The 118438-nt window shown below is 43.7% G+C and overlaps 2 protein-coding genes across 4 annotated transcripts; both read right to left on the bottom strand.

Moving 5' to 3' along the window:
- Window positions 1-18414: 18414 nt before the first annotated feature.
- LOC311236228 (BCL2/adenovirus E1B 19 kDa protein-interacting protein 3-like) lies at window positions 18415-39792 on the bottom strand. 2 transcript variants are annotated; one of them, XM_084323876.1, is made up of 6 exons: window positions 39710-39792; window positions 31921-32194; window positions 31199-31280; window positions 30980-31101; window positions 25545-25694; window positions 18415-21739 (listed from the first exon to the last, which is right to left on the bottom strand). In XM_084323876.1, exons 1-6 carry the CDS (start codon window positions 39759-39761, stop codon window positions 21691-21693), a joined length of 729 nt encoding a protein of 242 aa, XP_084180002.1. In that variant the 5' UTR covers window positions 39762-39792; the 3' UTR covers window positions 18415-21690. The 2 variants fall into 2 exon arrangements, with proteins under 2 accessions (XP_084180002.1, XP_084180003.1); XM_084323877.1 differs by lacking the exons at window positions 18415-21739; window positions 25545-25694 and adding an exon at window positions 27801-28410.
- A 1085-nt stretch (window positions 39793-40877) lies between these two features.
- On the bottom strand, window positions 40878-95364 carry LOC311235969 (serine/threonine-protein phosphatase 2A 55 kDa regulatory subunit B alpha isoform-like; the record flags this gene model as incomplete). 2 transcript variants are annotated; one of them, XM_084323515.1, is made up of 10 exons in its annotated part: window positions 40878-44473; window positions 59214-59305; window positions 59531-59700; window positions 67892-68056; window positions 71463-71640; window positions 74385-74497; window positions 74965-75130; window positions 76296-76393; window positions 94522-94599; window positions 95087-95364. In XM_084323515.1, the coding sequence occupies 10 exons, from the start codon at window positions 95091-95093 to the stop codon at window positions 44194-44196; spliced, it is 1347 nt and encodes a 448-aa protein (XP_084179641.1). In that variant the 3' UTR covers window positions 40878-44193. The 2 variants fall into 2 exon arrangements, with proteins under 2 accessions (XP_084179641.1, XP_084179640.1); XM_084323514.1 differs by lacking the exon at window positions 95087-95364 and having other exon boundaries at window positions 94522-94609.
- Window positions 95365-118438: the final 23074 nt, after the last annotated feature.

Genomic DNA, 118438 nt, shown 5'->3' with positions numbered 1-118438 from the left:
TGTAGTGTTCATTGTTCGTTGAGCAGCCTGATGGCCTGGGGATAGAAGCTTCTTCTGAGTCTTTCTGTGCTCGCCTTGAGACTCCGGTATCGCTTGCCTGACCGCAGCAGTTCAAAGAGGCAGTTGTTCGGGTGACTGGAGTCCTTAATGATTCTCTTAGCCTTGCCCCTGCACCGCTTGTTGTAAATGTTCTGGAGGGTGGGGAGCCCCCCTCCAATTGTGCATTCGGCTGAACGTGTCACTCTTTGTAGTCTGCTTCGGTCTTGTGCAGTGCTATTCCCAAACCAGGAGGTGATGTTGCCAGTCAGGATGCTCTCTATTGTACATGAGTAGAAGTTCTTAAGGATCTTCTGACTGACTTGGAACTTCCTTAGGCGCCTGAGGAAGTAGAGGCGTTGTCGTGCCTTCTTCACAACACTGTCAATGTGTGTGGTCCATGTCAGGTCCTCGGATATGTAGGCTCCGAGGTACTTAAAGCTGTTCACTCTCTCAACCGGTGCCCCGTCGATGCTGAGGGGGCTGTAGTCCTTGACCCCCGACTTCCTGAAGTCCACAATCATCTCCTTTGTTTTGCTGACGTTCAGGGAGAGGCTGTTTTCCTGGCACCATCCCGCCAGGACCTTGACCTCTTCCAGGTAGGCCCTCTCGTCGTTTGCAGAGATCAGGCCCACCACCACTGTGTCGTCAGCAAATTTGATGATTGTGTTGCTACTCCGCTGAGCCACACAGTCGTGTGTGTACAGGGAGTAGAGGAGGGGACTCAGAACACAGCCCTGGGGGGCCCCTATGTTGAGGGTGATGGATGAGGAGGTGCAGTTGCCTGCTCTCACCACCTGGGGTCTGCCCGTCAGGAAGTCCAAGACCCACTGGCAGAGGTCATAGTTCAAGCCCAGGTCCCTGAGCTTGGCTATGAGTTTGGAGGGGACTATGGTATTGAATGCCGAGCTGTAGTCGATGAATAGCATTCTCACATAGTTCCCCTTCCTCTTGTCCAGGTGTGATGCTGCTGTGTGCAGCACATGGGCTATGGCGTCCTCCGTGGACCTGTTGGGGCGGTATGCAAATTGCAGGGGGTCCATGTTGATGGGGAGGGAGGAGCAGATGTAGCCCTTTACTAGCTTCTCAAAGCACTTCATATAGGGGGCTATTCCTCTATTCTGTCCATGAGCCACTTCCTGACGCTTCTCTTGAAGCTGTGGAGGCTCGAGCTCTGCTTGATGGGGATAGGCAGCTTGTTCCAATCCTGGGCTCCAGAGAAAGTAAGGGAGCACTGGCCCAGTTTGGATCGGAAAGAAGCAGGCTTCAGGTTTGCTATGCTTGCTCTAGTTCTGTGGTTGTGGGATTCGTTGACCGGGGTGAAGTAGTTCTGGAGGTATCTAGGGGACCTTTGGTTTATAATATTGTGCACTATGTTCAGTCTGAGCTGGGTAACTCTGGCCTCCCTCCACAGGAAGCCAGTTTAGCTCCTGAAAGTGACTCCTCCCTATGTGGGTGCGAGGGCCAAGACCCATTACCACCCTTACCAGCTTATTTTGGGAAACCTGAAGCTTCTTTTTTATGGTCACTGTCAGGCCCTCGAACCACGACACGCTACCATAGTCAAAGTGGCAGAGTACTAGGCTATTTGCTAGTAGCCTGAGGCTATCTCTGCCAAGGAGGTTGGCTTTCCTAGCTAGGTACCTGGTGCGGGCGTTGACTTTGCCCAGTACTTGGGAGGCCATAGCCTCCCCGTCTAGGCTCCCGTCTATCATACAGCCTAGATACTGTACTTCGCTTTTTTTTTTTTGCTGTTTTAGGGTTACAGCTCCTAACTGGATGTTAAACTCCCGTGCTTTCCTGAGCTTGGGCTTGGAGCCTAATAGTACTGCCTCTGTCTTACCTAGGTGAAGAGAAAGCCTGTTGTCCGAAAGCCAACTGCTGACCCCTGCAAGTTGTTCACCTAGCATCTGTTCTAGTGTGTTCTGATCCTTGTGTGTGTGTGATCCGCGAGAGGGAGAGAGTCAGATAGTTCTCCAACTCTGTCGCAGACAGTGAAATCCTGGTTGTTCCCCACCCACCTAGGTTATCTAACTATCGTGCCGCCACAACTAGAAACAATGGCATGGCAAATTTTTTTTAATAATTATAATAAAAAAATAAAAAATAAAAAAATCTTTATATAATTATTATTGTTATGTGAATAGAAGGTTCTTGTATATGCTCTCGTATTATTATTGTTTATATAGGCTACCTAATACCGACATCAAAATAGATTGTATGCCTCTACAAATCATATGCAGGTAGAAAATCTACGGAAAATCCATCGCGATTTGGAATGAAATTGACGGAGAACTTTAATCCCTGGGTATTAATCGAACGAAACGAAGAAAAAGCAGTCATATTCCAGCATAGTTATTAATGACACCAATGGCAAACAGTGGTTAACGGATTGATTGATTGAAAACTTTATTAACAGATTGCAGAATGGGTACAGTCAGGGGCATAGCTGGGGGGGGGGGAGCTTAGGATGATTCCAAGGGCCCAGCACTGGGGGGGGGGGGGGGCCCAAAAAAAAGTATATTTTTTTTATACAAGACATCACTCAGGTGTATTATTGATGCTCTCATTGATACTATGTTTGTTTCTGAAGTGTGTGTGTGTGTGTGTGAGATATATATAGAGAGAGGGGGGGCTTTGGTAGACTATTGCATTGGTCCATTCATTGAAGATGAACGCAATGCGACATCCTTTACTAGGCTCACCCACCAACAGTGCAGGTGCTGAACTGCTGATCCGAATGTATAGGTAAAAACCATATTATGCGTTTTCATCAATAAATAAATGGCCACAAAAAAGATTCTCTCGCGCTCTTACACGCGCTCCACTTCACTGGGGGCCTACAAATACATTCTTTCATGGGGCCCAGAATCTATAGCTACGCCCCTGGGTACAGTACAGTACGCCTATTGCTTAATAACAGCGGAGCAGTGCTGCTTTTGCTTCCGCGTTTTCCCTGATTGGCTGCGACATGCCCCGCGGCAGGCGCGGCAACCGCAGAGCGGAGCCGCTCTGCCGCGGAGCGGCAGAGCTTGCGGAATTATGTAACCGCCCTAATCCGCCATGATTTTCATTCGGCGCTTCAGCTCACCTGGCAGAGCAGCGGTCCTGCGGTCCGTTGTTGACGAGTTTGAATCCCATCAAATTTTTTTTAACATGTATTCTTTCGCCGGTTAAGGTTAGGCATGGTTAAGGTTAAGGTTAAGGTTAGGCATTGTTTCGGAGTTGGTTAAGGTTAGAACGGTTAAGTTTAGGCGCTGTTAAGGAGCTGGTTAAGGTTAGAGTTTGTCTTAGAGAATGGCAATATTCTTTCTATGGTTAAGGTTAGGCATGGTTAAGGTTAAGGTTAAGGTTAGGCATTGTTTCGGAGTTGGTTAAGGTTAGAACGGTTAAGTTTAGGCGCTGTTAAGGAGCTGGTTAAGGTTAGAGTTTGTCTTAGAGACAGCCTATTTCCGCACTGCCGCTCTCCCGCGTTGCCGCGGTCACATGGTCAAATTGTCACATTCTTGCACTGCTCCGCTGTTAAAAAGCAACACGCGTACAGTACAGCTCAATACATACAATTGTTAAGGGGATGCAGACCAGAGAAAGACTTTCGTCTTGTTTACATCAGGGTCCCCCATTTTCAATTCATCATAACATATATGACACAAACAACATACATAGACAGTACTGCTACATCTATACATTTATGACATACCAGATTTGCAAATACAGTACTGTTTGTGATACAAAAAGAGTCCAGAAAAGAGAGTATATACATTTGACGTAGAAACTGTACATTGGAGGAGATTGGGCAGGGTTGGGTGGGGGAACTGTACATTGGAGGTGGTTGGGTGGGTGGGGTGGGGGGTTGGGTAGGGGACACTGTACACTGTACAAGCAAAACTGTACATTGGAATATTGACAACTGTTGTGAAGGGCCAGATTAAACCGAATATATATATTTATTTATATATATATATTTAATTGTATTTGTATATTCTCTAATATTCCCTGATATCCCTTGTATATTCCTTGTACAATATGCATTGAATATCCATTCTAGCCTACTGAACATCCCATAATAGTCTCCATTCTACTATTGGTCGAGACCTTGGTGCCAGGCTGCCATACCCCTCAGACCCAGTTCAAACGTACCGCTCGACATGTACGAACAAGTCCTAGTTCCGCGTAGGAATTTGGCTACCGCACCACTAATGGGACTATTTGTTCATAGTGCGTATATATACTGCGCTACTAAAGTAGGACTTTCTTTTCAGTCCAGTTTCTTACCCTCCAATAGAGTCACAGACGTAAAGCCTCCCCGCGATGCCACGTGTGGGAGTAAGGCCAAGTTCGGCCTACCATCGGTATTGAGACATCGTGTATATTAATATTTGAATAGTCATATTTGGCACTATATCGTCGAGTTGGACGTAGTCTATTAAGCTAATAATAGTCTGTTAATATATAGTGCTTCGTGCGGTGAGAATACTACCGTAGTCAGTACCCCATCGTTTCGGGCAGAGAACTGGCTGCTTACCCAGGGTGGTTGACCCTATGTGAAGCTGCACCCGAGGAGCCCCAGAGCCGACGAGCGAGTGGACCTGTATACCGGATTATTCTACCGACGACAGCCCGCCTTCCCAGGCACGGATTATGCTTTGGATACTTTGATTATTCTATGGATAAAGACCCCCGACACTACCGTGTGTTGGAACCCCCCCCCTGGAGAGGACGCAAGGTGAGGAGACGCTCTGCAAGACGAGGTCTCTCCACATCTCTCCCCCGTGGACCGGAGAGAGCCGGCCCACAAAGAGTCCACCTGCTTTCATCTGTGGTCCAATGATCGCCGGCGCATTGAACGGCACTACAGTGGGTTCACCTGGGATACCCTTGGCCGGATGAGGCAGCTGGATTCTACCCCCCCCCCCCTCCTACTCCTGTCGGCTTACAAGCGACCGGATTAACCCCCTCTAGTGTATCCAGCCTATAATCATTAAAGTATCATTGCTGTTATTCCTTAACTATTCCAGGTCGTATATTTACCACCTGCGCCTTCAGAGATTGGACATTTTCTATTGATATACCGACGAATACTCCTTGCCATAAAAGTGCATACTATTTCAATTCATAAATGTAATTAAGTGATTAAGTGCTTATTCTACACACCATCGCTGTGTAGGAAATAAAGACCTGTTTCTAATTCGTACATTTGTGTTGGATCCGTTTCATCTACGTGAGAGTGTTCATGATAATATATTTATGCCGTGTACTGGGTGGCCGAATATTAAGTACAAAGGTAGTGGTAGTAAGTATCATATCTAGTAATACAGTCAGGGAATTGTACCCCTCAGTTACAATTGGTCCTTCGAGCCGGAGGGTAATTAGTGTAATATTAATATAGTGTTATTAATATTGAAATGGCCTATGATGAACACTCCACGAAACGATCCTCCTAACCAACGCCCGCAGCGCGAACGACGGCTCCCTCAGTACTTAGAGGCTTACGCTGTCAGTCAACAACCTAGTCTTCTACTAACAGTAAACGCGGTAAAACTAGAAAGTAAAAGTATGTCTAACCCCAACGCCCAGACTACCCCGACCATAGAGGCCCCTACGGGCTCTAATGTAACTGACCAAGTTCACGGTGGGGACCAGTGGGAACCAGACATGACTTCACACCCCGCCAGTACTGAAGAAGTAGTCCCCGATGAGTCCCGGGAGGAATACAACGCTACCGAGAGAGAACTCGGCACGGAAGAAGACGGGGAGAGCACCGTGGAGATAGAGCTCCAAGGCTCCGCAAGGAGTACCCCTATACAACCGCCTTCTCCCAGCGAGGCAGAGAGGACCCTACAGCAGGCATTCCTCGTCAGCCTGAAAGCCTCTACTGAACGCGATAGACTCCAGGGTGAACGCGATCGATTGCAGCTACAGCAACGGAGCGAAGAAGAGCACATACGCCTGGAAATAAGACGCATTCAGATGGAAGAGAATGTGGCCCGAGACCGAGCAGACAGCCAGCGAGCAGCTGCTGGTGCTCTACGGGACGCAGAGCGCGACAGACAGCAAGCGCAACTAATAGAACAGCTGATCAGACGGACAACACCCTCTCCCTCCGCCAGAGGCTCCAGGAACTCGTCTAGACACACCTCCAGGGCGGCATCCCCTAGCCGAGTAAACAACCCTGAACTTGACCAACAGACGAGGTCTATACCCCCCACAGACCACCTCCCCCCACCGGTCCAAGCGAGACCTAGCAACCGGGAAGGAGCAGCATATCCTGTGGAGAGGCTAAACCAGAGACTACAAGCACTGGATGACCTAACTGAAGACGAAGAGGAAGAGGAGGAGAACCACGCCCGAAGACAGCACAGTACTCTACCGGACCAGGAGGTCCGGTACAGCCCAGGCTATACTCCCGCGGAGCTGCGCTACAGACCCCCGACTCTATACACGGGTGAGCACGACGCACGACCCGCACCGAGGAACAGCACCTGGACAAGCGGGCCATGGTACACTGCCGGTACCAGCCCATACCAAGGAGCGGGAGGAGACTCGCCTAGGAGGCCTCTCCCCCAACGCTCGCCGATGTATCCACAGTCAGCGTCATACATTGGCACGCCTATGGTACCCGACTTCACCCAAGAGAACCGGGCCCAGTATACAGAACTCCGCATGTGTCTGGAGACCATGTTGGTGGATGTATTGGATGAACGCCACAAATACGCCATCCTACTGCAGCACTTAAAGGTGCCCCGCGCACATAATATAGCGCTCGCCTACGCGACTTCCACCACCCCATACACAGCAGCGCTGGTAGCATTGGACCAGAGGTATGGGCGCATATGGGATTACGTGATCCAGGAGATCCGACACATCGACCGCTTACCCCCAGCAATAGACAATCGAGCACTGGACGACCTGTCCATCAGAGTGCAGTCCCTGGTAGGGATGTTGGGAGCGCAAAGAGAGAAGGGGAAGTATGAACTTTACGCCAACTCAAATGTGGAAAGGATCCTGGAGAAGCTGCCGCCCGCTCGTCAGGAGCGCTTTAGGCGGCAGAGGGACCACAGAGACCCGAATGGCCCCGAACCGAACCTCCTCGATCTAGCAGACTTCCTGGCGAGAGAAGTCAGCAGCCTACGGCTAGATACATTCGGACGGAGCACCCCTGGCTCCAGAGAAGGAACCAGACGACTAAATGATGGAAGAAGATCGGTGACTGTGATGCACCAATCGGAGTCAGTACCGAGCAGCAGGAGCCACAGTACCCCCTCCAGAACGGAGAAGTGGAAGATAGTGTGCCCCTACTGTGAGAAAGAACACTGGCTAGCGCAATGTGACTCCTTCCCCAAGCTGAACGCGGAGGAAGCAGGTCAATGGATAAAGTCCAACAAGCGCTGTTTTCGCTGTGCGCGCTCACACATGGCAGCCGAATGCCGCTTAAAGAAAAGGTGCACCAAGTGCGATGGAGCCCATCTGGACATACTTCACGACAGTAACAGACGGCGCCCTTCACCTGCGCCATCCAGCCGCGAAGCGAGCGTCATGTACATCGATCCCGCCAGCAGCAGTGGAGCCTGAGTACTCCTAAAAGTAGTGCGTGTGACACTAAGCTACCAGAATAAAGTCCTGGACACTTACGCCGTCCTCGATGACGGGTCAGAGAAGACCCTGCTGCTCGCCTCCGCTGCGGCCCAGCTGGGGCTGCGGGGAAGCGAAACCCAAATGACAATTCGGACAATAAGACGAGATTTGAAGACGATAAAGGGCGAGAATGTCTCATTCTCTATCGCAGCAAGCGGCCAGCCTGAGCGACGGTACCAGATTGCAGACGCTTTCACCAGCCAAGAAATAGGACTGTCGCGGTACACATACCCCGTCGCCAAGCTGATGGAGAAATATGCACATCTGCGCAAGTTACCGATCCCGCTCATAGACAATGCTATGCCGACCCTGTTGATAGGCTCCGACCATGCAGACCTCATTGTCCCGATAGACCGGGTTCATACCGGACCCCGAGGCTGTCCTGCAGCAGTCGAGACCCGTTTGGGATGGACTCTCCAAGGCCCGCTCGCCAAATCTCTCAACCGAAGTACAGCCACCAGATGTCTCCACTCCCGAGTCACAGAGGGAGAAACCGCACTCCTGCAACACGTAGAGCGGCTATGGAGCTTGGAACAAATGCCCTTTAAGAATGGAAAGAAAGACATTCGCTCTAAAGATGACATTTACGCCATTCACCTCCTCGAGACAGGGACCAAGAGAGTCCCGGTCAACGGCGTGTTGAGATACGCCACGCCACTCCTGCGGCGAGAAGGAATGCCTACTTTCCACGCCAAGACAGACGCCATAGAACGGTACCTGCTGAACACGGAGCGGCGCTTAGCCAAGAACCCCGCCCAAGAGAGTGTATACCGCGCCGAGATTGAGAAGCTCATCACAGCGGGACACGTCACAAAGATGGACATTAAAGAGGCTGACCAGACCACTGAATCGTGGTACGTGCCCCACCACAAGGTCCATCACAACGGTAAAGACCGCATAGTATTTAACTGCAGCTACCAGATCGGATCCCAAAATCTGAATAAAGAGTTACTGCCCGGTCCCACACTCGGCCCCTCCCTACTCGGCGTTCTACTCCGCTTCCGCCAGGAAAAGGTGGCCATCAGCGGGGACATTAAAGGAATGTTCCTGCAGGTGAGATTAGTAGAGGCGGACAAGCCCCTGTTACGGTTCCTATGGAGAGAGAAGCCAGGAGATGAGCACCCAGCCATCTACCAATGGGAAGTCCTCCCCTTCGGAACGACGTGCAGCCCCTGCTGTGCGACATTTGCACTACAGAAACATGTAGCAGAGGACCCAGCAGCGGACGAAGAGGTCCGACACAGCGTAAAGAACAGCTTCTACGTAGACAACTGTCTACAAAGCCTTTCAACCCAGGAAGAAGCCGAGGCTCTCCTGATTAAACTCCGCGCCTCATTGATCAAAGGCGGCTTTGATCTCAGGCAGTGGGCCAGCAGCGATCCGCAAGTACTGCGCAGCCTCTCCTCCGAGGACAAGGCAGCCAGCAGCGAGACCTGGATGGCTACAATCCCGGGAGAAGCCCAGGAGATGACCCTGGGATTGGTGTGGCGATTCAAAACAGATTCGCTTCACTACAGACACAAGCCCCTGACTACGGAGCAGGGAAGGCCGGCGGCGGCGCCGACCACCAGACGGAGTGTGTACACAACACTCGCCCGACAATATGACCCGCTAGGATGTATTCTACCGTACACCACCAGGGCAAAAATGATTGTACGAGCATTGTGGGACAAGGACCAGGGCTGGGACGACCCCATTCCCGCACACCTTGCATCCACCTGGAGAGAGTGGGAGATGGAGCTCCACTCACTCCCAGGCGTTAATATGCGCCGAAGCTACTTCCCACCCACGGTGAGGCCAGAGACATGTAAAATGGACTTACACGTCTTCAGTGACGCCTCAGAGGTCGCATACGGATCAGTAGCCTACTTGCGGGCCCAAGACCAAGGGGGAGAGATCTACACAGCATTTGTCCTCGCCCGCTCGAGAATAGCCCCACGCAAGCAACAATCTATCCCACGTCTAGAGCTCTGCGCAGCCCTAGCCGGAGCGCACCTAGCCACGCTCATCCACCGTGAGCTCACCATACCGGTGTCTAGAACAATCCTGTGGTCAGATTCCACGACGGTACTCGCCTGGATCAAATCGGACTCATGCAAGTACAAAGTCTTCGTGGGAGTCAGAGTCACCGAGATTCAAGACTTAACCGAAGAGTTAACCGGAGAAACAGAGTGGCGCTACGTTGATACAAAACAGAACCCAGCTGACGTCATCACCCGGGGGATGCCCCTGGATGACCTCACCCGTCGCAATGTCTACAGTGACGGCCCCGCATTCCTAAGACTCCCGGAAGGACAGTGGCCCATGCCTATCCCGAGGGAAGCAAGTCCAGAGGAGGTGGAAATTAAGAAGTCTGTGTTCTGTGGATTGAGCACCGTAGCCTCCACCGACCCTAACATAAACGATTGCACGTCCATAGAGAGTGCACAACAAAGAACATTCCTGCGGTACCACCCGGAGTGCAAGTCCCCCGCTGATATGTCAGCAGCTAACTACGAGGAAGCAGAATTGCTTCTACTGCAGCGAGCCCAGAGAGACTCGTTCCCCGATGAATTGGCCTGTCTACAGGGAGGAAAGCCCGTCCCATCCGACAGCAGATTAATTCACCTGGCCCCCGAGAGCGACGCTCACACCCTCATCAGAGTGGGTGGTCGCCTACGCAGAGCCCCGAATCTACCGGATGACATTAAATACCCGATCGTATTGAACAGCCGACACAAGGTCACAGAGCTGATTATAAAGAAATACGATGAGGATGTACATCACGCAGGAGCAGAAAGAGTCTTCGCGGAAATCAGACGTCGTTACTGGATCCTACAAGGAAGAGAGGCGGTACGACGCTTCCAACGAACATGTCTAGACTGCCGCAAGTGGCGCGCGCAGCCCAGCATACCAAGGATGGCTGACCTTCCTCCATGTCGCCTCCGAATCGGTGACAAGCCATTCCACTCAACGGGTATGGACTGCTTTGGCCCGCTGCACATAAAGAAAGGAAGAGGAACCGAGAAGCGGTGGGGTATTGTATTCAAATGCATGACCACCAGAGCGATACACATCGAGCTTCTCCCGACCATGAGCACAGACTCATTCCTTATGGCCTTCCGTAGATTCATATCACGGAAAGGAAGACCGTCTACCCTATTGTCCGATCATGGGACAAACTTTAAAGGCGGCGAAAGAGAGCTGAGAGAGAGCTTCCAAGCTATGGGCCCAGAACTTAAGACCCACCTCGCTCCAGCACAGGTTGATTTCCAATTCAACCCCCCAAACGCACCCCACTTCGGTGGCACTTGGGAACGAGAAGTGCGCTCCATAAAGACAGCCCTGTACGCAGTACTTGGGGCCCAGACTGTGGCGGAAGAAGTCCTAATGACAGTCCTCACGGAGATTGAGGGAGTACTTAACTCGAAGCCCCTCGGATATGTCTCCAGTGATGTGGCGGATATCGACCCAGTTACCCCCAACACACTCCTGATGGGGCGGCTAGATCCCACATTACCCCAGACAATGTACCGGCCTGAAGAAGCGAACGGCCGACGAATGTGGAGGTACAGCCAAGTATTAGCCGACAAGTTTTGGAACAGTTTCCTACTGCACTACCTACCGTCTCTACAGACCCGCCAGAAGTGGGTAAAGGAGAGAGACAATTTGACAGAAGGAACAGTCGTCATGATTATTGATCAATCACTGCCCAGAGCTATGTGGCCGGCCGGCCGCGTAAGCAAAGTGATCACCGGTGCCGACGGCAAGGTCCGAGCAGCTGAAGTGCTCGTCCAGGGTCGCACTTACACCCGTCCCGTGGCAAGGCTCATAGAACTGCCTCGACTCCCAGACACAATCGATGATGACCATGACCCTACAACCCTATGACTTTGTGAAGTTGACTGACCCCTACAGCAAACCCTTATGTGTAAATAGACAACGCGATTAATCTGTCTCTGTTTAACTGATTAGGTCTGGGACCTATTCAGGGGGTGGCTGTTGTGAAGGGCCAGATTAAACCGAATATATATATTTATTTATATATATATATTTAATTGTATTTGTATATTCTCTAATATTCCCTGATATCCCTTGTATATTCCTTGTACAATATGCATTGAATATCCATTCTAGCCTACTGAACATCCCATAATAGTCTCCATTCTACTATTGGTCGAGACCTTGGTGCCAGGCTGCCATACCCCTCAGACCCAGTTCAAACGTACCGCTCGACATGTACGAACAAGTCCTAGTTCCGCGTAGGAATTTGGCTACCGCACCACTAATGGGACTATTTGTTCATAGTGCGTATATATACTGCGCTACTAAAGTAGGACTTTCTTTTCAGTCCAGTTTCTTACCCTCCAATAGAGTCACAGACGTAAAGCCTCCCCGCGATGCCACGTGTGGGAGTAAGGCCAAGTTCGGCCTACCATCGGTATTGAGACATCGTGTATATTAATATTTGAATAGTCATATTTGGCACTATATCGTCGAGTTGGACGTAGTCTATTAAGCTAATAATAGTCTGTTAATATATAGTGCTTCGTGCGGTGAGAATACTACCGTAGTCAGTACCCCATCGTTTCGGGCAGAGAACTGGCTGCTTACCCAGGGTGGTTGACCCTATGTGAAGCTGCACCCGAGGAGCCCCAGAGCCGACGAGCGAGTGGACCTGTATACCGGATTATTCTACCGACGACAGCCCGCCTTCCCAGGCACGGATTATGCTTTGGATACTTTGATTATTCTATGGATAAAGACCCCCGACACTACCGTGTGTTGGAACCCCCCCCCTGGAGAGGACGCAAGGTGAGGAGACGCTCTGCAAGACGAGGTCTCTCCACATCTCTCCCCCGTGGACCGGAGAGAGCCGGCCCACAAAGAGTCCACCTGCTTTCATCTGTGGTCCAAGGATCGCCGGCGCATTGAACGGCACTACAGTGGGTTCACCTGGGATACCCTTGGCCGGACGAGGCAGCTGGATTCTACCCCCCCCCCCCTCCTACTCCTGTCGGCTTACAAGCGACCGGATTAACCCCCTCTAGTGTATCCAGCCTATAATCATTAAAGTATCATTGCTGTTATTCCTTAACTATTCCAGGTCGTATATTTACCACCTGCGCCTTCAGAGATTGGACATTTTCTATTGATATACCGACGAATACTCCTTGCCATAAAAGTGCATACTATTTCAATTCATAAATGTAATTAAGTGATTAAGTGCTTATTCTACACACCATCGCTGTGTAGGAAATAAAGACCTGTTTCTAATTCGTACATTTGTGTTGGATCCGTTTCATCTACGTGAGAGTGTTCATGATAATATATTTATGCCGTGTACTGGGTGGCCGAATATTAAGTACAAAGGTAGTGGTAGTAAGTATCATATCTAGTAATACAGTCAGGGAATTGTACCCCTCAGTTACAACAACCATACTTGGTAATTTACTGTACATTGGAGGGGGTTGGGTTAGGACATTTGCAGGGGCCAGTTTCGAATTGCAGTCTCCCGTAGGTGTTCTTTCAGAGTGGTTTTGAAAGTAGTGATTCACATTCCTTTACAGCTTTGGGTAGGGCGTTCCACATTGATGTGGCATAATTGCGAAACGTGTTTAGTACCTTGTTTGAGCCGAATAACATGATTTGTGGAGCTCCCTCTGGTGTTGTGATCGTGGTATTCACTGACCTTCCTATTTTTCTCTGATTTTCTCCCCGTCCCAATTAGTCATTGTGCCAATTCCCCCCCTCCCCTACCTGGTTGTTGTACGCATGTTCTCCCACGAGTCGGTACAGGGGAGATGTCGACCGCACACTTCCTCCGAGACGGCGCTCAGTTTTTTGAGTACCTCATCTGTTGTACCATTTCCAGTTTGAAGTCGTCTTTGTGGACCCCTAGGTTCTTGTATGCTACTATGTGTTCTACCCCATAATGCCCTGAGTGGGAGGGTAGTTTGTTTACCAGTGTTGTGGCTATGTTTTATTAGTCTTTATTAGTGTTTGCGCTGCCCAGGCAGCAATGGTCTTTAGGAAGTTAATAGATATCATCAGGGGCGTAGCTGGGGGGGGGGGGGGTTTACCATACATCACAATACAAGGTGTATTATTGATGCTCTCATTGATACTATGTTTGTTTCTGAAGTGTGTGTGTGTGAGAGATATATAGAGAGAGAGGGGGGGCTTTGGTAGACTATTGCATTGGTCCATTCATTGAAGATGAACGCAATGCGACATCCTTTACTAGGCTCACCCACCAACAGCGCAGGTGCTGAACTGCTGATCCGAATGTATAGGTAAAAACCATATTATGCGTTTTCATCAATAAATAAATGGCCAAAAAAATTCTCTTGCACGCTTATGCGCGCTCGCATTCATTGGGGGCCTACAAATATTCTTTCATGGGGCCCACAATCTACAGCTACGCCCCTGGATATCATTTCTCCGAGGCGTTCGCTCGGCTTAGTCCACTTTTCCACATTTCATGGGGGTGTTTCATTACCATTACGGGCGGTTCTATATGCAAATACATAAAACCGTGCACGAGCGTGGAGCGTAGATCAAGTGATATTTATCAACAGAGTACTTGCAGGTGTGCGTGGTGTGCGTGATTTCAAAACCTAGCCGCATTTCTGGCAAGACGCTCTCTGATTGGCCGACGCCTGTTTCTACACTGGTTAAGCTTAGGCACTCTTTCGAAGTTGGTTAAGGTTAGTTTGTCTTAGAGCGTGACGGCAAGTTCTTTCGACGGTTAAGCTTAGGCACTCTTTCGAAGTTGGTTAAGGTTAGAGTTTGTCTTAGAGCATGGCGATAGAACGGCAGGTAGTTTGCAGGCTGTTTGACGTGGAAATGGGCAAAGACACAGCTCGTCATGCGATTGGGCAAACGCGTCAGTGGCCAATCAGAGAGCGTCAGTCAGTGCCAATCAGAGCGTCTGCCAGAAATGCGGCTAGGTTTCGAAATCACGCGCGTGGGAGTCCTAGGGCGGGCCATACTTTTTTTAATCGAGTGGGGTGTCTAAAATATGTGTTTTTTTGTGGGGAATTCAAATATGGGATTATTTTTCTAATCGGATAACTCCTACCTACATTGTTTTGGATTTCAAAATGGCCGATTTGACCATTTTTCACCCCTTGGCCATACATGGATGCCAACATGAATCTGAAGGAAATCCTAACATGCAAGGTGTCTAAATGATGTGTTTCTTAATGGGGAATTCAAATATGAGTTCATTTTTGGGATAGGATAACTCTAACCTACATCATTTTGGATTTCAAAATGGCAGATTTTACCATTTTTCACCCCTTGGCCATACATGGATGCCAACATGTATCTGAAGGAAATCCTAACATGCAAGGTGTCTAAATGATGTGTTTCTTAATTGGGAATTCATATATGAGGTCATTTTTGGGATAGGATAAATATAACCTGCATAATTTTGGATTTCAAAATGGCTGATTTTACCATTTGAACCCATTGGTATTGTATTACAAAATTGCAAAGATAAAAAAGGTATGGGAAATCATTTATAATGACAAAGCCATCAAATTTATTAACAAGTGAACTGTATATAACTGGATACAACTCCAAAGATCAATAATAATAATACTAACAATAATAAATTGTATTTGTAATGCACACAAACACCTAAGTGCTAAATCTCGATCTCCTGACTTCTTGAACTTTGCCAGGTTCCAATATCTTGATTGGACTCATTCTTGGATGGCAAGATCTCCTACTGTACTGCTTTAGCCACCAACCTACAAACACAAACTTAAAGTCAATGTCAGCCATAAATAGGTGAGCTCTTTCCAGAACTACTCAGCAGAAACCTCTGTAACCATTTTAACAAACGTCTCAATGTATTGAGAAAATCCATGGGGCTCCATCAATCCTCTATCTTCTTAAAACATTGGAAAGGCAGGGGATGGAAAAGAAGGCAGAGAAAAGGAGAAGGGGCAAAGAAGAAAGCTTTGCAGCAGCAGACAAGGTTGCCAGGAAGGATGTTCAGAGCTTCCTTACAGTCCCTGAAGTTGAGCTCATTCCTGAAACTGACCCTGCAGCTTCAGCAAAGCTACGGAAAAATTATGATGAGATTCCAAACATCGCCCTTGCTAGTGTAAGGTATGGCATAGGTCTAAGACCAACTGCAGCTATAGCAACTGCAGCTCTGATTGATGCAGGACTCATCTTAGAAGATGACACAAGTAAAGTGATTGATAAGAACAAGGTTAAGAGAGCACAAGAATAGTTGATGCAAGAGCTGGGGGAAGAGTTTGAGGAGAAGTGCAGGGAGGAGGGGGGGATTTCCTGTATCCTCTTTGATGGGCGGATTGACATGACCAATGTGATGATGGAAGCTGAGGGCAGTGACCAATCTTTTCCTGCAAAGATCAAGGAAGAACACTATAGTGTTGCTAGTGAGCCTGGCAGCAACTATCTGTTCCACTTTACACCAGAGAAAGCAACTAAAGAGGAGTCCCATGCAGAGAAGATAGCTAAGGTCCTGTTTGCCTGGCTGAAAGAGAGAGGTTCTGATAAGACCTTGTGGGCCATTGGAGGAGACTTGACCAATAGGACAGCTCCTTGATTCTGTTACAGACTTGGAGATCAATCCTAACTTCACCAGGATCTTTCTTGGCCCTCCGCTGATCAAGCTGCCTGAGAAGATCATTCAAGATCTCTCAACTGATCAACACTATGGCTATAAGCTGGTCTGTGCAATCAGGGATGGAGTGCTTTCTGCAAGGCTGGCTCTGCTGGAGATTGGACCGGTAAACCACAGCCGCTGGCTCACCACAGCAAACAGACTCCTCAGGCTCTGGGTGTCAAAGCATCAACTTAAAAGAAAGAACCTGAATAATCTACAATGCATTGTGGAATTCATCATTGGAGTGTATTATCCATGTTGGTTCAACATGAAGGTCAAGCACTCCTGGATCGAAGGGCCTAGGAACATCCTGTTTCAGCTGGACTGCCTCAAGTCTCAGAGGAAGGAGGTGCTGGATGTTGTGATGCCAACTGTGAGAAGATCTGCTTGGTATGCCCACAGTGAAGCCATCCTCCAAACACTGCTGTGCTCTGAGGATCAAAAAGAGAGAATTGAGGGGGTGGAGAGAATCCTGGCCATCAGGGGAGAGGGGGATCCAGACACTCAGCTGGGAGACTCCTGTGTCAGGATCAGAAGAACACCTCACATCAATAGTGACGCTTCCAGCATTGGTGGCTTAATCAGCTGGTCAGAAGATTTGTCAGAGCCACCTCTCACCTGCTCCCTAAGCACCTCCGAGGTGAAGAACTTAATCAACACCCCCATGGAGGTTCTCGACTGGCCTTGCCACACACAAAGCATCGAGAGGGTTGTTAAAATGGTGACTGAGGCCTCTGCTAAGTACTTTTCACAAGAAAAAAGGGATGGAGGGATCAGGGCTCAGGAGACCAGCAGGAGGCTGATGTCCAAGAATGAATCCAAGCAGGACTTGTGCAACCTGATCAAATTTAAGAAGATAGAGGATTGATGGAGCCCCATGGATTTTCTCAATACATTGAGACGTTTGTTAAAATGGTTACAGAGGTTTCTGCTGAGTAGTTCTGGAAAGAGCTCACCTATTTATGGCTGACGTTGACTTTAAGTTTGTGTTTGTAGGTTGGTGGCTAAAGCAGTACAGTAGGAGATCTTGCTGTCCAAGAATGAGTCCAATCAAGATATTGGAACCTGGCAAAGTTCAAGAAGTCAGGAGATCGAGATTTAGCACTTAGGTGTTTGTGTGCATTACAAATACAATTTATTATTGTTAGTATTATTATTATTGATCTTTGGAGTTGTATCCAGTTATATACAGTTCACTTGTTAATAAATTTGATGGCTTTGTCATTATAAATGATTTCCCATATATTTTTTATCTTTGCAATTTTGTAATACAATACCAATGGGTTCAAATGGTAAAATCAGCCATTTTGAAATCCAAAATTATGCAGGTTATATTTATCCTATCCCAAGAATGACCTCATATTTGAATTCCCCATTAAGAAACACATCATTTAGACACCTTGCATGTTAGGATTTCCTTCAGATTCATGTTGGCATCCATGTATGGCCAAGGGGTGAAAAATGGTAAAATCGGCCATTTTGAAATCCAAAATGATGTAGGTTAGAGTTATCCTATCCCAATAATTAACTCATATTTGAATTACCCATTAAGAAACACATCATTTAGACACCTTGCATGTTAGGATTTCCTTCAGATTCATGTTGGCATCCATGTATGGCCAAGGGGTGAAAAATGGTCAAATCGGCCATTTTGAAATCCAAAACAATGTAGGTAGGAGTTATCCGATTAGAAAAATAATCCCATATTTGAATTCTCCACAAAAAAACACATATTTTAGACACCCCACTCGATTGATTTTCCAAAAAAAAAAAAAAAGTATGGCCCGCCCTCCACGTCTACGCACGTGTGATAAATCCTGATTTTTATGTACGTACACACATTCTAAATTCTGTGCTTAAGAACGAAAAATTGAACACTTTCTAAGAATTGTTGATAAATGAGGGCCCCTGGACTCTATGGCTTCCAATTAAAGCACCTAGATTTGATCCTGAACCACGGAACGCCCAACATGGTGATACAGTGTAAATTATTCTATTTTCAATCCTTTTTTTTGGTAGTACTTTGTATATCATTGATGATTATGTAAATGTCAATGCTCGATGACGCTGCCAACTCAGTGTAACCTTCCAAGATTAAATACAGACGGAATGAATGAATATTCACATTTTAATGTCCGTTTTCCAATATGATGAAAATAATTCAAGCTATTCTGAATTGTCACTTCTTGCTACATACATTTTAATCAGGTCGTATAATTCTGAGGGCCCTGCCCTTACAAGCAACCTAGCTTCCTGTGTTATAAAAAGTTGCAATGACAATGCACACACTATTTAAACGGCAAACCCGACCTCTCGGATGCAAGGCAATGAATCTAGACTAGAATTGTGCCAGTTTATCAAGTTGAAAGGCATGCAGAAAGGATTAGAGGGACCAGGAATCCTCTTCACACCCAGCTTATACCATATCATTGCACCTGCTCCCTCCCCCCTCTCTCCCCCACCAGAACCACCAGTTCAATGGTGGCGACGGGAGTGCAGTGGAAACATCGACGTGGTTGTTCTCTACCACTGCCAGACTGGTGACGACAACAAAAACAAAGCACTAACACTGCTCCAACGTATTAAAGATAAGCATGGAAATGAAACAACAATGAATAAACAAATTAAAGTGTCAAAAAATAAAGTGTAGATTACAAAACGTGTGTGTGTGTGTGGGGGGGGGGGGGGTCACAGCTTGACATAGCTTCACATGTATTTTAAATATTTCAATAAGCAGACAATCAAAAACATCTAAGATAAATCATCAATGTGCAGAGATGAAAAGAGATATTTGGCACCTTGCCATAGTCGCTGTATCATGTGCTAATCAATAAGGATATGTATAGGCAATAAGAAACAAAATAATATTAATGGCCTGGTGTATAATAATAATAATAATAATAATAATAATAATAGCTTCATTTTATATATTGCCTTTCAAGAGACCCAAGGTCGCTTTACATAGGGGACCAAATAACAAAGTAACTAACATAGTGGACAGACACAACATATACATATAAAGTGAGAAATTAGGGGTTAAAGGCCAAGTTGAAGAGGTGGGTTTTGAGCAATTTTTTGAATGAGTCCAGAGTTGGGGCGGTGCAGAGTTCTGGGGGGGGGAGTTACAGAGGGTGGGAGCTGCCACACTGTATTGTTATTCAACCTGATATCCACTTCAATTATTTCCACTAGCATAATATATTCAAAATAATCTACACTCCGTTAGAACGTGTTGGGACTACACACTGGATTACAGTGTGTTTAAACCAACCACCCTTAAAAAAACTAAAAACAAAGCTTTAAAACACAACCCAGGAAGAGATCAGGAGAAATGTGTGGAATTAGCAAAGTCGTCCCACTGTGCAGAGTGATTCCCTGCTCCCCAGAACTGGCCCGTCAACGATGGTGTCAGAGAGACAGTTCAGGAAGCAGTAATTTCCTGTCAATAATCATGTGAGCTACACGAGACCACCTAAGGAGACCAGCAATCTCACAGCGAATGGATTCGGTTGTTAAGTCGTGACGTATCGACCTTCCAATAAACAGTTTCCGGGGGCCAAGCTTCCTACCTTGGCCGAGGCTCTGGTCTTTTCATACGCATACGAGTGCTGTGTCCCTTGTTGTTCTAATAGATCTGAGTCATAAAGAAACTGTTAGGGGTACATGCTCCTAGTATCTCCCACTGTCTGAAGTGGAGCGTTTGGCCCCCGGACATGAATATAAGTCGGACTTAAAAACTGAACGAGGGACAGCGGAGCCGTTCTGTTTGTACCCGCTGGCAACACTTTTGAATGCATTATCTTTTCTTATCTGCGGTCATTGGCGGCGTTTAGATGCACGTTAATATTCTAGATACTAGCTAATATACAGGAAAAGGTCATAGATAAGGTGGATAAGGTGTTTATACGCATTATCATATCCCAATTACCAATATGCTTGTATACATGAGTAATACGGCAAGCGTTACCATGTCTCAGTATCCTGGCTAATGCCTAATTTATACCCAGGCGTCAAAATGGTGGCAAAGGCTGAGACTACCAGCAGGGCCTACATGCAGTTGGCCAAAAAATGTAACTGTGTATAAAATCAACGCAAGCTGACGTTGGACAGCGTAGCGCTGCGATTGGCCACTGCCCTGGGCTGGGCCGTGTACGTGTTCCTCTGACATATTTCCGAATGTATCATCTCGGGGAGCTTGTTCGGAGCATCCATTATCGACCGTGATTAACTATATTACAAACATGGACCAAATCGAAGAAAGACAGAGGCAGAGGAAGTCCGAAAATATCACCATTTGTACAACACACAACGCAGCACAGCCACCTAGTGGTTCGCGGTGAACTGACGTGGAAGTATGTGAGTCTAGCTTACACGCGCAAAATATCACGACAGCCGACGTTGAAGCATATCTCGGCCTTAACCCTTTCACTGCCGCACTACCAAACGGTTAACCCTTTCACTGCGACAATACACAGAATGTTAACCCTTTCACTGCCACACGACAGCAGGTTAACCCTTTAATACTAGCACATCCCAGCCGATCATATTCGGCTTGGTTATAGTTGGAATGCGAGTTTATCCTAACTATTGGGAATGGGATAGGGCATTTACATGCTCCAACTCAAACGGTATACTCGAGTATCCTGAATTATATCAGAATATTAATATGCATGTAAACACACCCAGTGCAATAAAAAAGCCCCTTCTATTCTAAAAGCCAATTATCGTATTTTGTGCAGCCAAATGTTGACCATAGTCACACAGCGACCATTTAGCTCTTTTGTCATGCTCAGGTTGGGATTTCCTGAGCAAGACAAAAGAGCAAAATGGTCGCCGTGTGAATATGGTGCATATCTTTGGCTTAAGCACTCTGCCCGCGTGGCGACTAGGACAGAGATAATCTTGTAGCTTCTAGCAAGAAATGGACGTGGGAGTTAGGCTGCCAGATTTTTCACAGCATTACATCTCTATCAAAAACAGCAATATGGAAATTCCAGAGAATATCCCAAACCTTCAGGCCCCTTTGACATTGAATCCGAGCCACATTTGTTGTATGGTGACAATGTATGGATTCTCCGGTTCAGGCAGGATGTGTAAATCTATCGGGCTGTTGTTGTTGTTGTTGTTGTTGTTGTTGTTGTTGTTGTTGTTGTTGGTTACTTCTGTTTGATGCAACAGACACCTACCCGGTGTAAAGGAAGGAAACATAAATACATTATGCAAGGTTTTCCCAGAGCTGAATACGGGAATGTGACAGAGTTGTATGCGAATGAGAAGAGAAATCTAGGAGTGTAACGGAAGCACAGGAAGAGAAAGGATTTTGCACATAAGGTTGTTTGAACCACAGGGACGATTCCAACACGACTTCCAGACACCGCTTCTTCTCCGTCTTAGAACGAGTTGGTGGGAGGTGTGGCGAATCTCTTCCCAATGTACACGCTAAGAAAAAGAAACAGCGTACAAAAATGTTAGAATTTTAAGCAAAACCACAGAACGAATGCAGATTCCCAATAATCTATATTATGGATGAGCAAAACTCACAAAATTGCTATTCGATAGTCACTGGTAACTATTTGAATACTAATCGAAAATCCCCCTCAACGCTAATGTCATTTCCAGGAACAAAAGCATCCATTCCGAAAGTGACATTGTTGATTCTTAAAATGTCTGAGCTTCCAAATTAACGTATGGTTTTGTTTTTACTTAACACATTAACTGCCACGCTTATATCCATCAATGTATGATCTCTGCCACCACTCTAAGCCTATGGAGATGTTCACCTTCTTTGCAGGGCTATAACTTTTTTTAATTGTATTGCTAAATTGACATTACTATGGCCCATTCAACATCGATTATCTATCGTTCAGGATGTAGGAACGTTATACTTTTTCATTCATAGATTCATACGAAAATACCGTCTAGAATATAAATATGTTTTTATCGTTTTCTGCAGTAATTCCTAGAACGTGAGATATAGGCATAAACGCATATATAGATTATCAACTGCCGTTTGTTGCCGATACACGTTATATTAAAGATTTCAACTGTACATGATCCTAAACGTTATGACTGATCATGCGCGGATGACCGGGGGGGGGGGGGGGGGGGCGTTTATAATTCCGTGATCGTCAGTAAATGCTTTATGTAGTATGGGTGATATATTGATCAGAGCAGTTTGCATTATTAATAATAAACACTCACGCTGAAAATTACGTCAGCGTCCTCTTACCGTTCGCCGATGAGACTGGAGGAAAAAGATCCCACTTATTTTTTGGCGTTTTATCGCTTTATTGCTACTGGGCAGTCCAGTAGAGAGAGACAGAGGAGGAATGGGAGACAGAGTGGGGGGAAGACATTCGGCAAATAACGACGGGTTCGGGAGTCGAACCCGGGTCGGCCGTGTCGCGGCTGAGCGCGCTATGTGGTTCGCCACTGGGGCGCCCAAGATCCCACTTATTTGACGGTGATCTACTCGATCCATTTCCGGTTTGTATAATAATAAACGCAACATTATAGAATGCGGTTAATGGACCGGTGGCCGTCCGTTTATTAACCCATTCAGTGCCAACCACGAGATTAGTCGGGTTAACTCGCCATGCGTTGAGTGCCAAGACCCGAGAAAACCCGAGAAAACCGCGATCAGGAATTGGATTAATCTTTTTGCAGAACATCTGATGTGAGGTAAGGACTCTATGTTACCAGTCTTGGGTTAATCAGATGTTTTTTTCTCCGCCATCGCAGCGTGTGTGTGTGTGTGCGTAACGTTAGCACTGACCACGGCATGGATAATAGATTTTTCAGCCCGCTTCTCTAGCGTGCATAAGTACACATATACTATCAATAATCTAGCGTTTATTTGAAAACGATTCATAAATCAGCCGAAAAATGACAACGTGTTTTGTGTATTCCAGTAAAGGGCTATTATCGCGGAATTTCTCTGGAATTACTAGACATCTCCAAAACTATACTCATATTCAAAATGGTATACAACGGAAATGTACCAATGAAATAACAATCCGTTTCATACATGTTGACTGCAAGCAAGTCATTGATAAGCGAGGGGTGTTTTAGACCCATAGCCATAATTTAAGATATAGTTTAAGCGTTTGCAAATTTCCCCGTCCTCCCATTGACTTCCTTATTGGCACGCTAGCCCTAATATGGTCAAAGGGGCGTGGCTCTGAATGAGTTAAGGTCGGATGGACCATGGGTTTTGGCTGGTTACAGTGTGTTTTAACGTCCAGACATCGGATGATTGTGGATTCGGGTATCGGAGCGTTTTTCTAACGTTTTGAGAGTACGGATTTGTGCGTGAATGTGGACTCGGGAACACGTTGTTTGGGTATGGTTATGCGTATGGAAGATGACCGTATGAGGGTCCGGATATCTTTTCTTAGAACGCGGGACGTTCGTATGGATAATTGTCCGAGTTATGAATGGCGGGAGTGTATGGTTGGTAAACCATTCCAGTTCAACTGATTGTGTGATATACGTTTTTGGATCGTTATTTCTTTTATTCGATTTTTTTTATTCATTTCAGGCACACGGACCTCTGGGTTACCATAGGAAACCATTCTGAGATCGCTAGAGTGCAATACCGGCCGCATCCTGCTAGGTGGCAGTATCGCCCACCCTTTGAAACCTTTTTTCACACCGGGTGTTACATTTAATTCCCTCCGGGCGCAGTATTTTGGGTCAGGCAAGTCTAGCGGTTCACCCGATCACATTGAAACGTGTCCAATGCCCCTCGATGCATGTGTTGTGCCGGATTATGTTGGGGACACGATGGACACCAATACTGGAAATCGCGATCAGACAATTGGAATATTCTTTTTGGGATACCTCCTAGTAAAGGTAAGGACTATATGACATCAATCCTACTTTGATCCAACCATGATTTCACATCGATTGCAAAGATCATATGTAATGTACTCCAAAACGTATGCTGTTGGTGACGATCAAAGCATCAAAAAACGACCCCCCCCCCCCCTTTCATACATTCATGATGAAACATAATACCGATTATATACCTTTGAATTGGAAAGAATAGCGTGTCCAGGCGAGCAACGCTTTTAGCAAAATTCACGTATAGCTCCATAGTGCCGTTTTCAGGAATTAGCCAGGATCACTCTGAAACTATACAATATTCACCACGGTATAACACGCGAACGTATACATGAAAAAATGTATTATTTTTCTCATGTTGAACGATGATAGTTGATGTCAAATGAGCCATAGGATTGTCTCCATAGCTATAATATAGAATATAGATATAGCCCTGCAAAAACCGCCATGCATCCCTATCTCTTAGAGAGTTGGCGCAGTAGGAACAAAGATGGCTAGACCCGGTGGCGCTGAAAGAGTTAACGGCTTCAGCTGGGTTTTGATTATCATTTTATTTAATTTATTTATTATCAGCTTTTTTCCCCCCGCAACAGGTCCAATGCATCTAACATGCTTTGCATCCTCACCATTCCTGCTAACGCTAAGCTAACCCTGCTCAGAGGCACAGAGAAAACAGCGGAGTTCCATTAGTGAGGAAAGGGAGGGGGGCTGAGTGCCTCTCCCTCTCCGTCCCTCTCTCTATGTTATTTTAAGTTTAAAGCTCAATATATCAAAACGTGGCACTTTACAGTGAACATGAGGTCTATTTGTATTAAAAACAATATTGTTTTTCATTTAAATATCTGGAAGAGCTCAAAAATGAAAATGTCAAATGATATTTCCGTTGCCTTTTTTGAGTTGATCTAAATGTTACTGATTGTGTTAAATGGGCATATGATATCGTCTCATGTCGATTGCAGGCACCTGAATCTACGGTAATCGTATAGTTTTTAGTGTTCAATACGAATGCCGTTACTGACAATCAAATAATCAGAAACGACCCCCCCCCTTTCATGCATTCATGATTAAACATAATACCTATGACATAGATGTGATTTGGGAATAGTAGTGTGTACAGGCAAGAAACGGCAACGTCTATAGTAGAATTGACGTATAAGGCTATAACTCAGCATTTCGGGAATTACCCCAGACCGCTCTAAAACCATACTTATACAGTAGCTCTACAAACAAGGTGACGCACTCCTATCTTTTAAAGCGTGGCAGTGCTATGACAGGCTCCGTCTAATTCCCGGCGGTCAATGAGTTAATATAATTTTAACGACTATCTGAATATTCAAAAATCGATGCCCATCCCTCATTTATATGTGTCTCTATGATGGGAGTAGGAGATTGGATTCACCCGAGGCCCAGAGCGAGGATGTGTGAGATGAGCAAGGAAGGGAGGAAAACTTTGAGGAATTCTGCGGAGAAGAAACCGCCATTCTTCATCACCCTACTCTTCCTCATACTGAGAGACACAGAGCGTCTGGGGTGCCTGAACCGGAACTCCCTTGGAAAAAACAGACAAAAAATAAACGTGAGTCAGAGTGTAATATCTTGAGCCACAGACCGTTTAACCCTTTCACTACCACACTACCAAAGGGTTAACCCTTTCACTGTGACAATACATAAGGTTAACCCTTTCACTGCCACACAACAAAGGGTTAACCCTTTCACTACCACACTACAGAAGGTTAACCTTTCCCTACCACACTACAGACGGTTAACCTTTCACGGCGACAATACAGGTTAACCTTTCACAGCGACAATACAGAAGGTTAACCTTTCACTGCGACAATACAGAAGGTTAACCCTTTCACTGCCACACGACAAAGGGTTAACGGTTGATAAACAATGGTGACGCATATTGGTATGGACAGTAAGACATTGGTGTGCAATGGTCTGCCCAGCTATGCGAGGGCATTGGCTACTATCAGGGACCCTAACTAACTAAATAAATGAAGACCAACTTCTCCACATCTGTTTGCAATTAATAAGAAGACATCAGCAAGTAGACCTCATCATAATATTGATTTTCTTTTTATTATACAACATGCATAAAAGCAAAACTGTGAGCATCTGAATATGGCTCTGTTATGTATTCTATTCCACTGTATTTCTATTCTAATGTAGTGTATATATTCTACAACAATCTTGCACATTTGTACAGCCCCTATGTTATATTCTATTGTATTCTTATTCTAACTTAGTTGATATAACGGAACGTAGGCCAAATGCGTCCACATTTTTATAGGATTCTATCACATTTTCATAACAATAGCACCCTGCGCCGTTTTCATTGAGGTTTCTTACAAATTAACGATGCTTTATCTTGTCCTTTATATGCCGATTATCATTAGAATCTTAAATTGTACCATATGTCCCCCTTTAGACAACATATGTAACGCTACCAGCGCACTTTTGTTAAGATAATTAGTTGGCCATTCTCGGTCGCTATACCGAGGTTGCAGTAATAGTTTACCGCTGTTCAGATCACGTCGGAGAATATAGACACATCCCAGTGACCTGCAACCTGTGCTAACGCTCTTGGTAAATGCAGTGTTGTAGTTCTCAACATTTTCAGCCTTTAATTTTAAACCAATGCTCCCATCTACTGACAACAAAAAAGTGTTGTCTAATCGTCACCTTGAGAGCTACTTCCGTATACAGCGCCGCCCCAAACCCATTCTAGAGATTCCCACTTTTTGCTGGGAGTGGGGCGTGGCCGTATTTGGTCCCAGACAATAAGAGTGGCTGCAATTGGTCACTGTGACGTTATTCCAGAGGTATAAAAGAGGGAAAGAAGCCGACCAGTAACTGAAAAGGTGGCTTGATCTCCAGCTCAGACATGAGGGTGTATTACAGCTGTGAGCTGGTGAAGAGTGGCTGGCTCTGCGTGCTCTAATAATAATAATAATGACTTGGATTTATATAGAGCTCTTCACTGACCCAGAGCGCTTCACAGAGTCCATTATTCGTTCATACACAGTCATACCGGTGGTGGTAAGCTACAATTGCAGCCAGAGCTGCCCTGAGGCAGACTCACGGAAGCGTGGCGAATAATCAACGCCTACGGCCCCTCCGACCACCACCAACATTCATTCACATTGTAAGATCCTGATCAAACTGGCCAGTATCACGTCTTCATCTGTTTTGGCTCTCCATCCAATTCCTCTGCGTTGTGTCATTTTAATGGTCCTGACGTCTCTCCGACACTGGCTGATAAGATCCTTATCTCCCCCGTTAGTGCAATCCATAAACCATAATAATTCTCCACCTCCGTAAGAATTCGACAACGTGAAATACCTTACAAGGAAAAGCGTGGTTTTATTTGATAAACAGAAACCTCAGCTCAGATGTTAACAGATTTTATCAAATTGTATCGTCCTTGAAAAGTCTAATGATCTTTCGGTGTGTTCGTCTATCGTCCTTTTGTTATTCAGTCCAATAGTGTTCAGGCCTGGTCTTTAGCCTAACCCTCCTCGCGTTAGCCGAAGCTAAAGATGATGTGGCATTCTTCCCCCCCCCCCCCCTCTCAATGAGAGGAGAGAGTGTCCTCTGTGTGATCTCAGTCCTACTCGCTCTTGGTCAGATTCTAGTCTGCCCTACACCCGGAAACACCGTTCGACTTATAGATCTTCGCCGTAGCAACGACGGCCCGCCTTCTGGTTGTCATGCGACGTGCTGTCATGACAACTGCATAACCTTTAACACCATTAAACTTTCATTAAGATGAACCTCTCTCCCTCCTGCTCTGGGCCTACAGTACACTCGCTATCAGTGTTATGTCTCCGAGGAATTAAAAACAAACCCCCTCGCTGGCAGTGTGGTGCTCACTCGCTCTGAACCAACCTCTGCTAAGCCAAACACATTTCTGCCCTCTCTGACCTGGCACCGTTAGATGCTACCATCTTCCCCCAATCTATACATCACATACATTGAAAAAGCACCCCAAATCCCACATTTCACATGCATACACATTCATACGAGGCAAGTAGGTTAAGTGTCTTGCCCAAGGACACAACGGCAGTGGGATGGACATGGGCTTGAGCGGGATTCGAACCACCAACCCTTGGATCATTGGACAACCCGCTCTACCCCTGAGCCACGCCGCCCCTGCTCTGTGAGCTCTGCTCTGTGTGCTCTGCTCTGCGTGCTATGTGCAGGGCCGGATTAACGACCGGGCCATCCGGGCCGCGGCCCGTGGGCCTCTAGTGATGAGGGGCCTAAAAAAAAAAGAAAAAAAAAAGATTATTATTTTTTAATTTTTTATTTAAATTTCGTCACTAGAGGCCCCAATTTTTTTTTTTTACTTTCATTTTTTATTTTTTTGAAGGCCCCTCGTCACAAGAGGCCCCAAATTAGTATTATTATTTTTTTAACTTTTATTTTAATTTTTTTTGGAGGACCCTCGTCACTAGAGGCCCCACATTTTATTTTTATTTTTTTTCTTATTTTGGAGATCGATGTCATACTGTGACACTGAAATGAAAACATATTTCATTAACTAAAATATTTAGTCAACAAAAATATTTCATCAACTAAAATATACAGTACGTCACACCCTGCCGTCTGCAAATGGCTAATCTTGAGTATTTTTTCTCCTCTTCATAAGAGTTTGAGGTTTTCCGTTTGAGGTCAAAACAGCAATAAAAAGTCAAAACTTGCATCTCCACATCCCAGCCCCGACGCCTGAATACTTTTACCAACGGATTTCCAGTTCCGCGTTCGCGTTCTGCGCTCTGATTGGCCACTGACGTTTCTGGTAGCGCCAATCGTGTGACGCCTCTTTCTTTCACCGGTTAAACTTAGGCACTCTTTCGAAGTTGGTTAAGGTTAGAGTTTGTCTTAGAGCAGGGCGATAGAACACCAGCCCTGATTCCATACTCTAACCTTAACCAACTTCGAAAGAGTCGCCTAAGAAACGTCAGTCAATATTTCTATTTTATTTTTTTTATTTTATACATACATACATACATACATACATACATACATACATACATACATACATACATACATACATACATACATACATACATACATACATACATACATACATACATACATACATACATACATACATACATACATACATACATACATACAGCTCCACCCCCACCTAATAGACAGTCCCCTCCCCACCGTATGTAATGTATATATTCTCTCCCCACCATATGTATATTTCTCTCCCACCCACCCACCCCCTCCTAATGTACAGTCCCCTCCCCATCATATGTATATACTCTCTGTCAGGATCTATGGGTAACAGTACTGTATATTTGCATATCATATATGTCACAAATGTAACAGTACTATATACAGTACCTGTATGTCATGTATGTCCCTATGCCATAAATGTCATGATGTCATATATGTTGTGCATGTCATACATGTCACTATGAATTGAAAATGGGGGACCCTGATGTAAACAAGACAAACGTCTTTCTCTGGTCTGCATACCCTTAACAATTGTGTGTATTGAGCCTTACTGTATTATTTGTACCCATTCTGCAATCTGTTAAATACAATTTTCATTCATTCATTCATTCACAGACAGTAACACAGGACAAAAACACATTTCAACCCCCTCCCTTCCCTAATTATAATTTAAATTGACATTCACGTAAAAGTAAGCTTACTATTCTAATATTATATTCTTGTCTCCAAAGTGTGTGCATGTTTTTTTTCTTCCTGAGGATGGCGCCATCCCCCCATCTAAACATGATGTGTTTCTTTTCTCTTCTTGATTGATTGATTGAAAACTTTATTAACAGATTGTAGAATGGGTACAGTACAGTACAGCTCAATAATTGTTAAGGGGATGCAGACCAGAGAAAGACTTTCGTCTTGTTTACATCAGGGTCCCCCATTTTCAATTCATCATAACATATATGACATACATGACATACAGATACAGTACTGCTACATCTATACATTTATGACATACCAGATTTGCAAATACAGTACTGTTTGTGATACGAAAAGAGTCCAGAAAAGAGAGTATATACATTTGACGTAGAAACTGTACATTGGAGGAGGTTGGGTAGGTGGGGTGGGGTTGGGGGGGTGGGGGGGACTGTACATTGGAGGTGGTTCGGTGGGTGGGAGGGGTGGGTGGGTGGGGGACACTGTACAACTGTACAAGCAAAACTGTACATTGGAATATTGACAAAACCATACTTGGTAATTTACTGTACATTGGAGGGGGTTGTGTTAGGAGATTTACAGGGGCCAGTTTCGAATTGCAGTCCCCCGTAGCTGTTCTTTGAGAGTGTTTTTGAAAGTGGGTAGTGATTCACATTCCTTTACAGCTTTAGGTAGGGCGTTCCACATTGATGTGGCATAATTGCGAAACGTTTAGTCCCTTGTTTGAGCCAAATCTGGGTTTAACATGATTTGTGGAGCTCCCTCTGGTGTTGTGATCGTGGTATTCACTGACCTTTGGGAAGTATTTTGACATGTACATGGGTACCTTGGTCGTGTAGTGTATCTTGTAGACCAGGTCAAAGTGGGCAGGGGTGATCAAAGTCCTTTTAGCTTGGCCCTCAGAGCCCACCACTTCTAAATATTCTATATATTTTTTAAAGTGACATATAAAAACGCCACTGTGCGTGCGTGCACGTGTATGTGTGTGTGGGGGGGCCTCCACAAGAATCTGGCCCAGGGGCCTCTGAAGTCTTAATCTGGCCTTGGCTATGTGTGCTCTGCTCTGTCTGCATGTGTGACTAGGAGGGATATGCAAAAAGACACATTTCAATTGCCTTTTGTACATTGGCATTAAAGTGATCTTCTTACTTTGGGGGAACGTTTTCAGGTCTGCTGGACCAATGTGCCACCCAGTCTGCTTCCTTGCTCATCAGGATGTCCTCGTCTCGGTCTTTCTCCTGATCGTCGTCGTCGTCCTCCTCCTCCTCCGACTGTAGACGAGTGGTGTTGGTAGTGAGACAACAATTTAGATCAAAGACGACAACAATGTAATAATTCACGAGATAATCGACTGCTGTTGTATTTTACCTGGCTCCCTCTTCTACTCGACATGTCCACATCAAAGGTTATCTGACCCTCATCCTGATCAGGACTAGGCGGTCTGTTGGGACTGAGGCAAGGCATAGAACACAATATACAACATGTGTTATAAGAACAACTGAAGAGGCAAAACGAGAGCGAATTTGCAATAGCTGCAACTTTTTTGGGATAGGCCACTCCCATTACCATGCCCCCGTTTCGCCTATTGGCACATATGAACACACACACACACACACACACACACTTTGTCAACATGCTTTATCTAATAAAATAAAGTTCAGTCTGTTCATCTCACTTCAATAATTTGTATTGCAGAACATGGTATTTTCTCAAGCAGACAGATGTAAACACTGTAATCTGTGTTGCATGTACCTGACAAACTGAACTGTTTGTATTACAGTCATATTTTCCAACTTAACTGAATGCACACGTGTGCGTGTGTGTGGACTACTGTACTATTACAGGTATTGAAATGAACAATGCAACTTCCTTATACAAAAGATAATAAAAAAAGATATTTTATTTTTTATTTTTTTTATAAATATTTATATCGATACTTGGCGTCCCTGTATCGATACAGTATCGCGACGCAAAGTATCGCGATACTACTACGTATCGATTTTTTTCCCCCACCCCTACTATAGAGCAGCTGGTCACAGCTAAAATCACCCTTTCCCCCATGCAATCCCACTTGTCTCCTACACACCCACCTGTCACAGGTGGAGCTGCTCTGGCTGGACTCGTGCTGCGCGTCCAGCAGGATCTTCTCCATGTCTCCGTTGTGGATGGAGGAGGACGAAGGGACGTGCTCCAACCCTCCACCCAGGCTCTCCTCTACCTCCTCGGGCAAACTCTCCGGGGTCTGGGAGGGCCGGCTCTCGCCCTCGTTCCCATTCTCTAGGTCTGTGGCGGGCCCCAGGGGAGGTCCGGTCTGCACATTCTGGGTCAGGGTGTTCCCGTTCATCTCTAGCTCCACCCAGGACCCTAAGCAACACAACCACAGAGAGGAGCAAATCTGGATAATAAACGGGTGTACAATCGTAAGAGTTATAAATGGACTGCGTTTATATAGCGCTTTACGATTCATACACCGACGGCAGAGGTAACCATGCAAGGTGCCGACCTGCTCATCGGGAGCAGTTAGGGGTTAAGTGTCTTGCTCAAGGACGCTTCCGACATGCCCCCGGGAGGAGGAGCCGGAATCGAACCGGGAATCTTCTGATTACCAGACGACCGCTCTACCTCATGTCCTGAGTTACATCCCCCAGAGAACTGTCACCATTAGGGATGCACCGATATGAAAATTGGCCGCCGATACCGATACCGATTGTTCAACTAACACTATCGGCCGATACCGATACCGATACCGATATTTGTATATTTGTATATAAGTATTTGTAAAAATCTTCTTTTTTTTTTTTTTTTTTTTTTTTTTTTTTAATGAAACTACTGTATATTTGTATGTGTATGTTTGTATTTGTAGGCCTCTTTACTTACTTAAAAAAAGGAAACATCAAGAAATATGTTTATGGTATCACTATCTCTCTCCCAGTATCGTCTTGCGGCCCGCAGAGGGATACTATTTTCTCAACCAGAGCTTTCAACCAATGCAATGGAACCATTCTTGCGGCCTGCAGCGGGATACTATTCTCTCAACCAGAGCTTTCAACCAATGCAATGGAACCATTTTGATTGACAGTCGATTCGGCCAATTACGCCACACCGCTAGCACCCACCTCCTGTGGGTGTCCTGTCCTTACCACCAATCGGCAAGCGTTTATAATTTTTTCTACTTCCGGGCATGCCGCCATTGTTCTGTTTGCGAATGCGAGAGCAGAACACACCGACCGGCGCTCCACGCATGACCAAATGAGACATAATGATTTTACTGCAACAAATGTTATAATAAAACAAAGCCTTTCTATACATTTGTCTGGTTGAAAACTTTATTAACAGATTGCAGAATGTGTAGTTGGGTACGGAATGAGCAACGGAATGGAACCGAGCTATGAACGGGCTAACGGAGTAATGCCTTGTTTACTGCTATCTTCGGGTAAATAATATGCTTGTTATTGAACGTGTAACACTTCATTTTAACAGCAGATACTTTCTTAAATGCCATCTTCCCGAGAGAGGGTGTTGACGGGGAGTTGTTATTAATAGCATTGAACAGCTAACCGAAAGCTAGCGTTAACTATTGTTAAAGGTTTAGCCATAACGTTACCTTGGCTAAAGTTGGGGCTATTCTTAATGCAGCAATAATGACTGCAGACCTGCAAGCAAAGTACAGCAAGTTGACAAAGGAGTATTCCAACGCAAATCACATTTTCACCAGTAACGTTAGTCTTGCATCTAATAGCTAATAACGTAGCTACGTTAGCTGCCCGGCCCGCCGACCGGCGCTCCACGCATGACCAAATGAGACATAATGATTTTACTGCAACAAATGTTATAATAAAACAAAGCCTTTCTATACATTTGTCTGGTTGAAAACTTTATTAACAGATTGCAGAATGTGTAGTTGGGTACGGAATGAGCAACGGAATGGAACCGAGCTAATGAACGGACTCGGAGTAATGCCTTGCTGCTATGGGTAATAATAATATGCTGATGTTATTGTCCGTGTAACACTAACTATATAACGCTAATGCCACAAAACGAATGCCTTGTTAATCATAAGTAGTTACTTTGATGCAGTAGATTGTGTGTGTGTGTGTGGGGGACGGCAGGCGTTGTGCAGGTAGGTCGCGAGTGAACTTTTTTTTTTTTTGCCTTTTGACGCTACACAAATTGATGGGTATTTATCGGCGACTGCTATCGGCACATTTGAGCTTATCGGCCGATAGGCCGATAGCAGTCAACAAGGCACTTATCGGCCGATACCGATACCCGACCGATATATCGGTGCACCCCTAGTCACCATCATATACATCCATATGAACTGTGTGTTCTGGACCCAAGGTACCATTCCTTTGTTTGTGCCACTGCCCTACAAACAGCGTCCACACTTTTGCAGGGAGTTATGTAAATCTCTATAGCAGACTTAGGCCACAACAGAAGCAAGATTGATTGATTGATTGAACATTTTATTAACAGATTGCAGAATGGGTACAGTACAGTACAGCTCAATACACACAATTGTTAAGGGGATGCAGACCAGAGAAAGACTTTTGTCTCGTTTACATCAGGGTCCCCCATTTTCAATTCATCATAACATATATGACATACACGACATACAGATACAGTACTGCTACATCTATACATTTATGACATACCAGATTTGCTGTGATACAAAAAGAGTCTAAAAAAGAGAGTATATACATTTGACATAGAAACTGTACATTGGAAGAGGTTGGGTAGGTGGGGGGGTTGGGTGGGAACTGGACATTGGAGGTGGTTGGGTAGGCGTGGGTGGGGTGGGGGAAACTGTGCAAAACTGTACATTGGAATATCGACGAAACCATACTTGTTTCCAAGAGGAGGGTCTCGTGTATTCTTGGGTTAGGTCATTTACTGTACATTGTGTAACAATAGGATTGTTCTATTTAAGTGCTAGTGTTGCACGTAGGACTCTTTTAGAGGTGACACCGAGGGTTCACTTGTGGTGGAACCAAGCTTATGTTAATAACGATAATAACTGTGAATAAAGTACAAGTAAGCAAAACTGCTTTAACCCTTCATTGTGTACAGTCGGGATGTGTCTATTCGAAACCCAAACGGTGCATGCTTCCGCGTTCGCGTTTAGCGCTCTGATTGGCCACTGCCGTTTCTGGTCGCACCAATCGTGTGACGGCAAGTTCTTCGCCGGTTAAGCTTAGGCACTCTTTCGAAGTTGGTTAAGGTTAGAGTTTGTCTTAGAGCAGGGCGATAGAACGCCAGCCCTGATTCCAAACTCTAACCTTAACCAACTTCGAAAGAGTCGCCTAAGCTTAACCAGTGATAAACTAGGCGTTAGGTAGTTTGCAGGCTGTTAGAGCCGGAAATGGGCGCGTCACGCGATTGGGCGCACATGTCACATGACCAGAAACGTCATTGGCCAATCAGATTAGCAAAACGCATGCACCGTTTGGGTTTTGAATAGATGCAGTCGGGATACGGACAGACCATAATCAAACACATTGGAGGGGGTTGGGTTACTTAGGACATTTACGGTGGCCAGTTTCGAATTGCAGTCTCCCGTAGGTGTTCTTTGAGAGTGGTTTTGAAAGTGGGTAGTGATTCACATTCCTTTACAGCTTTGGGTAGGGCGTTCCACATTGATGTGGCATAATTGCGAAACGCACATGCCTTCTCTATTTGAACGACCACATCAAACAAGAAGTGGACGCGGGCAAATACTGCGGCATGGTCATGCTGGACCTACAAAAAGCCTTCGACACTGTCAATCACTCCATTCTGATAGACTATCAAAACCCATTGCTTTTAGCTTGTCAATCAGTGAGATGGATGCAATCCTACCTGGAGGGGAGAGAACAGATGGTGGAGGTAAACGGTACCCTATCCCCCCCCTCACAGTGAGCTGTGGTGTTCCACAAGGAAGCATACTAGGACCGCTACTGTTCCTAATTTATGCAAATTACATGTCGTCAGCTTGTGACTGCAACTTGTTCTTGTTCGCAGACGACTCAGCCCTGCTGGTCTCTGACAAGAACAAGTTACAGGTTGAAAAAAGCCTCAGCTCGGAACTAGGCAAAATCTGCATATGGCTCGCTGATAACAAACTATCATTACACATGGGCAAAACAGAGTCCATTCTCTTCGGTTCAATTAACAAACTCAGCAAGACCGACGGCTTCTCAGTTACAGTGGGTGACAATATTGTCACAAGGAAAGATGAAATTACCTACCTGGGCTCCAACCTAGAGGCTAATCTTTCCTGTGACAAAATGGCATCCAATGTAATAAAAAAAAGTCAACCAACGAACTCGATTCTTGTACCGGATCTCCTCTCTGGTAAACAAGAACACCCTGAAGACTCTGGCAAGAGCACTCATACAAGGGTACTACGACTATGCTTGCACCTCATGGTACCAAAGCACCTCAAAGGCGCTAAAAACAAAATTACAAACATCTCAAAACAAACTGGTCAGACTACTGCTTGACCTTACTCCTAGAACCCACCTCACCCCTGCCCACTTTGACAACCTAGGATGGCTTAGAGTAGACGACAGAGTACAGCAACTTGCAATGGGCCGTCTACAAGATACACTACACGACCAAGGTACCCATGTACATGTCAAAATACTTCCCAAAGGTCAGTGAATACCACGATCACAACACCAGAGGGAGCTCCACAAATCATGTTAAACCCAGATTTGGCTCAAACAAGGGACTAAACACATTTCGCAATTATGCCACATAAATGTGGAACGCCCTACCCAAAGCTGTAAAGGAATGTGAATCACTACCCACTTTCAAAAACACTCTCAAAGAACACCTACGGGAGACTGCAATTCGAAACTGTCCCATGTAAATGTCCTAACCCAACCCCCTCCAATGTACAGTAAATGACCAAGTATGGTTGTCAATATTCCAATGTACAGTTTTGCTTGTACAGTTGTACAGTGTTCCCCCCCACCCCTCCTGCCCAACCCCCCACCCCACTCACCGAACCACCTCCAATGTACAGCCCCCCCCCCCACCTACCCAACCTCCCCCAATGTACAGTTTTTACATCAAGTGTGTAACTGAGGGGTACAATTCCCTGACTGTATTAATAAGTATGGTATCATTAAACCACTACCGTCTTTATGTACATTCTACTGGCCATACAGTACATAGGTATCTTAATGATGAACACTTCCCCACAATGAAATCGGTTCCACACAAAGTTGTAATTAAGTATTTATTGCAGCAAAAGGTACATAATATACTTTACTACTTCACTTTGAATGCGCTTATAAGGCAAAGGAATGTGCGTAGGCAAATCAATAACGAATGTCCATTCTCATATTACGCAGGAGATGATAATACAACCTGAATATAAGGAATTATATCTATGGTACACTGGTAAGGTAGCGGGAGATTCTGGTAGGGGGTTCCCACCGGTTGTAAGCCAGCAGGGGGAGGAAATGTTCGAATGCAAAGCCTGGATCAGCGGGGACTCAATAAGCTCCTGCTATGGGAGGCGGTATATTACTCCCTGATCGGCAGACGAAAAGCAGCAGCTGTAATCCCAGTATGCGTGCAGCACAGGTGAAAGCCGGCCAGCCTCTCCAATAGAGACGGGCTCGAGTGATGTTCCTCACGGGTAGATCCCACAGTAGTGGGTGTAGACGATTCTTCTCCGCTCCAACAGCCTGGTCCAAAGCAATAATAATAATAATCCAGCCGGAAAAGGGCTCTGCATTCACCGTTGTAGATACTCCGGTGCGCGGTACTTCGCATTAACTAGGTTGAACTTGACGTTATTCCATTAAGCTCTGACACTTTACTATCCTATTCGCACGCGGCTATAAGTGCTCTATTTAGACGCACTGTTGCTCACTTCACTTGGTCGTTGACTCGTGATGAAGGCTTACTAGTAAGGAGCAAACGATACGTTGAACAAACGTATTAGGATAAGACAAGACTCTATTTTGGGGCAAAACGGGCCCTACTTCACCGCACGTCGTATCGTGGGTGAGGCTTCACTTGGGTAACTCGAACTCGAACTACTTCTGTATTCACCTGCGCCATATTTATATGTACGGGGAATAATCTAGTGCCAACCTTATTTCTGTCTCGTATTCCTGGGCAAAGCCGGGCATGTACAGACATGTCTTGACGGTGGCTTTGAACCTGACTCTGGAGGCATGGCCTTGGCGCCTGTGGACCGCTGTCCAATAGGAGAATGAAATATTATGGTCTGTACTAGGCTAAAGGGATATTCCGTGTATATGTACAAGGAATATACAAGGGATATCAAACGATATACAAATATTATGCAATATATATCAATCAATAAATATATATATTCGGTTTAATCTGATCCTTTGTAACAAAGTGTATATACTTTTTCTGGACTCTTTTTGTATCACAAACAGTACTGTATTTGCAAATCTGGTATGTCATAAATGTATAGATGTAGCAGTACTGTCTATCTGTATGTCATGTATGTCATATATGTCCTGATGAATTGAAAATGGGGGACCCTGATGTAAAAACAAGACGAAAGTCTTTCTCTGGTCTGCATTCCCTTAACAATTGTGTGTATTGAGCTGTACTGTATTGTACCCATTCTGCAATCTGTTAATAAAGTTTTCAATCAATCAATCAAAAACGTGTTTAGTCCCTTGTTTGAGCTGAATCTGGGTTTAACATAGAGATTAACCGTAATGTGTGAGACTGCCAATTTGTAGTGTTTTGTAGTCTTCTCGGGCCCACTAAAAATTAAATGTATCCTAATTTACGCCAGGAAAACACGATATCTAAACGGGTTGCCTAGCACAGCATTTACATAACAACACCTGAACACCCACACACTACTGACAGACACGCCGATCAGCAGTGGTGCAACATCCGACAACACGGACAGGAGCAAATCCCTCGTGACCTATATTGCATGATACGGGGAAAACAAACGAGACGTCAGCACAAGGCAGTCGCTACTTGCGCAGAACTAAACCAAGAGATGCAAAACAAGAATGAAAGACAGACCCTTCGTTTGGGACAGACAGTCCCGAATCCCGATGCCATTGTCTTAACCCCGCCCCCCCCCCCATCACCATCTTTAGATCATTTCTATAGATATGTCTACTTTTACATTTTCTGTATATATTTGGACTGTATATTTTAGAATGTATATATCTTTGAATGTGTATTCTTATTTTTGACTACCTAATGTTTATTGTGAGCGATCTGTGGTGCTGAATTTCCCTCGGGATTAATAAAGTACTTATATTCTATTCTAAACACATCACAATCCCTGCAATTCTTTTAAAATTAGCTTTTATTTCGTTTCAATTAAAATAAAGACGTGCGCAAAACGAGACGCGTGCATGATGCATGCACAGGAGATGTGTCAGGGTTGGTTTAGCTCGGGCTGCTGCTCATACTCCCCTTTGCAGCCTACTTGAGTAGCCCACTTGAGGAGGACGAAACATACGAGACATATTAAACAAAAAACGCAAATAAACCACAACGGAAAACAAACCAGACACTATCTATTACAAGTAGATTTAAACCAATTCTGTTTTTTAAATTGATATTTCCCTTTTGTGTCCCAAACTTGTTATTGTTTTGGCGACAGAACGCCCAGCGAAAGGCGATGCATCTGGTTGGTCGAATTCCAATCAATCAACGACTCAACGCAACTCAATTGGAGCATTTAGGGATGACGCTATGTCAACATCACCCTCTGCCCCGACCAGAAGAAAAGGCAGAATCCATACCAGAGCAAACTTTTACAATAAAATCTTCATTAAAACTGCGTGCGAGAAAAGACCACGCTCTCACAAATAATGTTTAAACAGTAATTTAACAATACGGAACATACATAAAGTCGACGACGGTACATACCTTGCAGCCCCGAGTCCTCGTTATTGTTTTGTTGAGAGACAGAGGTGGACATGTTTCCAGTCCTCCAGTCCAGCTTTGCATTCATCAACATGAGACGCAGCGGACCAACTACATTGAGCGCGTGCGCAGTGAGGCCAGGCAGGGCAGACTCTGGATCAGCACGTTGTTTGTTTGCAATAGTCATTTGTTTAGCAGTCAATAAGCCAGTGGTCCGCAACGTTTTTCATGTCAAGGACCCCCAGATGAGTCAGATTGATACGATTTTGATCTTAAGAGATGATTTAGTCCTGAAACCCATACAGTTGGGAATATAACATCAAGACTACATGCTCTCATTGGGCCGATCAGTCAATTAAAAAGTGAAATATTAAAACATGTTCGTCATGTGCCCCCTTTTTGTATTTCACGACTGTGCTCCAGCTCTCTTGGCAATTCACATTCACCATTATTTGTGTATCCCTGTTGTAGAAAGTCAACTTTATGCTGGTCAAGAAAAGATGGGTGGATCGAGGTACAGATCGATAATAAATACAAGGTGCCTTCATCTTCATCAGTGGTGTTATGAAGGCAAATGCTCAACTTTCAGTATTGTCATGGAAGGATTGTGTGTGTGTGCTTGTCATATGCATAAAGCCATATGCATGCATGCTGTCTGAAGCAAAACACTATTACAACCTTTCTTTCACCGACACCGAGATAAGGAATTGTTTATTTTAAATTCAGAATTGAAATCCTTTCACTTCATCTAAATTGTACTTTATTCCATTTGACAATGACAAACAGAGCTATACAGTGAACCTTGTGTGTTGGTTTATCATTTTTGCAACAGATCACCAAAAATCTCCTACAATCTTAAATTCAAGAGCCCCTTGGAAACAAATAAAACACACTAAACACACACTAATCAATGAAATTCACAAAAGTAAAAGTGCATTTTGTTTTGACTCCTGCGATACATTAGACATGTATATATAGGTTCCCCTGAGCAGTTTCCTGACTGGCATGCCAGCGAATTCAAGAAACATACTTTGATTATCATATTTCTTCTAATGCTTATGAGAAAGGCAATAGGGTTCTTCCACACGGCATGTTGGTGGTCTCGCACCGCAACCGCGCACAATAGCTGTGAAGAAAAAGCATTGGGGGGGGGGGGGGGGGGGGGGGGGGGGACACACACGCACTAAAGATTAAAAAAAAATATATATATTTATTGGTTAGTTTATTTTTGAATGATTTTGCAACTGTGCACGAAGGAAATTCTGATACATACATAACCATTTCAACCATATAAACTAGATGTAGAGATCTAGTGCTTTTTTCTTCCTTTTCTTTTTTAATATAAATTGACCGATTTAATATACAGTTGGCAATGTTTCAAAATGTTCCCGAAAATACTTTAAAGGATGTAGATAGTTAGAAAGACAGCCTATTTTGAACAGTGAAACAACTGAATGTTTACTTTGAATTGATGAGTTAACAAGTGATTTAGCACCGATTGTATGGTGGCGAGTAGGTTTTTCCCCATGGAGAAGTTGACCGGGCTGCTCGATCTCATATTTAGATGCATTTATCTGCTCAATGCTGGCGGCTGAATCAAATCCAGCATCCCTAACGAACTCTTGAGCGGGTTGTAATGTTCTGATGCTACAGTATGTGACAATGTGATATGAGGCAAATCACCACTCTACAGGCTCTCATATGTTCTTACATAAAAATAATAAACAACACAGCCGTCAAATAGTTTGTGAAACAAAAGAAAAGATGAGCAAAGTGTCATGTCGCAAGAGCATTATCCAGAGCCCTGAGGAAGAGACACAGCAGCAGCGTGTGTGTGACCTCAGCATACCCAGAGCAATGGTGGCGATGGGCAAAACTGCCGGCGAGTTGGAATCGATTCTCAAAAAGAGTAGGAGTGAAACATTAACTTGTGTCAATATGATCCAATGGACTCATAGATCCAATAAGTTCACACCCTGATTCAATGGCTTAATTTGTTGTTCAAAAGAGTTTATTTTTTTCATTATTATTATTATTTTCTTAAGAATTAAAGAAGAATTGTGCTATAATCAACCCGCATGCTCCAGAAAGGTTGCGATAACAGGCGTCTGGAAATAAAGACTCAGCGGGCCGGATGATCCAAGTATCCGCTCTCCGCGTTCTGTTAGCGCCAATGAAAACCGCCATACGACGTCCGCAAACACGCGCTTTGCGTTATTTTCACATTAAGCCGCTAGGATAAAGAACTAGCCCAACATCATAGGAAAGAGAATCCATATAATTCCTAACAATAATTTAAAATCAGTAACTCTTGCCTAGTCGAATCAACCCGACTGGCTTTAGAGCGAACGAGATTTAAAAACCTCAAGACATTACGAGCCGATAACGATGCCTTTCCCCATTTAGGCCTATAAAAAGGGCCTAATTTTAATTCATTCATTTCACAGCAAGCAATTTTAAGAGCACGATCATGGCGCACAAACCTAAAAAGATCCAAATTAACTTTCAAAACGAACCCAGAAGTACTGAAATAGGTTCTAGACAGTATTAATTACAGTAAGCAAAAAAGAAACATGAAGCGCTTATAACTACAGAGATACTGACTGACACCTGAAAATACTTCTTTGGACAAGAACCCAACATCCAAAAAAATATGTTGTCTAGCTTCTAACCAGCGACCCATCGGAATGAACAAAATGCTCACAAGTATTCATGATCTAAATGATCACCAGACCCAGCTAACCCTTATTCCGGTTCCATCAGTCCGAGACCTACAAGCTCGAGAAATTACAGTGCTCAGACTAAGCCAAGTAGTGTCAAAAGGTTGTAATCCATAAGACCATTGCCATTAATTAATTCATACAAAAATAAACCAACTATAGTGATACATTTTTTTCCAGGTTCAGTACAAAACATCATAAAAAAAAATTGTACAAATAAAAAAACTAAATCCAGAGGGAAAGCTATAAATTAATCCATAAACAACAGGCTTTGTGGGGGAACTAGGGAACAGTGCTAAGCTTTGGTGTCACAGACCAATTAAAGACAAATCACTACGACCACGAGCCCTGGTGCAGAGCTTTACATCGGTGGTGCTCAGAAGTGCAAAGAGTGATCAGTCAAATTTTTAAGAAAAGGACTTGTTCTAATGTATCTTCAATTTAGGTTTCCACAGTGGAAGGGCACCGTGCCCACCAGAAACCCCTTACCTGGAGTAATAATCTGTATAAGGATCAGTTATTAATCTCCAGACTACTCGCATACCTCGGATGGGTTTGTGTGTACGCTGGTCTGGTGTCTGGTGTGTTAAGAGTATCAGTGTATATTCTACAACAGGGAAGAAAGGGGGTTAAGAGAACTTGGCAACTTGACACGTAAAATGGGGCAAACAAGGAGTGTTGACAGCGTGCGTTTCCAGTGCTCTTGGTAAATACAATACTGACGTTTTTGTGATCAGACAGAAGGAAGCAGTCGAAACAAATTACAATCCAAACAAATAAAACTTGGTAGCTAACAACAGAACTGGGCAGTTCTGACGACTGAAGTAATCCCGTGACGGTGGCACCGGTAATGAAATAACGACAGACTATCGTAAAGAGGGGCGTCGTTCGGGTTTGGTTTCTCAGAGAGCGCGACGTGTACTTCCGCAGTCAGAGGTGGCCTGCTGCAATGTGGATGCCTTCTAGCCACTGCTCTCCCGTCTTTGGCTAAACCATACCACTGCCCTTAGCGTGTATTGCGTTAACACAGACCACTCGTATTTGCACAAGAACCGAGGGGAAACGTACAAATGGCGGCGACTAAAATCTGGCGACGAAGAACGTTCTGATGTTAATCACTAGCTAGCAACATCCCGGGGATGTGGCGGTCCTTGCGTCAGCTAGCTAGCTAAGCTGCCCTAACGCTAGTTGGTTAGGACTGTTGTGGCTAGAAGGCATCCACATTACAGCTGGCTGCCTCTGACCGCAGGAGAACACTCGTTTAAATTACGTCTCGGCAACTTAATGTCTAAATAAAACGTATTTCAGAATTAAGTTTAAGAAAACAATGTTCCCTTTGGTTTGGGATGTACTGGAAAACAGTTGCACAATGTGGTAGCCAAAAGTGTGGATGGAGTGCTCCTAAAAAAAATATATATATAAAAATAAAAGAAAAAAAGGAATCCCATTTAGGCTGAATTCCAATGTCTGGACGAAGGCCTACGGACTGTTCTCACAGATTCTAACTACACTTGGAAATGCATCTGCGGCGGCCTGACGGGAGTGTATTTGTGCAATTGTGAACAGAGTTTGCCGGTGATGGGGGCGCATCAGTCCGTCGCAAACATGCAGTTTCAAGTCCACCTGGAATCCATGAGGGCAGATCCCACAGTCTGGACATGGGGGATTCAGCCTAAGAAAGCCATCAACAGATAAATGTTCTTCAGATAGGGGATGAGAGCAAGTGGGGCTTAAGTGGAAACTGGGATCTGAGGAGTTCATTGGATGCTAGTTCAGTTTGTCCTGGAATATATAGAGGTTATTGGTGGTCGCCACAGCGATGATGTTGTCCAGCGGGTGCCAGGCGGTGTGGAGGATCTTCTTGTTAAAGTCCAGGCTGTCGACGCTGATCTCGTCCTTCTTGCGCTTCCCACCGGTGCACACCTTGCGTGGCTTCAGGACGGACCGCGGCTTGCTGTTCTCCCGGGACGCCTCGAGCGTCACGTCTTGCCGGTAGCCCCTGTCAAACATCCTGAAGAAGTTGTTGTAGGAGCCCGTCATCACAACACTGCAGAGGGACAGGGGGGGAGAGAGGGCGAGGTTAAGATTAAATTCAGAAAGGCCCTTAAATAGTTTTCACATACAAGGAATTTGATTGTCATTTGGCGCGACATTAACAGACAATTACTGTAGAATAAAATAAAAGGGAATATAAACTAAATTAAAATAGAAGTACAATAGAATAGAATTATAAAATAAACTGGACTTGACTACACATTGCAACGTAGTCATGCAAGCGAACACACCATGCAATGGGTAACACATTGGCAGATGAAATTTCTTCTCTGCGCTAAGTGGGAATCGAACCCAGGACCTTCTTGCTGTGAGGAGACGGTGTTAACCACTACACCACTATGCCGCCACAGATGACAGTATGAGTAACTGTATGACAAAACATGAATGGAGCCTTAAACCGGTAGAATTGTCATGTAAGGAGGAGCCCGACCGATAACATCAGCGGATATTTGCTTATCACAGGTATATCAGTATTGGTGTAGATGTTAGATATCCTGTCTTTTACAGGCGCTAGTGAGTTAGGGTTTTTAAGCTAGCGCCAAAATAGTGGTATTCTAAGAAAATAGAGATCTTGACGGATCCACAGCTACCAGCAATGTCACACTAGCTCATGGGCAAATGGGGTAGATATTGCTCCAAAAGTATTATTACCTCTTAACATGCAACGGCCCTGGCCCGGGCCGCGTGCACACAGGCGGAAAAGACGAAAGTCACGGTACTTTGCGAGCGTCTAGCGGCTGCATTTCTCGCCAAACATATTATATATAGAATTAAAGCCCTATTTGTTGCCATTCGAATGCCACCTCACTAGACCAAATCCATGCCTCGGTTCTCGAGTTACATGACGATATGTCAGGCGTGCAACTTTTTACGTGCAAGCGTCAGATTACCACCCCGGATGCTCTAGAACTGTCAATCATCCGCCGATTGCGAAAATTATTAGTCAGGGTTGTAGCCAATGAGTAGCTTTGCAATGATACCCCACGTAGGGGTGTGTGAATAAGGGATCTAGGTTAAAGGTGACGAGCGAAAACCATGGATGAGGAAATGGAGAGCTTTTTTCTTGGCACACTGTTTACCCGGATCTCTCTAGAAGACTTTTCTGGGTGCATGTTAAGGAGGTTAAATCAGCTACATTTCCCCTTGACCTCTCACCTCAAGATATCTGAAGGAAATGGTTCATTGGAGTGATGAAATTCTCTTATCTACTCCCATGCAGATTTAGGCCCAAAGCATGCAATCTTTTTGCATGCAGTACAAATAGGTATACTGTAAAATATCAAATTAGCTATGTTTTCTTATGCAGTGTTCATATAATTTTGGGTGGGGGAATATTGATATGCCTTCAAATTACCATCCCTGGCATGCCATGACTTCAGATAAATGACTTCCAAGTCAAGTCAAGTCAAGAGTTTTAATTGTCACGGCATACAAGTATACAATGAAATGCGGGTGGTCTTGCCCGCAACGATGTGCAATACAGTGGTACAACATATAATAGAATCCAATAAAAAAACAACATTGTGCAATAAACAGGTAACCGGTAACATGGTGCGACATCTCGGTATCTGTACATAGTTATTTACAGAGCATATAGGACATGCTAGGTAGCTTTGGTAGTGCAATACACCGTTCCTGTTATTCTAATTTAAAGTGGCCTTTCCTTTTGGCCATAAGTGTGCGGCATGAGTGTGTGCCCGCTCATGTTAAAGTGTTAAGTGGCTGCTAGTGTGTCAGGGCTGTACACTGCGAAGAGTTGGAAATATTATTTGGGAGCAACGTTGCGAGTTGTGATTTCAACCCTTCATTCGCATTTCACTCCTAAATTAATCCATACAAATTAGATAATTTTTTTTTAAAAACATTAGCCTACAACCAAGGCTGTACAGTGCGACACAATGTCGTGGTGCTATGAAAGAATCTGTCGGCAATGAATGAACTTACTGCGATCACAGATCTGAGTGAAAAAAAAGATTTGCGTGTGGAGTGAATCTGGGTCACGCTATATACTTGGTACTTGTAGTCTATCGTGCGATTAAAGACCATGTCCCTATCTGCGTAGTCTATACAGTACATCCAACACCAAATCCCATAATTCCTAGCAAAACGAAACTGAATGTGGCCTCTCTTCCTTTCAATATGGGCTATTGCATCGCCAAAGAAGCACCTCCTTTCAATACATTTAAGACGCAAATTTTGCTCTGCAAGAACAACGGAGTGGATATCAGTCCATCTTATGACAACCACATCCGATGTGGAGAGATGATAAGATGATGATGATTGACGTGATGATGTGATTATTGATTGACGGGGACACGGACACTTCTAACGTTCAGGTTCAGCCATCATGCATTAGGTGAGTAGTAGTAGCAGCCCACTATTAGGACGTGAAATACTGTCTACTTAAATTTATAAAATATCAACCTATCTATCTAATAATGAGACAATATGCAAATAAGATAATACTAATAATTGTCAAGGTTCCCCGTATATGAAATGAAAGTGGCTTGCAACTTTACTGCTGGTAAAATCACTGTTTATTTCTAGTTTAGCATAGTATTACATTCCACTTCTATAAACAATCAAAGTCCTACCGTAAGAGCCTCATACGGGTCAATTAAACCTTTTTGATTAGTCTTTCCTTCGAGCTAAGTTGGACTGAACATTTCACTGTCAAAAGCGCAAATGTAAATAAGGTTGCGTCGCAACACGGTTTTCAAAATAAAAGGTCACAGTAAATACCTCTCAATTCTTATTAAAAAAAGTCCCGGATATACATAAACATTAATTGGCATAGATCTCTATAAACGGCCCAACACATTGATCACTTTAGGCACACACTGAAACCAGTAACATCACAAATATGAAGCAGGTAATTACCCATACAAATAATAAACCTTTCATGGGGTTATTTACAATAATAATTCATTTGATTTCTAAAGCACTTTTCATTGTGAAACAAATGTATGCAGAGTTTCTTGTCCTCCTGATTAATGCAATGGTGTGTGTGTTGTGGTGATCTCATTCAAGGAGCACTACACAAGCGCGCGCACACACACAGTTTGTTGTTTTTGTTCTATTAGTGATTTACACACTCAGTTGGTTCATTATAAAAGATACAAACCTGAAAACAAACGCACTTAAATGTTAAATAAAAGGACCACAGTAATGAGGCAGGAGGAACATATATTTTTAATAATGGTAAAATTGTTATTTAAAAATGTGCTCCTAAAAAATATTTTTTGCCCCTAAATCTCATTTAGGGGCAAGTGTGCCCCTAGTGAAAAAGCTTAGCGTACAGCCCTGCGTGTGAGCGTGCACAGCGTGCGTGTCGTGTGTGTGTTCATGTGTGCTTGTGTGTGGATAGTTCAGTGTTCTGTGGCACTCAATGTTCATTGTTCAGGGCTCTGATGGCCTGGGGGAAGAAGCTGAGCCTAAGCCGCTCTGTCCTAGTAGCTGGGGTTCGCAGGCGTCTGCCTGACCTCAGCAGCTGGAACAGGCTGTTATTGGGGTGGTGAGGGTCTTTCATTATCCTGCAGGCTCTGGATTTGCACCTCTTGTTGTATAGAACCTGCAGGGGAGGTAGTGCAATACCCGTGGTACGCTCGGCTGAGCGCACCACTCTCTGTAGGGCCTTCTTGTCTTGTGCCGTGCTGTTTCCATACCAGGCAGTGATGTTTCCGGTCAAGATGCTCTCTACAGCTCCTGAGTAGAAGGACTGAAGTATCTTCCCCGATACTCTGAACTTCCTTAACTGTCTCAGGTGGTAGAGGCGCTGTTTCGCCTTCTTTACTACTGTGTCTATGTGTGTTGACCATGTCAGATCCTCTGAGATGTGGACCCCCAGGTACTTAAAGTTGCTCACCCTGTCCACGGTAGCCCCGTTAATCATCAGTGGTGTGTGTGTCTCCTGCTGTCCTCTCCTATAATCCACGATCAGCTCCTTGGTTTTACCAATGTTCAGGAGCAGGCTGTTGTCCTGGCACCAGCGTTCCAGTACCTCAACCTCCTCCCGGTAGGCCTTCTCGTCGTTGTCCGAGATCAGCCCCACCACCACCGTGTCGTCTGCGAACTTCACTATGGAGTTGGAGCTGAACTTGGCCACACAGTCGTGTGTGTAGAGTGAGTACAGCAGGGGGCTTAGAACACAGCCCTGGGGGGACCCGATGCTCAGGGTGATGGTGTTGGAGGTCTGACCCCCCACCCTGACCGCCTGGGGTCTTTCACTCAGAAAGTCCAGTACCCAGGCGCTCAGGGCGGAGCTCAGACCCAGCTCGATCAGCTTGTCCACCAGTCTGGTGGGGACTATGGTGTTGAACGCTGAGCTGTAGTCAATGAACAACAGTCTCACATAGCCCCCCTTCTGACGGTCAAGGTGGGAGAGGGTGCTGTGCAGTACCTGGGAGACCGCGTCGTCAGTGGACCCGTTTGTCCTGTATGCAAATTGCATAGGGTCCATATCACTGGGGAGGGAGGCACAAATGTGGTCCTTGACCAGCCTCTCAAAACATTTCATGACCACAGAGGTGAGTGCCACCGGTCTGTAGTCATTTGGACATGTTGGGGAGGGTTTCTTCGGTACAGGGATGATGGTAGACATCTTGAAGCAGGCAGGGACCACTGACTCCGCCAGGGATTGATTAAATATGGCGGTGAACACCGGGGCAAGCTGGTTGGCACAGGACTTAAGTATGCGTCCTGTTATACCATCTGGGCCAGCAGCCTTCCTGGTGTTCACCTGCATAAATGCTCTTCTCACACTGTGTACCGTCAATGAGAGAGCCGCCCCGCGGATGCCCCCCCCCCTCCACAACAGCCGGCGCACCAGTGACGTCACTAGCCGTTGGGCTAGCAGTGCCACTGTTTGCACCAAACCGCGTGTAGAAGGTGTTGAGCTGGTCCGCAAGGGAGGCGTCGTCGCTCCCCATTGAGGGGGCGCTGACTTTGTAGTCAGTTATAGCCCTCAGTCCCTGCCATAAGCCTCTTGTGTCATTTGTGCCTCCATCTTGTCGGCATACGTCCTCTTAGCAAGTTTGACAGCCTTGCGCAGAGTGTAGACTGTTGTCTTGTACTCTTCCATGTTTCCTGACTCTCTGCCCCGGTTATAAGCAGTGGTGCGAGAGTTCAGGGCTGCTCTGATGGTACTGTCCACCCATGGTTTCTGGTTTGGGAACACCCTCGCCTTCTTTGTGGGGACGATACTATCAGCCAGTGTTGTTATGAATGACACCACAGCGTCTGTGTAATCGCTGAAGTCACTGTTACTCCTCCTGATCATTCCCCAGTCGGCGATGTCTAGTGCGTCCTGAAGCGTGGCCTCTGATTGGCCGTCCCATTTTTTTTACCTCACGTGACACAACGGCGTCACGTGATCTGTTTATATGCTGGGACCAGCAAGATGGCGGCATGATCCGACGTGTTTGTTGCTCCCGCTAATGGTGGAGCCGGTACAGCCTTGTATCCGGCTCTGAACGGGGTGTAACAGTGGTCGAGTGTATTTCCTCCCCTTGTGGAGCAGACGATGTGCTGGAAGAAAGACTGCATGACTTTCTTCAGATTCGCCTGATTGAAGTCCCCGGCTACGATCATGGCTGCGTCCGGATGCTTGATCTGGTGTGTGTTCAGATGTTCGTGTAGTTCCCCTAGCGCCCTGCCGACGTTCGCCTGGGGGTGGATGTACACTGCAGTCATGATCACTGGAGTGAATTCGCGCGGAAGATGGAACGGGCGACATTGGATCGTGAGGTGTTCCATGTCGGGAGAGCATGAACGGGAGTGTATCTTCACCTCCCCGGGGCTAGTCCAGCCGTTGTTGGTCATAAGGCATAGCCCCCCGCCGATGCTCTTCCCGGAGGCTTCTGTACGGTCCGCTCTGAAGATGGTGAAGGAGTTGGAGGGAGAGATGCTGTGATCGGGAGTCACTGTTTTCAGCCAGGTCTCCGTGAAGCACAGGATATTGCATTCCTTCATCTCTCGCTGGAATCGGACCCGCGCTCGTAAATCATCCATCTTACTCTCTAGCGAACGAGCATTCGCCAGGAAGATAGATGGAATAGCCGGACGGTAAACAGATTTTCTTAATCTTAATCTGATCCCGCTCCTCTTCCCCCTGTGTTTCTTCTTTGTCTTGCGGCCGTCTTTGTCTCCCGCGTTGTCTTTGTCTCGTCTGATCTCCGTTGGCCATTCTTGGCATGATAAAGTGTCTCTAAACTCCTCTTTGAGTCCGGAGTTTAGGTCAATAAGTGACGTCCCCGCCAGTGATGCTTCGATAAAAAAAGTAGTAAAAAAAAACATAATAACTAAAAATTTGCACATTCGTTGCTGAGCAAAACCCATGGCGACTGACTCGGGTCACGCCAAAAGTCAACGGTCGGTCCATACATTCAGATTGCCAGAATTTCCCTGTCTGGAATACAGCTCTTAAAAAAAAAAAAATGCAACAATACTCCAGAAATATCATTTCCTGTGTGAACCCTGGAAGGAGGGAAAGAAACTAGACTAATCACCCATCTACCATGATGGCTGCTTTTTTATATAGCGCTTTTATCCAAAGCGCTTTACAATTTGTTACTCACATTTTACCCATTCACTCACACATTCACACACAAACGGCAGAGGCAACCATGCAAGGTGCCAACCTGCTCATCGGGAGCAGTTAGGGGTTAAGTGTCTTGCTCAAGGACACATCGACACGCTGCCCGGGAATCGAACCGGGAACCTCCGGATTGCCAGACGACTGCTCTACCTCCCGAGCTACTGTCGCCCCCGATGTCATACACTCGTCTACCATGCAGTCCAAAGCAAAGGCAGCCAAATAAGGGGCAGATAAGGACAGTATTGCCCGTGTTGCTGGTCTGACTGTTTCCAAATGTGAGGACAAATCTGAAAATATGGTCAGTATGTTGTGCATTTTTGCAGTAAGGGGCAGGAAAAGAGCTTTGATCCTGGAAGATCAACGTGTAAAGCACATTAAGATCATGAAGTCATTACATTTATCAATAGCAGGTGCTTAGTCATTAGGGTTGCCGTGGTGATGTGATTATTAATAAACTCATGACATGATAAAATTTTATTGCCTATATTTCTTTCTACCATTACCCTGCTAATACATGTACTTCCCCATCCCACCTCCCCCATACTGCTATGACGCCCAAGTTCTCCCAAGGGGATCAATAAAAGAATATCTCATCTTAGCATTACCGCTGACACCGATTTTTTTTTTCAAAATGCTTAATATCTGTAGAGCTCTTAATTAGCTCTTTAAGGTAATGCGACTACACTGATCCACTGCCGTGTCTGTCCGTCTACGTCTGTTTTGAATTCATTTTCAGTGAGGACTATCCGTTTGTTGGACAGACAGAGTTGACGGTTCTAATTTTAAAATAAACCAACAGAATACCTTCTGTCAATTTTCTATCCATTCACTGACTGATGTAGCTGCAGCCTTATTTAGTGTATCACGCAAACATACTGTTGCCTGTCTGGACTGGTCATCTGAGCTCCTCTCCAGTCGAGCTTGCACTGTTTAAATCCCCAAAAATTTCTAAATCCACCACCATCGTGTAACCGGTCATGTCGTCTCCAGAGCCTTCTTTCTCTCCCTCACATGAAAGTAAAACTAGTTCAATTTAAGACTTTTTAAATACTACTTAACCTCTTAACACTTTCTGCGCCAAAAACGTCGTACAACGGGTTTCAAGTTCATGCGAATTCTGCCAGATCACGGCGTACAGCGTTATTGTGATCTGATCATATTTCATATTTTCGCCATGGTATTCATATTTCACTCACGGAGCCTTGTCTGATGCTGTGGGACTCAGCACAACTCTGCAACGCTTCAATACTGCCACCTGGTGGATGATCGGAGAGTTGCCAAACCGGATATGCCGGTTGGATATCGGTGAGTCTCCTAATTACGTCCGGCCACTCGCATATCATCCCAGGACTCTAGCCATGGATATGGATCGCTGCCATAACTCAATAATCGACATGATTTGGGCGTGTATTAGTATTATACAAACCGGAAATGGATCGCCTCGATCCCCATCAAATAACTGGGATCTGTTTGCTCCAGTATCATCGCCCAACGGTAAGAGGAGGCTGCCGTGACTTTCAGCGTTTTTGTTTATTATTATCGATGCAAACTGCTCTGGTCTATATATCACCCATACTACATAAATCATTTAACGACGATCACGGAATTATAAACGACCCCCAACCCCCCCCCCCCCGTTCACCCGCGCATGATCAGTCATAACGTTTAGGACCATGTACAGTTGAAATTTTTAATATAGCGTGGATCGGTATCAAACGGCATTTGATAATCTAATCGCTCACGTTCGAGGAATTACTGCAGAAAACGATAAAAACATATTTATACTCTAGACCAGGGGTCTCAAACTCTTGGCCCAATTGCGGCGCGCGGGATGATATTTTGCGGCCCCCTACTGGACATCAAAGTTTAGTGTTAATGCGGCCCGAGTCGTTGCGTGAGAGTTGGACGTTTTATTTATTTTATCACTTGTAGGCTACCATAGCGCAGGCTCATGACAGCAACGTTATGTTAGTGACTTGGTTGAAACGTGATTCCGGAGTGATATCAAGTAAAGTGGAAGTCAAATGCATCCTCGCTATCTCTCTCCTCTGCGAGCAGTGCTCTGCATGTCCGGCTGCACTGCCACTGTCTGTCTGTGTGTACCAAACCAATTATGTGACTATATGCCAAGAAACGGTAGCCATTTGAAAATAATGTATGACTGAAGTGATGGAGACCATGTTTGAAGGCAAACAAAAGCAAATCCCCCTCAGATCGCACAGCAGCCAGAATAACTGAAATACTGGCTGGTGATTTGATTAAACAGCTTTGTGATAGAATACAAAAAATGCACAGTGCATTTCCATAGCTGTGGATGAGTCCACTGACACCACTGAGAAGCCTATGTTCTGAAGAACCGTTCATGTTCTGAAGAACTGTTCATGTTCTGAAATGTTATTGCTAAAGATTGGATCAGTTGTACTTTTTTTTTTGAATACTTGAAACCCTTTTTGTGTGGAATATTTGATGCGGCCCAGCCTCACCCAGACTCTACCTCCAGCGGCCCCCAGGTAAATTAAGTTTGAGACCCCTGCTCTAGACGGTATTTTCGTATGAATGTGTGAATGAAAAAGTAAAACATTCCTACACCCTGAACCATAGATAATCGATGTTGAATGGGCCATAGTAATGTCAATTTAGCAATACAATTTAAAAATGTATAGCCCTGCAAAGAAGGTAAACATCTCCATAGACTTAGACTGGTGGCAGTGATCAAACATTGATGGATATAAGCATGGCAGTTAATGTGTTAAGCCAGATGGGTACGGTACCGGACCCAAAATGACATCACTATAAATCCATCTCTACAGACTGTATAAATTAATGGGCTTTCGATGGGCTTTGGAATTTCGAAAAAAGACACTACCCAGCTCAAGTCAATCATATGACTTGTGGATTTACTTTTTATTTATCTAAATATTTGGGATTATCTCCCACAAACCTGAACGTTATTGGCTTAATTTAGAACACAGTTCGTTTCTCTACCTTTCTGTGAACGTCTATCAAAAAACGGTATTGAGATCTGATGAAAAATGTCGGGAAAATGTACATAATAAAAAAGTAACTGTGAGTAGATTTCATTCATGGTTTGTGAATCACGCCTGGTGATACAAAATCCAGATTGAACCGATTGAGATTTGGCCCGATCCATAGATGTGCGACATGACTATAATAAGGTCATTTATAGGCCTGATATTCTATAATCATATTTCAAATTGCATTTGTCGGGATGGCAGAATTCAGTACTGTATCTACAAAACCTTCTGTTTAATCATCTTCCCTTTATTCATTTGCTTAGATTTTTTGTACACGTGATCTCAAGAAGGTGCTGAATGAGCAAAATTGTTCATGTCTGGTCAATTTTAGCATGGTGTTATTCACTGTCAAAGATTAAAAACATTTTTAGATTCTCCTTTGGTTCATTACAATTTACTCAAGTCTAGTAACAGACACAATATTTCTGACACTGGGAATACATTCCCTGAGATCCATAGATGTCCCTAGATACCAATAACATGCAAATGGTACTTGTAGAAGTGGAGCAATCTTCCATTTACTTATGTATTTTTGGCGGATTTTCATAAAATAGGGCTAAGAGCAAAATGAAATTTTCACAACCATATTAGCAACAAAAAAAACGACAATGAACTGGCGGCTGGAGGACTTTAAATGATCACGTGTGCCAACCTTCCAGTAGCCCCGCAAAAAACAACGACTTGATTACAAAGCCATTTCATATAGAGAAATGTGAAATTTAAGACTTTTTAATACCGTTTAATGCCTTAAATTGATCATGTAAAAAAAAAAGATGTTTTAACACTTTCACTGCCACACACGAGATATCTCGGGTTTCCGATAGTTATGTTGAAAGCCACTCACGAGATTTCAGATTTTTTTTTTTTTTTAGCGATCTGAAATCATATTGCATCACGCGAGCCTACCCGAGTATACCCGAGCGCCGCCGGCGATCATATGTGGAAAAAAGCGCCCCCTATCGTCTCCCAGATGACATAAGGGATTTTGGAATGGACTCAATGAAAATGGATGGGGGAAAAAATCCGGTACTCCACATTTTCCAGTCCACTGATCCAGCCGGGGTTACCACAGTTCATTCTGGAGCCTCTCAGCCCCGCGGAATCATGTGTACTACTGTATCACGTTGGATCCATACACTTATCGATTTTTTCTAATGGTGATCAGGAATTGGAATATACCAGTTGGATACCATCTGATGTCAGGTAAGGAATCTATGTTATCAGTGTTAGGATAATCAGACTAATTTTGATGAAGATATAGGCTGTTTTGTGAAATGGGCTCTTTCGGTTTCACTGTAAAAGTCCAAGAGGAAATGAACACGGCGATTATCCGTGCGCGGCTCGAATGTGCTTGCGTGCACGTATAATATTAATCATCTAGCGTTTATTTGAAAACGATTCATAAATAGGCAGACGAATATCAACGTTCTGGAATATTTCAGTAAAAGACGATTATCATAGAATGGTCCAGAATTAAGTTTTTTTTTTTATATCTCAAAACGGGTGCTTTTCTAAATGCTCTGAAACGGAAATGAAGCGATAAAAAACCAATCTGCCTTGACAGCACTGACTGGAAAAGTAGTCTTTGATAAGCGACGGGCAGATTAGACACATAGCCATAATTTAAAACATAGATTAGGCGATATTAACGTTAACATTGAAGTAGACCGTGGCATCAAGGGGGTAAAAAGGAAAACCCGGCGTGGCACTCAAAGTGTTAATACCCTGCAGAGTATTGAATGCCTAGTATTTTTCTAATTAATCAAACAAATGTATTCGATGAATGTGGGCACTGATTAACAAAATGGGGGTTTATTTCTATAAAAAAAATAAAAATAAAAAAAGCATACACTGTGGGGGTGGTGGGCAAGTAATGTACTCTGTGGATGCCTGAAGGTAGCACCAACTACCGTGGCAAGCCTAGATGTCATTGACACAAAAGGTATTGTGTGAGGTGGAATAGGGCTACCGGGCATTGAATTACAAGTTCAGGAAGAAAAAATTTAAGTTGGTACTCTGGTAATTCAATGCTCGTTCATAATCTGTAGGCCATGGGTATTGCTATACCATGAAGAACATGCAAAATTGAGGCCAATGCATCCGGGACGCGTGAATATTAAAGGCAACCAACTTGTGTTCAGCTTTTCGTTCAGCATTTCTCTGATTGGCCACACGGCCAATCAATCAATCCACTAGCACACGCCCTTGCGGCAAGAGAGACGCGGCAGAACGCTGGTCGAACCAGCGGTGTTCTGTTGTGTGACTGTACTACAGCCGGTGTTCTGTTGTGTGACTGTACTAAACTCTTCCACCATATGACCGACATTTGACATACAGTACACATATTACATATTAGACACAGCCATAATTTAAGATATAGTTTATGCATTCGCAAAATATGAGAGCGCGCCGCTGTCATTGAAGGGCTTCCTACAACAGAGCACCGCCGCTGCTGCTGCTGAAGCTGTATCAAGCCGGCAGCGGCGCACGGACGCCGGGGAAAAACCACCGCGTCGCCCCGCTGGCGTTTCAGGCTCAGCAGCCTCCACGGGCGAAATAACATATAACGTTACAGTTCCACACTGATGTACAGTGAGTGTCTAATATGGCTGTCGCGAAGTCATGCCTCTCCCTCTGAAAGCCCATCCACGCTGTGTATCATAGACTACCAGATTCACTCGTGTATAAACAAAGCCCATACAGTTATGAAATGCGCTGAACTAGAAAGCGTAACGTTATTATGTTTCGCGTTCCATTGATTAACGCCATTACCTGCTGTGCTGTAGGAAGCAGAGGTACAGTAAGTTACAGTAGGTGTAGGTTACATGTTTAATCAAAGCCCATACAATTTTTCATAATATTTCAAATATCATAATGATGTGTTTTCTATATTATATCCACAATCATTCATCTAAAAAATTGTATGGGCTTTGATTAAACATGTAACCTACACCTACTGTAACTTACTGTACCTCTGCTTCCTACAGCACAGCAGGTAATGGCGTTAATCAATGGAACGCGAAACATAATAACGTTACGCTTTCTAGTTCAGCGCATTTCATAACTGTATGGGCTTTGTTTATACACGAGTGAATCTGGTAGTCTATGATACACAGCGTGGATGGGCTTTCAGAGGGAGAGGCATGACTTCGCGACAGCCATATTAGACACTCACTGTACATCAGTGTGGAACTGTAACGTTATATGTTATTTCGCCCGTGGAGGCTGCTGAGCCTGAAACGCCAGCGGGGCGACGCGGTGGTTTTTCCCCGGCGTCCGTGCGCCGCTGCCGGCTTGATACAGCTTCAGCAGCAGCAGCGGCGGTGCTCTGTTGTAGGAAGCCCTTCAATGACAGCGGCGCGCTCTCATATTTTGCGAATGCATAAACTATATCTTAAATTATGGCTATGTGTCTAATATGGCTGTCGCTTATCAATGACTTCGCGACAGCCATATTAGACACATCGCCATAATTTAAGATATAGTTTATGCATTCGCAAATATGAGAGCTCTGTCATTGAAGTGGGTGGTGGCAGCATTACTAACAGTAGCGATTTTTATTGTTTTGTCATGACCAAACATAATCCCAACATAGATAGGAGGTGTACTGTATGTCCACTGCTACCGCAGCTGAACACAATTAAGTTGGTTGGAACAGCAGCCCAACAAGTACACAAGTTGGTTGCCGCTCTGCCGCTCGCTTGCTCCTTGGATTTAATTTGGGACGTGCGCTTGCCTGCGCGTGGGGGCGCGGCCAATCAGAGAAAAGCCGAACACAAGTTGGTTGCCTTTAATATTCACGCATCCGGGACATGGGATCATTAGTGACGACTTATCAAGAGAAATACATTGTGTGCAGGGGGTTTAAACCCAGAGTGATGATACATCTAAACCAGGGGTTCTCAAATGTTTTCATACCGTGACCCCCTTTTATTTAGGATCCCACACTTCACTTTCTCTGCCACGCTTATATCCATCAATGTTTGATCACTGCCACCAGTCTAAGCCTATGGAGATGTTTACCTTCTTTGCAGGGCTATAACTTTTTAAATTGTATTGCTAAATTGACATTACTATGGCCCATTCAACATCGATTATCTATCGTTCAGGATGTAGGAACGTTTAACTTTTTCATTCATAGGTTCATACGAAAATACCGTCTAGAATATAAATATGTTTTTATAGTTTTCTGCAGTAATTCCTAGAACGTGAGATATAGACAAACGCATATATAGATGATCAAATGCCGTTTGTTGGCGATACACGCTATATAAAGAATTTCAACTGTACATGATCCTAAACGTTATGACTGATCATGCGCGGGTGAACGGGGGGGGGGGGGGGGGGGGGGGGGGAGTTTATAATTCCGTGATCGTCGGTCAATGCTTTATGTAGTATGGGTGATATATTGATCGGAGCCGTTTGCATGGATAATAAACAAACGCGCTGAAAATGACGTCAGTGTCCTCTTACCGTTGGCCGGTGAGACTGGAGCAAAAAGATCCCACTTATTTGATGGCGATCGAGTCGATCCATTTCCGGTTTGTATAATAATAATAATAGCCCAAATCATATCGATTATTGAGTTATGGCAGCGATCCATATACACGGTGTGCGTCTCGAGTCCCGCGACAATATGAGAGTGCCGGACGCATTTCCAAGACGCACCGGGATCACAAGAGATCCACTTCCGGTTTGGCAACTCGCCGATCATCCACCAGGTGGCAGTATTGAAGAGTTGCAGAGTTATGCATGCTCCCACTGCATCATACCAGGCTCCGTGAGGGAATTATGAATAACATGGCGAAAAAATTAAATATGATCTCAATAACGTCGTACACCGTGGATTGGCAGAATTCGCATGAACTTGAAACACGTTGTACGACGTTTATGGCGCAGGATGTGTTAATGTATCACGTAATTTCAATGTGGAATATCAAAATAAAAGCACACGTTGTTGTTGAACTTGACCATGCATATTTATTAGAACATTTTATTACAGCACCATGTTATCAATACACATTTATAAAACGAGGCATATTTAGCCCAAAAAAACCCGTAGTTTGAGAACCACTGATCTAAACGGTACAAAAGGCACTCACCTGTCATTTCCATTCCAGCAGCATTCAAACTTGTCAAAGATGCAGTCGTTCTCGTAGAGTGAGCACAGCTTACTCCTGAGGTATTCATGCACCTGTTGGGAGAACATGGATTGATGGTTGATTGATGTCGTAGTAGTCACAAGACCCAACAGGTCAACAACGGTGACAAAATGTCAACGAGAAGGGGCCAGGGTTTTATATGGATGTCACTCTTGTAAAACACCCCCCTCGTGTGGAGAACCAACAAAACAACTAGGGCTAGTTTGAATGTCCAAGAGCTTTATTTGAGCAGGGAGAAATCACACACACACACACACCTGATATGTCTCTACTGGCCGGGTCTCCATGTTGAGATCCCAGATCTTGACAGACAGGTAGTCGCGCGTCATCATGTAGCGTCCGCTGTGGCTGAACTTCACGTCGGAGATGGAAGAGATGATCTCGGAGAAAAACGAGCGGTTGTTTGGATCCTCTGGCTCCTCGAACACTGGTGTAAGAAGACATGATGGGTGTGAGAAGCTGTTGCCATAATCAGACCAACGCGTTTGTATCCATTTAATAATGGCCTTCAATAGCAATACTAGGGGGTGGGAATCTCGTATATTTATAACGACACATTATATAGAACCATAACATGCCGATTTCTTATTGGGGTTTACATAGTTAACATACAGTTGAAATAGAAATAGGCATTGTAAGTAGATAATTTAGATAAAGAAAACATAAAACATTCAATACAAATGAAAAAAGAAACAAAAATAAATCATATATATATATTAAGGCTGTCAAAGTTAACGCGGTATTAACACGTTCGCCCGATTCTATTAACGCCACTATTTTTTTTAACTCACGATTAACTTTTAAGAAAAAACGTTTTTTTTTATTTATTTTTTTTACTAGACTTCACTCAGGTGTATTATTGATGCTCTCATTGATACTATGTTTGTTTCTGAAGTGCGTGCGTGTGTGTGTGTGTGTGTGTGTGAGATATATAGAGAGAGGGGGGGGGGGTGAGAGAGATGAGGAAGGGGCAAGAGAGAAATAGAGCTGGGAGAGTGTGTGTGAGAGAGGGGGTGTGTGATTACTCAGCCCTTGTGTGGGTGAATGTAACAAGTTCCTAACGTTTTCTTTCAACTATTATTTCATGCACTTTATTCATTGTTTTAATTATTATTTTCTAAAAAATGCGATTAATTTGCTATTAATCGTGAGTTAACTATGGACAATCATGCGATTAATAGAGTTAAATATTTTAATCGATTGACAGCACTAATATATATATATTTTTATATAAACATATATAAAGAGAATTATCATACTCATAATATGGGAAAGATGTACTTTGCAATAATTCAATTTATTGCAAATAAAAAAATTTATATATATATTATAAACAATAAAATGCCCCGAGAGTGATGACTAAAACCACCTGGTGAATAAACCATCATAATGTGTGTGTGTGTGTGTGTGAGGGGGTTGATATATAGAGGGGCCTCCAACTTAAGTAGTGTTGATGAACATGTAAATAAGATACAAGTTACCAGGATCAGGTAGACTAACGTACCAATGGACAAACCTAAATAGATAAGGTGGCAAGACTGTGTGAGAAAGACGACCTCAGACGTAATGCAGACGCCAATAGTTATAGATTATACATTATAACAAGGGGCAAGTGTCAAAGTCTTCATCGAGTCTTTTAGGAGCTAGAGAGAATGCTTCTCTCCTCAACAAAGAGGGTATTGACATCTCCTACGTTGCACCGATATATCTCAAGGAAGGCACACTGCGATGCGCTGGAGTGAAACGGTAACGGCTACAGGGCCTTTTTTCCTTGTTCAACAGCACTCCCATGTTCTGAAAGGCTGCTTTTTAAAAGCTAGTTGTTTTGCCGATATATACCGCTAGCCCACAGGGGCACTTAAGCATATGATGGTTTTTTTGTGTGTTGCAGGAGATGAAGTGCTTAATTTTGAAGGTTGTGTCAGTCCTCAGTGTCCTAGTTTTGTGAGTGAAATTACATTGCTGGCAATAAGCGTGTCTGTAGTTGCCAGGGGTGATGTTCAGGAAATGTGCAGGAGGGTCTACTCTCGCCAGCACGTTTCTCAAGTTAAGAGGTATTTTGTAGACAATGCGGGAGGATCTTTTAGATGTTTTAAGGATGAAGTCGGATGCCACGATGTTTCTTTATAATGGACACGATCATTGACCCAAATGGGGGATTATTGAATGGAGCAGACGGCCCTGGGGTCAGGTGTTTCTCAGGTTCAGACATTATTCTCGTGCGATACCATCGAAAAACGTTCCCTTGCTTTGGTCAGTAAAGCCTCTCTGACGAAGCTCGTCTGCAAGTCAGTAGCCTCAGCCTGCATTTCAAAAGTGTAGTCTGTGCTGCAGTTCACAGACCGGTTGAATTGGGAGAGTAGATTGTATGTACCACCACCTTGTTAATCATCAGTGATGCGTGTGTCAGTTCTGCCATAATCTGATTATTGTAAAAGTGTTAGAATATGAAGTGATTCAGGGCGGTTAGGTGGCCGAGCGGAGATTGCGTTCGTCACCAACCCCGGAGCTTTCGAATCCAGCTCACAGCTCCGGGGTCGTCACCAGCTTGGCTGGCCGTCTGCACTAATACAATTGGCTGTATTAGAGGGTGGGAGAAGCTGGCGGGGTGGGTCCGGGTCGTTGTAAACAGTGACTCCTACAGTTCGGTCGGGGCGCCTGCTAAGCGCGGATAGGACTTGAGGGGGATAGTGTGATCCTCCCACACGCTACGCCCTCTCGATGAGAATCCGCGCTGCCAGGTGAAAAGAAGCGGTGATTGGCTGGACGTGTGTTGGAGGAAGCACGTGGTAGCCTCCACTCTCCCAGATGATCTGACTGTGGGGGGTAAGTGCGCAGCGACCAGGAAGGGACTGGGAATTGGCATACGACTAACATTGGGATGGGAGAAAATCGGAGGAAAATGGAGGGGGGAAAAAGACCAAAAAAAAAAAAAAAAATATGAAGTGATTCAAATTGTTCAAAGTAGTTTCTGTTTATTTTATATACGTATCAATGCTTTTTGTGTTCACACACACACGTGAAATTCCATCAAATGGGATCCCGAACCTTTGAATATGAAGAAAATAACTATATATATATATTAAAACACTTTGGATGCCAGCGACGACATCTCGTTATTTCATGCCCCCCGGTGAGTGCCGACGACACGATTTGTAGTTTTATTTTTTTATTAGCGATCTGAATTCATATTTCATCAACCGAGTCTCCCGTTGGTACAGCAGCCCCTCCAGGAGCTCAGATGGGAAAAAAGCGCCCCCTATCGTCTATCCCTGTGTAACTGCAGGTCAGTCCATTAGACTGGGAGATCCCTGTGGGATCTGTAGAGGTGGAGCCAACTGGCTCCATTGTGCTGGCGATGGATCTGATGATGAGGGATCTGATGAGGGATCTGATCGCGAGACGGAAAGCAGCCTGGAATATATATTTACAGCAGCCAATAATCAATCAATAAACGCGATCGATATTTGGAATGGCGATCAGGAATTGTAATAATCTTTTTGGAGAACATCTGATCTAAGGTAAGGAGTCTATGTTACCAGTCTTGGGGTAATCGGAGCTGTATTCACTGAGATAACAGCGTGTCCCTATGTGTGTGTGTGTGCGTGATCTTGAGGAAACGAGAGAATAGATTTTTCAGCTCGCCTCTATAGCGTGCATAAGTACACATATACTATCGATAATCTAGCGTTTATTTGAAAACAATTCATAAATAGGCAGACAAATGACGTGTCTAGTGTATTCGAGAATTACAATAAATGCCGTTTATGACGGAGGGCGGCTAGGTGGTGTAGTGGGCAAGGCACTCGCCACCAGTGTGGAGACGCTAGGATTCAGGTGTTCGAATCCAGCTCTCCACATTGTTTTTCAGTTTGGCTGGTCGTCCGCAGTAATACACATTGGCCGTATTACGGGGAGGGAAAACTGAAGGGTGGGGATCGAACGTTGTGAACAAGCGACTCCTACAAGTCGGTTGGTGCGCCTGCGCAGTAGAATCAGGATGTGTCGGGGGCAGCGTGAGCCTCCCACGTGTTACTCCTCGACACAGAGATCGAGCTGCGCAGGTGAAAAGATGCGACTGCTGTTACCTCAAGTACCGGAGGGGACTTGTGCTATGTATGACTTAGTCCACATTGCAGCCGGCTTGTGGGAGGCAAGAAACAGCGTTCGTGACAGGGGAGGGTTGAATTGGATGATACGAAATTGGGATGGGAGAAAATATGGAAAAATGGGAGAAAAAGTGGATCAAAAAAAAATAAATGCCGTTTATGACGGAATCTTTCATTTTTCAGAAAATCTTCAAGAGAACGATAGCTTTTCGAAATGCTATAAAAAGGATATGAACCGATTAAAAAACAATCCGTTTTGACAATGTTGACTGCAAACAAGTCATTGATAAGCGATAAAATTAGACAGCCATAATTTAAAACATAGATTAGGCGTTAACGCTAACATTGAAGTGGATGATGGCATTCAACGGGGTAAAAAGGTAAACAAGGTCGGCACTGATAGTGTTAAGGCTGTCAAAGTTAATGCGGTATTAACGTGTTATCGCCCGATTCTATTAACGCAGTGGTCACCAACCTTTAAGCCCAAGATCACCTTTTTTTTGGTGAAGGCAAGATCTACCTATTGAAGCGTTGAGAGAAAAAGTCAGCCAAGATTGTACTTTAAACTAAATGACTTTTATTTGCCTGTATTCTAATTACATGCAATGCTTTGGTCCAACATTAAAACGTCAAAGTAGAACTGTAATATGTACTTTCTCAGTCAGTGCTAAGTGCAGTCATCTTATGCAGCATCACTTTTCACATCAAAACAGAAGTAGAACTGTAATGTGGACTCTCATATTATTAACATTGACAAACATATTTACAATTAGCATTTTATAAAGTAGAACTGTAATGTGTACTTTCTCAGTCAGTGCTAAGTGCAGTCCTCTTATGCAGCATCACTTTTCACATCAAAACAAAAGTAGAACTGTAATGTGGACTCTCATATTATTAACATTAGAACATGCTAATTGTAAATATGTTTGTCAAAGTAGAACTGTAATATGTACTAGGGGTGGACGGTATAAACGGTATACGGTATAAACGGTATGAATTTGCTCTACGGTATGGATTTTGACTATACCGTGTAACCGGTAGTGCAGCTCTAAAATAGCAATGACGTCATGTAACCACAGCGCGACTATTTCACTCGCATTTGCCCCTAAAAATAGATAGAATTAGTCATAGATAATAGATATGTGCGAACTGGAAAAAGTTATTTAGGAGGCTTCGCGCAGTGGGCATGCCAGCCCCTACCGCACGCATGTAAACACGGGTCTAGTAGTCTAGTGGGACGGGACACGGGAGGACGGCGGCGTCTCCCTGAGCTAACGTTAGCTTAGCTACCGTTACAAAATGACCCAGTCAACTATTCACTTTTAGTTTAATACATGATGAGGCATTGTCTAACCGAACGGTATCTAGTCGGCCAGCTACCGATAGCTCCTGACATCAACAACGCTCCACAAAGTCTAGTAGAGACGTGTGTGCTACATGTTAGCTCACGTTAACGCAAGTTAGTTTACCGTTCAAAACGAAATGTCCCATTGAACTAAATAATTCACTGAGGCGTTGTATTAACGTTATATATCCGGCTAGCAGTAGCTACAGATAGCTCCTGATATCAATGTCTTATAACACTGATTCGATGCGTATTCGAGCTGAGGGCTTGCTGAGCACAGTTAAGTAACGTTATACCAATACAATAGGGTCCAGGTGCAGCGCCGGAGAATCCTGGCCGTAGCTCTGCTCGAGGCTACTCGAGTATAGGTCCAGGTGCAGCTCCGGAGAATCCTGGCCGTAGCTGGAGGCTACTAGAGTACACACAGACAGTGGAGCTTGTTGCGTGGTGGCGATGTCTCGCAGATAATACAAGTAAAAGTCTAATTAAACGATGATACCGTGATATATACCGTTACCGACTATGCTTCAAATTATACAGTGATATACATTTTAGACCATACCGTCCACCCCTAATATGTACTTTCTCAGTCAGTGCTAAGTGCAGTAATCTTATGCAGCATCACTTTTCACATCAAAACAAAAGTAGAACTGTAATGTGGACTCTCAGGGAAAGATTTATAAAAAAAAAAAAAAAAAGGGAAGATCTACAGGGAAGGTCTCAAAGATCGACCAGTCGATCGCGATCGACGGGTTGGTGACCACTGTATTAACGCTACTCTTTTTTTTAACTCACGATTAACTTAAGAATGCATTTTTTATAGACTTCACTAAAGGTGTATTATTGATGCTCTCATTGATACTATGTTTGTTTCTGAAGTGTGTGTGCGTGTGTGTGTGTGATATAGACAGAGAGAGAGAGGGGGGGTGAGAGCGATGAGGAAGGGGCAAGAGAGAAAGAGAGCTGGGAGTGTGTGTGAGAGAGAGAGGGGGTGTGTGATTACTCAGCCCTTGTGTGGGTGAATGTAACAAGTTCCTAACGTTTTCTTTCCCCTATTATTTCATGCACACTTTATTTATTATTATTATTTTCTTTTAAGTAATTTTGTGCATCACTCAGTTTTGAATTTGATGCAAATTTGCAATGCACGAGGGTCATCCTTTTGTGTTAAATGGCTGCATAAAGCAAGCATTTGTTGACTCTCATGTTGATAAGAGTATTAAAACTTGGAACTTGAAAAATATCTGTTTAAGGTAGATACAAAAAAAAATAAAAAATGCAATTAATTTGAGATTAATCGCGAGTTAACTATGGACAATAATGCGATTAAATATTTTAATCGATTGACAGCACTAATATATATATATATATATATATGGTCGGTAGAAAGAAATGCGAGGAGGGAACGGGCCGTGTTCCTCTTACAGAAGCCTGTCTGCAGTGGAGCGAAGCTGGGAGCCACCTCGGACCCCGCGCTGGTGTCTTGACACCTGCAGCCGCTTTGTAGATAATGTCAACAAGGCGCGGGCAAGACGGGCGACCTGTATGAGGCCACGTAACATGACCGCACACCTGTGGCCTACTTAGGGAAGCCCTTTAGTTTTGTGTCCTTTGATGAAGAGCAATGCCGGTGCTGTGGAGCTTAGAATGTTGCGACATTTACTTTATAGAACTATGACTAGTTTGTGAGCCTACTGTCCGCCACTGAGGCATCAAGTTATTTATTCCTTCATCTTTTTATTGATGCTGCACAATCTGGGAGGGGCTTCTGAGTTATTTAGTCCATTCCCTGAGGGTTCAAGGAATATAGAAGTCACCTTCCAGTCACTATAAGTGAAAGAGTACAGACGGGTGTAGTTTCAGCTACTTTTTCCAGTCCGATTTCTCGAGGGAAATTGGGACACAAACAAGTTACTGAAACTGCACCCCATAACACCCCCATCAGTTCTTTCAGACTTTTCGAGACAGGAGGGTGATTGTTTATAAGATAAGATATTCCTTTATTGATCCCCTTGGGGAAATTCGGCCATCATAGCAGCATGGTGGAGGGAAGGTACAGCTATGGGCAGGGTAATAGTAGAAAGACATAAATACAGGCAATAATATTTTATCAGAATATAAAAATGACAATATAAACAGTGTAAACAATATAATTATCTGAATATAATATAGTCTCTTGAGTGCACATAAGTCACTCTTAACAACATCTCCCTCTAGTGAATCTCTCCATAAAATGGCTTTTATCCAAAGCGCTTTACAATTTGTTCCTCACATTTTACCCATTCACTCAAACATTCACACACAGACGGCAGAATCATGCAAGGTGCCAACCTGCTCATCGGGAGCATTTATGGGTTAAGTGTCTTAATTTTGATAATGGTATACAACAGCATAGTTTGAAATGTACAATGTGATATGACATATATATATATATATTTTTTGTCATGGTGCCATTTCATTCTAAATAGTCTATTTTCAATATAATGCTGCAAGGAACAATCTTGAAGAGTATTTATTATTTTTAAGATATGTATATATTGTGGGCGACAGTATAGTAAAAATTAGGGATTTCAGATATTATCGGCCGATATTGGCATTAAAATGTGATATCGGAAAATATCGGTAATAGAATTTTTTTTTTAAAGATTTACATTTCTATAACCTTTATTTACCCAGGCAAGCAAGTAAGATCAAATTCTGATTTTATTTGTCAAAAGTATGCATAGTTGTGTTTATTCCACAACAAGAGATATGTAATGTTAATTACCTGAAATTATTCCGTTTTTTGGGGGGGGGGAAACCCTGCATATTGATATCTGTATCGGAAATTAAGAGTTGGACAATATCGGTATATCAGTATCGGTAAAAAAGCCAATACCGAGCATCCCTAGTAAAAATCCTTACATTTGCATGGGAACCATGATGGCACACCTTCATATTCAGTATACCTCCCAGCCCTACATTCCAATGCCACATGACGTCTGTGGCGCTCGAGACGTCTAACTCGTGACTCTAAAAGAAGGCGGGCCAGACAAACATCTAACTCGTGACTCTAAAAGAAGGCGGGGCCAGATGGACGTCTTACCTGTGACTCTAAAAGAAGGCGGGGCCAGGCGGACGTCTTAACCGTGACTCTAAAAGAGGGAGGGGCCAGGCGGACTTACGTTTCGAGTGCTGGTCGCACAGCGCCGACGCCCTCATGTCACACAGGCGGATGGTGCCCTTGCTGCTGCTGTAGACGAAGGTGTTGCACTGACTGGGGTGGAACTCCGCCGCTGTGATCACCTCCGTCAACTCCTCCATGTTGGCTGGCTTGATGTCAACGATGTCTGAAGGGGTCACGCAGGTCAAGGGCTTAAGCCGAGTCGTGGAGGAACTACAGTGTCCAAGTGATCGCCTCGGATTATATCTTAAAGCTACACTGTGTACGCTTTTTTCTAGTCGATGTGGTCGTCATAGCGTGCCCCCCACCCCCAATTAAGGCTTGATTGATTGAAAACGTTATTAACATATTGCAAGAATGGGTACAATACAGTACGGCTCAATACAAACAATTGTTAACTCATTGGCTGCCAGCTATTAGCCTTATCCTATGGTAGCTACTGCCAAGCTGTAAACGATGGGAGTTAGTCAACTTGTTTGTAGAGCTAAATCTATATTCTATATTTTAGCCATGGATACAATACTATAGTCATTTGACATTGAGTTTCTTCCGGTCAGGGCGCTCCAGTAGCACACCACATAGCACGCCGAGTCGCGAAGCGGTCGTCCCGGGTTCGTTTCCCAGTCCCCGCGGCGTGAATACTTTCCCCAAGGTGGTTGTCCTTCCGCATTCGGTTTGCGCGGCCTGGCCACTGACGCTTCTCTCAGTGCCCAATCGCGTTGTGCCTAGCTTTCAGTTCCACAGCCCAAGTCCTTCAGTTCCACAGCCCATTTCCTCGTATTGTTTTCATCTCTCTATATTAACGTAGCCCATTTCCTCGTATTGTTTTCATCTCTCTATATTAACGTAGCCCATTTCCTCGTATTGTTTTCATCTCTCTATATTAACGCTTTGATCGCCAGGGTTAAATTCATAATTTACCATCCCTCGCCAGCCCTATTTAACATGGAGAAGTTCCCCTTCTTTGCAGGGCTATAACTTTTTAAATTGTATTGCTAAATTGACATTACTATGGCCCATTCAACGTCCTATATCTATTGTTCAGGGTGTAGCAACGTTATACTTTTTCATTCACATATTCATACTAAAATACAATCTAAAGTATAAGTATGTTTATCGTTTTTTGCAGCTTTCTCCAGAACTTGATTTATAGCCACAAATGCATTATATTGATGATGAAATACAGTTTGATAGGAATCTGTGCGAGATGTCAGAAAAATGTCAACTGGACGTGCTTCTAGGAGTTACTAAGTATGATCTGATGTTGACCGGATGGGCGGGGGGTCTTTTATAATTCCATGGCCAACGTTATATCATTCATCTAGTGTGGGTGATATGATCATTAGAGCAGTTAGTATCGAACACGTTGAAAAATAACGCTGGATCTTACCGTATCTTCCTCGCGCCGTTAAGACGATGAGCGTGGAACTGAAATATTCCTATTATGGGATGTAGAAATATCCGATCCATTTCCAAGTTGTATAATAGTATATATGTCCAAAGATGGAGTCGCGCTAACGATAGCGAGTGCCCGGACGAAATATGGGTGAGCACCACTTCATCCGCATCACTTCCTGTTTGGGCGATCCGCTGATCGGCCACCAGATGGCGCTCTTGAACCGTTGGAGAGTTGAGAGGGGCTCAACAGTACATATCATGTCTCCGGGGGAGAAATATGATTTCGATCACAGATTTGTGAAATATTGATATCAAAGACGCTGCCCAGCGTCTTTGGCAGAATGAGCATGGCGGGGAAAGACGCTGCCCAGCGTTTTTGGCGATTAAAGTGTTAACGTAGCCCATTTCCTCGTATTGTTTTCATCCCTCTATATTAACGTAGCCCATTTCCTCATATTGTTTTCATCCCTCTATATTAACGTAGCCCATTTCCTCATATTGTTTTCATCCCTCTATATTAACGTAACACGCTATTCATATCAATCGACATCACATCAATATAACGTATTGTCTTCCGTATATTGCACGGCGGTAGTAGTTAGTGCATTGATGTGCTAGTTAGTTAGTATATTGATGCACGGCGGTAGCGAGTTAGTTGATAGTTAGTAGTATATTGATGCAGGTAGGTAGCTGATGCGACGGACTTGTGGAACTGAGAGAAGTTCTGAAAGTTAGGAGCGAGCGTTAGGAGTAACGCGATTGGGCGCTGAGAGAATCGTCAGTGGCCAATCAGGCGGCGCAAACCGAACGCGGAAGGACAACCACCTTGGGGAAAGTATTCACGCGTCCCGGCGACCATTTGCTGCATGTCTTCCCTACCTCTCCTCCCGTTCTCCCTCTCCTCTTTATCGGTCCTGCGTGGCCAGAAAAAGCTGAAAATGCTAAAAGATAATAAATTAAAAAAAATTTGTTTCTTCCGGTCAATATGCAAAAGAGATCATTTTTCCATCCATGATCATTTGATTGTCAGTAACAGCATTCGCATTGAACACTAAAAACGGTTATCTGCCCAACTGTACAAAAGCCTTGCAGGATCAAGCTAAAATTGACGTCAAATCGCCCTTACCTGTGGCCGGGAGTAATCCAAAAAGAATATTCCAATTGTTTGATCGCCATCTGGTATATCCAATGTCCATTTTTGCTCGGCGGCATAATCTACCATAAAATATGGATCGGGAATATTTGACTGGCTTCAATGTACCTGGGACAACCGTTCGCCATTCGAAAAATGAAACCCGAGATCTGGGGCCGTCCCACAGCCCAGGATACAATGTTAGAAAGGGTGCTTGATACCGCCGTCTAGCGTGATGCGGCCGGTATTGCACCTAGGCATTCTCAATGCGATTACCAATGTTAACGCAGAGTCAGTGGGCCTGTAATGAATAGAAATATCGAATAAAAGAAATAACGATCAAATAACGAGTATACTCGTTGTTGGCGTTCAACGATTGGCGGCCAATAACGAGTATAATTGTCGTTGGCAGGGAATGAGTTAAGAGGATGCAGACCAGAAAAAGACTTTCGTCTTGTTTACATCAGGGTCCCCCATTTATACAGGACCATGTAGACTTGTGCTTATTCCACGCAACTGTATGTAGTCGAGTCCACGTGGTTCTCACGAAGTTCAAGTTCATTAAAGTTATTGGAGCGTTTCCTACAGGTTGCAGATTTACCCATCTCAGACTCCGCCCCCTCTCATTTACCCAAGGGGGGGAAGGGGTTTGAAGTAGGGATGTCCGTTATTATCGGCAGATATTGGCATTAAAATGTGATCAGAAATTATCGTTATCGGTTTTCAAAATTATTATTTTTTTCTTTCTTTAAAAATTTTTTTTTGCATAATGTTGTGTTAATTCCACGACAAGAGATATGTAATGTTAATTACCTGAAATTATTATTTTTGGGGGGGGGGGGGGCCTGCGTGACACGAGCAGGCAAGACGACTGAAAGCCAGTATTCTTTTTGGGATCATAAAATGTAACCATATTATGCATATTAAAGCCATGCATGGGGATACACTTTCACCATCACTAAACAAAAATGCAATTTTCAAACTGTTGGTGACTGAATGGAATCAAAGACGTATACAAATAAAAATAATAATAAAAAGATACTAAAGCTGCGATCGGTAATCTCCAAGTGCCAGAGATTAACACGAAGGTCGTCCGCCGACAGGTAGGTCTCGTAGTCGCTGTTGACGGAGATGGAGTTGATGTGGTAGGTGTGAGCGTTGGCAAACACCCGTCTGGGGCTGGCCTCCACCATCAGATCCATGGGCCGGAACACTGGTACCTGGTGGTGGTAGGGGGTAAGTGTTATTTTATTCTCCGCCCTCATGTCATTCTAAACCAATGGCACGATTCCCCTTGTGCCTTTCCATCTCCTCCCTCCAATCATACCCAGCCAAGCCAATTTTACACACGACATCGGATGCCAGACATGCTTTTACCTGAAACCAATGCTTTAAAGAAAACTAATAAAATAAGATATTCCTTTGATCCCCTTGGGGAAATACAGGTAATGTATAGAACTAGGTCATACTGGAACAGACTATCACTGTATTTAACCCAGATTACAAGTAAAATCAGTTTGGACTATATATATAATGTAATATTCTCTGAGGTAGAATTGTGGTGCTTAAGCATAACATTTTATTCTGGTGAGAGAACTTCCTATATTCTTTGTTTTATTATAATTTGAATGTATTATTATTATTTCATTTCAATTGTTAATTGTAAATGTAAAAATATTTTATTTTGTCTTAGAATAGTTGTTTCTAAGGCAACAACTAATGGGGATCCTAAATAAACATAAACATCTAATAGAAACTAGTCCCATCATGGAATCTCTTGTGCTCATTTCATCACCCGGCACCGCCCAGGGTGACCTCATTGTCCTGAAAGGGGGTGGAGCTCCGCGGCTTCCTTCCATACCTAGCAGGATACGACCGCTGCGGAGCCCCCTGCCGCCTGCGTGGCAGGATGCGATCATGTGCTCCTCCTCTGTGCCAGAGACTGCTCCTTTCATTATTCATTCCCGTTATCCCGCGCCACACCTCTGTACCATCGTCTTGTATTAAAAGCATAGAGCGAAGGGATACAGTATTTTGATTCATAGCGCATTAACGATCTATTGAGGCGCCTCTCATTTATGACTGGGGTCCGAGCGTATCTGGTGTTGAAGCGACATAGAGCATACAGCTAATGGATACAATATTACCAACTTGTTCATTCATAGAGCATACAGCTAATAGACTCAGTATAAACGTGTTAATTCATAGAGCATACAGCTAATGGATACAATATTACCAACTTGTTCATTCATAGAGCATACAGCTAATAGACGCAGTATAAACGTGTTAATTCATAGAGCATACAGCTAATGGATAGACTATTAACTTGTTCATTCATAGCGTATCATCTATAGATTAATCAGGCCAATTGTGATAACGTATGAATGAATGCATTTTGTCCATTTTATAATTATTGTCTATTTTATACTCATTTAATGTCCGCACTTTATATTTTCTCTGCTCATTTTATGCCTATTTTATGCCTACTGTAACTGAGGGGTTACAAAACCCTGACTGTATTAAAGATTGTGATAGATTAAACCACTGCTAGTTATGTACTTTAATTACTGGCCAGACAGTACATCAAATATAGATGGTGAACACCCACAAGAACACGGCATTGACAAAGAAATAGTATTTGAGGGTAATTTATTATTATTAGGCAACATTAGGTTACAGAATGAGAATTAGGGTCGCGCTTGTATGGCGAAGAATATGCGTAAAGTCAGTCAATAGCATGAGTCACTAAGAATAGCAGGAATCCTACGATGGGTCTAAGTTGACACCACCTGTCGTATAGTAGCAACTAGATAGGGCAACACTGGTACCGCCTGGAGACAATGGGTTCCCTCCGGGGGTGTAAGGCCTGGAGGGTAGAGGAATGTTCGGGTACTCAGTCTGATTCAATGAGGAATAAAGAGACTCCAGGTACAGGAGTCGGTCCTTGTAAACTCCCTTGATCAGCAGCAAAGTAATAATTGTAATCCAAATGCTCGACAGCATTGATGACAGCTAGCCAGCCTCCGTCCACGAGGCCGGCCCGAGTTGTAATCCTCACGAGGTTGAATCCCAAACGACAGTGGAAATCAACGATGCTCTTCTCCGGGTACCACGTTCCAAATCAATATAATCCAACCAGTAATGGTTCTGCAATCGCCGACGCCGATTCTCCTGTGTACATGTCCAACGGTTCTCCGCCTAGGACTCCTCGGGTGTGGGCGACGTATTTAGGCCACACACCCTGGCTAAGTACACTAGCTAAAGACACGACGAACCGCTGGGTAATGCTACACACGAACGAACTGTGGCCGCACGATATACAATAAATGAACGACTATTTACTTCACATTAGATTAGGTCGAACTCGACGGTACTTTACTAAACTATTCGCACGTGGTTCTCAATGCTCTGTTAGACGCAAGGTTGCTCACTTCACTGCACGTTGACTCGTGGTGAAGGTGGGTAAAGGTACTGAACGTTCTCTGAATTGAACTACTGCTGTGCGCACCTTGCGCTCTATTTATACTTAAGTGAATATCTAGTCCCAAACCGCAGTCTTTGTCTGGTATCAATACGCTGACTCCGGGCATGTTCTGACATGCCTGAACTTGTCTTTGAACCTGCCGTTGGGGGCTTGCGCGCTGGCGCCTGGGGGCGCTGTCCAATAGGAGAGCGGATATTACTCTGGTTTGAACGCAGGTAAAGGGATATTCCGTGTATATATATAAATAATATACAAAGTATATCAAACAATAAAGGTAGATTCTCAGTTTAATCTGGCCCTTCACAACACCTACATTACTGCTGTGAAGCAATTCGGGCTGCAATTCTTGTATGAAAGGTGCTATACAGATAATGATTATCGTTCTAGTTGAACAGTTATGGTTTCCTCGCCATGAGGCCATTGGAAAGGTATCGTGGTCTGCGTGTGAATGTGCAGCGTGTCCCGGCAGACTCTACCCACCCGTAGTGCTGTGATGGTATTAGGGTCTCTGTAGCGGCCGTCCTCCTCCTTCAGGTTGCATCCCTCGGGCCGCTTGTCTCGCTCGCTGATTTTCCACAGCTTGATGGTTTTGTCTGCGAACAAGGAGACAGCGCAGGTCAAGAGAACCTCCGGTTAAGTGACGGGGGCGACAGGTGCCCTGGATACACGTTTCCTCACTGGCTTTCGCTGTTCACAGCAGGCTTGACGGACATGTTGTTGAGAAAACAGCTCTGTATCGTCAAGTCATTAGAATGACTTCCGACTCTTGATTTGTAAAAGGTGGTAATTTGGTCATTATAAAATGGTAAATGGACTGCATTTATATAGTGCTTTTATCCAAAGCGCTTTACAACTTATGCCTCATGTTCACGCACAGGCGGCGGAGGCGACCATGCAAGGTGCCGGCAGTTAGGAGACACTTCTGACACGCTGCCAGGAGGAGCCGGGAATCGAACCGGGAACCTTCCGATTACCAGACGACCGCTCTACCTCCCGAGCAGGCAATACAACAGTACAACCATTACGATGAGCCACGGATCTGCAACTCTCCTCTACTGACCGTTTGTGGACAAGAGGAACTGCGCAGCATTCTTCTGAGGCAGCCATCGAATCTTGTTGATCTTCTCCTCGATCTCCAGGCTCTTCAGGTAGTCGAACTCGGGCTCGTGGCTCTGGAAGGTGCTGTAAACGTTGTACTCCCCGCGGCACTGTGGCTGGTTCTTACTCTAGCGGACGAGATGACAGGAGAGAACATGACAGGACAGGATGAGACGTGATAGAAACAGACTGTGTCGACAGCACGCGGGGGGAGGGGAGACGGAGACACCGTCTTTGTTTGTCTACGGGCTACAGTAGCAACACCACGGTGAGGACAATTCGCCCCGCCGGTTAATAGACTCATGACAACACCTGTGTTACCGGTTGCACCGGGCGTTTTACAGGGGAGTGTGTGTCGCATTGGATTTCACTGTCTGACACTTAACCGCACATAAAAGAAAGGGGGAAAAAGATAAAGTGGTTAAACGTGGGGGGGGGGGGGATATGCCATGCTTGCATGGTTAGCTAAAACATTGTTTGTAGTAAAAAACCATTGACAGTACATAGTAACAGTATGTCCTAATGACCATAAGAGACATTTGACATTAGGCTAATACAACTGTACAACTGCTGAAACAGTGCAGGCGTATCGGACATGTCATCATCGAAGATACTCGAGACAGTTTCCTTCTGTAGTATCATCGGTTTCCAACGTCAACCATGCGTGGCTCTCGCATTATCCCAATTCGTTACACTTTAACGTTAACACTGGACAGCCTGCACTAGTTAGCCAATGCTAGTTTGAACCTGGGTCATCATCGTAGATTCGTAGGGGACCGATACATGCTCTTCGCTACTGACGACAGTGACCCTCGCTGAATCTTGCCATGTAACGTTAAGTTAAAACAGTGGACTCCAAATATTTTCCAACGGCGGTGAGCAGCAGTAGCAGTTAGCATGTTGCTAACAACAAAAGCTAGCTACAGGGGGGGGGGGGGGGGTGCACTGAGAGGTCAGCGGCATTTAAGAGCAGAACAACGGTGAGGGTGGGGGGCAAGTAATGTAATCACTGTATGCCTGAACACCAAGTAACACCACCCACCGCTGTAACCCTAGTAGCTGATCAGTACCAGAAAAAAGCCAGGCGTTTTCACTTAACAAAACAACACCAGTTGTTAGATTAGAACAGAACCGCCAAACTCATAGTTGGTTACCTGCCAAAGTAGCTGGTAGAGTAGCCATTTACCAGCCATAGGCTAAATATAACATGGTGTTCATCTCTACTCCTGGCTGATGGAAAATATGGTAATTTGCTCAGAGTTCCCTGTATGATAATGAGTTATGCTAACTTACCTCTATCTCCTGCTGGAAGATGACAACACGACCCCCCTTGTCCCCAGTGGCTAGCAGCTCTCCAGAGTGGTTGAATTCAACAGTGGAAATGATGTCAGCTGTCGGAAGAAAGGTACTGCAATTATTAAAAGATTAAAACTTGTCCTTAAATAAAAATTTAAAACCATCTCCTGGTGCTCTCCATCTTCCTCAGGTGAGCTATGTACTACACAGATGATAATGATTGATGCTCCCTGCTTCTGGCCCACTATTGGCTTACTCTAGCAGAGCGAGTGGTATTCAATTCTCTATTATTTTTTGTATGGAATATTATTTCATGATGGGTCATGTTCTTGCCTCTTGCGACAAAGATCTGTATGATTATGTGGTTGTGTAACATATAAAAAAGGTAACTATTTTGCCTTGTAGGTTAGGTCATACGTTTTCCTGTTTTAGTGCACGTACCACTATAAGAGTTCCTTAACATTCAACCACCAATATTAACCACTATGTGGACTCCAAGACTATGGCTCACTGGCTTTAGTTTTTAAAACCTAGTCAGACAGGGTCTCTCTTTATTCATCTTTTTACAGGTGCCAGATCGACACACTGACTGACAGGTGTTATTAGGGAGGGGGGGGGGGGGTCAGGAAGGTGTTCCCTTCCTAACAAAGTTCTTGAAAAATAACTTCAAAAAGGCAAATTTTCTGGTGAATTTTGAATGAATCATTTGTAGTCAGATTTTTTGACCCATCACCAGATTTCTCCACGACTTGCTAATAATATTCCATAGTAGTTTTAACAGATCTAAAAATATAAATATATATATATATATAATAATAAATAAAAACTAAAATCATCTCAGTCCATGTGAACGTTTTAGCACCACTGCAGAAAAGATCGCCTTCCACACACTACTCTCCTGAAAACGCGCATCACATGACCAGTCACGTACAGTGAGAATTGCACGTGCCTGTGTAAAAACAGGAAGCAGACTTAGATTGTGATTCTTGAGAAATGTCAATCAGGTCACACAGTGAAACCCGCACTGAACTAGGGATGAGTTCCAATTGTCTAATAGTCGTGCCAGTCTCCACATTCGATTTTCATGTCAGAGTCGAAAATATATATACATTTTATTTTATTATTTATAATTTTTTTTATATTTAGAGGCAGCCTAATTTTCATAGCCTAATTGATCTCAAATATGCACATGCTACGGTTTGTTTATTAAAACCGGTTGATAGGCCAATGCAATGCTGTTATTATAGGCTACGATGGTGAATGGTGTCATTTTGATTTATTGTCGGTCAACTGGTCCGATCAACGTTCTGAAGGATTATCTGAAGTGCCTATTTATGTGCAATACCCTTTGATTTAATGACCCATTCTATTAAAAAGAATAACTGAATTTATTCAGTGGGGGGGGGGGGGGGGGTCGAACTTTCGAATATTCGGTCTTAACCCTTTGGGTGCCGTTCACGTAGAACTACGTTTCTGTCACCCGACGGTTGAGTGCCGGAAACATAGATCTACGTTTTTCTCACGGTATTTCTTTTATTCGCTATTGCCATTCATAATTCAGCGGGGCACCTTGTGCATACTGTTCTGAATGTGTCTGAGCTGGCAGACGGTCTTATACCGCCCTCTAACACCTTCGGCCGTTATTGCACTCCATTAGAAACGGTGTAGTTTCTTTTCTCTACCAAGCTGCGGGGTGGGGGCGGGTCCTAAACACTCCGGCAAAACACGCACTTGTAGGGATGGCTTGGACAACTGACCGCGCCCGCCCGTTCATGTGCAATGCCCAATAACTTCGGAGACAGGATCGCTGTGGATAACTGGAATGGAGATCAGATAATTGGATAATTTTTTTTGCATTACATGAAGGACTCTATATATCCAATCTTGCGTTGATCTGATATTTCTTTCTCCCGCGATTGAAGCTATCCGTGTGTGGCTGTTTATCGTTTGGTGCAGGAGGGGAGCACCGCGCTCCAGGGCCCATTTCATGTATGCACGAGGAGACATAACGGTAATCTAGTGTTGATTTCAGGAAGATTCGATAATCAGGCGAAAAATTACAACGCGATAAGGGAATTACACAAAAACGCTATTATCGCGTCTTTTTCCTGGAATTACTCAGAAGCACCCAAACTATATTCATATTCAAAACGGTATAAAACGGAAATGTACAGATGAAAAAACAATCTGTTTTTGCACGTTGACTGGAAGCAACTCACTGACAATCAACAGCGTTATTAGACCCATAGCTATAATATAAAATATAGGTTTAGCTCTACAAACAAGGTGAGCGATTACATGGGGTTAATGGACGGCAAGGCCAGATGCACTTCCCGGAAGGGGCGTGGCACTCAATTAGAGCCATATGAAATCAGTTTTATTTTTTCCAAATTCCATTTTTTCCGTTTTAATATTTCAGAATTCTGTATTTTAATAATAATAATACATCTATTTTATATAGCGCTTTTCCAGGTGCTCAAAGACGCTTCACATGGGCAGGAGAGACAAACTATTTTGCTTTGTTTTTAAGTGCTGCAACTCAGAAATAGTTACATTTTACACAATATTTTTCAAATAATAGTGACAAAATAAAAATACACATTTCAAGTGTAAACAAACAATAGATACAGCTAGCTACTACTGACATTATCACAATGCAAGTAGTCTAGCTATATCTATTCTATTGTGATGAAATATAGTAATGCATAATTTAGGCACCTTTAGTTTAGTTTATAAAGGACAGTGTGTACCGACAATCATTTGCATTAAACAGATAGATAGGTGCACCAGATTTAGCAAGAAGCTATAATTTCTAGTCCTGTGTACTTTATGTACTGCAACGTTACATAGCTATTTGTCAGTGATTAGCCTCGCCCTCTAGCTGTATCTATTGTGATCACCAGGGATCATCGTTAGAGAGCTGGTGTGTATGGGGCTGCGGCACTGCAGATATACCCTACTCTGTTTTGAAGCACAGTGGTTCCTCGTGTTCCTGACATGGCTTTTGGAGAGTGATCTTCGCATGTGTTTTGTGAGTCCAGTCCACGGCATGTTGACAGAATTAGCAAAACACCTTATCGCTGGTCATATACAAGTCATTAGGATACTGCGCTGCTCTGAATTTAGGGCTTAGTGTGGAATTTCTTCCGACGTTAACATTAACACCAAAGCAGCTAGACGCTTGGAAATTGCTGCGTGTTGTGTCTGTAGCCTCCCCGGTCATGTTCGTGTTGCACCAAACATTCCATGTTCTCCCGGACACGGAATTTCAGTCCAGATTAGGGCAAATTCTGCAATATTCCACGTTTATAGTCGATTCGGTTTTTATTGCTCAATTCCGCGATTCCGTGAACGCGGATTTCATATGGCTCTACACTCAGTGTTAAGAACAGTAGACTATTCGAAAATGATTTTAGTCAGTCATGCACATCCATACTAGTAGGGATGGGACTTTCTAGCAAAAGTGCTATTCGAATATTCGTTTTTCATAATATCGAATATTCGACCCCCAACAAGAAAACGTTTTTTTTTATATATATTGTTATTTTTTGTTTCAGTTTGAATTCAGTTAAAATGTTCAGTTTCAGTTAAATTCAGTTATTCTTTTTAATAGAATGGATAATTAAAATCAAAGGGTATTGCACATAAATAGGCACTTCTATCAACCGGTTTTAATAAACAAACAGAAACAGTAGCATGTGCATCTTTTAGATCAATTAGGCTATGAAAATTAGGCTGCCTCTAAATATAAAAAATGAAATAAGAATAGTTTGCTTAAAAAAAAATATATATATATATATAATTTTATTTCTTTTGATTTTCAGATATGAAAATCGAATGTAGATATGGGATCGATCGAATATTCGGTCCCATCCCTAATCCATACCCTGGCCTGAATGCAGACTGCACATGAACTAGCCTACTGAAAATCGCGTGAAGTAGGCAACACGGTGGAAACCCTGTGAAATGTCCTCTTTGTTGAGCTTCTCAAACCAGTCTGACCTTTGCAGGTAGAAGTGAGGACAATCAACAGGCCAATCAACAGCTCATGCATTATCAAAGGTCATACAATACTGCAACATACAGTTGCAGGTCATACAACAGCTCAGGCCAAATCAACAGCTCATGCATTATCAAAGGTCATACAATACTGCCCAAGACCCTGGGAGGCAACGTTATGAGGCAGAAAGAGGCAGGTGGCTCCATGGCTGTTTCAGACAAATCAACAGAAAGGTAGACACGCTTTTTATTGCCATTCTCTTGAGTAGTGCCGATGATCGATAAGGATGATTGACGATAGGGCTGCAACAATTAGTCGACATAATCGACAACGTCGATTATAAAAAATCGTCGACGAAGAATTGTTGCGTCGATTAGTCATTAAAAGAAATTATTGTAATATTTTTTTTTGCACTACCCATCTTTGTGAAAGTGGCTTCTCAGCTCTGGTCCAGCCAGCTGAAGACCAGTAGAGATGTTCCGATACAATTTTTCCTTTCCGATCCGAAAAAATAAAAAAAATTATATAAATTATAAAAAAAATATAAAAAATTATAGTGTTTTTTAGTAATAACTATAAAGTAATGGTATTTATTCAACAACAGGTGATTGTATAGATTAGTATTAGGATCAGTAATTGAAAACTCTCAATGAGTTCACCCACGGAAAGGTTGTTGGCACATTAGTTCCACACAGACATTATTCGTTGCTGCACTTGCTTCCACAAGGCTCCGTTTAGTACCAGAGGCTCCGTTGTTGTGATTTTTGCACAATAAATATTCAACATTCTCTTTTGAGACTCCGCCTCAGACTCTTATCATTTGGCACTAAAAGCTAAACATCGTCACCGATATGGCTGTCCGGAACATGTCATTAATTGTGTATGCGACGTGCAATTGTGCAATGACGACGTTAACGTGAGCTAGGTTAGCTAGCATGAGCTACCGGTATATGGAAAGACTAACGTTACTGGTGACATTGTGATTTAACTTGGAATACTCCTTTGCCAACTTGCTGTACTTTGCTTGCAGGTCTGCAGCCATTATTGCTGGATTATGAATAGCCCCAACTTTAGCCAAGGTAACGTTAAAGCTAGCTTTCGGTTAGCTGTTCAATGCTAATAACACCAGCCACCAAGCGAACTCATCAGAGCTCCCCGCCAACAGCGCTGTCGGGACGATGGCATTTTAAGAAAGTATCTGCTCTGCTGTTAAAATGACAAATGGCAATTGACACTTTAATTCACGGTCGATTAAGCACACGTTTGTTTTATAATGCTCACTCAGCGAGTAGGGTATATGCAGAGCCACAGAGCCCAACGTCCGCAGTGTTGTTGATAAGTTACGTCATACGGTATCGGAGCGCAACATTAGAGGGTATTCGCCGATACCGATACCAGCATTTTAGGCAGTATCGGCGGCATTTCCGATACTGGTATCGGTATCAGAACAACTCTACTTCTTAGCTTAACATAACAGACCGACAGTAAGTTTCAGGGAACTAATGGGATAACTGGGGATGTTGTTTGGTCCTGACAAGAGTCTCAAAGCAACTCTGAGGTCATGCTCAACAATGTCCAATCTGTTCCTCTGCTCCGTCTTCAGCTGGACCAGAGCTGAAAAGCCACAAAGATAGGTAGTGCAAAAATAAAAATAAATTATAAAAATGTATTTGTTTATATAATTGTTTTTCGATTAGTCGACTAATCGAAGAAATAAATCGACAGATTAGTCGACTACCAATTTTTACGGGGTGAAACCGTAAAAAAGTGAGACCACCTTCCAGGGTGGAATTCCTAGAAACGGTAAACCTTTGCGCTCTCATCTAAACTGTCAAACCGCATAAAACGATGACGAAAGGGTCGTCAAGGCTCTCGTCGCGCCTACTGCATCAGGCATGCGCCAGTAGCCTAGAAGCGTAAACAAAGCATGTCTGATTCTATCCATGGCGATCACCTGAAGGCTACATTGGCAGTACTTAAATACACAAGAATCTGTCCCGCGGCTATCACAACTATTATGACTGGACCCACTGTCTGTGAGTGACTCTGCTTTGGTCCAATCACATTCCCCACCCACACTCTGCGAATCAGAGGCAGAGTAGGGCTGGTCTTCACAGCACGTCATGTGACATATGCGCCAATCGTGTGACAGCGGGGCTCCGTTGTCTCGAGTTGTTACAGCCTCGTCTGCATGGAGAATTCCACCCCAAAACACTAGTCTAAACGCAAAATTAAAAGTGAGACCGCAAGACGACTTTTGCGGTTTCTGTTCAGACTCTCTCCGTCTAAACGTAGCCTAAGGCTGCGGTTACACTAATGGCTAGTTTTCGTTTCGTTTTCAGGGTCAGTTTCGCTTTTCACAACGCAACGTAATGGCAGGCAAGTTAGACATTGTTTTTGCCTCCTGAGCACAATGATGTATATACATGTAGTACAATGCCAAAGCAGTAGGTGGCAGTAGGTGGCGATGTAGTTCAAACATGAAGGGAATTTTCGACCAATCAGAAAAGTTGAATGTGCCAATACACTTCCTGCTAAAAATCAACAATCCACCATCTTTAAATGCCTTGCGTGAGCCATTTAGCCAACGTAGCATTTAATTTTCAGCAAAGAAAGTGCAATAAACAAAACGGATACATTCACTGTGTGTTCTGCCTCTCATTTGTTGAAACAAAACTAACATCAACACAATTGACCACCAAGAGCGGAGTGTAGTCTCACAAAAAGATCGTCGCTGATTTTGTTAGCTTACGTGCTAACGTGATATGCCAGGGTGGGAATCACCAGTTTCATCATGATACGATATGATATCGATTCTTTGGACAACGATACGATATTTGCCGATATCACAAAGTCTCTCACGATACAATACGATACGATTAGATTCAGGTGCCTGCGATCGATATGAGATGATATCATATGCCCATTTAACACAATCGGTAACATTTAGATCAACAAAAAAAAGGTAATGAAAATATCATTTGACATTTGTATTTTTGAGCTCTTCCAGACATTTAAAGGAAAATCAATCTATTGTTTTTAATACAAATAGACCTCCTGTTCACTGTAAAGTGCCACGTTTTTATATATTGAGCTTTAAACTTTAAGCTACATTTTTTGGAACTCAAAACTCACAACCTCCCTCTCCCAAACCGTTCCTACAACAATTTGTTGATGTTGCATGATCATGTATAGGCCTACATTTATTATGTATTATATTGTTTATGTTTAAATAACATTTAAACATCAAACTCCTCTGACCTCATCTTGTCTTTCCAAAGACGCGCGCACACACACACACACAGAAAGGGAGAATGCTATGCTGTAACATCTACACACACGGAGCTACTGCTGTTGTTCTTGGGCAGATATGAGACTCGCCACAGGATTTTCAAAATAAGAGTATCGATATGAATCGATCTTATTACATCGCATCGATCCGATTCGATTGTTGATAATTACATCGATGTATCGATCTGGATCGATGTATCGTCCCACCCCTAAATGCCAGTATAACAGTATAGCATTGTGGCTAGCAGCGAAGTTTGTTAGCTTACGTGCTAGGTATGCCATTATAACAGTATAGCATTGTGGCTAGCAGCTTGGTAACGTTAATGCTAGCAGAATGAATGGATGTAAACTTTATTTAACAGATTGCAGAATGGGTAAAATATAATACGGCTCAATACAAACAATTGTTAAGGGAATGCAGACTGTTGTAGCTTGGACTGGGCTCCTTATAACAGTAACTTGACAAGGCATGGTAGCCGCAGCTACTTGGGACAGCTCTGCTGTAAACACTGGAAATAACCATGCGAGTCTCTACTGCGCATGGGCGTTGAGCAACAACGTAGGGCTGGGCGATATAACAATAACGATAAATATTGCGATATATTTTAACACTTTGACTGCCTAAAAACGCTTTACAGCGTCATTGCTGGCCATGCTAAAGTTGCCGGGGGACGCTGTACAGCGTCCTTATATCAATATTTCAAAAATCTGGAATCGGATTCATATTCCCCCTCCGCTGGCCTGAGGTCCACCAGCAGGACCCACTGAGCTCTCTGGCGGTTCAGGAGCGCCATCTGGTGGCCGATCGGCGCAACCGCTTAACAGGAAGCGCAGTAGAGGTTTTGCTGGTCGGCCCTATTACTTCCGGGCACTCGGTATTGGTTCCGGCATTCTAGCTCGTCACTCTACATAGCGATCGATTGCCAATAACTCGATAAACAACATGATTTGGACGTATATACCATTATACAAGCTGGAGATGGACCGGGTAATAATATATCCCATAATGATAAAATTTCTACTCGACGATGATCGCCCAACGGCGCGCGGAGACTGGGGTGAGTTTCAGCGTGTAACGTTACCATCTTCGATACTAACTGCTTTTATCAACATTTGACCCACATTAGATGATTGGTATAACGCTGCCCACGGAATTATAAACGCCCCCTCGCCCATCCGGTCAACATCAGATGACGTGTAGTAACTTCTAGAAGTACGTCTAGTTGGAATTTTTTATATCGCGCCGATTGCCATCAAACTGTATTTCATCATCAATATAATGCATTTGGGGCTATATATCACGTTCTGGAGAAAGTTGCAGAAAGAGATGAAAACATACTTATACATTAGACCATACTTTACTATGAATATGTGAATGAAAAAGTTTAACGTTGCTACACAATGAACAATACATATAGGACTTTGAATGGGCCCTAATAATGGCAATGTAGCAATAGAATTAAAAAAGTTATAGCCCTGCAAAGAAGGGGACTTTCTCCATAGACAAATAGCGCTGGCAATCTATGGTATATCATTAATTTAACCCAAGGCAACCAAAGTGTTAATAATCGATATCGAATATCGAAATTAAAAAAAAAATCGTTTTAAAACCAGAGACAGTGGACAGACTTGTCTTTCTTGCCTGCAACTTAAAGTAATGGCTTTGCTTGTCCAAATGACAATACTGACCAAATTGAGATTTATTTTTCTCTTGTCCATTTATTTTGTTTGCTTTCTAATTTAAAATACAGTTTGAAACCGTCTGTACACAGTAGGCTATGTGTGCTAGCAGAACTAAACTCGAGTCACGAGTCATGGTGCACATGTGCGGTGGTTTGTCCACAGGGAGCGAAATTAACTTTTTGACTCACCGGCCAGTGGCGGGTAGATGGGAAGAGTCTACCCGCCAAGCATATTTCTTACCTGCCAAAATTGTTTTGATTAAAAATATATATATTTTATATATAAATTTTTTTTTTAAATAAAATATATATTATATAATCATACTTGTAGTTGTATTATCTGCGAGACATCGCCACCACGCAATAAGTCAAAATGCTTGCTATCTGCAAACAGCTCCACTGTCTGTTTTGGCTGTGTTGCTCTTCTAGAAAAATAATCCTTTCAGGGTTGCCTATTGAAATACTGTACACTTTCCTACTGTACACTTTCCTGATTAATTGAAATGGGGGACCCTGATGTAAACAAGACGAAAGTCTTTCTCTGGTCTGCATCCCCTTAACAATTGTGTGTATTGAGCTGTACTGTACCCATTCTGCAATCTGTTAATAAAGTTTTCAATCAATCAATCAATCACACCTCCAGTACAGAAACATTGTTTGAGTTTGCGTGTCAGGTAGACCATTGATTGACAGTCGAGTCTGCCAATTACATCACATCGCTTGCACTCCGGTGCTGCAGCTGGACCCATTGCCCACCTCTGCTGTTGATAACGCTAGCCAAGTTATTATACACACAGATACACAGTGGGCCAGTGACTTTGGTGTAGGGGTGTAACAATGCATCGATCCTAAGGGGGAAATTCAACTGCATCGATTTGAAAATGTTAGAATAGATTATCGCAATTTTAATGTGTACACGTTATGTTATTGTCATGTCCGTTACAGCCAACACACCGACATACGCTACTGCATCAACGTTATGATTAACAAAGCAAGGCATTCGTTTTGTTGCATTAACGTTATATTACTATTGCTATCGATAAATCTATGTGTTCTAAAATCTATTGCTATTGGTAAGAGAGACTATAATAAGTTGGTGTCTCGGAAAACGAGAGCGCTGATCGCGGAGTTTCAGGAAGTAAACAAGAAAAATGAGAGCTTCCGATCCATTTGCTTTATTTCCCATGAAACCAGTCACTTCACTCTACTGTGATTGGACCGTTGGCTTGAGTGCAATGTGGGACTTGTAGTTTTTTAACGATCTCGCAGCGGAGGAAAAAAAAGACGAGAGGCTATAATCTGTATTCGCACAGCGTGCGCGTAATTGATTTTTACCGTTCGCATACAAATATTTTTAGGGGCCTGCTTATGAACTACACGTCTACATGCCACACGGCGGGCAGCCCTCTAAGTGTCATGCGCCAAAGGTAAAAACAGACCGCCCCTGGCGGGCGGCGGGCTTTAGTTTCGGTCCCTGTTTGTCCACCAAAAAAGCGCCAAAAGATCAAAAATAAACTAGCAGAGCCAGAACTGTTCAACTCCCCTGGAGCCACAGCCAGCAGAGAAGCCGGTTTACTTTCGCTTTTAAACCAGCTGCAGCCTGAGAACTGGAGTGTGAGGGGATGTAACACTAAAGATGGCGGCAATGACAAAGAATTGCTGCAAAATAAACATACATCTGTTAAATATATAAAAAAAAAAAAATACTTACAACAATTCGATAATTATCGATATCGAGAAATACATTATCATATCGTTATCACGATATGATTTTTTTCCATATCGCCCAGCCCTACAACAACGGCTCCGTATCTGGCTCACGCAGATTACATGGCACCATTGTCTGCGAGTTTGGGCAAGTATCCAAAACGGAAACACCTTTTCAGCGTTGCCAGTAGGACAACGCGTTATCCTGCCAAAACGGCGTTTCTTTTTAACTTTGACAGCAAACGTAATCATTCAGCAACAAAAACGTTGCTGTATGGCCCAGTGTAACCATGGCCTAAAACGCAACCCCAGACTTTGCTAAACGAAAAACAGGGTCAGCAGAGTGCTATAGAGATGCAAAGCTAGCAAAAGTTATGCGGTTTAGAAGGAACATGTATTCATGTGGATACACCCCTGGTCTTGTTCACACAACTAATAATAATCTCTTAACACATGTTTGTGAATACATATACACAAACATGCCTAAGTAGAACCCAAGTATTATTATATATATTCCGAGTCCAGAGGCATACTTCTCCATTAGTATTATTGCCGATCTATAATGATCAGTGTTGGGGGCTGGGAAGCAAGAGCTGATGTTGGAGGTGGACTGGTCCTGAAAACCCGACAGTGGGAACAAACAAGAAACTCGCCGTCTGCAGCTAGTTTGCATCACCGCTGCTCCGAGATGAGTACATTCATCGAATCCGGCCATGCAACAATCGAGCCTTTATCAGAGGAGCTGGCACAAGTCGGGAGCTCGTTCTATTCTTAAAACACAGGGTAACACAGCAGAAAGCGGTTCCACTTGTAACTCTGCGCTCAAAATTGCCTGACACAACTTCACTCGGGGAGGGAGAATGAGGGAGAACGACAGAGACAAGGGGTCAAGGAAACTGTTGTGCAATCACTCTAGAGTCTGGTGATTCAAGGGTGCGTATTGCTTTGTGTATTGACACAATAAAAAAGGAGAGGCACACAGTTGCGCTTGTTCGCAGGCACAGCTTACAGTAAACAACTGTAGTGTGCGCTTCACACACAAGTAACATTCCACTAACATACTATAAACTGACCCGTTTCAGCCCCTTGTGAAACGTCCATTATTCTCATTGGGGCGACTGGATGAGGGGGCTACCACCACTTTCCCTTGATATGGAGAGAGTTGCACATTTGTTGAGGATTTCACTTCAACCATGTCTCCCATCTTACAACACATGGCCTGCGTGGATCATAGCGGTTGGAACTTATTGTGATACCGTTTACCCCCACCAGCAGATACCGATTCTGAATGCTGTATCGGCCGATACAGAGTACAAATCCTATCCCATTCAATTTACAGTATAGAATAATAAATAAAATAAAAAGTAATTATTAAATATAACCCCCCCCCCCCCCCCACCCCATTTGATTTGATTTGATTTTATTAGGGATCCCCATTAGCTGGTGCGATAGCAACCAGCTAGTCTTCCTGGGGTCCACAAAAAAAAAAAAAAAAAAAAAAAAAACCACAAAAACAATCACTATTGCAAAAAACAAAATTATTAAAAGTCAGTACACACAATGCATAATGAACCTACTGTAACAATTAATATAGCTAAAATTACATTAGTGTAAAACAAAAAATTACTTTACAGTGTTAAAAACAATTTAAGATTCTTTTTAAAAGTGAATCTACTGTAAATGCAGCAGAGGTTCCGAGGCAGGCCATTCCACAGAGTTAATGCTCTAAAAATAAAAGATCTCCCCAGAGCGCTGGTTCTAGGACTTGGCAATTCAAGCTGCCCACTACTGGAACCTCTAGTGTAATGCTCGTGCACAGTATTACTAAAAACAATCTGATTATGTATAAAAACAGGAGTCTTACTGCTCATGACCAACTTGAACAGCACAAGTATATTAAAAGACAATCTATTTTCAACGTTAAGCCAAGAGAGGCAGGCATGCATACGGCTCACATTAGACCTTAGTGAGCAGCCCAGTACCAACCGTGCTGCCCTGTTCTGGACCACCTGGAGCTTCCTGAGGTCACCACTGGCAGCAGATGACCACATCGCAGAGCAATAGTCAAGATGACATAAAACTAAACTTTGCACTATCTGACATAAAAGGGGGCGGGCAACAAAAGAAGCACATTTCCTGGAAATACCAATTGCTCTTCCCATTTTTAAAACAATATAATTAATATGCTGAGACCAAGACAGAGTGTAGAGCCATATGAAATCCGTTTTATTTTTTTCCAAATTCCGTTTTTTCCGTTTTAACACTTTGGTTGCCTAAGGTTAAATTAATGATATACCATAGATTGCCAGCGCTATTTGTCTATGGAGAAAGTCCCCTTCTTTGCAGGGCTATAACTTTTTAAATTCTATTGCTACATTGCCATTATTAGGGCCCATTCAAAGTCCTATATGTATTGTTCATTGTGTAGCAACGTTAAACTTTTTCATTCACATATTCATAGTAAAGTATGGTCTAATGCAGGGGTTCCCAAACTTTTCAGGCCGGGGCCCAGAAAATAAGGCGTCAGAGAGCCGCGGCCCAATGCACATCGTCAGGCTTTTTTTTCTTTTTTTTTTTGTCAGGCGACCGATTTTTTAAGCCAAATATCACTTCAATCCTATTAAGTTAGTTCAAGTTAGTTATTCATTTATATGTGCTATTTATGAGAGGGCTAACTTGTTGCAAAATAATAATGATAATAATAATAGCCTCATTAAAATACTATTGTTGCTTCGGTTGTTTTCAACGTTTTATGTGCATAATCTGTTATTTAGTTTGAAATGTTCGTTGAAATAAGTAGATTTTTCGTTTTTGTTTATTTATTAAGTTAATATAAAACCATATAGTCACATTTTAGAATACAATAGAATAGAATTTTTGAATACAACTAGAAACACTGTCCTGGCCTGCTTCTAAGTTCAGTGGCCTGACAAAAAAAATTTAAATAAATTTTTTTTTTTTTTTTTTTTTATTAATTTTTTTTAATCATCTCGCGGCCCATCCGTGGCTGCTCGCGGCCCACCTTTGGGTCGCGACCCCGACTTTGGGAACCACTGGTCTAATGTATAAGTATGTTTTCATCTCTTTCTGCAGCTTTCTCCAGAACGTGATATATAGCCCCAAATGCATTATATTGATGATGAAATACAGTTTGATGGCAATCAGCGCGATATAAAAAATTCCAACTAGACGTACTTCTAGAAGTTACTACACGTCATCTGATGTTGACCGGATGGGCGAGGGGGCGTTTATAATTCCGTGGGCAGCGTTATACCAATCATCTAATGTGGGTCAAATGTTGATAATATCAGTTATTATCGAAGACGGTAACGTTACACGCTGAAACTCACCCCAGTCTCCGCGCGCCGTTGGGCGATCATCGTCGAGTAGAAATTTTATCATTATGGGATATATTATTACCCGGTCCATCTCCAGCTTGTATAATGGTATATACGTCCAAATCATGTTGTTTATCGAGTTATTGGCAATCGATCGCTATGTAGTGTGACGAGCTAGAGTGCCGGAACCTATACCGAGTGGCCGGAAGCAATACGGACGTCTAGCAAAACCTCTACTGCGCTTCCTGTTAAGCGGTTGCGCCGATCGGCCACCAGATGGCGCTCCTGAACCGCCAGAGAGCTCAGTGGGTCCTGCTGGTGGATCTCAGGCCAGCGGAGGGACATTATGAATCCGATCGCAGATTTTTGAAATATTGATATAAGGACGCTGTACAGCGTCCCCCGGCAACTTTAGCATGGCCAGCAAAGACGTGAGAAGACGTGTCCCGGCACTCAAAGTGTTAATATTTCAGAATTCTGTATTTTGCTTTGTACGCTCATTTTACCATCAGAAAGTGTCTAATAAGTGGGAATGAATAAATGTCCACAATTTAATAAGATATAACAGTCCATTTAATAGGGCTGTCTTAAATACTTCGAAGCTTCGTTCGATGGGCATGGGATTCGAATATGAAAATAAAATTCGATTAAAAAAATTAAAAAAATAAAAAGGTATATATATTTTTGCAAAATCACCTCTGCCTCTCTTTGTTAACTACAACAAGCAATGCTGTTTGTTATTTAAGATGAGGTCGGACTCTGCACTGACAGATTTGTGTTCATTGTGCTGCTTTTATGAAGCCTCAAATGACTGCTTACAATATTTCATGAAAGCAAAGTGTTTTGTTTGTCTAAGATTTAAAAAGGTTTAAACTTTACAGCACTGACAAAGTTGAACAAAGTGCTGTACAAGTCCCACAACATAAAAAAAAAAAAAGTAAAAAAAAAAAAAAAATTTAATAGATTTTTTTTTTATAGTTGATTCCATTTTTATTGCTCAATTCCGCGATTCCGTCCGCGATTCCGTGATCGCGGATTCCATATGGCTCTAACAGAGTGCAATCCAGCATCACTCCAAGGAGTTTAGTACTTTCAACTTGTTGAACTGCTGAATTACACAAGTTTAAATGAAGCTTTGGATTTGTAGATAACCTGTGCCTTGTTCCCAGCACAATACATTTAGTCTTGGAGATATTAAGGACAAGTCTATTACATACTACCCAGTCATGCACAACTTTAAGTTCTCTACTCAAAACTTCATTAAGTACATTGCATGATGGTGCCGCGTAATACAATGTTGAATCATCTGCAAAAAGAACTGTTGTAGCACATTTGGTAGCCCAAGATAGGTCATTCGTAAATACAGAGAAGAGCAAAGGTCCTAGGCAACTTCCTTGCGGCACGCCACACTCTAGACCTCTGCTACTGGACAGGCTGCCATTTAGATACACCTTCTGTGATCTAGAGGACAAATAACTTAGTATCCACTTTAAAGCAGAAGAGTTAAAACCATAACATTTAAGTTTATCAACCAGTAGAGAATGGTCCAGCACATAAAATGCAGCACTAAAATCTAACAGCACAGCTCCCACCAACATAGAGTTATCTATAGCTTTAAGCCAGTCATCAGTCATCTGTATCAAGGCAGTAGAAGTAGAGTGACCAGCTCTATAGGCATGTTGAGAATCTGTTGCAAGCTTGTTTGAAACAAAATACTCTTGAATTTGTGAATGCACCAACTTTTCCATTTTCCATGATTTTGCTCAAGACAGGTAAAATACTTATAGGTCTAGAATTTCCCTCATTAAAAGCAGCTTTGGTATCCTTAGGTAAAGGAAAAACCTTAGCCTCCTTCCACATCTTTGGAAATAGACCCACATCCAAACATCTATTCATAATATGACATATAGGAGATGCTATAATACCAGCAGTCATTCTCAGCACTTTACTATCCAGGTTATCTAGGCCTGCTAACTTACTATCAGGAAGAGAGCGGAGTAACCGCTCCACCTCACTGACTTCAGCCTGATGAAATTCAAATTCACACATTTTGTCTTTCATTATAATATACTTAATACAGTCATTTGTTTTCAGGTTATTTGACATATTCATAGCATGCCTTAGTTTAGATACTTTACCCACATAATAATCATTAAAATGATTTGCAATCTCACCTGGTTTTGTGAGAACAAATGCATTTGATTCCACTAAGGGTGTGCACACAGTTGTCTTTCGACCCATCATTTCATTAAAAACATTCCATATTTGTTTGCTATCATTTCTCGCATCATATAACCTTTGTTTAAAATAGTCCCTTTTTTTTTTACCTCGTTTAGTTTTGTCACCCGATTGCGTAAAGCACAGTATTTATGCCTGTCATCAATTGAACCAGAACTAACTGAGGCTTTTTTGGCCATGTCTCTCTCTTTCATTAGGGTCCTGAGACTGCTGTCAAGCCATGGGGCAGATCTATTTTTGACCGTGAATTTTTTTAAAGGAGCATACTTGTTTACAACACTCGTATATCTTGACATAAATAAATCCAGGGCAGCTTCAGGGTCATCCTCACTACACACCATGTTCCAATCTATACTGGATATTTCATCAATAAATGAATCTTCATTAAATCTTTTATAGGACAGTGTTAATATGATTTTAGCTTTAAGTTTTGGAACCTTTGTCTTTCTAGTGACAGCTATTATATTGTGGTCACTGAACCCTACAGGGACAGAGACAGCCTTAGAGCATTGTTCAGAAACATTTGTATAAATATGGTCAATGCATGTCCCAGAAATAATACCATCACTGCCTAGACTTATTCTTGTACTTATTCTTGTCCTAGACTTATTCATTAGAGATAACATCCTTCTGTGTGCCAAAAATGCAGCAGAATCAAGTCACTTAAGTTTTAATTTCTGACATATTACACATGTTTTTTGGCATCAGATCCTAGTATTGGGGATATTCTCATATTCTGAGTTACTTATCAAGTCAAGAGTTTTATTTGTCACGGCATACAAGTATACAAAATACAATATTGTTTACACCGTTTATTATCATCTTTACTATAATTGTATTGCCTATATTTATGTCTTTCTACCATTACCATGCCAGAATATCATATATAATACATCGGATATCAGACGAATATCCGATACCAGTATCGGTGCATCCCTAATTCTGGATCACCATAGCCTATACAGTACAAATGTTACCAATGTACCCATTATGGACTACAATACACTACCTTTTATACAATAACATGACGCTAGTCATTAGTCTGTACCGCTGTGACCAAAACAGCACAAAGAACTGGTAAGAGAGAGGTCTGATTCTCATCTAAATCTAATCTTTGTTCTTTTCCCCAAGTTGCTGTAGTGATAGACCAGCACTGATGAAATAAAAAAATGCATTCTGATAATGCGCTTGATCTGATCCTCATCTAACCTCAAATATTAGCAGTTACCATTTTCCGTAGTGTACTGTATATGATGTATTGTGTTTTTCATTGAAAGGTGAGAGGGAGGGGTGGAGGGTAGGACTTTGATTGTACTGTATATGACTGTTTTGCACTTATTTGTTTACCGTCTCTGGGACTACAGATAGAAATGAGCTCCTTGCTTAATCTGGTGCACCCATAATAATGTAAACTAAACCTGCAATGGTATCACATCAAAGTAAGATAGTGGACATCAATGCATTCGGATCAAGGCAAAACAACGCAAGGCTTTTCTACATAACTAATTTGGAAGCATGGTTGCCTGAAAAGTTCCAACCTCTTGCTATGATTGATTTTGATAGATATCCCTATACTAATGCAACACTCTTTGTTGCAATTTATTTGAATATTGAACAATTCACCATAGCCCAAAACATTTAAAAAGAGACTTGTTCATATTCACAAACTGAGCTGTACAATATTATAGAAGTGTCATTGTGTGAATTCTACTTCAGGGTGGATTTTTCGCTTGAAGTAGTGCCGGCTTGTGCTTACTTCTAGCTAGTTGTTCGGGCAAGGAAACCCAAGTCACAAAACGAAATACAATCACGTATTGTAATTAGCTAAATCAGTTTGCTTTAGCCCTACAGCTTAGCCAGTTGTAACGTTGTGCGAGGCAAGTTAGGTCTGTACACTAGTCTGACTGGGGGGGACACACCTAAAGGCTCCCACTTCATTCAATCATGATCACCACACACACACTTACCTTCGGCGACATCATCATCGATAGCTCCTTTGACTTGTGAAAAGCACCACTGCACATCATTGGTCCCGTCACCGGCTCCTGCACACATAAACAAACCACAGGCTCAAACTAAAACATCTGAAGTTTGCACGCGTTAGCCCGAATTAGCCAGTTAGCTTATTTACTGATGTGGGAACAAGGCCACATCTGACCTCAAACTCACAGAGCCTCAGAGCTAACTAACTAACCAACTAACTAGCTACCGTAAGCATTCTGTTGTGCTGTACATCGGCCGCAATATATGGTCCTAGAATGCGTGGATGTGTTTTCAGAGATCGATATTATATATATATATATATATATATATATATATATATCACACCCAGCAAACGGTATCCCAACCAACTAGCTAACTAGCTGTCGTTAGCTCGTTGAGCCATAACAGAAGAGATAAAGACAGATCCACCGGTATGATGAACAAGACACACACTCTGCTGGGTATATCGTTTATAATCATCATAATAAACCACCAATTAAGCTAATGCTACCTGGATACAAATGAAGTGACGTGGACTCTTAACGTTACCTGCCATGGTGAGCGACCCAGAGCGAGGGGGTGTTTGATGCGGGCTTGTTGGGCCCTGCCTGCCCGCCTGCCTGGAGAGACTGAAGAGAGAGAGAGCAGTACTGTATGCAGGCGTGGAGATACGACTCCGAGGGCCGCCGTGTACCTCCCCGGGCACAAGTCGGCTAGATGGCTTAATAAAATAGTTTGCAAACAAAGAAAGTGAATTCCAAGTAGCCGGGGAAAGCCTTTTAGACTTTGTACTCTACTTTGAGATTTCCCTGTCTCGCCTCTCTGCCTCTCCCTGCGTTTACTTTCAAAATGGCGCAACATGGGCAATAGGGTCCAGCTGCAGCGCCGGAGAATCCTCTCACTGGGCAAGCCTGTGGCAGCCACGAACCTGCGCTGTTTTAAGTGAGCGTGTGTTATTGGATTGATTGATTGATTGATTGAACATTTTATTAATATCCGCCTTGTTTCGAACTGGTTATGCTTGATTGATTGATTGATTTAAAACTTTATTAACATATTTCAGAATGGGTACAGTACAGTAGGCCTACAGTCTGAGCTGGATACAATCCTACCTGGAGGGGATTGATTGATTGATTGAAAACTTTATTAACAGATTGCAGAATGGGTACAATACAGTACAGCTCAATACACACAATTGTTAAGGGGATGCAGACCAGAGAAAGACTTTCGTCTTGTTTACATCAGGGTCCCCCATTTTCAATTCATCAGGACATATATGACATGCATGACATACAGATATTCAGTACTGCTACATTTATGACATACCAGATTTGCAAATACAGTACTGTTTGTGATACAGAAGGAGTCAAGAAAAGGGAGTATATACATTTGACGTAGAAACTGTACATTGGAGGAGGTTGGGTGGGGTTGTGTGGGGGGGGTTGGGTACATTGGGATATTGTCAACCATACTGGGTAATTTACATTGACTAGACTAGAAGTCTTTATTGTGTGGGGGGGGGGGGGGGGGGGGGAGAAACACTGTATAAACAAGCAAAACTGTACATTGAGGGGGGGGGGGAGACACTGTACAAACAACCAAAATTGTACATTGGACTATTGACAAAACCATACTAGGTAAATGACTGTACATTGGAGGGGGTTGGGTTAGGACATTTACAGGGGCCAGTTTTGAATTGCAGTCTCCCGTAGGTGTCCCTTGAGAGTGGTTTTGAAAGTGGGTAGTGATTCACATTCCTTTACAGCTTTGGGTAGAGCGTTCCACATTGATGTGGCATAATTGCTAAACGTGTTTAGTCCCTTGTTTGAGCCGAATCTGGGTTTAACATGATTTGTGGAGCTCCCTCTGGTGTTGTGATCGTGGTATTCACTGACCTTTGGGAAGTATTTTGACATGTACATGGGTACCTTAGTCGTGTAGTGTATCTTGTAGACCAGGCCCATTGCAAGTTGCTGTACTCTGTCGTCTACTCTAAGCCATCCTAGGTTGTCAAAGTGGGCAGGGGTGAGGTGGGTTCTAGGAGTAAGGTCAAGCAGTAGTCTGACCAGTTTGTTTTGAGATGTTTGTAATTTTGTTTTTAGCGCCTTTGAGGTGCTTTGGTACCATGACATGAGGTGCAAGCATAGTCATAGTACCCTTGAATGAGTGCTCCTGCCAGAGTCTTCAGGGTATTCTTGTTTACCAGAGAGGAGATCCGGTACAAGAATCAAGTTAGTTGGTTGACTTTTTTTATTACATTGGATGCCATTTTGTCACAGGAAAGATTTGCCTCTAGGATGGAACCTAGGATGTAATTTCATCTTTCCTTGTGACAATATTGTCACCCACTGTAACTGAGAAGCCGTCGGTCTTGCTGAGTTTGCTATTTGAACCGAAGAGAATGGACTCTCTTTTGCCCAGGTGTAATGATAGTTTGTTATCAGCGAGCCATATGCAGATTTTGTCCGTGTCCAGTCCTTTCGATTAGCCCCATGCACCGTTCATTGTAAACAATGATGCATGTAGTTACTGTGTGTTGTTGTAGCCACCGGTTAATTCGCGATTTTTATTGGTTTGTCATGACAACCCAATTACATAATCCAACATATGTGTAAAGAAACAACATATTCCAGTTAACGGTATATTTTTTTAATGATTCGTTATGGCAAAATCAATACTTCCATTTGTATAAATTGCGTTAGGCCGGAGTTTAGGATTGCTGCCTGGCTGAGGGGCTTGTCGCGGCTCATGCGCATGCGCGCGCTCGGCCAATCAGAGCAACGCGGAAGGGCTTGTTGCTTGCCGAAAGGATACAAGCGTACCGTTTACCTCCACCATCTGTTCTCTCCCCTCCAGGTAGGATTGCATCCAGCTTACTGATAGACTATCAAAACCAATTGCTTTTAGCTTGTCAATCAGAATGGTGTGACAGTGTCGAAGGCCTTTTGTAGGTCCAGCATGACCATGCCGCAGTATTTGCCCGCGTCCACCTCTTGTTTGATGTGGTCATTTAAATAGAGAAGGCATGTGTCAGTGGAGTGGGATGTTCTGAATGACTTTCGAGATGGAGGTAAGGATAGAAACAGGGCGGTAGTTGCCTGGGTATAATTTGCTGCCCTTTTTGTGCAGGGGTGTTACTCTCGCAATTTTGAAGTCCTTGGGGACGTGTCCCTGTTTTATGTCTTAGGCCCTCTTTCGAAGTCGGTTATGCTTAGAGTTTATCTTTAGAGCAGGGCGATAGACCACCAGCCCTGATTCCAAACTCTAAGCATAACCGACTTCGAAAGAGGGCCTAAGCATAACCAGTTCGAAACAAGGCGGACATTAATAAAATGTTCAATCAATCAATCAATCAATCAATCAATCCAATAACACACGTTCATAGCGTGTGGTTCGTGGCTGCCACAGGCTTGCCCAGTGAGAGGATTCTCCGGCGCTGCAGCTGGACCCTATTGACATGGGTGGCGTTCAGAGAGCGACAAACGGAGCGAACGTTCAGGCGCACAGTCTGGTTTGATTGATTGATTGATTGATTGAAAAGTTTATTAACAGATTGCAGAATGGGTACAGTACAGTACAGCTCAATACATACAATTGTTAAGGGGATGCAGACCAGAGAAAGACTTTCGACTTGTTTACATCAGGGTCCCCCATTTTCAATTCATCATAACATATATGACATACATGACATACAGATAGACAGTACTGCTACATCTATACATTTATGACATATCAGATTTGCAAATACAGTAGTTTGTGATACAAAAGTGTCCAGAAAAGGAGTGTATATACATTTGGCATAGAAACTGTACATTGGAGGAGGTTGGTTGGGTGGGGTGGGGTTGGGTGGGTTGGGTGCGGGCTGTACATTGGAGGTGGGGGGGGGGGGGGGGGGGTTGGGAAGGGGACACACACACATTTTACACTGTACATTGGAATATTGACAAAGCCTTACTTGGTCATTTACTGTACAACTAGGTTAGGACATTTGTAGGGGCCAGTTTCGAATTGCAGTCTCACGTAGGTGTTTTTTGAGAGTGTTTTTGAAGGTGGGTAGTGATTCACATTCCTTTACAGCTTTAGGCAGGGTGTTCCTGGATGTTGTTGTATATATATATATATATATATATATATATATATATATATTTACATATTTAGACTGTACAACTAAACTGTCATCACTGCGATTCTGCTCCTCCGGTGGCTACGATCTACCTTTACTTAAGGAAGCGCTTTTTCAACACACCGAACACACCAGACCGTTCAAAAACGTTAAAAAAATTACCGGGGGAAAACTCCGCCCACCCGGGTAATTGGGACAGTGAAACCGAATATACCCGCGGTTTAGTCTGAGCACGACGAAAGTAGCAAAAACACAACAAGCAAAAGTTAAAAGGCACAAACCTTGTTTGCAGTCCATATCTGTTTTGTCTGGAAGTAATCGACATGATGTTCCAGCAGACCATGTTGCATTGTCCTCCTCCCCCTTATGCTAACTTGTATTCTTATTCTAAGAACCTTTATTTGTATCCCGTGCTCGGGGCAAACATTTAATTTAATTATGTAATTGGCTTGTGTTGTGCAGTGTGATCCCCCCCAATTAAATAAATAAACAGTTTGGAAAGGCATGATAATAAGGGACATGGGTATCGTGCACGTACATGCACACATTGACACGCACAGACGAAGATTCGTGCGAATGTAAGTAAATTGAAGTGTATCTCTGCTCATGCAGCCAGTCATAGATACAATTATCAATTCTGCTAGAGAATTAAGACGTTCTAAAACAGGGCCCGTTTTGGCACAAGTTCCTTGGAGTAGGCTGAACAACAAATTAGAATGGTCAGACAACACGGGCCCTCTAGTCTACAGGAAGGGACAGAGCAGGCTGTTCTTCCTGAGGAGACTCTGAGGTCCTTCAATGTGTGCAATAGACTGCTGCAGTCGGTTTACCAGTCTGGGGGGGGGGCATCAACTCAAGCTGGTGAGGAAGGCTAGCTCCATGGTAGGAGTTGAGCTGGTCAAACTAGAGCAGAGGTGGTGGCAGAGAGGAGGATGAGAAGGAAGCTGGCCGCTAAAGCCAAGATGAGGAGCACGTTCGGCCACTCCACTCTCCACTGTTTATTTTTTCTCATATTCTTATATTCAGATTCACTTTGGTCAACCATGTTGTTATATAAATGTCGTCCTACTATTATTACCCTGCCCATACCTATACCTGTACCCCCCCCCCCCCCCCCCCATTGTGCTATGACCCCAAATTTCCCCAAGGGGATCAATAAAGGAATATGTAGTAGTAGTTTTATTCAGTCATCACCACAATACAATATGCACAATCATTTAACAATATTTGATTTGGCAGTGACTGAAAAGGTACAGACTGAATGTACAAATATCTCTCAAATCATATTTTCTTTCATGTATTGAAAAAACCTTTGCACACCGTCCGGGAGTAACTTTGCTTTAGCTCTGTGCATTATTTGCATAATTTTATAATAAACCAAATCATAAAATGTAATAACATGAGACTTTATGAACAGTGGATTTGTGTGGTCCATGTAACCAGCCTTAAAAAGGCTCTGAATGGCCCGCTTTTGCAGTAAGACTATCAGATTGACAGTCTTTTTAAATGTTGACCCCCATACTTTCACACAGTAAGATATGTAAGGAAGTATAAGTGAGCAGTAAATTATGTACAAGGCTTTATAGTTTAATAAATAGTTTTAGTTTAGTTTATAAATAGTTTATAGTTTAATATATCCTTATCTTATCTTATCTTATCTTATCTTATCTTATCTTATCTTATCTTATCTTATCTTATCTTATCTTAAGTGGTGAAACGTGGAACTCGATAGTGGGCTAATCAGAGATTTGTGACTGTTTCAAGCCTGGTCACTCTTCTTGACTAATCTTGATGATAATATGCAACACGCTCTATCCACAAGATGGCAATATTGACCTATGCTGCTTCAAAAAATATGTATCAGTTCTCTCCATTGAACGCCCCCTCTCTCTCTCGTTCTGCCTGTATAGGCCCACGCATATTTATATATATATTTTTATAGATAGAACAAAATAACTTCCAATCTGAGACTCGGAGTGGATGACTCAATCCATGAATAAAAGCAGCAGACCCTACGTGGCAGTGAGGTGTCAGTGTGGAGGGAGAAGGCTACATCGTGGTGCTAAACAGTCAATTTCTTACTGTTTTGATTTATGTACAACTACGCCTGTCAATCAAGGATGCTATTTTCTTTGATTCTTTGAATATAATGTTAAAAGAGATGTAGCTAGGCTATATTTGTAAATATCTTAATGTAATAATCACATGACTTCAAGATATTAGATATTACACTATAATAACTTTATTTATGTAGCACCATTCATACAGATTGCAGCTCAAAGTGCTTTACACAAAAAAACTAAACAAAAGGATAAAATAATAAAGAAAATAATTAAAGCGCTAATTATAAATAATTATGAACACTAAACACAAAATAAAGGATGTGTTAGGGTGGCGTCTAGGTTTGAACCCAAGAGCAGAACAGGAGAATGAGGCGGTTTAGGGTATTTAATGGGTACCAGTAGGACTAGGGATGTCCCAATCCGATCACGTGATCGGGATCGGGATCGGGGGGCCGATCACATGATTTTCAGAAGATCGGGATGGGGGGAGGGGGGGGGGGGGGTCGGGAGTAAAACATTTTTATTTAATTTTTTTATTTTATTCAACAAACATGACCATGTTCACGTCTTAAACTCATACTGAGGCAGCCTTAGTTTTGGTTTTAAATTACATAGCATCATTCATTTATTTATTGTCGCACAGAGCAGAAGAATTTGCCAAAACAAACGCATTTCCTTTGATTTACACCGTTGCACGACATTGACGTATGCCGAAAATAGCAGACCTCACAACACGTCGCTCCCACAACACCGGCAGGTCCACCTGATGACTTGGAGTCTAGACAAAATGTCAGAAGTTTGGAAGCATTTTAAAATTGAAACCGAAGCCAGTCCAATAGCCAGTTGCAATGTTTGCAAGGCGGACGTTCCGCATGGAGGAAAGAACAGAGCTGCGTTCAACACGACCAATCTAATACGTCACGTTATGTGACTAGAGCGAGCAAAGGAATGGGGGACTCGGCGGCTGGTGCTTTGCCAAACAGCTGTATTGATTGCAATGCCTCGCTTGAATGAAGAACGTTCACCTGGATAACGTCAACATTCGCGTTGTGAGGATTATTGTCAGCGTTTCAGACCAAAATGGAGCAAATCATTACGTAAGTCGAACACTGTGAATGTATACAAATGTACAAATAAATTGAAACTTTGAATATTTCTCGTATGAAGCACATTCTCAGGGTCTCAGGGTGAATGTAATATGAGCCGCCGCGCTCGACTGGGGCTATTGAGGCAACAGAGGGGCTTGTCTCGCTTCGCCAGTTTCTGACAAAAATGCGTCAAATTGGTTACTAATGTGAAAGATCGGATCGGGAAAGATCGGTATCGGCAGATACTCAAAATCACATGATCGGAATCGGATCGGGAGCAAAAAAATGCGATCGGGACCAGGGGCGGATTTAGGATTGTAGGAGATCCGGGGCTTAGCCCAGATAGGTGCCCGCGTTAGTGGGCACGGATTTCTTTTACTTCGACACCACAACCTTTAACTTATACCACCACCTTAAAGCGGACAAAAGGCACTATAGAACACTTAAATTCACACCCTTTAATTAATGAAGCAAACTACAATAATTTATAATAATAATAATAATAATAATAATAATAATAATAATAATAATAATAATAATAATAATAATAATAATAATAATAATAATAATAATAATAATAATAATAATAATAATAATAATAATAATACACTGTTTGTATAGCACCTTTCATACAAGAATTGCAGCTCAAAGTGCTTCACAGCAGTACAAAAAGACAGGCATAAAATGAGCACAACATTGGCAGATCAAGAGCAATGCATAAAGTGCAGACATAAAGCATAAAATAGATAGCAGTAAAATAGACAAAGTCAAGGTAAGACATAGAACATTAAATCACATCGTTTTTCGTATTAGGATCTAAGATCTAGGGTTAACTCGCCGAACGTTGAGTGCCAGTACCCCCGAAAACCAGAGTATAGTCAGGTTTTCATCGTTGTTTCTTTTATTCGATATTTCCATTCATAAAGACATGCCAGCAGCCTGTGTTGTCACTGGGGATGGGTCTGAGATCTCAAAAGTCCAATACCGCCGCCTAACACCTTGCGGCCGCTATTGCACTCCATTTGAAACTATGTGGCTTGGTGTCTGTTGTGAAGGGCCAGATTAAAGCGGAGAATCTACGTTTATTGTTTTATATACCTTGTATATTATTTATATATATAAGCTATATCCCTTTAAGCCTGCGTTTAAATCCTAGTAATATTCACTTTCCTCATTGGATAACGCCCTTGACGTTCTCGGCGCCAGACAACGCGCCCCTGAAGTCAGGTTCAAAGGCGAGTCTGGGCATGTTGGAACATGCCTGGTGCCGGCGCATTGATTCGAGACGAGAGCTGAGGCTTGGCACTAGAAAGCCACTTAAGTATATATATCGTGGAAGGCGCAGCAGCAGTAGTGTGATTCTAATGTAGTGTGAAGCAGTTCGTCTAAACAGAGTGTTGTGAACCTAACGTGCGAAGTGAATAGTAAAAGTGTCAGAGTTAATGCAGTAACGTCAAGTTCGACTTAGCTTAATGTGAAGTAAAGAGTCGTCATTTAGTGTGAATCGTGCTACAGCAGTTCGTTCGTGTGCGGCATTACCAAGCAGTTCGTTCGTTTAGTAACTAGTGCAACCTTAGCAAGTGTGCGTGGACTTAGTAGTTAGTGCCAGTACACAAGGAGGGCCTAGTCGTGGACCTACTGGACATGTGCATATTGGAACCTACAGCGGCGATTGCAGAACCAGTATTGGTTGGATTATAGTGATTGTGGAACGTACTACCGTGGAGAAGAGCCTCGTTAATACCCACTGTCGTTTGGATTTAACCACCTTGAAGATCTTAGCTGGCTATCGTCATTGCTATCGGGGCAATTGGATTACAGCTATTGCTTTGTTGCTGAGCATTTGGATTACAAGGATTGGATTCCGTACGAGAACCCCCTTTCTTCAAGTGAACAGACTGAGTATCCGAACATTCTTCCTTCCTCCAGAGCTTACATCTCTGGGAGGACACCCCCTGTCTCCAGCGGTACCATCGTTTGCCCACTATAGTGCCATCCTACGCCAGGCGGCGTTTAGTCTAGTATCCCAGCTTAGGAATTATTCATTCCAACTGACTTTGCTACTGACTGACTTTATTCATATTCTTCGCCATACAAGCGCGACCCTTAATTCCCATTCTGTACAATTGCTGCATAATAATAAATACTCTAAATGATATTTCTTTGTCACCGTGCCGTATTATTCTGAGTGTCTGCCATATTATAACTGTACTTTCTGGCAAGTAATAATAATAATAATTAGCAGTGGTTTAATCTATCACAATCTTTAATACAGTCAGGGTTTTGTAACCCCTCAGTTACAGTGTCTGTCATTTTGGAAATGACACCAGACCACCCTGAAACTACACTCATATTCACGACGGTATAAAACGGATATGTATGGATGGAAAAATGATCTGTTTTTTGCATCTTGACCGGAAGAAACTCAATGACAATCGACTATATTATTAGATCCATAGCTATAAAATATAATATAGCTTTAGGCCTGCAAACACAGCCACGTATCCCCATGTTAAAAGGTGCTGGCCTTTCAACAGTAACAGTAAACAGCGCCATCTGGCGCTGAAAGTGTTAATATGCGTCTTTGTTTACGGTTTGACGGTTGACGGTTTTGACGGTTTACGGTTTGACTTTAAAGTGCTACTCCTCACCTACAAAATTTTAAATGGGCTTGCACCGCTCTATCTATCCGATCTCATCTCCCGATACTCGCCCGCTCGTGCTCTGCGCTCACAAAATGCGGGGCTTCTATCGGCCCCTAGGGTTAAAAAGAAATCCGCCGGCCACAGAGCCTTTGTCTACCGCGCTCCCTACCTGTGGAACAAATTACCTGCCGTCATCAGGGGCGCCTGCTCTGTCGAAGCTTTTAAATCCCTGCTTAAGACTCATCTTTTCTCTCTCTCCTTCAACCTACCTTGATCTCACCTGGTCGGGGACTGACCTTTAGATTAATCTGTGTAGTTTAGTTATGGTACAGGGTACTACATGGTACCACTGGGTAGTTTACTATAGGGTAGTTTAGTTAGGGTACAGGGTACTACATGGTACCACAGAGTACTACATGGTACTACATGGCACTACAGGGTACTACATGGCTCTACATGGCACTGCATGGCACTACATGGCACTACAGGGTACTACATGGTACCACAGGGCACTACAGGGTACTACATGGCACTACAGGGTACTACGGGGTACTACATGGCACTACGGGGTACTATAGGGTACTACATGGCACTACAGGGTACTATATGGTACTACATGGCACTACAGGGTACTACATGTCTGCTCCTTTGCAGCACCACAAACATGGGAACTCTCTAACTCTTCCCCCCCCCCCCCCCCTCTTTCCCCCCCCCCCCCCCCCCCTCCCTCCCCCCTCTCTCTGAGTGCCCGTCTCCTAGCGCTGACTAAGGTGATGGATGCCTCGGGGTCTTGGCCAAGATTGTAGTGACTGCTCTACATGCACCTCCGAGGCCTTGGATCAGTTATTCACCGCCGTCTGTCCGTGGTCCTGTCAACTGATTAACAGTATTAACAGACTGTTAACAGATTAACAGTCAACGCGGTTTCATTGCTGGGTTAAGTACTTCTATTCTATTCACATAATACGCTTACTTCATATATCTACTCCATTCACATATATGCCTACCACTTGTATCTATTGCTATGTCCGCCTACTACAATCTCATGAGCTGTCTAACGCCTGTCCCGTCTCCCTGTCTCCCTATGACTTGCTGTCCTGGAGTGTTGACCAGAGTGTTGGACGTCCCGTGACGAAGGCCGGGAGATTGCGACCCCCTCTGCGTGCCCCCCTGTCTCCGGAGGTCTCGTAGTGGTGACCGGAGTGCCGGATGTCCCGCGATGATGTCGGGGAGTTCGCGACCCTCTCTGCGCCACCCCCTATCTCCCTGTCTCCGGCTGTCCCTGAGCAACGACCGGAGTGTTGAATGTCCCGTGACTAAGACGGGGAGGACGTGACCCTCTTTGCGCCGCCCCTGTGCCTCAAATAGATCCGCTATCAACTCTATCTTTAATCTTTCAAAATGTTCAGTTGCTATCGCTATTAGCTCTATCTTTAATCTTTCAAAATGTACAGTTGCTATTGCATGCACTCATCTGTGTTTCACCACACACATGAGTGCATGCTTACCAACTGTCCGTCTGCAACACTACTATCACCAACATCTAAGAAGGGAGATCCCCCCTTGAATGGCCCTTCTAAGGTTTCTCTCCTCCACACTGCCTGTGGAGCTTTTTTCCCTATTGTTAGGTTTTAGTGAGTTTTTCCTTACCTTCGCGTGGGGTATGTCTGGGAGTGCTTGCATTCTTTCATTTATTTGCATTCATCTAAAAATGTTTGGACCTTATGGTGTTCTTGTTCTGTTCTTGACTTATTGTTATGTTTTCTTCTTGACTTGTTTAAAGAAGACCTGTACGGCCCATGGGGACATTAACGTGTGTTGTCGGGCCCTATAAATAAATTTGATTTGATTTGATTTGATTATCACTGATACAAAGTAAAATAGTGCAGTGCAATAAAATAGTTAGTAAAATAGAATAAAATAATGCAATAGTGCATTGCAATAAAATAGTTATCATCGTATTTTTTCGGGAGGCCGGTAAAGAGTGCATTACAGTAGTCGAGTCGGCTTGAGATAAAGGCATGGATCTGGTTTTCAGCGTCCTTTTGATTTATAAATGGCCGTACTTTAGCTATGTTTCTAAGGTGGAAGAATTATGTTTTTGTCAACATGTTGATTGTGATTTAAAGCTTAGGTCTGAGTCTATCATAACACCAAGACTTAACTCACTCAAATACAGTTAGCAGCTGGATAGACTACAGATGGAAATGAGCTTCTGCTAAATCTGGTGCAAACATATTTTCATGTAACAATGATTAATAGATAGATATAGAGAGATGAAAACAATACGTTATTTCGATTGATATGAATTGGATAATGCAGGCTGTTAGTAGAGGCAGGACTAGCGAGCAGGCTGCAGGCTGTTAGTAGAGTTGGGCATGCAGAACTGGCGTAGATAAGGGGGGCGTAATACCGTAGGTCAGTGGCCAATCAGAGCGCAAAACTCGAACGCGGAAGCAGGAGTTGTTTGGGCTTCGAATAGACGCGTCCAGGCTGGAGACGTCCACGGGTGGAGAGTAGTCCGGGGGAGTGTGATCCTACACACACAGAGAGCAAAGTTAGAACAGGCAGTTTCAAACACAGAGGAAGCATATAGGTTAAAGTCCTAGTTGAAGCAACACTCAGACGGGGAGTGGTAGGGGCGCAGGCCTCATATCCAGGCTCGGTGATGACCTGATGAGTCTCAGGTGTGTAGGTTGACCCATGGCTCTGGGTTGACCCAGGTAGACAGCGTGGGGATGAAGGGACAGGAAGCTGCCCATATAAGGGCGTGGATGCCTGCTGCCAGACAAGAGAGAGAGAGGCCCTAGCTGTGGTTGTAACGGGATGGACAATTATAAAAATGGTAATAAAACTGCTGAAATTACCTGATTACTCATTAATAGTAGGAGCTGATTTTAATGCAGTTTGGGATCCATTGATTGATAGGTCCAATCACGCTGAAACCTCTGATCAGAAGCAAGCTACCACACCCCTACAAGCCTGGTCTAAGGACACGACGGGGGTAATCGATATGTGGCGATCGCTCAACCCTTCCGCGAGAGATTATTCCTTCTTCTCGTTGAGACATAAGACTTTTTCCAGGATTGATTATGTTTTTTTTCCCCCACGTCTATTTGATAGCTTTGATGTTGACTTATTGCCCATTGCACTTTCAGAGCAAAAAGGTATCCTACTTAAGGGTTCACTCAGCAAAATAACATCCCGCGCCCCTAGATGGCGCTTTAACTCTACACTGCTGAAAAACGGGGAGTTTAACTTGCAATTTAAAGAGAAGCTCACTGAATTCTTGCAGTTTAATGCTGGCTCGGTACAGGATCCCAGAATTCTATGGGATTCGGTTAAGGGTTTTATCAGAAGTAACACTACTCTCTTTGCATCCAATCTCTGCAAGGGTTGTCTCTCCAAGTTGGTGGAATTGGAAAAGCTTCATGCCACGTTGATCTCTTCATTGCAGCACAACTACTCTAGTCGACTGGAGCTTCAAATTAAGGTAGTGAAAAAAGAGATGAACTCCATTTTAAGACAACAATCTGAATTTCAAATGCACAGAACAAGACAGCACTACTACTTTCACGGCTCCAGGCCTAGTCACCTACTAGCTATGAAGATACGTGCCAGTGAACAATTTGCGGATATCCCTTCCATTAACTCTTTCAGTGCCACTCACGAGATTTCTCGTGTTTTTTTATAGGTGGTTGCTAGCCACTCACGAGATTTCTCGGATTTTTTATTTATAATTTTTTTTGCGATCTGAAAAATTATTGCATCACCCGAGCCTACCCGAGTATAGCCGAGGGGCGCCGACGATCACTGTGGAAAAAAGCGCCCCCTGTCGTCTCCCAGATGATATAAGTGATTTTGGAATGGACTCAATGAAAATGAATGGGGAAAAAAATCCGGTACTCCACATTTTCCAGTTCACTGATCCAGCCGGGGTTACTAGAGTTCATTCTGGAGCCTCAGATCCCCGCGGATCATGGAGTTCTACTGTATCGCGTTGGATCCATACACGTATCGATTTTTTCGAATGGTGATCAGGAATTGGAATATACCAGTTGGATACCATCGGATGTCAGGTAAGGACTCTATGTTATCAGTGGTAGGATAATCAGAGTAAGTTTGATGAAGTTATAAGCTGTTTTGTGAAATGTCTTCTTTCGGTTTCACTGTAAAAGTCCGAGAGGAAATCAACGAGGCGATTATCCGCGCGCGGCCGTAATGTGCGTGCGTGCACGTATAATATTGATCATCTAGCGTTTATTTGAAAACGATTCATAAAAAGGCCGACGAATATCAACGTTGTGGAATATTCCACTAAAAGACGATTTTCATAGAATGCTCCAGAATGAGCTGTTATTTATGAATCGTTTTCAAATAAACGCTAGATTACCGATAGTATATGTGTACTTATGCACGCTATATAAGCAGGCTGAAAAATCGATTCTCTCATTTCCTGATCAGCACACACACACACACACACACACACACACACACACACACACACACACACACACACACACACACACACACACACACACACACACACACACACACACACACACACACACACACACACACACACACACATATGGCACACGCTGATATCTCTGTGAAAAAAGGTCTGATTATCCTAAGACTGGTCAAATAGATTCCTTACCTCAGATCAGATGTTCTCCAAAAAGATTATTCCAATTCCTGATCGCCATTCCAAATATCGATCACGTTTATTGATCCAGTGCTGGGTACTGGAAATATGTATTCCACACTGTTTTGCGGCTCGGCAATGACTTGGATCCTCTCGGATGGCTTGCCGGAGAAGTAAAATGAGGAAGCTGGATAGGAAGGGAGAGACGATAGGGGGCGGTATTTTCCCAATGGAGCTCAGAGAGAGTTTGCAGCACTAACGTGAGACTAGATTGATGAAATATGAATTCAAATCGCTAATAAAAAGAAAAACGACAAAAAGACGATATTTAGCGTTGCTGGCACTCAACGGTTGGCATGAACTAACGACATATAGCGTTGTTGGCACTCAAAGTGTTAAGGACCAACAGGGGGAGGTAACCACCAACCCCAAAAAGATTAATGATACATTTCGCTCTTTTTATTCCAACCAAGTCAGAGGTGGTCTTTGATCACACTAAGCTGGAGGACTTTCTTAATCAAATCAACTTACCACAGGTCTCAGAAGATGACGCTAAGCGGTTAGCTGTACCTATCACACTAGATGAGTTTAGGGAGGCGATTGCTGATATGCAACGGGGCAAGGCTCCCGGTTGGGACGGCATTCCACCGGAACTCTATCTTGCATTCTGGGATGTACTCGGTCCCTTATTACTTTCAATGGGTCTCATTCCCGAAATTTTTCCAAAGATATATTCTGGAAGACTTATCTTGGAACCACTGAGACATAATCTATGACAAGTACACTCTGAGTCCTGAACGTGCTGGAGATATGTCTTAAGTGGCTGAAACGGTCGCAGAAATTATATGATCTGATATCTGCTTGGAGAATGGCATTCTGTCGTAAACTCCAAAGCGCGTTCCCGTTCAGCTCATTTGCATACAAAACACCGCCTCCATAGTTCCTTATAAGGCAACTAGTGACGCAGCTGTGTGAAATGGAATGGCGGAAGTGCTTTGCGAGCCGCGTGATTACGAAACCTAGCGTCAGTCAGTGCCAATCAGAGAGCGTCTCCGAGAAATGCGGCTAGGTTTCGTAATCACGCTTGCGCCCATCAAAACTAGATTAGATTAATGTATTGGCATCATATACAGCTCGCGGTACACACCTGCCGCAGCGCGCGCGCACACACAGACACACACACACACGCACGCGCAGTACTGTATATGAATGAATGAATGACATATAATATAGCCTACGGCGGGCGTAATGAATGCAGTATGGCTTATTATTCCATAAGCCTATAGGCTACTGTTCATTCGTATAGGCGCACACAAGACTTGTTATGGAATATTAATGCAGTCTATTTCCACCGATTAGCTTTAGTTCTTATTTATTTATCCACTGTCATTTCAGTGTTGGTGTATAGGCTATATAGTGTATTTCAATATAAGTTTAATTGATTAATGATATATTCGAAGGAATGCAGGTTTATAGCTATATCAACCCCCTCCAATGTACAGTAAATGACCAAGTATGGTTTTGTCAATATTCCAATGTACAGTTTTGCTTGTACAGTGTAAGTCTATCCCCCACCCATCCCTACCCAACCTCCTCCAACAGTTTCTACGTCAAATGTACTCTCTTTTCTGGACTCTTTTTGTATCACAAACAGTACTGTATTTGCAAATCTGGTATGTCATAAATGTATAGATGTAGCAGTACTGTCTATCTGTGTCATGTGTGTCATAAATGTTATGATGAATTGAAAATGGGGGACCCTGATGTAAACAAGACGAAATTCTTTCTCTGGTCTGCATCCCCTTATGTAATTGAGCTGTACTGTACTGTACCCATTCTGCAATCTGTTAATAAAGTTTTCAATCAATCAATCAAACAAAGGTCTGTCCCATTGTATACCAATCAATGGGATAGATTGCATGTTGACCTGCATTCTTTCAAATGTATAAAATAAATTATTAAAACAGTGTAACAAATAAGAAATACAAATTCCACAGAAGGCATTCAATTATTATTATTTTCAATCATTTCACAATAATTGCATAATTGTGTTTGAATATCTGAGTAATTATTTGTCCAAAATAGCTGGTTCAGATATGGTTAATCCAGCTGCCCTGTGATCAGATGAATCCATATTATTTATTTTTCCGACATCAAATTCGTAATTTCTTATCGTACAAATATTGTCATATTTATTTTAATTATGATTAAGTAATTAATTCCAAGGAGGCCTGTAGTGTTGACGTGAAGGAATCACTATGAGAACACAGTCTGTCAAGTTATAATAACATTTTAAATTAGTCAATCAATCATGAGATTTGATCGTGGGCTGAGAGCATATTTAAGTGTGCTCCTCAGCACTCTTAGATCTGCTCTCAAATAAGATCTCAGGAAAATTTGAAGACTCCCACTCCCAGCCCTAATATGTCTTAAATAGGCAGAAATCTGGCTAAGACAAAATATTTTGTCGTAACTTCGTTCGAGAATGAGACCCAATGATTTGACACTCAATCGAAGAGGGCAATTTTTCCAGAGATGTCAATATGGTGCTTATATCTGTCTTACTCAAGAAAGATAAGGACCCCACAGAATGTGGCAGGCGGCCCCTAAGTCTCCTCGGAGCCGATCTTAAGCTATATGCCAAGGTTCTAGCCACCCGACTTCAAAAGCATATGACATCTCTGGTTCACCCTGATCAGACCGGCTTCATAAGAGGCCGCCTGGTTACTGATAACATCAGACGGTTACTGCACGTGATTGATGCCAGCAAGGATCTTGCAGTTCCTACAGCGGTCATGTCCTTGGACGCAATGAAGGCATTTGACAGATTGGAGTGGTCTTACTTGTGGGCAGTTCTTAAAAGGATGGGGTTGGGAGAGGGGTTCATTCATATGATCAAAGTTCTCTACACGGGGCCGTCGGCCATGATCTTAACAGGGAAGTTCTGCTCGCCACTCTTCTCTGTCTCGCGCTCTTCTAGACAGGGTTGTCCTCTTAGTCCTGGGCCCTTATTTATCAACACTTCTTAGAAAGTCTTCTACTTTCGTTCGTAAGCACAGAATTTAGAATGTGTGCACGCACAAAAAAAAACTGGATTTATCACACGTGCATACACAGGTCCTACGCACACCTGTCTTGATAAATATCACTTTGATCCTACGCTTGAGCTCGTGCATGGTTTTAAGTATTTGCATACCAGAACCGCCCCGATTATCCATATATGGTCATGAAACACCCCCATGGGATGTGAAATAATGGTCTAACCCGAGCGAACTCTGAGAGACTTCACTGAGAGCGAGATTGATCACTGAGGTCCAACCAACAAATTGAACGTATACACAGCATTTCCCGTTGTGAACAATCTTATTTGGAAACATGACACACAGAATAATAGTATTTAGCATTTTATTTTAAATAATATTTAATCGTATGATTATAGATATTTTTAGAGAATAAATAAATCCAATGAAGTTGCCAAGTTCACAGACAACTCTGCTGAGGAGGAGGGAGCGTGTAGACGTCTTCGGTGCGCCGGGAGCCAAGGATGTTGACTGACCCAGTCCTGCTACAGAACCAGCACATTGACAGAAATAAATGACAAGCTGACCCGACATTAAGCACTGTAATGACTGAAATTAAATCAATTTCAGCAGGCCAACTCTGCGCTCTACAATGCTTATTATGTGAGCTCATCATGAGCCTGTGGTTCTGGTCAGAGTCATTATGGCTTCAGTGGATAACCCTGATCTGCATTTAAGTGATGTTTTAGATACCCCAGTAATAACATTACAATTGAATTAAATACAATTAGGCCTGAATGAGACTGAATCAGCCAAAATGCGCATCGCAGATTATCTGTACATTGACCGAGTGGAATCCCGTTCACATTACTGGATTTGTTTATTGATGGAGCATTGAAAGCTATATGGGTACAGTCTATATATTGCTCCGATGATGTTGGGTAACCTGGCGTAAAATCCTCTCTTGGCCTCCTGTTATTGATATATGGATATTGCATATAGTTGGTGGGGTTGGGGAAATTAGACATCCAACACTGCGTTTTGCTCCACGCTCCAATGTGGGTCTCAAATTGCGGTACAAATCAAGGAGAATGTGTCTCGGGTAGCGAACTCTACTTAATATTATTATGTTCTCTCTCTCTGCAAATAGACATGCCCTATGTCTCTGAAAACATCTGAGCGCACACCGGAGAAGTATTCCTATAATAACGCTATGAACCAGGCTGAATTCATTCAGAAATACCTATTCCACATGCTATTTAGGGTTTGACAATAATTACACTACTATCGCTATTTCACAATGAACTATAATGAATTACGGTTCATACAGAATACGCGCCAGTGTCGGGAGTAATGCACGAAAGCTTATTTCCGCGTTGAAACTATGCATGAACTGAGGAGCGCATATGCCGTCCGTCTGCAGTAACGATATTCTACCACGGGGCATCAGCTACGCATGCTCCGAGCTGTGCGTAAATATAAGCACAAAGTCAAGTTCACGTTCAAATAGATAAATCCCACACTTTGCTTAGAAATGGTCGTACGCACGGGTTAAGCACATATCTGTGCGTACGCAACGTTGATAAATGAGGGCCCTGGACTTTTCGCCTTATCCCTCGAACCTCTAGCTCAATACATAAGACAATCCCAAATTATATCTCTGGTTTCAATTCAGGGCACACATCACCATATCAGTTTATACGCAGATGATGTTCTCCTGTTTATGCAGAATCCATCCATTTCTCTATCTCATCTCCTCAGCGTGATAGATGAATTTGGCAGCCTATCCGGCTTTAAGATCAACTGGCCAAAATCTGCTTTTCTTCCAATTAATGGGCCTGCGAAGGCTACCATCCTACCTGCAAACATACTTATGGTGGAGCACTTTAAATGTCTCGGGATTGAAATATTCCCTACTATTAGCCAGACGGTAAGGTATAATTACTCCAGCTTGGGTGACAGGATTACGAATGACTTCAACAGATGTTCAAAATTAAAAAAATCATTACAGGCCTGTGCGTCAATAATTAAAATTAATATTTTACCCAGAATTAACTTTATCAGCTCCATGCTCCCGTTACCTCCTCCTGTTGGTTACTGGCAGAAATTGCACTCTGCCTCATATAAATTTGTTTGGAACAATAAATGCCCGCGCTTGAAGAGATCAACTGCCCAAAGAAGTAAACTCGATGGAGGCTTAGCATTTCCAGACTTTAAATATTATTTTCAAGCTTTCTCTCTAAGACCTCTGATCACTTGGTTTGACGCTCAAGCAGCCGTGTCTTGGCGACCATTGGAGGAGAAGATGGTGTAGACTTCAAGATAGTGTATACCAACATTTCAATTAAGCAATGCAAATTACGATTTTGCCCTCTTATCACACATGTGATCCAGACTTGGCGTGACACCCAGAAAGCATGTACTAACCGCCATAAATGGCACTCCCCTCTATTTAATAATAATTTACTCCTTATTGGACAACAACCTATTAGGTACCCTAGATGGGAAAAGAAAGGCATCCACACGTTGGGGGATATCTTCGATAACTCTGGTCTCCGTTCTTTCCAAGATCTATCCAATGGATATGATCTCCCCGGAACCTCCTTTTTCTTTTCTTTACAAATAAGAGCAGCTCTGAGGGCTCATGGCGTTCCATGGGACGTTCCACTAGAGTGTCACCGTTTTCACAAATTCTTTTATGACAAAGAGACATCGAGAGGCTTCGTTTCTGACTTTTATCGCCATTTACTTATGTCATCGTATAAGGACCTCCCCCTGGATACGATTTGGAGAAAGGATGTCCCGGAGTTGGATGTAGATTTTGATTGGGAAAATGTTCGGCTGTCCTCTCGCAACCCAGATCACCAACAGATTCATCTAAATGTTGTTCATAGGACTTATTTGACCCCTAGACGATTGAATCTAATGGGTCTCAGACCTGACTCTCGATGTACCTTATGTCCAAACGGTGCCCCCGGAACATTTATGCATATGTATGGGAATGTCCTCCTGTTGAGCTCTTTTGGGAAAATGTTACCTCCCAGCTATCAAGATATTTTCTCTCTGACCATACCTGTTCTGCCTTCTGTTGTTACGTTCTGGACACCGACCTCGGTCGGTGACCACCCACATTCCTGGCATATGTCACTGGGCTTGTCACCTGTCATTTCCCTGTCAATTAGTGCTGTCACTTAGGGGTGGTTCCTGATTGGCTGTCACGGGGGTGTGTGTGGAATGTTGGTATTTGGTCTCTATTTAACATACCTCTCTTCTGCTTGTCCATTGTCAGGTCTTCACTAATTGCGTTCGGGGATAACGCGGACGGTTCTACTGTGGACCTCCAATAAGCTCCCTTTTACCTTATCTTACACCTGTGCTTTTAGCACTTGTTCTCTCTTAGAATTTACTTTGTGTTCTTACTATTAAAGTCGAACCTGTTCAAGAGTAAACACTCTCTGTCTCTGTGATTGCCTTCAACCATTGGAATTCACCTACCTGCACTCTGACAGAAGACCTGACCATCAGAATTCCATGGAGGCCATCATGGAGATGCTCCGGACGCAGGGAGCAGCCCAGACACGGATGGAGGAACATCAGCAGCTGGTCAGCGCCGAGTTAATCCGACTCAATGGGGTCGTCGGATCATCCCAAGCGGTGGCGCAGTCGGCGTTGGCCACAGCTCGACAAGCCCAAGAAGGAGTGGCTGGTGTGCAGTCGGCGGCGGGGGAAGCAGCGCTCCACGCAGAGGAAAGTCGGGGGGGGTTCGGGGTCCAGGAGCGGTCCCGCGAACCACATCTGCAGGCGCTATGACGGATCACCGGATGGTTGTCGGGAATTCATCACCCAGTGTCTACTCGTTTTCCGGCTGCAACCACGATCATTTCCATCGGAGACAGCGCAGGTAGCGTATATTATCACACTGCTCACCGGCGAAGCTCTCTCCTGGGCTACGGCGGAATTAGAGGCAGGGGCGATAATCTGCGACAGTCTGGACGCCTTTACCCGGGAATTGAGAAGAGTATTCGATACTTCCCGGGTACTCTCGATCTTCGAGGCTGGTGGTCGTCTTCTCGACTGCCGGCAGGGCCTCCGCACAGTCGCAGCTTATGCTATCAAATTTCGGATCTTGGCTCGGGAGACAGCTTGGGCGGAGAACGTCTGCGTGGTTCTGTTCGTCAGGGGACTCTCAGCGCGGATGCGAGATGCTCTCTCCGCGCGTGAGATCCCCGAGCAGCTGGAAGTGCTGATCAACACCACCATCAAGATGGATAATCGGCACCGGGAGAGGGAGAAGGAGCATGTCAACAACACCCAGCCCCAGGTATGTTTTCCTTCTTCTCCTGGTGTTGATAATTCCATGCATTACACGAGTGGGCCACTGGGTGATGAATCCATGCAGCTTGGAGCGCTGTCGCTCTCGGACGACGAGAGGCAGCGCTTCATCAAAGAGCGACGCTGCTTCCGGTGCGGCCGCACCGGTCACCGCTTCGGCAGCTGTCGGGTCCAGGCTGTATCGGCTCGGCGCCAATCGGGGATGGAAGGTGCGCCGTCGGGCCTCGAGAGGGCGCCAGCAGGTGGGCTCATTCCTGCCAAAACCACGGATTCTCGCAAATTTTTTGAGGTGGCGATCAACTGTGGGGGTGACATTAGGGGAACTAAGGCTCTCATTGACTCAGGGGCGGCGGGCAATTTTATTCACGTGGGACTGGTGAAGGAGTGGGGAACCCCGGTGGAGGACTTAGGGGTTCCCTTACCAGTCTATGCCCTGGACGGTCGGCCCCTGGGCAGTGGGAGCGTCACCCAGCGCACAGTTCCCTTACACATCCGGGTGGAGGGTGGGGAGTGGGAATGGGTTACTTTTTTTGTCATCTTTTCCCCCTATTCTGTCATGGTGTTGGGTCATCCCTGGTTGTCGTCATGTGTTCGTGTCATTAATTGGAGCACGGGCGAACTCTCAACGGCGGCCGACGTCAAGTCGATCGTCAGCGGGAGTTTGCCCAAACCCTTGTCTCCCCCCCCTCTTCTCTTTTGTCTCCTCCCTCTTTCTCCAGGATGGTGGGGAGCGTGGCAGATTCTGATCTACCCTCTAATCCCGATTTAATAGGGGTGCCTGAGATCTATTGGGACCTGGCGGACGTTTTTAGCAAGACGCGTGCTAAAGCACTTCCGCCTCATAGATCATACGACTGTCCCATTAATCTTCTACCCGGTACCTCCCCGCCTCGCGGGCGAATGTTCTCTCTCTCACGCCCCGAAACCTTGGCCATGAACACCTACATAGAGGAGGCATTGCTTGCGGGGCACATACGCCCTTCCACTTCCCCTGCCGGCGCTGGCTTCTTTTTTGTTGATAAAAAGGATGGGGATCAGCGCCCATGCATTGATTATAGGGGATTGAATGACGTTTCCATCAAGAACCGATATCCTTTACCCCTCATGGACACGGCCTTTGAGTGCTTACAGGGGGCACAGGTCTTTTCTAAACTTGACTTACGTAATGCATACAACCTGGTCAGGATTAGAGAGGGAGACGAGTGGAAGACTGCATTTAACACACCCAATGGGCACTATGAGTATTTGGTCATGCCCTTTGGTTTGGCTAATGCTCCGGCAGTCTTCCAAGCCCTGGTTAACGACGTGCTGCGAGACTTGATTGGGGTGTCGGTGTTTGTCTACTTAGATGATATCCTGATTTTTTCTCGCGATATGGTGCAACACCAAATGCACGTTCGGGAGGTGCTAGACCGTCTCCTCAAGCATCAACTATTCGTTAAGGCTGAGAAGTGTGTGTTTCACACGGACACCGTGTCCTTCCTGGGCTTTGTGTTGACGAAGGGCGATCTGCGCATGGATCCAGCCAAGGTGAGTGCAGTTTTGGACTGGCCACGGCCTTCGTCGCTCAAGGGGTTACAACGGTTTTTGGGCTTTGCAAATTTTTACAGGCGCTTTATTCGCAATTTTAGCGCCTTAGCCAATCCATTAACAGCTCTCACTAAGGCCTCTCTCCCTGGCTTTGAATGGTCGCCTAGGGCTGAGTCGGCCTTCTGCGATCTTAAACGTCGTTTTACATCCGCTCCTGTATTGATCCGCCATGACGCGGAGGTTCCGTTCATTGTGGAGGTGGATGCCTCTGACGTCGCGGTGGGGGGGGTGCTCTCTCAGAGATGCTTAAAGGATGGGAAAGTGCACCCGTGTGCTTTTTTTTCTCGCCGTCTGTCACCAGCCGAGCGTAATTACGACGTGGGTAATCGGGAGTTATTGGCGATCAAATTGGCACTGGAGGAGTGGAGACATTGGTTGGAGGGGGCGGCACA

Source organism: Notolepis coatsorum (genome assembly GCF_963971535.1).
Source record: "Notolepis coatsorum genome assembly, chromosome: 10".
Classification (NCBI taxonomy): domain Eukaryota; kingdom Metazoa; phylum Chordata; class Actinopteri; order Aulopiformes; family Paralepididae; genus Notolepis; species Notolepis coatsorum.
This window is presented reverse-complemented; position numbering and strand designations above follow the sequence as displayed.

Excerpts from the sequence above, each read along its gene's own strand:
- LOC311236228 (XM_084323876.1), bottom strand. The coding sequence starts at position 39,761 with ATGTCCACCTCTGTCTCTCAACAAAACAATAACGAGGACTCGGGGCTG. Across the intron at positions 31,281-31,920 it reads AGCAGCTCCACCTGTGACAG|TCCCAACAGACCGCCTAGTC; the intron begins GTGGGTGTGTAG and ends GCCTTGCCTCAG. Across the intron at positions 31,102-31,198 it reads CGAGTAGAAGAGGGAGCCAG|TCGGAGGAGGAGGAGGACGA; the intron begins GTAAAATACAAC and ends ACTCGTCTACAG.